Source organism: Triturus cristatus, chromosome 6 (assembly GCF_964204655.1).
Source record: "Triturus cristatus chromosome 6, aTriCri1.1, whole genome shotgun sequence".
Lineage (NCBI taxonomy): Eukaryota > Metazoa > Chordata > Amphibia > Caudata > Salamandridae > Triturus > Triturus cristatus.
This window is the reverse complement of record NC_140589.1, coordinates 1,615,210,811-1,615,354,989: the sequence shown is the minus strand read 5'-3', so window position 1 is coordinate 1,615,354,989 and position 144,179 is coordinate 1,615,210,811. Positions and strand designations below refer to the sequence as shown.

The following is a 144,179-nucleotide window of genomic DNA, read 5'->3' as shown; positions in this document are numbered from 1 at the left end:
ATACATAGAATATAGCTTGGTCTTCCCAATGCATTTCGGGCGTAGTGTTCGCCCTTCTTCAGGGGATATCTAAGGGTGAAACATCAGTATATTACATTCAATGTTATTAAACAGATCACAAAGAAGAAAATTTGGAAGGCAATTCTGGCGTCACACGGACATTCAGACAGGATGAAAGATTAAAGATTGAGGCCACTGAGTTGCGTCACCAAGAAGTCGATAAAGAATCTGATGAACATATGAGGAGGGGAGGGGTGGTCCAAGGCAAGAGAGCACAAAAGTGAAAGCGGAGGAGGGAGAAAATCACCATGTGCAGATGAAATTGTCTCCGCTCCGACGGCTAGCGAGATGGAATATAAGGAGTTTAAACCTAAAAGCACTTTCGTATCCCCTGTCTCACATAAAGTGCTAGACACTTTTGAGTCATTGGTTAAACATGACTTACTACACCTTAGCACACCTTCGAAAAAACACCAGAATCTGACACCTCAGGACAAAACAGCATTGAAAAGCCTGAGGAATAACTCCTCCCTCACATTTCATGCGGCCGACAAAGGTGGCGCACTGGTCATTATGGACACAAGTTTTTATGAATCTGCAATCAGTGAAATGCTGTCTGATGAGTCCACTTATGTACCATTGCAATCGGACCCAACAGCCGAGTTTCAATACATTTTGATCAGCATCCTTAAACATGCTAAAGATATGGAGTGGATTAATACTAAAACATACGACTTTTTGTATAATAAACATCCGCGTAGACCAGTCATCTACGCACTCCCCAAGATACACAAACGCCTTACCAATCCACCATTTCGACCAATAGTATCAGGGTGTGATTCCATTCATGACCCTATTGGTCAATATCTAGATTACTTTTTGCAACCATTTGTTCAGGCAGGTTCAACATACGTACAAGACACCACACACTTTCTGAAAATGCTCAACAATCTTAATCTTCAGAGTTACGATGACATATGGTTACTGACAGTTGATGTTGTTGCCTTATACACCTCAATCCCACACTCTGAGGGTATTGAAGCAATTGAGTGGGCACTTCTCCAAATGGACACCATCCATGCCAACAAAATTTTTCTTTTAGAACTTTTACACTTTTGTTTATTCCACAGTTACTTTAAATGGAAAGACAGATTTTTCCTACAAACTCACGGAACATCTATGGGTTTTGCGGGAGCTCCCAGCTACGCAAATATCTATATGATGAAATTTGAACAGGAGAACATCCTTAATGACAGGGAATGGACAGACAACCTCATCATATATCGCCGATATATCGACGATATTTTTATTATGTGGCAAGGTAACAGACAGGTTTTGGAATCAAAACTTATAGCTCTCAATGATTTCAATCCTAGAATCCAGTTCACATATACATTGGACAAACATTCAATCTCGTACCTTGATGTACACATAGAACTATCATCCAACCACATGGTCACTTCTTTGTTTAAAAAACCTACAGACCGCAACAACACGCTTCTTTACGACAGTTTCCATCCGCAATCTCTGAAAAGACATCTTCCTTATTCTCAATTTTTGAGAATTAAGCGCATCACCTCTGATAGCGCACAACTTCACACCACCCTTGAAGATACTAAAACTCAGTTCTTGGCACGTGGTTACCCTAAAAAACTCATTGAATCTTCAGTTGAACGTCTGAATCAGGTATCTAGATCAACACTCCTTGAGAAACGCATAAAACCAACTCAAACTAGGGAAGTTTATGTATCCAAGTTCTCGACCCTCTCTCCTGCCATCAAAAAGACCATCCTTACCAGATGGGATATATTGCAGACTGAACCAGATTTTGGGAATCTGTTCACAAATCCACCGCTTTTTGCATACAAACGCTCCAACAACTTGAAGGAACTTCTCAAAAAACGAGAACCTATCATTGATCTGGCACCCAAAGGTATGACTAAATGTTACAATTGCTCTCACTGCAATAACGTAATTACAGGTGTTTCTCTGGCTCACCCCTGGTCGGGTAAGCCGGTCAAATTTCACTTTACTGCTAATTGTAACACTTCAAACGTCATATACATCATTCGATGCCCTTGTGGCCTATATTATGTAGGCAAAACTGAGAGATCTTTACGTACTCGTATTACGGAACATAAAAGTCACATTCGCACTAGATCTACATCCTCACCACTTGCTAGTCATTGGTGCGATTCACACCACACGATTGCTCAACTCAAATTTAGTGTGATTGAAGTTATCAAATCCTGTAATGATCGCGACATGAGCAAATTTATTGTTCAAAGGGAGTCCTTTTGGATTCGGTATCTCAATACCTTGAGTCCCAAGGGTCTCAATGATAAAATTGAATTCGCATGCTTTCTGTAAGCACCACCATCTTTACACCAAAAAAAAGGGGGGGACATGGTCGTCCCTATTTGCATCAGAGCATTATCGCACGAACTAACTCTGCTTTATGCTTGAGTTTGGTATTTTTCACTACTGTCTCCACTATTATTTTATTTCACTTCTAACAGCTTTGGGTTTCATGCCACACATAGCACATCACACTCCTTCACCCTAATCACTTACATTCACATTTTGTTATAGTAAGGACATTATCTCTCATTATTGGTAATATATTATGTCACAGTAGGAGACTCGCCGACATCACCTCTGTTACCTGTTAACAATGACATTTTCATTCACTCATGTATCTACTACAGTAGTATATTGTATATGCGTGATGTTCTCACTGTTAGACATATTGTCAGAACTGTTCTTCAACCAACATTGTAAATAGGCAGGATGCCATTTGTGATGCTCTTACCGTTAGACATATTGTTAGTACTTTCCTCCGATTAACACTGTAAATAGGCAGGATGTCACTTAGGGATCATTATTATTTATTAGATTGTAAATAGGCAGGACGTTGTTCATTTTACTTAAAGTTTGCGTGTGCACTTTTCCACGTTGACAATTTCGATCACAGGTGCGTTCTCACTTTCTGTGCATTTCTCTGGTGTCCACATCTTGTCTCTTCACGCTTTTTCAACATTGTCCTTTTTCACTTTCTGACCCGCTCTCTATCAGATAGAGCACACTTCCCAATACAAGATGGCCACCCCTGGTCTCACTCGTTATAAGTCCCTCTTCATTTTCATACATTGTGATTTCCTCTCGTGAACACAACCCGGACTTCTCCGGTATCCACGGGCGGGACTTTTGCTGCTCCGATAACCTACGGACCAACTGTGCGGAAACTGACAGAATCCCCCAGGTACCCTGTTCCACATCTTTTTATTTACTGATCTTTTCGTTCGCACTACACCGTGTTGTGTTTAACTCCCCGCATTCATTTCCCGCAGGCTCCTTTCTCCCTCACCACATCGCCTCGCCTTCGCGTCTGCACACACAGTCTACGACTGTTTTCCAGTGTCCGCTAGGGTTCATAGAACGCTCGGTAAGCCCTTTCACTATGCTCGACCAGTGTCGGATGACTCAATTTGTTTCATTTATCCATTTTGCAATATTTAAGGGACAGGTTCCGTTTTTATATCTCTTGCAGATTATTTCATCTCATTGTTCACATTTCCGAATAGAATCCAGCCATATTAGCTTTCTCAGGTAGTTTAGTTTTTTTTGCTTCTGGACTGGTTCTGGTTCTATTTCTTCACGCTTGATAACTTTCATCTGCACATGGTGACTTTCTCCCTCCTCCGCTTTCACTTTTGTGCTCTCTTGCCTTGGACCACCCCTCCCCTCCTCATATGTTCATCAGATTCTTTATCGACTTCTTGGTGACGCAACTCAGTGGCCTCAATCTTTAATCTTTCATCCTGTCTGAATGTCCGTGTGACGCCAGAATTGCCTTCCAAATTTTCTTCTTTGTGATCTGTTTAATAACATTGAATGTAATATACTGATGTTTCACCCTTAGATATCCCCTGAAGAAGGGCGAACACTACGCCCGAAATGCATTGGGAAGACCAAGCTATATTCTATGTATTATAGGACTTTGTAAACATGAACTCTCTTTTTTTCATCATGGTAGAAGTGTGAATAAACAACACTTCAACAAGAAGAAGCTATGACTTGTCTCTCACATTTATAAACGGCTTTTGATGGTCTGATGATGAATACAGTTAACTGTCTTGTTATACAGATAAATGTTGTTTAACTTGTTCCTTACTCATTTTTGAGTGTCAAGGGTAGTGCAGTCCCTGTCTAGTGCACTTCGCTCTAGTCTCTTACGCACTTTCAAGAAGTGGCATTTCTAAGCTAGTAATGACAAAACAACCCTGACCACAAAAAAGGGTTTGTCATTTCGAATCCAATGCTAGGAAACCTTATGAGGCTGCCCCTCTACAATCCACTATTGCAGCCTGAAGTAATTTTAACCATTTCCCCATGTTAGCCTATGGGAAGAGTAAACCTCATAGGTAGTGAAAACACACATGGGTATTCCTTACTACCAGGGCAGGGAACACACGTTGACCTGCACGGCCTTTCTCCTACCACTTGCTTCACCCCTAAAGACGTACTATTGGGGTGCTCTAGTGGTAGTGAAAGGTCCTCCCTGGATTGGCTAGTGATTTAGAAAGGCCAGCCTGAGCATAAGCGCAATTGCGCACACACAGACCTGCAATGACAGGCTGGACACATGTTTAAAAACATCATAGGAGAAAGTGCGCATACCGGCCTACAATGGCAGGCTGGACAGTTTAGGCACATCATTGGTGCAAGCATGCACACCGGCCTGCAATAGCTGACTTGTGACATGTTTAAAAACATCAGGCAAACACCACTTCCTAACATGTATAGGAAGGGCGTGCGCACTTTCACACCGCATTTACAGTGGGCTAGTGCCCAAAGCCCTAAGGCCGCAACAAAAGAATCAGCAAATCCCAGGAGGAAAAAGCAAAACGTTTAGGGAAACACTACCTGAGGAGGAGGTCTAACAGTTGTCCTGTCTTAGGATGAGATACAGTGCTGTACACAATTACATTAGTGCTGTGAATACAGTTTTGACATGTTTTCATTCATTTGGGAGACGTGGAGCTGACTTGTTTAGTAGAGGACAAAACCTCTTTCAGGTGTTTTTGTGTGTGAGTGTGCAAAAATAGGTTTGTTATGAAAAAGACCTTTGAAGTCTGGTTCAGACTGTAGTAATGCCCAGCGCTGACTGATGATACGTTTTATAGATGAAGGTTTTGTGGAAAATTTTAATACAAAGACTTCACACGATGGTTTCTCTGTGGTTTGCTTTTACATACTCTATATCAGGCTTCTCCAGCAAGTGGCTTGAGAGCTACAAGTACCTCTCAAGCTACTCATCAGTAGCTCTCCTGTATGCATCTCAGCCTTCTAAACTGGAACTTTTTGCTTGGTTAAATTAACATATCTATGACAACATTGTGTATTCCAAGATGACTGTGCGTGCAACAGGAAAACTGATTAAATTGAGACAAATGTTGGATTGCAAAATACAAAATGTAATTTACGCCATCAAATGCCTGTGTGGCTTAATATATGTGGGGAAAACAGAAAGGAAAATAAAAATATGAATCATAGAACACAAAAGCATGATTAGGAACAAAAATAAGAACTCTTGTTTGGCTGCACATTGGTTGGATCACAATCATAATATCGCACAGTTTTTTTTTAAGGTTTTATTTAAATGTTCCACAGTAAAACATTACATGTTTGCAGAAATCAATACCTTTTACAGGAGTAGAGCACACATGAAGTACAGAAGAATATCGCACAGTTAGGCTTTATAATTCTGCAAGTCTTAACATCTAATCCTGAAACCAACACACAAAAAGTTTTGTCCCAAAGGGAAACATTTTGGATAAAACACTTTGATAATGTTGTACCCAAGGGCCTTAATGACAAACTTGAGATGGCTTGTTTCCTGTAGCATGTATTGTTTCTCATAGCTTGTATTGAGTCATGAAATATGAATCATGTACATCAAGATACATCAGTTACTTTTTTGATACCCCTTTTAAAATTCCCTATTTTATGATAGTGTTATATGTTGTTTGTGATTTATTTATGTTAATCAGTGAACACTTACACTTTTTAACAGTCAAGGTGGTTAGATTTTCTCACTTTTGTTAAGATACAGGAACATTGCAGTCAGCACCTCTTTCAAAATGGTGTTAATTAACTCATGTGTCACTGTTTAAGTTCCACACAGCCTGGTATTGGAATTATTGGCAACATTTCAATTGCATCATAAACACAGCTGTAGTATTATTTGTCAATATGTATTTTCAATATTTAAAAAATTACATTAATGTACATTGTTCTACAATATGAAATATTATCAACTTATGTTTACCAGCAGAGTTTATATTATCGCTTTTTCACGAATTTCAATCTTTTCTTCACCTCCATCTCTTCGTTAGTTTGGGCTGGATCTTTTTTCTGTTTCTTTTACTGTGGAAGCAACATTACGTAACTCGCTGTTTTAAAATCACCATTGCATCACATACAGAGATCCTCGCACTCTATGGCATCGCATTGATGCACTTGCAGTTTCCTTATCAGGTAACATGTCGCATGGATCGTCAGAACTGACTTTACAAGGGGTTTTGTTTATAATGGGCAAAGTATTTACTTTGTTTTTGTTTACTTGTTTGTTCAGGTGAATGGTTTGTTGCAGCTCATGGAACTGTACTAATAGTTGTATGATAGAAGCCCATATGCATTTACGGCATCACGTAAGTTACAGCAACTTTTCTAAGGGGGGGGTGCTGGACTTTGGATTAGTATAATTTACTATTCCAACTCAAGTCTACGAAACAGTGGGGAAGGTGTTGGACTTATAATACAACACCAGTCCAACAACACGCCCCCTAAAGCAAGTCACTGTAATGACTTGTGGGGTAAAGGAACACATGGTAACGTCCCAGTCAGGGTAAGGACTCCATTGTAAAGGCAGATTGTGGTAGTAACTGTGTCGTAAAGGATGTTTCCTGTACTGTTACCAGTGATTCTTACACATATGTGTATATGCAAGTGTTCAGACACACACAGACGGTTTTTCAGGTATTTATTTCCATTTGCTACTTACGGGCTGATCATTCACACCAAATCACGAATTATGAATATTTTCTCTTAAAGCCATTACTCACTAATTTCAGGTCAAGCAATTCAATACTAGTCATTGCGCTTCATTCACCGTTGAAAGGATTTCTTTAATCCAATTAATTAATTGCCATTTTGACAGTGAGTGTAACCAATAGCAAATCACTGGCTTACTCGTGATGCATGTTGGGTAATGTAGTCCCATTGACCACCAGGGGCTCACTCGCTCAATCTTATATGCATGTCACCTGGTTTACAGTTTACACTATGTTGGGAATTGTGACACATTCACAAATGGTGTCAGAGGCACGATCTATTTGTGTTTTCAGTTGTGTGTGATCATTCAGTTCACCATTTGCCATTTCTCTTGTTTACATGGGCCCATTAGTTTTCTGTTTGGTCTTCTGGTTCACCATGATGCGGATTGTTGTCACGGAGCTCGGTTCCTTATCTCTTTCTTTCGAACTATATCTTCTACATTTGAGCTGTTCTTTGCTGTATATTGCTTTTACCTGACTTCCACAATGCTTTTCTCAACGCTTTTCTCTTCATTTATAGTTACCCCTGACAACGGGTGATTCTCCCGAAATGCATTGGGTTACATCAACAAAAATGTCAACCATCAGTTTTTCACAATTAAATGTCTGCAACAATCATCTACAGGTTTGGAATAACAGGTAACATGTATTTGCATTAAAAGCTGGAAATCGACATGATCTGAATAAACTGTGTATAACAGAATGAGAAGATTTTGTATATTGTTGAAAAGCAAATAGGGACTGTTTGTTATTGAAGCTATCAGGCATACAGTAGTGCATTCTGGTTCTAGTTCACCTCTGGTGAACTAGCACTTTGAAATTTATTACACGAGGGTTGTCAGGGCTCGATACGGAACTGCACAATACTTTTTGAGAAGCATGGACAACTGAGCGCATTATAACAACTTTTCTAATACAACTAAATGCTTACCAGGATGATGAACTATTGTTCCTGTGTAAAGATATTACCAGGCATGCAGGACAGCTACATGAGAGATTGACTGAACTGGCTCATAGATATGGAATTAATTTGCAGAAGTCTAAAGCCTTACAAAGGAGTTACCGGTTGAGCTTTAGTGACATAGATTTCACAAACATGAAACCGTCAGGAATAAAATTACAGATCAAGGAATTAATTGCCCATGTTCGAAAGTTGAGTGAGTTAGATAAATGAGAAGGTAGATGGTCAAAGAAAAGGAACCGGAGATAGTCAGGTTAGAACTGTTTCTGTCTGGAACAGAGGAGGAAGACAGAGATATACACATTCTTCCCATCAGAGAAGTGCCTTGATAGTGTGTCCATATACTTTGGAGTAGGACTGATCTTGCGTCGTTCACAAATGATTATCTGAAATTGAGAGAAACCCCAGTGGAATTGTACACACAGGTTGATCAATTTGTGAACATATCAAATGTTCTATGGGATGATTTGAATACCTTATTTGAGACTGTGGTTCCAGGTGATTTCTGGGTAGAATGCAAAGTTGCTGTGGATTGGCCCAAAGTGATGCCTACATGACATCCTTTATTGCATGCTCCATCACCACTGGTAATGAAAAAATATAATCAGGTGATTACATTTGTGAAATTGAAAACTCTCCTAAAGAGATTGATTGGGTCTAGATTGACAGAACAATCCAAGAGTCCAAACAGTGAGCACATGCTTACTATGAAAGATTGTTAAAGGCGTTTAAACAGTTCAGTGGGACAGAGACTTTTGAGGCAAAGGATATGGGACATTTTGTTTACAGATTTGTGTATGGATTGAAATCTGAGGTTAGTTTCAGAATTCAGCAGCATTTGATTTATTGGCAGACTAAGCCCATTGACAAGATATTGAAATATGCCACATACTGCAGTGATGAATTGGAAATTAAACAAAAGAAATTGAAGGATAAATTAATGGTAGCACAAATTAAAGCACCACAGCAAGGTCAGAATCAACAGTTTGTTGGGAATGGTGGTCCCAAGCAGGCAGTGTATCAGCAGGGAGTTCCGATGAAGCAAGGTGGTAATCGGTTTCAACAGCATGGTACTCGATTTATCTGAGTACAGGTGTTAATGTGCCGACATTGAAGAAGACAAATCCCTGCCATATCTGCGGTAGCATAGGGCATTGGAAGAGCAAATGTTGATTTAATACTGGTAACATGATTAATGGGAATGAGATTGAGAATGGTGGATTCGTGCAATCACAAGGAAAAATTATGGTTCAGACACAGCCAGTACAGAGATAGAGAATTCACAATCCCAAAGTATCCCAAGCTCAGGTGATGCAGGTTACACAAGCCCCAATGCCACAATAAAACACAAATGTCCAAAGATACAATCAGAATCAAATTCCCACTGTAAAAACACAAATGCATTTGTGGATAAGGGTACTTCTCAACAGTACTCTATGATACAAGCAGATGATGATACTTTGGTTTCAGGAGATGGAAGACCTGTGTTGCCCAACAGCTGGTTACCTCCCATGGAAAAACATTATCATGGACCTGCACATGTAGGAAGAGATGCCATGGTGCACTTGTTTAGGCAAACATGGTTTACCCAAGATTTGGACTGATGTCTGAAGGACTGCGTCACAGATGTGTTATGGGCGAACAGCAGAATGTAGGCAGAAGAACAGCAGGAACACTGAGTCACATAGTGTGATCAGGAGGTCCCTTCACCAGGCTGCAACTGGACTTTATCGTGATGCCTATGTGCAATGGGTTGAGATATTTCTTGGTGATTGTGTTCATCTTCTCATGTTGGGTTGAAGCTTACCTGTCCAGGAGAAATTATAGTCTTACTGTGGCTAAGTTGTTGTTGAGGGAGTTAATACTGCATTTCGGGGGGAGGAGCCAAGATGGCGACCGGGACGGCAGCGTAGACTCCCGGCTCTGTGAACCTCCGCACCCCGCACGGATATCCTGCCTGAGATCCTCAACTTGTGCTACGTGGTCGTGTTTCTGAAGGAGAGGGGCTCCCGACTGTGTGACTCCGAGGTTTCTAGCCGTGCTATCGCCGGAGAAAACTGCATCTGAACTTTGCGGCCTGTGCGGCCCTGGAGCCGGGACATCGAGTGGGCGCCGTGGCCGGGTGGCAGTGCGACAACAGCGGCCGGTGGTGACTGGGTGGAGTCGGCCCACCGAAGCGGTGTTAAACTCGGCCTACATTTCGGCGTGGTCACTTCTACTGCCCAGTGTAGCTGACCGAGTGCATGACCGGGGGTGCAAATCTTAGATCCTCCGGTGACTGCCCCTCCCTTGCTGGTGAGCTGCCCGGCCGCCGTCCGTATCCTGCCCCGATCATTGCGGGCCGCCCCCGGATTTCTACGGGAGCTGGTCCGTGGTGGGGACGACTGTTGCCCGTGACCACGGATAGTTTTTTGCCTGCCCCCGGAACCCGGTCACCCGCGACGTGGACATCGCGACGCTTGTCCCGGGGTCCCGGCCCCGGTGAGGGTCGGACATACTTGGCGGCCATCTTGGGTCGATGAAGCCTACCATCCTGTCCGCTGGGCCGCAGCGGGCCTGTGAGCGTACGATTCTTGGGAGTGTGGCGGCGAGATCACAGAGAGCTGAGCTGGGGTACGGCGACCTCCTCGAGGCTCTTGGTACTCTTCACTCCTCCTTGGTACATGGTTTCGTGATCTTGGGGAGTAAGCTCGATGGTGTGGCGTCGGAGTTGGGGCAGTGGCGGCCCGCCTGTCCGCACGAACACAGAGTCTACCCACACTGCGCGCAGGAGGACGCTGTGGCGGCCCCCCCTGAGGTTAGTACACGACTGGACGCCCCGGCCAGTATGCTACAGTGTGTTCGACCTTCTGAGGGCCTGATCTGCCCCGGAGGCGTTGGACCTGAGTGGGATGTGGTGGCCTCATCCCGTGCATGCCCTCCTGCGACCCAGAGACAACTCCAGCAACTAATGTCTGTTTTGGCTGCTTCTGCCTTCCTGAGCCTTGCGTGCAGTGCAGACCCTAGGGCAGCACTGGGAAGCCTGTTTCCTCACGCGGCGGACTGTGTTGATGCTCAGAGACTTCCACCCCACCTGTGTGCGTCGCTTCTCTGTCATTGTTGGACATTCCTCTGCCTAGGAACATTGGGTATGGTGCTGGGTCGAGGGGTTGGCATGGGCAGAATTCCACAGAGTGGTCAGGGATGAGGCTGGCCCCTCGGGGGTGGTCGCCTAGTGGACGGGCGGGCTTGGGGTGGTGTGCTCTCCTGACATGGCTACTGGCACAATAGGTGCATAATGCTCCCCATCGTGGTTTGAGAAGATTGTTTTTGTGCTGTTCCTTGTTCACTTTAGGGGAACCTTACCGTGCGGGAGGGAGAAGCCGGGGGTCTGTTATGAAGGCCCTCCTCCAGTTTATAAATGCTTTCTCAACCCCCCCCGTCTGGTGGGGGTCCTTTCCTACTTCTTTTTCCCTATTCTCCTACATTTCGGGTCTGGTTCCAGGGCGACAGGCACACTGCTGGGGGGGGGGCCGTACTCATCTGCAGAGGTGCAGGGTGGGGGGTTGGGGGAGGGGACTCTGTATTCCTTCATCTTTTTTCCATGGCCTCCTTTTTCTTCTCTGATTCTTTTTGTCTTTCCTTTTCTGGGATCAGCGTGATACACCTCCTTTTGCTATGCCTTGTTGCCGTTCCATGTGTTCACAACTTCCGGGGTGTTCTTGGGGAGTTCTGGCGGGGGACTGCGGGCGCAGCTGTAGACTATGTTTTTCTCCATCCTGATGTTCTTGTATTTGCGCCATTGACCGAATAGATTGCTGTTAATCGCTAACGTTCATTACTCTGCATATCCGTGATCGTTGTTTTAAAATTGCTTGTCACCTGATCCTTCTGCCTTGTTTCATCATAAAATGAAAACCTCTTTCTCCTGGTGCCCTACTTACGCTGTCCACAGTATAAGCAGTACGATTTTGCTCCCCGAAGTGCTGCCTGTGTTTATACTTGTCGTTCTTGCTCTGATTGCTTAGCGGCCGGCCCTGGGGGGTTGTAGGCCCATACTTGTTCTTCTTGAACTGTCAATAAAGGTTTTCAAAAAAAAAAAAAAAATTAAAAAAAAAATACTGCATTTCGGTTTCCCGACTTCTCTGGAGTCAGACCGAGGAACTCATTTTAATAATGAGGTCCTGAAGATGTCATGTGCAGCATTGCAAATCGTACAGAGGCTCTGCTACAGTTACTGAGTGGAAGCTTCTGGCATTGTGGAGCAAGTCAATGGCACTTGTGTTGATGAGTCTATGCTGTACTCCAGATAGGACAGGGCAGTCACCCCATGAGATCATCATGGGAAGGGCCATGAGACTCTCAGCTGTGCCTGCGAATGTGCTTGTGAACATTACAGATGACATGCTTCTTGATTACTGCAAAGGACTGGCTGATGTGTGTGTTCTGTGTCTCACCAGGTTGGAGAGGCTACAGCCCCACCTCAACAACAGCAGTGCCATGAACTTAGTCCTGGTGACTGGGTTATGGTGAAGAAGTATGTGCACAAGTCATGATTGTAGACTCAGTGGCATCGCTCCTACCAAGTCATTCTGGTCACCATGACAGCTGTGAAGTGCGGAGGTCTCCCGAACTGGGTACACACTGCTCATACTCACAGAGCCCCTTGTGCCCTTGATGATATAACAGCACCTGTTCTTGATGTTCCGGTGGTTACAGTGAGACAGAGGGAGCAGGTTAGTCAACTTGTCGATAATCAGCAAGAAGCTGGGACAGCACCTGTTCAGCCTGATGGGGGTCTGAGTGAGTCAACAGTTGAAGTTAGTACAGAATGGTCCCATATAGTACTGCTGACTGTGCCAGATTCAGATCCTGGCGAAGGGCCTAGTGCAGTGGTAATGCGAGTTGCACCTAGAGACCAGTGGCCAAGAAGACAGGATAGAGGGAGATGTTGTTTGTCTGAAGTGCATGTGCCACACACTATCCCAGAAGATGCTGAAGGATCTGGCCTAAGTGACAGCGATAAAGCAGGGCCAACAATATGGAGATCAGAGAGAGCTAGAGCATCTTGTCTGAGGTATTCTTCTCCTGAATGGACATATCTAGCTGTCAATGACTGGGAGACAGCATTTTGCACTTTTTGCTATAACAATTTGAGCCCATTTATGCCTCCTTGAACTGAACTTTGTGACGGAACTGAGCTTTGAAATTGCATTGCCACTAAACAGACTGAGTCAATTATTCTGGAAGTGATCATTAATGAGTTCAAACTGAGCATTTACTAGTGAAAGAACTTAATAGATTTGCCCAAACTACAAAGAAGAGTACCAAGGCCAGAGTCTGCTGACGAAGTGTAAGGTTGTCCCTTAGAATAAAACATAGTAGAGCTAAGGAAGTCTCACGAAGATCAATGTACATATTTTCCTGGAAAACACATTTGAACTTTGCTTTACAGTTTGTGCAAGAGGAAACTAACTGAAAAGACTGGGTTGCAATCTTCTAGTTAAAAGGTCTGTCATCAGAGAACTCATGGAGCCAAACCCAAACACAAGTAGACGTAAATGCTTATGTGTAGGAGTATTTGCCATTGTGACATTCGTACTAATTGCTTTGCTTGTAATTTCGAGTTTACCCCATTCTTCACACGTAGAGGAGCTTAGATCTACAAGTTCCCCTCAATCATCTCTTCCTACTTACAACAGTTTACTTGCAATAGATGAGAAAGACTTACATGTAACGCTTCTAGAGGAGATTATTCATTAAATGTTTATTCAAAATTGCTTTATGAATATGTTTATTACACACAGGGGGTCTAGCGGGAGCCGGGAAACCAAACCTGAGGCATTCTGCTCCCTAATAAATTAAAAACACATGGATGTACGTCTGGTGTACGTTAAGAAAAAAAGAGGAATCTTTTTATTAAAAAAGTATGTTTGAGAATGCTTTTCATAGGATGAGAACCCTCACTCACCCTTGGGTGACATGCTTCAGCATAGGGTTCCCTCCTCACACCTGTACTGCAAGGTACCTGCTGTGGGCTGCAACTCTCAAAAGGAGAGAAGCGGAGTTGTTTTTTTAGGGGTGAATAGATGAGAAAGAGTTATTCAAGTGAGGTGCAGAGTGCCGAGTGCTATATCGTTATTAGCAAAGATAGGAAGGGAGTGATTGAGATAAAACGGTCTCCTGGTAGGCGAAACTCAATTTTATTCTGGAGCCTCCAGTGGACAGGATATAAAAACAGAATTAACTGGAGTTTGAAAAAATACTCCATATAGTATCATCATCAACATATTTCTCCGCTTCAAGAACTCCAAACAAGCTTCTGGGCATTCGTCAGGACTAAAGAAAACTGTAAGTCACTCTGTAAATTGTTCTGTGTAAGACATATATACTGGTCTCACCATAGTAGGCAAGATGATAAAGACAAATGGCCCATAGTATTCCGATCACAGGGTCCACTGCTGTATAAAGCAAGGAAATAAAAAACATATTTTTATAATAACAAGAATTCAAACAACAGGCTGTCAAAAAATGGGTCAATTGGGGATCAAAACAGTGAACCTCCACCACCACAATCCACACTGCTGTTAAAACAGAGGATAGGGGGCGTGGCCAACCAAGATGGCCGAGCGGACCTAGACCGCCGATGCTCCGTGGCGGCAGTAAGGGAATGAACACTTAACTAAGGGAGATGCGGGGTCCCATGCTGCAAACGACGAGCGTGGAGGCCGTTCATTCCGGAGGTGCCAGGACTTCACCGGAGAATTATCGAAGGGTGGCCGGACCCAGCAGGGCTGCAGACTGCCAGTGAAGCCCGAGACACAGCAACAAGGCCCCGCGGTGGGAGGCCCTTAGCGGACTAGAGTGAGGCTGATTCCCGGGCCTCCCCCGGTAGCAGCGGAGAAGAGGAGACACAGCGGACTAGCGCGCCCCCCAAGTGGGGGAGGAGTGGTCTCCGATTGTGCAGAATGCAGTGGAGTAGCGAGTAAGGGGTGTCAGCTCGTACGCACGAGCAACTCCTTCCACAAGCGTATTCCTATCTGGCACCCTACATGACCGGTAGGTTGGCGCATTGGAGGAGACAGGGGAGTGGATTCCCCCTCCCCTCCCCGCCTCGGGCTCCGTGAGAGAGTGTGGGAGACACAGGGAAGGGGGCCCCTGACTCCAAGGCGACCGCATGAGTGGGGCTAACGGTGACGGGGCTGCTGCACAAGAGGCCAGAGAGGACTGGGAGCAGGGTACAAGCAGGACACTGATGTTGGCAGAGGGCCCCATAGTAGAGATCTCCAGGACTATGGATGCCTGACCGCAACATGGCCGCCGATCATGCGGCATAGAGCAACTGTAGAACCTGCAAGAAGCACCTATAACTCCAGTGCATGAGATGGAGCCACCAGCAGTAACATACAGGGCCACATACAAGTAAGACCCCCAAGGGTGGCCCAAACACAGCGACAAATACGACATGGGAGACGCTCCTCAGGCAAAGGTAGATATCCTACAGGGAAGCAATCAATCAGACATTGGGCAAGTGCCCCACTGAGTCCGCCCTCGCAGGTAGCTGGGGAGTAAAACTCATCTGGGCGTGGCCCCACTAAGGAGGAGATGAAGCCGCAGGGTCAAGAGGGGCACACTGAGAGCGATCAAGTCGACCGAAGGAGCCACTGAGCCCACGGTCATTTATAAAGAGATGGGCCTCGGTGAATACCCTAGGCCACTTGGGCCCTAAAGAGACTGCCCTTACGAGTGGGAAACAACGCAGAACGAGCCACCACCTGGGCTCGGAGGGGACACTCAAGGGTTAATACAGTCTCTATGCCACCCAAGAAGACACAGACAAATAGAGTCTCCAGTTATTTTGTGCCTACTGAGATGAGAGGGACAATACCGGAAGGCGGTGCGGACAGGTGGAAGGGATAACGCTTACTAAAGAAGACCTGTTGACCTCCTTAAGAAAGAACTCAGAAGGGATATCAAGGCAGACCTTGAGGGGGTCAATGGAGGCCCTGCGTGCTGACATATAGGGCAAACTCACCTCACTGCAGCAGGATGTTGATTATATCGGTAGCTGCACACTGTATATTGAAACTAGAATACAGGAATTAGAACAGAAAATGACGGGGATGGAAAATACGTCAAAAGGGCTCCACGAGCAGCTACAAGTCAATATATTGAAATGCAAAGATCTGGAGAACAGGACTCAGAGAGACAATGTTCGCCTGAGGAATCTGGAGGAAGGAGCGGAGGGGCCACACCTGGAAGCCTTTGTCCTGAGGCTGTTTGGAGAGTTACTCGGTCTGGGGCGTGAAAATAAAAATTGACAGGGTACACAGGGTGGGCCTGCCGCCTTCTGGAGGAAACAAACGACCACGGCATGTCCTGGCTAAACTACAATCTTACAAGATGAGGGAGGCAATCCTTCAAGCAGCGAGATCGAAAAATGCAGTGTCTTTCCAGGGTTTCAAGTGTGACCTGTATCAGGATGTGGCACCAGCGACGTTGGCGCGTAGGCAACTACTTGGTACAGTCACGGACAAGCTACGTCTAGATCACATAAAGTACTGGTGGACATACCCCTTTGGATTAGCATTCTCCTTACACAACAAGTAACACCATTGTTCCTCCTATGTCGAGGTGGCAAAACTCTTGAGTCTGACAATTCAGGAGGAGACGGGAGGGGAAACCTGGACGGGGCTAACAGAAGAACATCTGGGGAGACAGGTGGAGACGACCGATGGCAGCAACAGAAAATATCGAAGCCGCAAAAGACTAAATTATTTCATTGGGGAAGGAAAGTCGTGCAGGGATAGCGGCTGGAATGATCTCTGAACACGCAGCTCTACTCTACTGCAGAAGGCACAGGCTGGCCGCATGGGACCACTTTTGAGGTTTGGTGGTGTTCGGGAGTAGGGAGGGAAAAGATACCTCTCTTGGGCAATGATCCATAGGGGTTAACCTCCTGAGAGGGGGGAGGTGATGTTCTACTCGAAGTTTCCCCTAAATCTTCCCACGGGCAAGTTACTTACATATAATACTCTACAGCTCGCTTTATACGGACATGGACCAATAGGTCCATGTTAAGCACACAAAAGATGTGTTACACCAAGGTATACTATGGGAAGTTGGGTCAGGTTCACCCCAAATGTTTTAGGTTAGGGTATTCCGGTTCTTATGGTTTTGGGTGCACAGGGGACTTGTTTACTTGCTCATGTGACACGTGTGGAGGTGAGAGAAGGTCAGGCGAGGTGTTCATTTGTGGGAGGGAGAGGGGGAAACTAAAAGAAGGGCGGAATCTATCGAATGTTAGATGGCAGACTTCCCCATACTTTAAGTAATAATGGCACTTACCTTGCTTACATGGAATGTGAAAGGGCTCAATTCTCCTGGCAACTGCCAGAAATTATGGAAATACCTCCAAGACCAGAGGCATGATATTGTAGCACTGCAGGAAACACACATGAAAAGGGCGGAAGAACACCGATTAAGACATAGGGCTTACCCTATAAATCTACTGTTCCTCAGCTATGACTAAACAAAATGGGGTTTCATTGCTTTTGCATAGATCCTTGAAGTTCCAGCCAGAAGGAAGCAAAATAGATAAAGAGAGCAGGATAGTCAGGGTTAAGGGGAAACTACAGAGCCGCCTTTGCACATTTGCCTCTATTTGTGCACCAAATGCTAATCAAGCCACCTTTTTATCTAAGGTCCTATCCTGGTTGGGTGAGTTCATGGAGGGAGAACATTTTTTATTAGGGGATTTCAACTTAACATGGGATACAGTCCTGGATAGCACGCAGTCCCAAAGGGCTTGTTCTAGCACGTTCACTAAAGCATTGAAAAGGGACTTCTACGCACTGGGCTTAATAGACACATGGCGCACGATGCACCTAACAGCTAGAGATTATACTTTCTTTTCCCATACACACAGGTCCTATTCTAGGATCCATTATATCTTTGTAAGCCGGAATTTGGTCCCAGCATTGCAGGCCGCCTCCATACACCCTATCACTATGTCGTATCATGCCGCATGTACACTGACTTTGGCCTGGGCCCCCCACCAAAATACAAGAGATGTTTTTTTCTGGCTGCCCTTACAAGGGATCGCTTATTGCATGACGAACTACACAAGAATGGCATGGTGAGCAAAAAAACGATGGATTTAGGCCAAGATCTCTGTACTGGGGTGAATGTATGGCATTGTTCTGCATTCTGTCCATCAATTGTTGTTTTTGCATTTGTCACCCCGAGTGGGACGGGTATGCTCAGACGTGAGTCCCGTGTTCTCCATGCCACTGGAATCAAGCTATCCTGGCTGAAGAGGGGTGAAACCTCGAAACCGGTCCTAGGATGCTTGGTTCCAGTCCAGGGAGGACCTGGCTTGGCAGTTCGGGCTGGACTGTTCCCATGAGGCACAGGGTCAAGACTGATTTGCCTATGGCTGGGTTCAAACTGGAATGGCATGGTGAGCAAAAAAACGATGGATTTAGACCCAGATCGCTGTACTGGGGTGAATGTATGGCATTGTTCTGCATTCTGTCCATCAACTGTTGTTTTTGAACTACACAAGATAGGCAGCCTCTGAGGCTTTAGAGTGAGCAAATGTGCGATATTGATTATGGGTATGAAATACTCCTATAGCCTGTTTTAACACTAGTGTGGATTGTGGTAGTGGAAGATCACCGCTTTGATCACCAAATCATCCTTTTTTTTGACAGCCTGATGTTTGAATGCTTATTATTATAAAAATGTACTTTTTGTTTCCTCACTCTAAACAGCCGTTGAACCCGTGATCGAAATACTGTGGGGCATTTGTATCTTCTGGCCTACTATGATGAGGCCAGTATATATGTCTTACACTGAATGATTTGCAGAGAGGCTTATAGTTTTCTTTGGTCCTGACAAATGCACCTGAACCTCTTTTGGAGTCCCTGATAGGCAGAAACAAGTTGACCTGACTATTTTTTTTAAGTCCTGGTAATTCTGTTTTTTAATCCTGTCCACTGGAAGCACCAGAATAAAATTTAGTTTTGCGTACCAGGATACAGTTTTGTTTCAATCACTCCCTTTCTAGCTTTGCTAATAACGAGATTGCACTCAGGACTCTGCCCCTCACTTGATCATCTCTTGCTCATCTATTACCCTGTATAAAAAGTAGATTATTGAGCTTATTCTATGGAAAAGGTAATTTTTAATATTATTACAGGAATCATGACTTGTTTTTTTGAGACGTTCCTGTACTGAAGCACTTGAAATGACAGCCTAATGCTAAAAACTCTGAGATAGTGGGAAATGTCTTTAGACCCACCATGTTATTAGACACAGCTTATGCACATGGACATTACTTAACTTGTTCCTTAACAGGTGTAGAAAAGAAATTCATAGATTCAGTAGAAGACTGGCGAAGAGATATCTTAGCTAAAGCAACGAATCATTCAAAAGTGCATAATGGGCTAAAGTCGAAAGTGTAGGTTAGTGGGAAACATGACAGCATTAGCTCTAGATTGGAAACATAAAAAGAAATTTAGATTTTTCACAGCCTGATGGGCAGAAAATCTGGATTTTATTAAAGACACAGAGGCTAATATTATGCAAATTCTCCTCTATTGCCACAGCTCAGCAGTAACAATGAAGAGAACATAGAACTTGTGAACATTCTGTAAAACAGTATAAAGTCCATGAGCACACAGCTATCACCCTTCTTTGTTCAAAGCTGCGAATCCAAGAAAAAGATCAGCAAATCCAAATTTTCTAAATAACGTTGAAGGAGTCATTGCATTAATCCAAAAAGAAAGGATTCTATTCTGAAAGAAAGAAGTAAAAGGGTTAAAGTTACAAAAAACCCCTATGGAGGGGAAAAATAGAGGAGGGATAATAATAGCCTCCGTGTCTTTAATAAAATCCAGATTTTCTGCCCATCAGGCTGTGAAAAATCTAAATTTTATGGCATGACCCAGAGGCCAACATTATGCAAGTTTAAAGTGAATTGAGAACATTGTCAATCACATTATTGATAGGTCTAAAATAACATTTTTTAAACATATTCTCATTAGACCAGTCAGCGGCTCTTAGAATATCTTGTAGCCCTCCACCAAGCATAAAAGCTTTTGAAGCAGAAGCACCTCTAAGAGAATGTGCGCCGAAAATAGAAGTATCGACACCACAGTCACGCATCACTTCTTTCACCCATCTCGCGAGAGTGGGAAAGGAAACAGGCTTATGAGGAGATCTATAGGAGATCAGAAGTTTTGTGTCAGTTCCTCTTATGCAAAAAGTTCTTTTTTCATATTCTTTAAGACATTTGACAACACACAAACATTCATTCTCAGGGAAGAAAGGGTAGAAAATAGAGGAAGACATATTGTAAGAAATAAGTTTGAGAGAGAGTGAAGAGTTATCTCCCCAGGAGGAGATAAGATGTAGAATACTTCTCACGTTCCATAATGCTGTGTATTTTGGAGTTGGGGGATTGAGAACCCGCATGCTTCTCAAAATCTTTTTAGTTAAAAGAGATTGGCCAACAGAAACACCATCAATTAGAGAGTGGCCTGCAGCTATTGCTGACCTATAGACATTAACGGTTCTATAACTAAGTCCAGAGGCAAATCTCTCCAATAGGAAATTAAGAACGTGAACTAAATCAGCTGAAACTGGATCGTAATGTCGTTGAAGACACCAGCAAACCCATTTGTTTCATGCCAATCGATATGCCTTCCTTGTTCCAGGTGCCCAAGATTCAGATATGAGTCTAAAAGCATTGAGCGAAAGGCCAGGGATCTCCCATTGTCGCCTGAAATATTCCATGCCGTGAGGACTAGGATTCCTTGTTCTAGGAGGGGGTGGGGTTCGCCTTGAGGACCTAGGAGAAGATGACTGAAAGACGGAATTAGGATTGGGAAGTCTATGGCCATCTCCAAGATGACCGGGAACCATGCTTGAGACCTCCAAAGGGGTGTTATTACCACCATGCTTTGAAGGTATCTGCGAGCATGTGAGAGAAGACGTGGAAGCATTACAAAGGGCGGGAAGGCATATGGTTTTAAGCCTTGCCAGTTCTGGAGGAAGGCATCCACTCCTGATGCCTGAGGGTCCGGCCTCCAACTGAAAAATTCCGTCATCTGAGTATTTAATCTGTCTGCGAAGAGGTCCATCTGGAAATGGCCCCATTGCTGTTGAATGATTAAGAATATCCGTCTGCCCAACTTCCAGTTGCTCGGGTCCCTGAAGTTTCTCGAGAACTAGTCTGCTACGCCGTTGTTCAAGTCTGGGATGTGTTATGCCGTGACCGACCGTGCCGTTAGTGGGAAACATGACAGCATTAGCTCTAGATTGGAAACATAAAAAGAAATTGTGCATATTCACTAGAAAATACACAACTGACACAAATTTCGTAGGTAATAGTGAATGTGATCATACTTTTGAAGTTTGAGGAAATGGGGGATTATACTAAGATGGAGCAGATCCTGTTTTCCCTGGGGTTTATTACATTTGTGGGAAAAAACATTTTACAGGTAATCCAAGAGATGGTATGGAACATGGGGATAGGTTTTCCAAAGATTTATCGTATCGGATAACTTGATGATTCAACATGAGAACAACATGTGAGAACAAAAAGAGGTGCTAGTGCTAGCGAAATTGTAGGAGACATTTTTGGTGTTCTGATACGATCTGTAGGAGTGATATTCAACTCACATAAGATTAGAAAGCTTTCTATTGTAGTTGATACATTATCCACTAGTACATCTGGAGGATTTCTAGTTATAGATACGGAAATGGTTGCCAAAAGATCCATGGTTTTGCAGAATCGTCTAGCATTAGATGCCCTTCTCGCAAACGAATGCAGAGTCTGCCCGATCCTCAAATGTTGCTCTTACACAGGAACATCTTAAGGATTTGGGGACCTTGGGCCAAACGTATTTTGGGGGGCCCTATTTGGAACAGCTTTGAATTTATGATTCCATTTCAGCTCTTTCATGCCCTCTTTGGCTAGGTCCCCGACAGTGCACAGGAAACACTTGTTCAGCTTCTAAATGTGTTTACATCTGATATTCGGAGATAGTTATGTGTGTTTTCCATTTTGTACCACAGCAGCAGCTTACCAATATTACTGCAAATAATATCTGTGACAGCCTCCCATTTCTCATATGTAAGGCCCTGTTTTGATCTATAAGAAACTTTTTTATGGATGTTGCAGGAAACATAAACGCATTTCTCTGCAAAATGTCCATACTGGATTCTCACACATCAAGTACATTAAAAAGAAATTAAGTAAAACAGTATTTAAAACAATCTGTTGAAGAAATATTCAAGGGCATTAGGGCAAGACTCTGCAGAACTGAGCTGACTCTGTCAGGGAGGCCCCTGAAAGGGTGCATTTACATTCCAGACGAGAATAAGGACTTGAAGAAATACATACAGAACATTACTGACTTAAAGAAAGATTTGAAAGGGTTAACCGCAACAGGTGCTTGGGAAGAAACAGGGAATGCATTTTCTGCTATGGGCAGCTGGTTTGGAAACCTAGGTAGTGGAATTGTTGGAAGCATTTTAAAAACCCGTAGTGATAATTGCTCCCTGTGAATTATTTTTGTTTGTAATCTATAAGGGATACAAACGCGTACAAGTGAAAGACGGAGTGAAGAGAAAAAGAGCAGATGCAGACTTAGAAGATAGACAGGGCAAATATTATGATGACATGATATTTCTGGAGGATTCCAGGAGAAAGGTGATGAAGACAGCCAGATTGTGATTTGTCCCTCTAATAAGACATTGATGTGATGGCTGATTCGCTATCAAAAAGGGGACTGGTGCAGCACAAATTGTGACAACCCTTTACATGTCACAAATACGTCACAATTTCAAAACAGATATATGATATAAATGTGCAGTTAGCACATGATTTTTCTATTATCTAACGATATTAAAATAAGTGTTGCACTTGACATTATTTTTAATGTGCAGTCACTGTAGTACTAGAGAACTTACTCAAACTGTGTGTTGAACCGTATTAAATGAGGAATTTATAAACCATCCTTACTTTGTAGGCATGCACTTGCTATAAAGATACATTTGATTTACCTAATGAGTGCCTTAATCCATTAAATTACATTTACTGTTTAGATGACTGAATAGAAACCATCCTGATATATATGTAGCATGTGATTACTCTAGAAACAGGTTTATGTAATGTGTGCACTAATGTTTCATATATAGTATTAAAATGTAGTTTTTAGATATACTGACACATATACATTTAAGATTTTACTGTATACTTTATGTACTACGGGTCTAATGTACTGACTGTTCATATTCAGTTGTGTTTATGTGTACACAGGCATTATAAATGTGCACCATTGAGTTAATAGGTTAAGTTGTCTTTGGTAAGCCTGAATAACGTGCTGCATAAAATAATGTTTTCCATTTCCTGCTAATATAACATTTCTTGCAGGTCTTCGCATGCATTGTTAGTTGCAGAATAGATACATTACTGTACTAGTGATAGAAGGAGAGAGCCAGAGAAGAGGACCTTGATGAAAGAACATGGAGCGCCAGAGTATTAACTGAAAGACCTCTTCAGCAATTTTACAACATGGCTTGTGTGAGAGAAGACGATGTTGTTCCCATGTCCAATGTGGGATACTTTGCGAATGTTGCAATCTACAATGTGAGAAGTGGAGAAAGACAATAGACCCCTAATGATGCGTGCAGAAGGGTATTACCCAAGAAGACTCTTGTGTGTTATAACTTAGGGTTCACAATGTTGGAGAACAGAATCCTTCACATTTCCTTCAGAACCTTTCTATAGACCCTTACCGAACTTTTCCCTGGATTTTGAGAGGTTTAAACCTCTATGCCTTACTTGATTCTTTCGCTGAGTGTGGCTTAAGCTGACATTTACTTTCCTGACCCAAGATGACTTTTGACCGACCTTCAGAAAAGCTGACACTTTCCTACTAATGTTCCTGCTAAGTTCTATTATCCTTTATGGAGTTTCCTAATTTTTTTTAGATCTTTTAGACTTTAGAACCATCCTTTAGGTTGGACTTTACTTTAGGTGATTTAGATTTAACCATGTATAGACATCAAAACCTGAGACTCTTCTCAGAGCATCAAATACGTTTGTTAGCCTTTTGTATTGCTGTGACTCAATCTATTGTTTGTCTAATATAGGTCCACCCCAATTTATTTTGGAGGTTGCGCTTTCATGTTGTTATTCTGTATCATTATACCATGGTGTTAAAATTTGTGTATTATAACTTGATTCTTAATTTATAATAAACTCTCTTGACCATAGTTGCTGATTCCAGGTCCTTATTGTATAGGAAAATGGGTTGCACTGTTAATTTAAATCAATTGATGTAATGTTAACCCCCATTAACTCTCAGGCGGAAAATAAAGGTCCGTCGGAGGACCAATGATAAGAGAGGGTAGGCCCAAAACGCTGGATCAGCATACATGCCAAGAGACAGATTCAGGCAGGATACTCCCAATTTGTTTAGACCAAAATGGCTTTATTTTAGCTGTCCCCCCCCCCCCCCATATGAAACTGCCTCTCCTTCAAGAGTAATCAATGGAGAAATCTAAATTAATTTGAAATTGACTCTTCTGTCTGTGAAAAGGAGGCCACAACTCATTTTACCTGCCTGATTTCCTGGGGGCTGTCCCGTGTCCACCGTCTGTCTCCCTCCCGCCGCCGCCTTCCCAACGCGGCCGCTGTCTAGGAGGGGGACTACCTTACCCAGAATTCCCAGCAGCAGACGGGAAGCGGTTCTGGGACCCGCCTCCTGTACTCTCGCGCCTGGAGGCGCTTAAGACCAAAGGGAGCCACTGGCAGAGCGGGCGACTGTCTGTCTGTGAAGAGGAGGCCACAACTCATTTTACCTGCCTGATTTCCTGGGGGCTGTCCCGTGTCCACCGTCTGTCTCCCTCCCGCCGCCGCCTTCCCAACGCGGCCGCTGTGTAGGAGGGGGACTACCTTACCCAGAATTCCCAGCAGCAGACGGGAAGCGGATCTGGGACCCGCCTCCTGTACTCTCGCACCTGGAGGCGCTTAAGACCAAAGGGAGCCACCGCCTCGCGGGACCGCGCGCGGGCGGCGCCGGGCGAAGCCCGGGCAAAGGGCGGGCCGTCATCGGCCGTCCAAGGCCGGTAAAGGCCGGACTGGGCCCCCTCTCTTACATCCCCGATACGGTCACCTCAAGTAAGTGACCCTGAAAGTACCGTGCTTGTTCCCACATAATGTTTTGTCTCAGTCTTATTGTTTTATCCTGTTATATCTCCTCTAAGGCATTTTGAGTCACTTTTTACATTTCCCATCCCGGTCTGTTAGTCATTTTCCTAAATACCACGATTCATGCCTGCAACGGGTAAAACCGCCTTGGTAAAAAAGACCATCAATGGAACTTTGGATCATTTTGTTATCAGGACAATTCCGGACCCAGACTGGGAGGACTCTCTTGCCGTGCGGCGAGCTGACAGACGCCGCTCGATTGAGCATATTAAGAACATGCGTATGTCTCCACAACCAAGCACGTCGGTCCATAATGGGTCACATATAATTCCAACTGCTTGTGAATTGTCTAGCAGCGAAAGCACTCCATTGCTTCTCCGGGACGGCTCCAATCTGATAGATTCTATTACTGACCATATTGCTGACTCTATTAACGAATTAAGTGACATTATCTCTACCTCTCCCCGTGACCTCGTTTCGCCCGTTAAGTCCCGGGCGTCCACCTCGTCACCTGTGGTGGAGATTCCCCAAAAAACGAAACATACCCGGAAGCACAACCCTGATCCTCCCCAAGGTCCCCCGCCAACAAAAAGAAGGAGAAAGTTGGGAGGTAGAATGCCAAGGGGTAAATCAAGTAGGCTTATGCAAATCCCAAACCAAAATCCCGACCCTGTTAACATTCCCCTACTATCTACCCCGCAATTGCACATGACATCTCCCTCGCTTATCCCTCAAACCATTTCATCTAAGGACATCCCCATTACTAATATCACTGGGTCCATCGAGCAAATAGTACGATCTTTTATTCTCCCAGTAATAGAGAGATTGAATACTATCACTCTACAATTAGGGTCCCTAGAAGAGCTAGTTAGGGAGAACATAGTAGCAAATAAGGCCCAACTTAACAGTGTTCCATCATCTGTACCCCTGGTAACGGCAATACCGACCCCTCCACCTGTCATCTTGAAGAAAGGGTCATTACCATCTCTGACATCTGTTCCATCAAAGCTTCCCGTTCCCTCCGTGGAAAAAAGCTGTGTCACAAATAATAATCGATTCCTCCCTCCTCAAAAGGGAGAGGTAAAAAACACCAAACCTTCTAACCCAAAATCTTCCCAGTTAAATGTGTCTTGTTTATCACGTCCACCTTTTGAATCTAGGGTAAACAACACACAGGTGGGTGGGAATTCTATAAACTTAAGACCGGCCCTTGTTCAAGGTAACCATTCAAAACTTGATGTAAGGAGAGAGTCTAGGACTAGGTTAGTTGACCTCCCCCCGGAAGTGGCTCCGTATGTAGTCATTCTGACAGGTGTTCCTCCCTTAGAGGAAGGCAAGATGGAACATTTTTACCAACTAAAAAACAAAGTCCTTTTTTGGCTCTGTCAAAATCGGCCGCTCCCTCTGTATTTGAATGGTGAAATCATACATGTCAGGCGACTCCCTTGGCTGGGCTGTCGAACGAAAAACCTATCCGGAGACATTATTATTATTAATTTCTCAGACCGTAGAACTGTAAGACACATCCTAGATGAATTTCAGGAAATTGGGTCAGGGGGTATCATGACACGTGATTTGCTATTTTTCTACCCGAGATCTGCAGTAGAATTTACACCTAATCTGGGACCTTCAACTAGTTACCCTAATGAGCGTTCTATGTCTCGTCGTAATAACTGTTTGTTTAACAGCAATCTCTTTAACGGCTATAATCCATTCTATGGCCCTAAACCTTTCCAAGTTCCCTATAGATCCGACTATTCATCAGGTCTGGACACAAACGACTGACTGGTCCAATGTTCGCAGTCCTCACTTTGTCCGACCTGTTCACTTCCCGAAAAAGAAAATCAAGTACCCCAACTTTTTCCTTTCAGTAGGCCTATGGAGGGCCATCAACCCACACCACAGGGTATATTGAACATTCAATTAGATCTAGGCTCTCCAAGGGATATGACTAAACCCTCAGGCGGCGATACTTTATTCGGGGGGGGTTCGGTTAATCCTGCCCTTTCCCCCAAAACCAAACTTCTAGGCGACGATACCCTATCTGGGGGGGGTTCGGTTAATCCTGACCTTTCTCTCAAATTTATATTCTGGAACGTCGCAGGTTTGCGCTCTAAGGCAGGACATCTATCATGGCTCTCTATTATTAGGGAGCATAACATAATTTGTTTGCAAGAAACGTGGTTAACAGCTCCCATTCATCTGCAAGGATATAAAACCTTTAACTCATTTGCCCAACCTTCATCATGTGGGAGAGCGAAAGGTGGCCTGGCAATTTATCTCTCAAATGAACTCTTGAACATAGATTCCAAAATCATTAATAGCAACCCCTACTCCAAGATCCTTAAGATAACATCTAGTAAAACACAGCTGTTCTACATAGTTAACTTTTATAACAATTTGACTCCAAAGGATATACTCCCAGTCCTGGAAAATATTTACCGACTCTTATCAGAGGAACGACTCAAACATTCTAATACTAGTATTACCATAGTCTGGGGTGGAGACTTCAATCTCAATCTCTGTAAGGGAGGTGTTTTAAACATCTGTGGTATTGTGGACAACCTGGGTTATAACGTAACGCATTTCCCTCATACCAAACTTGGGAATTTTCTGACCGAGATAATATTTAATTTAGATCTCGGTTTTGCTAACGATCTTGTTTCTCCCCCAGTTTCTTTCACTCCCACGTTCAATGGCAGGGGATTATCTAGTCTGATTGACTATGTTTTGGTTTCACAAATTTCCAAAGACCAGCTACGTAGCTTTCGAACAGTTACCGATCCTAGCAGTGATCACTTTCCTAATACTCTCGTGATCACTATTCCGGATATGCCAGAATCGTCCAGCAAGCAAACTCTTTTAACACAAGAAACCTTAGGGGTAAATAAACTGAACAAGTATGCAGTTAAATGGAATAAAGTTGATGCTGAAAAGATTACCTCAGCAGTGCTGAGTCGTATACTCCCACATATCGAAACGTGCTTAAACTCACAATCTCTCCCTGATCAGGTACTGGCTAGCTTTTCTGTTATTACATCTGAAATAAAGAGCGAGCTGTTCCGTAAAACCACGGGCGTTAACCAAACAAAAAAGGGATGGTTTAATCCCGCAACAAGGCGTGCCTACCTCACATTAAAGAAAGCTTTGACTAATACCGTAAGGGATAAAGTGGAAGTGATAAGATTAAGAAAATGCTATAAGCAAGCACTTAAATCTTGTAAGGTGGATATTAAGAAGGAACTATGGGCCAAGTTACATCAGAGTTGTTCTTTTAAGGATTCGGCCACCTTCTGGAAAATAGTAAGAACACCTTTTCTAACCGACCAACAAGAGATCCCAAGGATGGGGTAGCAGTGGGTGAGGCAGCTTGGGTTGGTCATTTCTCAAGGATTTTTGGTATTTCGGAGGATTCTTTGTCAGAGCCCCCCTCAGATAGTTTAGGGATGTTGACTACCCAAAACCATAGTAGACCATCCCTCTCCCCTAATTTTAACCTTTATTTTGACCATGACGAGGTACTTATGGCATTGCAGGCTTCTAAATGTGGTAAAGCCCCAGGCCCTGATGGGGTTCCCGTGGACCTATTCAAAAACAACTTAGAATTATGGTCACCTATTCTTACTAAGGTCTTCGAAGCAGCCACCAAAATCGGCCCACCAGAGTCCTGGACAACTTCCATTCTTCTGCCTATTTTTAAGAAGGGCGACCGTAATAGCCCTGCCTGTTACCATCCCATCTCCCTCTTGGACTCTACTGGCAAGGTGATGGGTCGGCTACTTCTTAAAAGACTCCAGGAGTGGGCTGAAAGCAATCAGGTGATTTCTGACCTCCAGTATGGCTTTCGAGAGGGACTTGGGACAGTGGAGCAGGCATTAAACCTTTCTTTATTGATAGGTAAATACGTATGGGCGAAAAAGGGGAGGTTGCATTTAGCCTACGTCGATCTTTCGGCGGCCTTTGATTGTGTTTCCCATAGTAAACTATGGAAACTCCTTCTGGCTATGGGGGTCAATCCCCCCTTGGTGAGCTTTATTCGTAATCTCTATACAGGGGCCTCAGCGAAAGTACGGTATGGTTTGGGGGGGGAAGTTACAACATCATTCCCAGTACTTAAGGGTGTCAGACAGGGATGTGTACTGGCACCCTTTCTTTTTAATCTATACACAAATGGTTTAGAGGCTGCGATGTTGATAGGAAGCCAGGACCTGCCCATGATTGATCGTCGTCCAATACCCGCGTTGCTCTACGCGGACGACGCGGTGATCATGGCCAAGACCCCACGCCAACTCCAACTTCTCCTTGATAGATACTGTGAGTTCATGGCAGGCCTAGATTTAAAAGTAAACATAAAGAAAACGTTTGCCATGCACCTGGGGAAACGCCTTAAACATTCCGGCGGTATCCAGATAAATAATACCATTCTGGAGACCGCAACTTCATACCCCTACTTAGGTATTCTGATAGACAATACCTCTAGTTGGGGTCCTACCCTCTTGGCCAGAAAGATGGGGCTCCTTAGAACTACATCAGCTTTGGTCACATTTGCGCAAAAACTAGGCCAGCGCCCCTCCCGGGAGTTGATTTAGATCTATAGGGCTAAGTGCCGTCCAGTGGCAATGTATGGGGCTGGGGTCTGGGGCTATGTCAACACGGAAAGTATCCAAAAAGCAGAAAATGCTTTCTTTCGGTACCTTTTGGCCGCTCCCAATAGTTCGCCAACTTACGGTTGCCATATGGAGTTGGGGGAGGATTATATCTCTGATCTTATTGCAATCCAACCAATTCTTTTATGGCATCGACTCTGGGTTACTATAGAATGTAAAATGACTCGTCTGCTTATTTCTGACTGTCTTACTCTGGAAGGTTGGAAAAATATCCCGTGGCTGTTATATGTCCATAAATTCCTGAGAGATGTAAACCTGGAATCTCTTTTCACGCTCCCTGAGACCACAGTTGATATTCCACGCAAAAAGTTGAAAACCGCGTGCTTATCTCACTTACGTGAGCTCCGTCTAACAACTGAGATTTCAAAGCCTACAAATCTCCATCTTGCCGCGGTACAAGTCTCTTTTGGGATCCAGCCGTATTTACTATCCAGTGCTAATCATTATGAAAAATATCTTTTAACACGATTCCGGTTTAATACTTTCCATCGGTTGATAACTTTCCCGAAGACAAAAGATTGGTCTAGTATACTAACTCCTTGTCCTTGTGATGGGCAATCAGAACAATCGCTATTGCACGTAGTCTTTTTTTGTAGTCACTATGAATTCCCACGCCAAAAGTGGATTTTACCTTTATTAAAATTCATAGGCTTACGCCAGTGTCGCCCGGCCCTTCTTGCCTTACAATGTTTGGACACTGAGTACAGCATTTTTCCAACAGCCTGTTTTTTAAAAGCTTGTGTTAAATATCGTGCAAACTATGACCTATCATAAATCGCCAGATTGTGACTGTGATTTAAACTGAAAGAAATAATGTGTTATATACTTGTTGTATTTACATTCTATACATAAGAACCTTTTTATGATTTATATTAATTCTTAAGATTTTAAAGACTTGTTTTTAACCTTTGTATACTTTTATGGACACAAAATTTGTATCCGAATAAAGTTTTAATTGATTGATTGATTGACTCTTCTTCAATAGTAATCAATGGAGAAATCCAAGTGAATTTTTCATAATCTACCACTTACCTGTTCTGAAATGATGGCAAGTATGGGATGAGAGTAAATAATTCGTTCTTATCTATTGTTGTGCCATATGTGAACGATAATACACAACTGTCAACATTGAGCGTCCCTAAAGCTTTTACTGAAAGGAATAAATAACACTAGAGTCTCTTAAAGCATTGGGAAAGAGCGGTGACGTTGAAGTGACTGAGGAACTCTTGCTAGATGATCATTGGCTTCGAGGCCTCGGAGACTGTACCGTGGCTTTCGATTGGCTGTTACAACGCTGGCAATAATTCACTGACGATATTGTCCCGGGCAGCTGTAGCGAGCCCTGGAACAGTATTCATGTTCTACCAGCCCATAATGTGCCGGGCGGCAGGTGTACTATATAGAGAAGAGCACTGAGATGCTGAGCCTTTACTGGGTGAAAGGGTTCGTCCTCCACCCCTGGAAGATTCAGTCACCCGCCGCCACTGGATTTGCGCGCTGAGACTTTTCCCCAACGCAGAATCACTGTGGCCGGAATGTGCACTTCACCGGTTTTATGGCGAAATTCGCCGTCGGGAGCCACCCGGTCTGTACTTGCGTCGTGAGCGCGTCACCTCCGCCCCACCCTCCCTCCCTCCTGCTGCTCTGGAATACCGTCGGTCCCGCTTGGGATTAGGCCTCATCCTGTACCGCCGTGTAGGGTCCACGGTGTGTACTAGGGCTCCCGCGGGTTTATGAAGCGGGGACCTGGATATTCCTCTCCAGGCGCACCCACTATCTCGAACCTGCATCGGCTTTCAGCCCTGCTACGATAAAGGTGAGTGGTTAATCTACAGAGGAGGAGTTCCACCGTTCTGTGGTGATGGGCTTGTTCTCCCTCCCCTGACCTGCTTTCAATCCTCTCTCAGTGGAGACCTGCCGCCCCGATTTACTACTGGGTTTGGGCATAAGCTGTCCGTTGGTCTGTACTCACCACTCCACGGGGGTCTGTAGCAGCCCATCGCATTGGCAGTAAGGGGCTTTTTAGCCATCATTTTGAAAATTGAGTTTTCATTTAAAGGTTTGTTCTCCTTCCAAGTCTCGCTCAAACTTCAGCCTTGGAAACCCAAATTAACTGAGCTGCTGTGCACATTTTGATTTTTGCGCTATTTGTGCCCCAACATTATTATTAGGCATTGTCGCTAACTTGAAACTAAAATGCCCGCCCTGGAAAAGTCTAGGTGGGAAAGTAATTGTCCACGTAAATTATAGCCGCGGCTGTTTCCTTACTAAGAATTTATAGCTTTGTGTTTACAATTTGGTTAACTGGTATCAAGCCAGCCTCAAATGGCATTCGGTCAGTGAATGCTAGTATCGAACCCGATTAGTGGCCTGTGTCGCATTGGTGTGCATGTCTTCCAAGGGAGCTATTTTATCTCAAAGCACATTTATGCGCTCTGAAAGGACTCTTCCACTGTGCAATAGTGGTATTTCTTTTCTTGCTGCTTAGATGTATGTAGATTGGCAGACATTGTCCAATACCTTATTTTGCTCTAACTGGAGTCTCTTGTTGCTGAAAAAGATATATATTTAAAAAAATAAGGTGTCCTCATTAACACAGTCCGTTTAAAATGGCCAGTGTTGGAGTGTGAAACGCTCGAGATTATAAAGGCTTGTGTCTCTTGGTCCTCCCCATAAATTATGTTAAGATCAAGGGGGTTAGTCCAGGACCTTTCACATTGCTTAATGCCCGGACCATCTCGAGTATTGCCATGTGTCAGCTTTCAAAACGAAAGTGTGTCAAACTAAAGACATGATGGGCTAAGCTAAGGCCATTTCTCACGTCAGATCCTTCGCATCCAAGCATTATAACACTCAGTTTAGAGCTTTTGTTTTTTTGTTGTTGGAAAAACTGCACTTTTAAAATGCACCAAAGAAGTTTACTTTCCCTTTGTTTTAAAATTGTATCAATTCATGGTATTGGTTAGAAGTCTTAATACAGGCAACATCAAGGTACATTAAAATCATCATAGGAATTAAACAATGTCTCAACCTTAAAACGTTAAATGTGATTTTATCCCCCACAGTCTCAATAGCTTTGGGTTCAGTCCAGTAATTCATGAGAGTTCCTTGTAGGCTGTCGAACACAAACTCCTTCAAAGTCTTATTCACAGCAAAATTTCAGTTTGAAGATTAAATCCAATGTCGCCAATAACTTCTAGTGAATTTACTTGTATGTAATCCATGATAATTTCAACCACTCCCCCCCCCCCCCCCCCCAATAGGAGAGCTCGATACAAACCTTAATAGTTCCGACCCATAGTTTGAAAAATAACTTGCATGTTTTTTTCCTTAAGGTTTAAGCAGATGCACAGTATGCGAGCTGTGGCCACAGTGCAATACTTATTTAAAACGGCAACACTTACAAGAAAATACCGAGCTTTTCCAATTGCATTTTCGGTTATTAGTGGTATAGCCCAAAGGAAGTGCTGCCGCTGATGCTTCATCAAAGGTGTGAGACAAGATACAGTTGGGTTGTTTAGCTCCCATCTGGCATTAAAGTATACCTCAATTTTCATATGGTAAAGGACAAAATCTTGCTGTAGAGACTAACTGAATAGAATTATGTAGTTGAGCTTTAAATTCAATGTAGTATTCCGAAACCTACTTTAAAGTTTTTTTAATGTAATATTAGTTGCATCTGTAAGTTTGTTGTAAGCATGCCTTACAGTAGACAAACTGAAAACTAGTCCCAATCAATGCACTACCTGCACCTTCAGGCTAAACGTATGGTTTTGAAATGGTTTGCGTCCTATATTTCTAAAACTAGATTCTAGAATGCCCACTAGTTCATAAAAATAAGAAATCCATAGGTTTCAGTCAGAATAATGTTGATTAACTCCAGAATACGCTTAACTGTAGGACTTGTAGGGCCTAGTGTAACACGAGTCATGACATTTTGTCCTCAGTGGAACCTCTCATATTAAATGTTTCCCTCCACTTATTTGGTGAACCTGGTTTCCACATTTACTGGACCCTTTTTCTACAACATATACCAGTGAAGAACTATGGTACTGTCATTTGCACCTCTTTAACTTGGCAAGTGATAGTACATTGATTATGATTTATCTTAGCGTTGTACAAAGATAAAATACTAAAAGCTAGTTCTGACAAGATTATCTACATCAGATGATGTGTAAATTACTCTGAAGGTAATGACCTTGATAAATTAGCTCATATTTATTAGATCAAATCAATAATATGGCTGCCCTGCCAGCAACACCATCCAAGAGACCACTATCACCAACTTTTAGCAGCAACAAATTGCTGTACTTTCATCAATTGCCGGTGACGTTAGTCTGAGGTTCCACACCATCTTATTCTAGTAGGTCTTCCAGAACTGCAGCAGCTGCTTTTGGTAGGTACAGCACGTTGTAGACCGGTGCTGGACAATCTGGGTGAAATCGGGATCATGGAAGCCTGGGTCTTGGTTGCTGCCGAATTGGCCATCTCCAGTTCAGAGATTTTTTTTTAAAACGGGCCTTCTCTTCTGTTTTCATTTTCTTATAACATAGACACACCTCTTACCACAGTGAAACTTAGAAATATAGGCAGATGCAGAGGCGATATTGGAGACCTTCTTTATGTATACTAGTTGCATTGGGGTTGCCTTAATTACCAGTTTACCTTTCCTCCCCCTACCCACATACAGTTAGGCTTAGGATAATACCTGGTTCTTATCATGCAATTAGTTTGACAGTTTAACGTTTTTGCAGCCGAAATTTGTCTACAGTTAAAGTTACATGCTCCAATCTGAGCATCAACATCTCAGTCGTTACTCTTCTAATGCTGTAAAATTAGTAAAGTTTTTGCATAACTATAATGACCATTATTTAAACCACCAACATTCTATTAAATTTGTATGCTCTCGTGGTCAAATGAAGTTATTGGTTGATTTACCTTCCCGACCTGCTGTTGTCAGCTGATACTAAACCTAGATGTCTCTTTGCTTGCTTCTTTAAGTATTGTGGTACTCTTTTATTGAAACTGAGCTGATCACTGACTAAAGTGAAAAGGGCCTAAATTATGTATAATGGAAGGACTGCCTTGTTGGAATTGTAAGGATGGGAAGGGCTGGCGTGTTGATCACCTGCTGTTGTTTTAAGGGGAGATCATGTCTAATCTTATTTATTTTAACTTCGTATTTCACAACCTCCCAAATCTCATTCTTCAAAAGGGCTATCAAATGAGAAGGACATTTTTTGTCTTCTTACTCCGTTTGACAAGATCATTAGATTTATGGCCTCCTTGGGCTTACATGTTAATTAATGAGTCTAAATCCAATATTTTAATTACTGGTCCTTCGTCGAAGAAACATCCGGTTTTCCAAGTATCCCAGCGCAGGATTGATGTGGCCGATTTGTTCTTATATTTGGGATTTTTTTTTTATGGTAAATACCTCCTTGAAACACACTGTTTCATATAGAGTTCTCAACTTGGAGAGAAGCATCGCAGCCTTATTTAACTAAGAAAGTGGGGATGAAACCCATACTGAAAATATTAATCATTTATCTGTCAAAAGCCATTGCCACAAATGGGGCACGGCAGATATAGAGCCACTGCAACATGTGGTAGCTGCCTTTGTAAAGAGGCTGCTTTCACTGACTAAAAGCTGCTGTAACTATATATGCCATAGTGAGGTAGGTCTCCCATATATTTGCGATGTAAATAGTCTGGCTCCATTACTACTGTGGCATTCCATCTAGGAGAGGGCAGTCGGTGTCACAGAATCAAGCACATGTGCACATATGTACGTACTTATATATGTACATGTCTCTCACTCTCCCATCGCTTTGAGGTTCGGTCCTTATGCAAAAGGTAGTGTTAGGCCCCAAACACTGCAAATTATGGAACGATGCCTAGATTTAGGGAAATATATTGATGTAGTGTATTGAGCACCAGCTCACAAGTTTTGCTTAGTAGAGTTAGAATGCTAATTTCTGCATATCAAAATGTGTGATGTGCAGTAGCGTTACATTGTTGTAATTTACGCGTGATATACGCACAAATGAAGTAAAATATCTGGCCGTGCCAGTTTATTAGTTTCAGGCAGTATCAAGAAGTACTTTCATCCACCCTATTGACTTTTCTGGCTATAGTCTCATAGCTACTCTAGTATAAAATAGCATAATGATTTAGCTTGATGCGTCCTGCAGTGAGTTTAGTTCATATAATAAGTAGAGGGAAAACGGCGTGGGGTGGCCATTTTGCTTTATCTGGGCAGAACGGTGCAGCATGTTAAAACTTTAATTTGCTGGAATACTTAATGTTGTGTATTACAAATTCTCCAGGTTGCCATCTCTTCAGATATCTAATACTCTCATATTAGCATTTGCTGCTTTTGTTGGGTAGTTACCATTCTTTTTGTATTCTTTGACCTATTTTCATATTCTACTTATCCAAGGCTGATGCTTGTCCCACTTGCTGTTCTGTGCTTTGCCTCTTAGGCAGGTTTATGTGCTTAAGTAATGCTATTCCTCTGTTTACCACGGTAGATTGCTACTAAATTGCATTCCTTGATGCCGTTTATCACATATTCTGATGAAAAATACTATTGATTCAACAGTTGTCCTTTTTTTATTTTCTCCAGGCCAGACTGATGGGCCCTTGCATTAAGTTATTGTTTATTTTATTATTTTTGTGCCTCCACCTTGGATTAATTATTTGTTTGACAAAGATATTTGGTGCTTACTAAGTGGTATCTTTTTGTGACGTGGACACATCAACAAAGCTGACATGATCACCCTGCTTTTCATTATCACTGCTACCCGAATATTTCCAAGCAAGCCAAGTTAATTTCTCCTGTCTCTTTAGTTTCAGGGAAGATTTGCATTGCCAGAATACACAAGCATATGTTGACCTGCAGCAAAAAGGTTGGCATTTTGCAGTGATCGATTTAACCAATAAAAATGCTACATTTTACTAGATTTTGTTGAGGTGCCATTCGATTACAGTTCTGGTGGGCAGACGTGTCTTAAGGGAAACGCTATTAATGTATTTCCCGCTGTGTAGAGGTTACTCCATATATATTCTCCATGCAAACTGCCCAGCCCATATCCTTCATAAATGAAAAATGTGAAATTAGTGGACTTTCATTTGATTATGCTAGATATCCTAAACAAATAGTTGCATAAAAATGTTGCTAGCTGTTGCGTCAGGAATTTTCTTAAGGACACTGACGCATGGATTATGCTTCTCATTCTTTACTTCCAATTTTCAGTACCCAATCATTCAATCAATCAAAAGACCTTTATTCGAATTTCATAAAATTCATAAAAGTACATATAAAAAATAGTTCATTATTACAATCTTTCAATACAGTTTCATAAAATTAAAAAAAAAAAAAAAACGTTACAGCAACGAATCAGGGATTTTCCATCATTTTACGTACACGTGTGATAAGTCTTAAGAAAGTGCTGGTGCGGAAAATTAATTCATCTGTCTCCAGAGAAAATAACATTGAACGGGACTCCTCCAGAGAGAGTGGTCTCTGCTTTCTAAAATATGGTGTTAAAAACCAATTTATATATTTTAGATAAAATTTACAGAAGAATAGGAAATGCAACTCATTCTGTGTGCTAATACCGTCGCACGGGCAAAGACTATACTCTGTCGAACGATGGTAACCCAGAGGGAAACCCAGTAAAAATTTTACAGAGCCAGCCCTTAAACGGAATAGCAAAGACCTCTCCCAGTTAGACATGGGTAGGGTAAGATAAAGTGGGAATGGTTGCAGGCACATGTCGTTCTCCATGTATCTTACTACAGTGGGTTTTGATATTTCCCTTTCCATTCTTTCAGTATCGAAAAGTGCATAAAGTGCTTGTTTGACCTCTGCCTTATCTTTAGGTTCAATTCCTAGTGGGTCAGAAAAGAGGTCGCCTCTATTTACGGTGCTTAATATTTTTTGAACTCCGGCTAGCCAAGGAATCAATAGGCCATGATCACATTTAAGGCAATCTTTGATTATATCTTGAGTTAGAGTGGCTGCATTGTTCCGCCAGATTCTCACCCAAAATAGAGCTGGTCTGGATCTAATGAAATCACAGATATAGGGAAGATTTAGCTCTTTGTGGCAGATGAATTCGGAGGATGAGATTGGGGCACCCAGTAATTTCCTACAGAAACGGCTCTCTTCACGTTGAATACCAGGATTTTTTCTCAAACCCCAAACTTCGGCCCCGTAAGTTGCGGCAGGAATGCACTGTAATCTAAAATTTTTTAAAATAGCACTAGTAGCTCCTAGTTTCTTTGGGCGTGGGAGACTCCATATTGAGTTGGTGGCTTTCGAGAACTTGCTCATGGCGTGGGCAGAATGCCCACTCCATGAGCCGTTCGCAGCGAAAACCACCCCTAGGTATGTAAAGGAATTTACAGAGTCTAATTTATTAGGACCAATACGTATGGTGTTAAGTTTCCGTTTCCCAGGCCACATGACATTATAAAAGACTTTTTAAAATTTACACGCAGATCTAAACCCTCCATATGGTGGACAAAATTTTCCACAAGCAGACGGAGGGCATTTGGGGTGCGGCCCATAAGGACCGCATCATCTGCGTATCCAATCAAAACTGTAAGAAATTCGAATTACATTACCTAAAAAAACCAACCACTAATATGGGCACACCACTATTTTTATAAGTCAGAAGCGCAGTAATTCATCCTCTTTCTTTGCTCCAATCAACAAGATAGACAACAACTCTGAAAATAAATAGTCTAACCAGTAAACAACATGGAGAACCTAAAAAAGAAACGACTCCAGGAACAAAGTCCACTGTAACCAAAAGTGCCATATCTTCAGCCCACCTAGTCTCGCAGTCGACGAGAACACAGGAGTGAACCTGGGACATAACACCATAATCTGGGACCACCCTTATTATCCAGAGTGACACTCAATCCTGCTTCTATTCAGAACCTGTAACAAAAAGAATCGCAGGTAACCTACGTCCCATGGCATAGTGAAGTACAATAACAGACAGGTGACCAAGAAATATATACACACAATCATGATGATCAAACAAAATTTCTTCTCATCCATGACACAACACAGTTGAAGTAACCCTCTTTTTGATGTCCTTAATAGAATTGAAAAGTCTCGATGCAACAGCTAGATTTTATTTGTTTTATTCTGTGTCCGGACCAGAGGTTCACACTTCTTAAAACTAGAGTCAGAGGACAAATAGGCAGCCCTCATAAAATCCTAGAAATTAGGATAAATATCTTGGATGCCATTGCTCCCCTCAGTGACTAGGCCCCAAATGCACTCACAGCAATACCGGCTTCTGCCATAAATCATTTGACCGTTCGAACCAGGGTATCTGACGAGAATGGGCCAAAAGGCTTCTGCGAGGCAATAAACTATTGACCCCTACAGCTCTGTCTAATTTGGCTAGTAGCATCCTCCTAGCCTTTAAGCATTGCACAATACACAACGTTGGGTTATCAGGAAAACTTGGGTAAAAAATACATTTAGACAATCAAAGTCTATAATAATACTGTACCTATAAGTTCCAAGGCTTTCACATCCAAAACCTTTCTACATGAAACCAGACACAAGAGCATGGTTAACTTGGGTGACAGCTGCTTCCTTCGAGGGGGGGAAAAAAAAATTATCAAGCCAATTTTGACAATCTCAGCACAACAGTTACAGCCCACAAGTTGGATTAGTGAGGCTGAGGAGGATTGGCCAATCTAATGCCCCTCATAATTTTATTTACTATGGGATGCTTCCCATCAATAGGCACATGGCCTGCCAAAATAGCAGATCCAGAATTATTCACCAACCGATAGGCCAGCCCATCCGCTGCCAAGAAGGACAAAGTAAATCACCAGGTGTAAGTCAGCCCCACTGGATTCACATGTTTGTCACACCAATATGCCCATGTGCGCCAGGCCAAAGCATATCACTTATGGTTAAAAGAGGACAATGACTGGTACATAAAGAATTCAGCTTGTCGTTAAAGGCCAGATAATGGCCAACAACCCCTGAAACATGCCATGCCATAAGATGCAGAGATCCCTCCTGAATTTAAGGATGACCCCTTCGGTCCAAGAGAACCTCAGGGAAATGAAAGAAGACTAATATTAGGGGCACAAGACAATTATTCCAGACTCTGGAAAAAAAAGGCTGCACTGTCAGACAGGAATCCCCCCCCCCCCCCCCCCCCCCCCCAACCAGCCTTTTTTTCTGCCTCCTCAACTGAGCAGATACTGTGGGGATCATCATAAAAGGCTGGAAGGCTTACTGAAGGTCCCTGCTCCATTCCTGAAGGAATCCATTTGTAGCCAGGGCCAGAGTCCGGCCTCCATCTATTGAAGCATGGCACCAACTTGTTGAGACAGGATGGGAAGAGGTGCATTTGGCAAGGACCTCAAAGGTCCTGAAGATATTTAAAAAGCAGAGGAAGTAACTTCCAATTGCTGACATCCCTAAACCTGGAATTCAGTGAGCTAACACATTGGCCTGTCCAGGCAGATACTCTGCCACAGCTGAAATGTTGCGCTGAAGGCAGTAATGCCAAAAATCTTGGGCGCTCTCCGCCAACAATTTAGGTTTTGTGCCCCCTCCCCATTCGTTGATGTAACAAACCCCTGAAACATTGTCTATCCGAAGAAAAATACAATAGCTGGACTTAATGTCAAATGAGGCCGCTAACAGCTCCAGGCAGTTGATATGAAAGCCTAACTCTGCCCCTGACCAGTATCCTCTGGTGGAGACCGGGCAGAACAAGACTCCCCAGCCCCATCTGCTGGCTTCTGATTTGATTATCATTTCTGATTGGGAGCTAAATATGACATCCCGTCTTTAGTCTCCTGAGGCAAGAGAACCCTGGTCGAGTAACTGAGTCGCTTTTGCAGGTGCCTGCTCTTTGTTATTAGAGACTGCGGTCCCTATCAAGGAGAATATGCAATCGTAACCACAAAACTACAATCATAGTTGGGTATATTACTGTCTAAATGGAAGGTATTGTATTTATTTACACTTTCAATAAACCAAACGCAACATATAGTATCAAAAATAAGCAGAAAGTGACGGGGTTCTGGAATCAACAGATTTCCTTACCTCCGGCATATAACCGCAAAGTGACTTTTTGTGATGCAAAAATTACAGTAGTCACAGTAACAGAACCATCTTATGCTCCACATTAATACGCAAGAGGTTTGGAGTCAAGAAGTGGTTGTCGACGACGTTTCGATCCCCAACGGCGGTCATGGGATCATCATCAGGACAATATAATTGGAATGCCTGAGAAATTGCCTTAGTAAGGCTGGGGAGTGGGAAGGGAAGACGGATCAGGGTGGCTGGGAAAGGGGGGGTAAAATGCTTGTGGTCCTTATCCTGGACCTACAGTAAGTTCAATTTCTCCTTAGTATTCTGCATTATACATAGGCACAGTGTACAGCATCTTACGTATTACTTCTACCTGCACTGTATTCCACCTTTTACATGTAGCATGAATCCACATACTCTGGCACATGAGTTCGGCTCACAAGATGGTTGCCTGAATTGATTTTTAAGCATGCTATGAACTACCACCTATTAGTCTCACATCACCAACAATATGGTTAACAACTCTGAGACATTGGGAGATCTACCCTTTTACATCTAACCTCTTTTTCTTCTCCACCCCCCACGCCCCTTCCATGGTTTTTTTTGCTCTTTTTAACCCCCGCCACCCTATCCCAGATAGGGGCTTGTTCTGATGATGAACCCATGACCACCGTTGGAGATCGAAACATCGTCGCCAACCACATCTTGATTCCAAACTTCTTACTTATGATTAATGTGGAGCATGAAATGGTTCTGTCACTGACACTACTGTAATTAATGTATAAAAAAAGTCACTTTGCGGTTATATGCCTGAGGTCAGGAAATCTGTTGGTTTTCAGAACCCTGTCACTTCCTGCTCACTTTTGATACTATATGTCTCGTTTTGTTTATTGAATGTGTAAATACATACCTTCCATTTGGACAGTAATATACCCAACTCTGATTGTAGTTTTGTGGTTACGATTGCATATTCTCCTTGATAGGGACTGCTGTCTCTAATAATATATTGCTACCCTTGGTCCCGTCTGACCTACAGGGTTCCCTTGTCTTTTGTTCACAGTGCCTGCTCTTTAAGCATTGCAACGCCCTGCAATGAAGAGGGCCTGAGAAAATGGATTGAATGGACTAGGCCGAAAGGTCAACCAATGTGGCTACCTCTCTCAAGGACACTCTGTCTCTGCTCAGGATTTCCTCAACTCTTGCTTCACATCCTGGATCTTCTGGGCCAGCAACCACTGAAACGATCTGGAAACCCAGGAATTCAACAGGTATGGGGTCAACGTGGACTTTTTCTTGTTTAGGAGAAAACCCAACTTCTGAAGGAGATTGACGGTTCAAGATAAAGGTTGCAGAATGGATCTGTCCTATGCCATGAGGTTGAGATCGTCTAGATAGATTATGAGGCGTTCACCCCAATCCCTTAGGGTCTCCTAAGCTAGTTTAATCAGCTTGGTGAAACACTAAAGGGCAGAAGACAGGCCAAAAGGCAGAACTGAGTACTCCTGCCAATGGTACTTTAACTGTGGGGAGCAGATATCTTAAATTGACCATCTCCCTGCTTGGGAATCAAGCATTCTGTGCTGCAAAACGTGTTGGATAGCTGCTTTGCCATTACGTCCTGAATCTCCTCGTATATGAAAGCCCTTTTCAGAAGGGGAAAAAGTCCGTTATCTGGGGCGGGCTTGTTGGATGGGAGACCCATAATAGCTTGGTACACCTGCACTGTCTGAAGTACCCAGGGACTTGTGGGATTTGTAACCAATTGTGAAGGGACAACCCACACCCAAGCCCCCCCCCCGTAACCTCAGAAGAAGGGATTAACCTTGCCTGTAATCGCAAGCTTGTGATCCGTAGTAGAGACTAGCTTGGCAACCGCATCTTAGTTTGCTTCTATGGTAGCTTGGCCTTGTGGAATAGAAGGTACCGCTGCCTGTGTCCTGCCAGCTGTCTCAACAGCGGTTGCTGTAGGCCCATTGGGGACTTTTGAAGAAAGAGTAACCTGGCAGTCGTCCCTGATAACGTCCTGCCCTTGCAAAAAGTCTAGTCTGGAACTCCATTCCACAGTTGGGCCTTGTCCAAGAGGGAAAAAGTGCTGGCTAATTTCCCCAGATCCTTAACGAGAAGGTCACCAAATAACAGACCATTAGCTGCAAGACCCGCCATGTGGATGTGGGCATCCCGCACTTAACCTGATTTGCACATACTCATTGAATCAAGCTTTGTATGTACTCTACAACCTCAGACCAAGGAAGCAGTTTAGAGGATCGGGATGCACTATTTAGTCAAAGGACATCAGATTGCGGACTGTGGTTTCCTGTGACTGGGATCGAGTGGACCCCGACTTCTGTTTCTTTGGCTTAAGTTGAGCTGCGCGGCAGCGAGGGGTAGACTGGTCTGACAGTTGAGATGAGTCATCAGGGACATTAGTGAAGCCTGCAGAAGGAAACTGCAATGATTCAAACTCTGGAAGAGCGCTGTACTCCTTGTCTACCCTGAAGGATTTAGACAATTTGGTGAAGGCATCTGAATGGGGCAACTTGCGTGACTTCCGTTGTGGCTGTTCCTTTTGGGGAGTCGCTGTAAGTTCAAGCAGACGCGGAGGAATGGGAGGTGGTGCGATAGGAACGTGGTCTGCAATTGCCTAGTAAACAGCTGTAGGGGAAGACCCAATGCTGTATTATCAGATTGCAATACGAAGTTTAGTTAGTTCCTCCGCCATGTAGTATTTCTCCTCGCCATAAGGCTCATACTGGTTGGTAGGTAGCGAGCTTGATTGATCCTTAACTAAGGGTAAGGGATGCAGGCTAGACAAAATAATGCACCCTGTAAATACCAGGAGTAGGAGGGAGGATGTGTGCCAAGTACAATCAGGAGGGAGCAGCCAAGATACTACAAATCGTGCCAAACTGCAGGGGTTAAAGAGGTTCTGCTTCCCAGCTCGAGAGGGCAGCCCTGTATCTAACAATTATAGAAACCCCAACAGTATCTGACAGTCAAGGATCATGATAAAATAGTGGCGTGCACTCGCAGGTTCCAAGTTGGCTTGTTCTTCCAGATGAGCATCTTTGAATCGTGGCAGGAAGCAGTACGTGCCGCGAAGCAGTACGTGCCGCTTTTAAGTGGTCCCGTCCATTGGCCTAAAAAAAGGACTGTGGGGAACACACTCATCGTTAAGAGAGCGGGACATGTCTAACGCATTGCAGTAGGAAAAGGAAAACTCCTACTAAGGGGACGGAGCAAATGGAAATTAAGCAATGTCACAGTGCAATTCATACCAGACCGTGATCAAATGAACTGTATTGAGCAGAAAAAAAATCACAAAGAAATGTACCACAATAGGTGTATGCATAAAAATCAACATGTCTGGCTATAGCAGCAAGAAAAGAGGAGGAGTTACTGTGTCTTGGACTGAAAAAAGGGGGTTGTGGGCCCTGATTGGTGGTTGGTTTTTATAGGTTATGTAGTTTGTGCTTTTTACTGTTTTGGTTGGCTGCTGAAAATTAGCAGTAAAAATTGAGAAACCTAATCTGAGCCTCCTGCCTTGACATAGAATGTGAATTCCCAAAGTTAACAAAAAAAATATTTGTACCTTAGATTTGGACAAGATCATGAGGAAAAGAAGAGAATTAAGTTTTCTTTCACGGTGTTAAACGAGTGTTTCATTCTGCTTGGAAAGAGGGGGTTAACTGTCTGCTGTTCTAGCCATCTTGAGGTCAGGTACACGCTCCGTAATTTCCCATGTCGAAGTTTCCCTTGTTTACTTGAAGGTACTGCAGTTGGCAATATGCACGCATATTTTCTTGATTTCAGGCCCCCCCCCCCCCCCCCCCTTCCCCGATTTGTCAGTTATTTTATCACATATTTATAAATGCGTCTTTTTGCAGCACGGTTGGCTGTAGTCTCTCCTTTCGCCACAGCTGGATGGTTTTATGAACTATTCCTGCACTTGTGCCCAATAAGAAGGGACTGTAGCAACTCGCAGAGGTTTGAATCCTTGTGATAACATTTGTCAGACATTGGAGCATAGCCCCTTCTTTCCGCCCTGTCTTTAAACAATCTCTAATAAAAAAAAGTAGTTCCATGTAGTAATTATGTATACTCTTTGCCAGAACATGAAGACCGAGCCATCCAGAGGTCTGTCTGTTTCAAATGACCAAGCACTCCTTCAGTCCTCAACAAGTGTATTTTCCTGACCTTTCCATCCAGATTTTCGTAGGTCTCCGGTCTCATGCCACAAGTTTCAGGACGGAACAATTCAGGTCTGTAAAGGTGGTGTTGCTGACTTCGGGGCTGGCTGAGCTCTGAATCTCTTCCAGTTTTCTCGGGGACCAGTTTTAGCAAGAAAAGGGGAATTGGAGATATCCACTTGATGAGGGGGGACCTACCAAGATAGACGGAATGGCTGGCATCCTATCCTGTGGCTGCCCAATTGGACAGAATTCAGGGAGGGGTACTTGAAAAGGAGCAAGTGCAGATTTGCAAGCCTTCATGGACAAAACCATCTTTCCCAGAGGAGAGATGCCATCAAGTGCACCAGGCACCCTTTATATAAACATGCTGTTTGGACACAGCAATACTTAAGCACTCATTCCGCTGTCGTTAGGCCCATCACCAACAGGCAGTCGGTGGCGGGCCCACCGACTTCCATTGAAGAGGAGCATAATCCGACGGTCGGAGGCATCTGGGGGAGGGACCGGCTGCTGCTGTTCTGACGGGCTCATGGAGCTCGTCGGGGCATAGGTGGGACTGTAATCTCTACAACAGTGGCAGTGCCAGCTCTGGCACCCCGTAGGTGTTACGATGACCCTCTCCATCTGCCTTTCCAATGCGGTCCGACCGCCATAGAATGGCATACGGAAGGGGACTTTAGGGGCCCCCAGGCATGATGCCTGGTACAAGGTGCCTGGATGTTTGATAAAAAAAACCTATTTTTCTATTGCAGCTTGTCCTGTGGCCCTTTTCTGGCAGCCGCACACGGTGCAATGGAAAAATGGATGTTTCCGACCGCCCATGGGGCCGTCTCATCCTAATTTGGGTGGTGGACAAGTCAGGCGGATTCCATCCCGCTATGGTGTGCGACCAACATCGGAATAGGCCCCTTTATGATTTACACCTACGTCGACACCAAATTGTACTGTTGCTATTCAACAAACATCGGCAGTATTACAACGCTAAGTGCAAAAAAGAACCTTATTGATTGGTTATGTAAATATTCTGCCTAATTTTTTCACCTGCTGTGCTTGTTGTTGCCAGAATGTCTAAAACCTCTAGCAGGAAAGTGCTTAATGGCCCCTTCAGCACATAGACTAATTCAGTTGTTGGAATTAGCATTGCCTAAAACGGAGTAGTGAAATATCTGCACATTTCTTAACAATGCAAGCACAGACATGACACGCTTCATAATGGCGAATGGGACGGTGCAGGGGATATCCATGGAATTACAGTAAACCTTGGATGAGGATACAATTTACAGAATGTACTGAAAATCTACAATTTAACATTGTGAGTTGATTGTTTTCTGAAATGGGCATTCGATTTGAAGCCAAACCCCAAGGTTGCGGAGCAAATGAATGCCCTTCCCTTGATGGAAAAAATCTGTTCTGTCACATTCTTAGTTGCTCAGGAATATGACCATGATCTATAGTTTATTTTTATTTTTTTAAGCTAACCCGGATATTTGCATACCACCCTGTTTTGTGCTGCATGCACCGATTTGGAGGTAACCCTAATGAACATGCATCTACATTAATGTGTGAATGAGGCCCATGTTTTATCTAGGCTTTGTGGTACAGTAGAAAAGTTTCTTTCTTTTTTAGGTCTTGCCTGCAACAGTGCATGTGATCGCTCGCCTTCAAGAGATATTAAATACAACAATGGGCTTGCAGCACAGCCCATTGCTTACTACTTGTTGCCTTCATTGTCACTCTTGTTTGCTGCGTTCTAATTGGCCAGCGCATGCTGGCTTCAGTTACTCTTCTTTCGACTGGCGCATGTACTAAGTACCAATAGCTTCAGATTGATTGCAGTCCTTCCGCTAAGGGCGATGTGAGAGAGGTACTTTTTTTTTTCTTTCCTCCATCTTCCCTGGTCGTCCATGTTGCGTAGTAGTCTGTGTTGCTTCTTTTCTCCCACTTCATGTCTGCATCCCACTCCTCCCCCGCACACTGGTCCAGTGTAATTGCTATAAAAGTAAATGAATGGCGTTAGTGATGATCTTGCATCAAGATCGTTATACTTGGGTTATTGTCCAGCCTGCCTTTGACGTCAAGTCCAACGCATCTTAAGGCAGCAGTTGCTATTAACATATTTTATGCTACAGTCCGAATTTAAAAATGAATGTGACACTTTGCCTACTGATAAAACACATTTATAAATGAGGTTTAATACGTGCGTATGGCATTACCGTTTAGATGGCTGCAAAATCTTAGCAAATTATACCTTTGTAGAACATGGATAGGTACCAGTTGGGGTAGGATGCTGCACCTGCCTTTTGGGTATGATGAATAGACTTGTACGCCTAATGGAAAAACCTTATTTTGAAGAGTGTATGTTCCTGCAATTTGAGAATTTACTAAGGCCATATGGAGCCTATGGCATCTTTACTTTCTGCGGTACCGATGATTTGCTTTCAAGTGACTATTGTAAATATGGACAGCAGTTATACATTAATACTTTACATAATTTGCTTTTTGTTGGTTGCAATGCCTTTTTCATGAATAATAATTTTACAATAACTGCATCATCAATGTAGGATTCATTGCGTTTAATTTTGAGTATTCGGTTTGGAAATGGCCATCATAAAAGCGCCCTTAGTTGGCAAGCGCTAGCAGTGACTTGAAACAATGGACTGCTCGTAGTCTCCACCCTGCCATTGTCCTTGTTACCACCCGCCATAAGGCAAAAACAAGCATTGGCATAGCCAATAGGTCTCGCCTTTGGGACCTTATAAGTGTTTAGCCATGCAACAGTTGCATAACTAAACACTTATAAGGTCCCAAAAGCGAGACCTATTGGCTATGCCAATGCTTGTTTTAACTGCTGCAATCTATCGAAGCCTCACGGAGAACATCAAAGCAGCCGTGCGGCCGCGAAAGTGATCGCGATCAAACATCAAAGCGGCCGCAAAAGTGAAAGTAAGCGCGGTAAAGCGCGACCCGCGCACATGCACTGTAGCTCTAGGCTGGCCTGGTAGCACTTTTTGGAGCCCTCTCAATAAGTCTAGCCAGACCAACGCATGCGCTGGGTCAGGCGAGACCTAAAAAGGGCTATGACTCTGCCACCACTGGCCGCGTCCTAGCACTTTTCTCCTGTTGCCTTTTCCCTCTGTCTCTTCCCTGTTGTCTGTTCCCAAGCGACTCTGTGAATTGTGTTTCACTGTTGCTTGCACGTCCTTTGGCAGTTTATGATAGAAGCATTTAATAGTGCACGTAAACCATTTTTATGGCATCCATAGAGCTTTGAGGCTGGATGCCCTTTCATTGAGGTTACTGGATTTTCATCGCATGGACATAAATTGCCTATGTCGTGCTGCCTTGTTTAGTTTCAAATGAAGAGCCGTGTTGTGCTTAAACCAGGTTAGTATTGGTTAATGTGAAAAAGAAAATGTTTGATCCTGCCCGTGACCTTTACAGTGAACAATGTGTGTGGCTGTGTTTGTGTGCTAAATGACGTTTACTTCGTTCCACTGGGGTGAAAAGTTGTTAATTGCCTGGCTGAGCAGACCATGAAGTGGCATTGCAAGATAATTACATAACTTCAGTGCAATGTTTGCGTGATAGAGTGGCATTTTCAAGCTAATTTGTTCTAAGTTGTTTTAAGATGTGTATTGGTTTGATGTTTAATGTACTGCTGTGGTGTCAGCGCTTTGCCAGCTTGTAGGAGAGTAGGATCTGCTTTCATGGTCACCCCCACTTTTTTGCTGGTGTCATTAAGTTTTACTGACTAGTCTGACTGGGATCTGTCTTCTTCCCTAAATTGGACATGGTGAGTACTTGGGTACCCCCGGATTGGCTATTGGTGTACCCTTGTAAGCCCCCAGGATATGGTACTTAGTACCCAGGGCATAGGTACACCTGGGGTAGCCCATGAGCTGAAGCATGCGTTATGCCACCCATGGGGGACCACAGAAATTGTGACTACAGGTCAGCCATTGCAGCCTGTGTAAGCTGGTGCTAGTACCAATTAATACAGATATAAGATTCCTTATATCTGAGGTCACTGCACTTAAAACCTATAAGTCACCCCTAAAACAGGGTTTCAATCCTGAATGATGGGTGCTTGTTTAGAAGTGTGGAGGTGCCCTTGGATGTGCGGGACACCCTTACAATCTACAAAGTCCATTCTCCCGGGTTGTAAGTGCATCAGCCATTATGATACATAGTGGCCATGCGTCATTACGCGATGGCTAACTCTAAACTGGCTGTAACAAACCCTGTCGTGTTTGGTATCAAACATGTTGGAATCATACCCCAACACAGTAAATGGTGTTGGAGGTATGATTTCATGCACTGTAAAGATCCTCCGGGAGGCCCTCAGTGCTCCTGGTACCAGTCTGCTAGACCCGGACAGCAAACTATGGCTCATACAGACCAGAGACACAATTCTGCCCTCCTGCTGCTGAGCCAAGTTTGAGCAGGGGAAGGCAGGACAATAGGTTTCCTGTCACAGGGAGTTCTGACCACCTCCCAGACAGGACTTTGTGTATTGGGCCAGGGTGGGGGCGCTTGTCAGCACCACTGGACTGCTTTGAAGGGCACATTTGGTTCCCTCCTTGCATACTCCAGTTGGAACCAGTTCACGGAGCCGTTTGCTCCCACTCTGGCGCAAAACTGGACAAAAGACATGGGAGTATCCTCCCCACTATCCACACTTCCCTTAGGGTACTTAAGGGCTAACCTGTGGGTAGTTCTGTACATTCATTATGGGACAAGATTCAGATACGAAACCTCTTTATTTTCAACTGTCTGGGCACTTTAGACTTCGCTTTGGGAACCGAGACTGCAACTGGGAAGACTCCTGCTCTTGACGTCCTGCTAGTGTTCTACATCGTCTGTGCCTGTGCTCCATACAGGTTCTTTTACAGGCCTGTGGACATCTAAGACACTCGAAGGAATCTCCCTTCAAGTGAAGGAGTCACTTCACTGCATCTGCAGTCACCGGAACTCTATTGCTTCACCCTCCCAAATAATATAAAATACTGCACTCCCACTCGGAGGAACAAACCCGGCGAAGCAATAAAAACGCCTGGAAAGGGATTTACCTCTCCTGGAATGAGACGCATCAAAAGACAGTTTTCAGAATAAAGCGTGGGGTTTTATTTGTGCAACACTCTCTAACAAACTCTTTCCCAGATGTCAAATGGTGTGTATGTGTAAGCAATAATAGCACACTTATAAGTAAGCAAATGCATCTCTTAAATGCATGGAATAAAATACAAGCAGATTATATTGGACGTCCACTGCAAGAAATAAGCACTGTTGAATGCAAGGAATCAGAAAGATATATACACTAAATACATCAGATGATTATAACCACTGGCGACCTCAATGTGCTCACAGACACACTCGCACATTACAATGCCAATAATCAAAAGAAATACATCAACCAATCGCTCTCTCTCTGCAGTCTTGCCAACTTGGCTGGAAGAGCCCTTGACAGCTAGGCAGAAGCCTCGATCGGGTCCCTAAAAACAAATTCCCTGTGGCAACACGTCTCCTCCACAGCGAGCTTCTGTCTGAGTGGCAAGATTTCCTGCCTTTAATACCTTTTACTCAACCTGAGGAGAAGTTTCTAGAAACCTCGCCCCCTTTCTTCTGTTACGAAAGCCGAGCTGACCATACTGGTCTGTGTCAGGGTCAAGACAGAAGCTGGCCAGGCCACTGTAATTGGATCTGAGACAGAGCTGTACATTCCACAAATTTCTCTGGCAACAATAATCTCTGCTCTGAATGGTACCAACCATTCTTAACGCTGACGAACAAGCAGTACTTTCCAAGGGCCTGTCGTTCGTTCCGACTGCTCATCCGAATTCATTTAACCTTAAGACTGAACTCCATGGTTTCTTCCGTAAGATCCGTCTGAGGTATTTTTTCAGGAACACTGAAGATAGTCCTTTAAAGTCGATCACCGGATTAAGGCCTCCCTCTAAGTTTGTTCCGCCTGCCAATGCGATGAGTAGTAGGATTTTGGCTTATGAGAGCATGGTTCTGAACGATGTTAACAAGTTACTTGCGACATACAAACACACCATACCCAACACCAGCAAGTCTGAAAAAGCGGCTCTCCTAACCCTTAAAAATAACAAGGACATTGTGATCAAGTCTGCCGACAAGGGGGAGCCATAGTGGTACAAGACACGACTGCATACAAGTTGGAGATTTTAAGGCAGTTACAAGACGGCGTCAGCTATTCTCTACTGAAGTCTGATCCCACAAAAGATCTAATGGGGGAAATCCATCAAATAACTCTGGACGCTTTGAACTGTGGCTTTCTAAGCAAATTAGAATATGACTATTTGAATCAACAACATCCACGACTACCTACCATCTATACCCTACCGAAGATTCATAAGGACATCCTTCACCCACCTGGTCGCCCTATAGTTTCTGGTTGCGGTTCACTATTAGAACCTCTATGTAAGTACATAGACGTTTTTTTAAAACCAATAGCAGAAGAAACAGAAACGTACCTTCGAGACACCATGCAAGTTATTGCAATGATTGATCAACAACCATTCAACTCTAGTGAGCAGATACTTGTCACCTGTGATATTGTCTCACTATACACCAGCATTCCGCAAGAACCAGCATTGGCGGTTATGCGAGAAGTTCTGAATTTGAGACCAGCACCAACAAGGGTACCCACCGATTTCATCATAGCTCTTCTGACCATCGCTATGAAAAAGAATTTCTTTTACTTTCAAGGAAAGTATTATGTACAGACGAAAGGAGTTGCGATGGGGGCTGCCTTTGCTCCAGATTTAGCGATCCTGTATCTGGATAATTTTGAAAAGCGTTTTGTCCTCAACAACAATCCATTCTCGGCACATATTAATATATGGAAGAGATACATTGACGACATTTTAATAATTTGGAATGGTGAAACTACTCAACTCAATCTGTTTCACCAATGGCTAAACCAGTGCGATCAAGATATCCAGTTTACTATTCAGTTCAGTACACAGGAGATACCTTTCCTTGATCTGAAAATCTTTCATGAAGATGAGAAACTTCTTACTACCCTATACAGGAAGCCAACTGAAAGAAATTCTCTACTGAGGTACAGCAGCCACCACCCGCGCGGACTGCGCGATAATCTTCCAGTCGGTCAGTTCTTACGGATCCGCAGGAACTGCACGAAGCGAACAGACTACACAACAGAGTCTGAGAACTTAACCGCCAGGCTGATCTTAAGAGGTTACCCAAAACGCTTGGTGAAGAGGGCTCAGAAGAGGGCCTGGTACAACCCACGGGACACTCTGCTTTCATCTAAAAATCCAGTTACATCACGACAAAATAATAAGATGATATGTGTCACAACATTCTCTACTCGAAGCAATGCAGTGAAAAAGATCATCAATAAACCTTGGAGCATTGTATCTACCGAGATTGACCAACCCAACTTACCGATGCATTCTTTCAAGAAAGCAATGAGCATCAAGGACCATGTGGTGCATTCCTTCCTTGAGGACCCAGTAGAACCGACCATCCGGTCGCTCTGGAATTTACCACCGATCATAGGTCATTTCAAGTGCGGATCATGTAAAGCATGCCCCACAACTATGCAATCAAAGAACTTTGAATATAAACATCAGACTATTACATTGCAATCACATACAAACTGTAATTCCAGTAACGTCATCTACGGGATCTTGTGTCCATGTGGCAAACTATATATTGGCCAGACACAGCAAAAAGTCAAGGCAAGAATCCTTCAACACCAAAGCAGGATAAGATGTAATGTGACAGGTGCACCTCTAGTTGAACACTATCACCAACTGGGACACCGCCCTGACGAAATGCAATGGATTGTCTTGGAAAAAACCGAACTGGGACCCCGGGGAGGTAATATATCCTCTATCTTGCTCATTAGAGAGTCCAAAATGATGATTCGATTTGATACTATTCTAACGGGCTTGAACGAACTAGACCCCAGCAATGCCCAATTGGCTATTCTCAGAAACTAGTAAACGATGTTCATTTTTTTCTCTGTTGTCTGCAGCTCGTAGCCTAACCTGTTATTAATGTTATTCTTGAATACCTTGTTTTCTTGACCATCAGACGCATATGATCAATGCATTTAATGTATATTGACAATTTGACTGTTTCTTTCTCAAAGAATACCACCATCTGGTTTTCTCTTCATTCTCATTAGTCATTAAGAAAATGCCAATTTACATGAAACTTGTATGTTCTGTTTTTCACAGTTGTACTTTATTTTTGAACATCCCAATTTTTTTGACCATTAGACACATATGATTAATATACCCAATGTATATACGATAATTTGATTGTTTTTTTCACAAAGAATCAACCACCTGCTTTTTCCCCATCCTCATTAGTTTCTAAGACAATGTCGATCTAAATGTGCTCATATGTCTGTCTACCAACTATGTATCCGCCAACAACAAATGTTTTTGATGTTTTATTTTCCACAGTTGTACGTGGTTTCATTTAAATTCTCTAAACCCTTACCCGGTCGATTTTTCCACTTGTCGGCCCTCGATCGCTCCCTTCGAGCGATTAACTTTATAATTTGTTCTTGACCCAAATTACTCATCAATCATACCCATGTCGTCTTCGTTACACTAGTTAGCTGTGTTTATTTAATTTTAGATCACTTTCCGAATTCTAGCTGTTCCAGCATTAGTTTGTTTTCACCCACGAACTACTCGGGTTGTCTTTCTACTACCCCGTTGCGGGCAGCATCTAGCGGCTGCACCCGGTTCCACGTCACGCGGCGTTAGCGTTCTCCATATGAGAGAGCCGCTCCGAGGTCACAGTGCTTTGTTTGACTCGAGCACCGCAGTGATGGACGCTGTCCAAAGGTAGGGGAACCGCTCTATTTTTCTTCCTTTAATTTGGCCAACTCGACCTACGATTACAATCCTGGTTTTCCATTCTTAAACACGAATAGTTCGCTCCTGTTCACTCAGATGACTGCCTCGCTTTATTTATTTGGGGTAAGCGAACCGCTCTATTTTCCTTCTTTTAATTTGGCCAACTCTACCTACGATTACAATCCTTTTCCATTCTTAACACGAATAGTTCGCTCCTGTGCACTCAGATGACTTTGCCTCGCTTTATTTATTTGGGGAAAGCGTTACTTTTCTTTATTGACTCCTCACATTTTCTTCGCCAATATTCCATCCCAAGTATTTCAAAGTGTGTATTTTACTGTCCGTCCCTCCGATTCTCTTGCCCTTTATTAATATATCTCTGTATACGGATGATAGGCTGGGGGACCAGGTCCCTTTGGCAATGTATTTCTCTAGGTTTGGTTCACCTACCAGGTTTCTCATTAATAGAGTTCCCGTCTCCATTTGGTTTTTAGAAGCTGATTGTCCAGTGATTTATTTCACTTAACACACCGGTCTACGCTGCGGCGTGTTTTAGATGGAGTAATCAATCCCTCCTGTGTGTTTTGAAGAATTTGTAAGTTCCCATTTATATGGATTCATACACTACAAGTCCATTTATTTGTCTTTTGGATGATTCCAATGTCACCTTTAATTTGTTATAGGTGCCTGTCACTCCCACCTGTTTTTGGAGCCTTCTTGCCCTTGTGTCTTCGGACGCCAAGCCGATACTGATTAGCTGTCTGTTCTCTTAATTGGTAATTATGGCAATGTCTTTCCATATCCAGCCTCGCTGTTCGATTCCGCTTGGCGTTGTTACACTTTTTAATACCCACCCAATGTTTTTATAGGTCCCTACCCTTCCTGTTTCACCATCCTCTTTGTCCTGAGGAAGACCCCACCTGTAAGGATCTAATCAACCTACTTTGGAAAAGGGGTCGAAACGTCGACATCCCACTATACCAGTACCTTCAATAGTGCATTGAGCACTGTGTACCTTTACTTGTATATGGTGTATTTGGCAAAACATTCAATTCTGCTAAGGAATAACTTCCATCTTGAATTTTTGGCACGATAGTAACGTGCCCAACAATTGATTTGTACTATTGTGATGAATGTTTATATGTCACTTATCCTACTACCCTACCTAATTCTTCACTCCCTTCCCCTCCCCGTGGCACCCTGCACTTTCGTGAATAATGTGATTCTTCATACGCATTCATATGCCAGCTCTAAGTGTGATTAAATAACACTCTGGTACGCTTTATTTGTTGTAACAGTTATTTCGTTGACTTTGTTCATGTTTTCAATTTACGTTTGTTCTGGGACCATTTCCTTTCTACTGAATGGTACCAAGCACGCATCCCAACATTATCTCAGTGAAGCTTACGAAAGTCTTCAAAAGTGCAGAAAACAACATGGGACGTGAATAACCTAAACAACTTGAGTGATCTGGGGGCGCAAAGCTCAAACTAGACTTAGTCAAAATTCAAGATGGCATGAGGGCATGTCAGGGCCAATAGTAAGAACTTCATATACTTCCCAATGTACAACTAAATGCACATTGGTTCACCACTGTAAATAGCACTACACTCCAAGACAGAGAAGTACATTTCACACCTTTCTCTCTTTCATGCTTTCAAATGCACATCCCACACCTTCTGTTCCTGGCAAGGCTGTTCTACTCTGTGAAAACTCTCCCACTCTGCAGCTCCAGGGAGACATGAAATGAAATCTTCAAGGCACAGTGTGCATGCAGAACAAATGATGTTGTACATTCAAGCTAGAATAAATAAAAACACCTAAAATCAATTAAAACAATGGTAGTCAAAGGTCATCACGTCGTGCCAATACATGGGAGTGCCTCTGGCACTATAGCATTGAAGCTGACCAATGTGCTGTTCCTGAGCTCCTACAAACTCCGAAAGGGTCAGCAACACAGGTGGTGGTTCTGTAACTCCCTCGAGGCCTGCCCTGACTTTACAGCAAGTTTGAAGCCAGTATCCCTCGTCTGAACCAATGGAGCAGTACCCCTGTGCACCGTGTTGACTTGCCATTGCCAAGGCTTGTTGACTCCTCACCAGAGATCTTCTGGCTCCAAGAAGCTCCAGCCTCAAGCATCTCTTGCAAACATCTGCACATCATCCTCTGCACCGTGGGCCTTCATCTGTCCTCTTGCAACTCCTGTGTCTTTGGCCCGTGGGTCTTCCTGGGGGTCTAATTTGGTTACAGTGGGCTTGCCTGCTTGTTGTGGCCTGCTCTGATTTACCTGCTCATCTTGAGTCACTTGGACGCTGCTGGTCCAGACACCACACCTTTTTCTCATACTAAATTTGTTGTCATTGCCAATACTTGTTGGTTTTCCTGACGGACACCAACCCCCTGGGTCTTGACATCTGACGTGGGACCTAAACGGCTCCTGGTCTTCCCCAAAGTCAACTGCTCCGCATAGCTGCAGCTTTAATGGCACAGTCAACTCTCCTGCATCTCCGACATCGGTGGGCATTAGTCTTTCATGCCTCCTGGTCACTCCTGAGTGGCATAGACTCTGTCCCCTCTGCTTGCAGGTACCTCTCATCTTGGATCCACCTTTGAGTTCCACCAGACTCTTACATCTTCTTCGCAAACGTCATTGTGGTCTACTGCGGTTTCTGATGACAATTCGCACCTATGCACCCGGCTTCCCTGGTGTAGGTATCCTGGCTCCCAGAGTATTCATGAGCAGGGTGACTCTCCAACCTTCCATCTTCCACAGGGTTTCTTCAGGGTCCTCTGGGAAGGGTCCTTCTTAAAAACTGCAACCGCAGCGTACCCATTCACTTTAATTGAGCATGCAGTTTTGTTCCCACTCTGCACCCGGCCTCCTTGGGGTTCCTGGGTACTTTCTTTGGGTGGTTCCTTGGGTCCCCGGCTCTTCTACATCTTCTGGTTCCAGTCTCGACTTAGGCCATGGTTCGCATTCCACTTTATTGGTATATGGTTTGGTCTCCCCTTGGAGACCACTGTTTATTTGTGCTACTGAACGTGTTATATTACTAAAGTTTTGTGTGCATTGTGAGTATATCTCTGGGTAGGAGCTATCGCAATGTTAGTGAGTGTTTTATAATAAATACATATTTTTATAACTACACTATATGATTAGTACTGATAAAAGAAGCTGCTTCACACTCCTGGACTAAGCCTGAAGTCTGCTTTCCACAGCTACCACTTAGAGAGTTGTTTAAGACCACTAAAAACACCATAAGAGTTGTCTGGATTAGTGCAGGGTGCTACACTTAGATAAGTGAGCACCATATACTAAGCCAGCCTCCTTCAGGGCTTATTTGTCTTTGGTGCAGTTTTGTGAATGCAGGTGTCATGAAGTTTGTCTAACCTGTTCTGGTGGTGATGAATACAGGCCCCAGCTAGGCCCGCAGGACACAAGGGTTCGCTCTCCTGCAATGGAATCTATAAGGAAGTTGGCACGGAAACTGCAAAGTACAAAGACAAGGTTTATTAACCCTTAAGGGTGGTCCTACAATCCATACAATACCCTTCAGTATTGCATAGAGTAGCACAAAGAACTTGCGTACACGGTCCCCTTTTATACACAACAGAGGGGCTCATAAGTGGGAGGATACAACATGAGGCAAGGAATGTTACCTTTTATGGACATTTTCGATACAAGATCAATATGTGGGTGGAGCTGACATACTCCTTGAGCCCGCGAAAACATGGTCAAGCAAGGACTAACTGATAACAGATGTGGTCAAGCCTGGGCATGCGCCAGGCGGACAAAGGAACTATTTATAGACTGTTACTAGGCAGATTACAAGAGCAACTAACACGAAGATAGGACTCTTCTCGTGTTGAGCACGTGGAGACATGACAATACAAAATGGAGTCCAAACTTCAGTCAACATAACGAAAGAGACATGTCTACTGAAGGAGAATTCATGTCTTTAGTAAATGCTTAATCACATCGTGGTTTCAATTTACAACAGACGACCCTTTCAGCATTTACTGAAGACATCCGGTTTGTTAGGATAATCATCGTATATGTCAATTGTCATCATTTCTTCTACTTCTTTAGCTAAACGTTTCTGATAAGTGACATTGGCAATAGCTTTCTTATCGGGAATACAGAATGATACACATAAGGAACAGAGCAAAGGACCACATTGGACACAGATGCAGCAAGAAAACAGAACTGCTATAATTATACAGAGACCAGTTAAAACCTTCCAACCCCAAGCAGTGATCAATGCCCAAAACCATCCAGAAAAGGACCAAGTGCCGTTTTCTGTATGGATTTCAGCTGCAATTTTATGCAACCTGTTGATTGCATTATAGACTGACGGTGTGTGGTCAGGGATAAACACACAGCAACTACTCCCGATAATTTTACAAGCTCCACCTCGATCAGCTAACATAACATCTAACACCATACGATTCTGCAATGCAACAATTCTGGTAATCTGCAATTCTTCCGTAAGATTCCCAAGAGCAGCAGCGGTTTGGTTTGTCACAGCCTCTACCACTCTTGTTAATCTTCGAACTTTCCTACTATTTGGGGCAGCTCCAACGAAGAAAAACAATCGTAAATTAAAATCAACGTACTGCTGCAGACTGGTGTCAGTCTGATCCACGTCATCAATTGATAGAGTACGTTTATACCTATTTACAGTCACATTATTTAACAACTTCAAATCCTTCTGATAGGATGCAGGTGCCAAAAATACAGGAGGCAATAGAAATGCTACATAACATACTCCGGACCAACCGGCTGGCAAACGGTGATAACCTTTATTTCCGCATACGAAGTATGTATTATGGGATGCTAAGAAGGTACTGTTATTCAACCCGTCGATGTTTAATATGGTAATACAATCACTAACACCAACAGGAATATAACCCACACTCTGGACACACAGGTCCGCTTGAGCTTGTGCCACTTGAATCACAAATTTGTCTTTTCCCACAGTGTCTCTGGTGTTCGTGAAAATATAAGGAATCGATTCATTGTCTGGTCGATACTCTTCCCATTCCCAAATTGTCCCATTCGCTTGCGGATATCCATCTTTATCCTGATGACATTCTTTATTGAGTCTGAAGAGTAATCGTCCCACTGTGGGTTTCCGGGTGGCAAAAAGCAAAGTGTACCATGCTCTACAAGAGCCATTATGAGAGAAAGGAAGAGGTATGAATGGCGTTCCTCCTTTCTTCTGATGAGCTGGCATCATACCGCATATCCAACAGTTCGTGGCATTCGTGGCAACGTGGGTATGATGCAGCATCTGGATGAAAGTGTTATTCAAATAAGACTGACGATGCTTCAATTCTTGATACGGAAGGGTATAGAAGTAGTGCTCCTCAGGCACTGGAGTGGTCAACACAAGTAACTCTCGAGCAGGAGTCACATCCTCCACAAACCATGTGGTTATCCCAACAATAGCTACTGTGAGCATAAAACCTGTTGCACAAAGGATCTTCTTTTTCTCCATGTCAAGATAAAGAATCAATATCTTCCTGAAACTAAAAGGTTTGTCAGAACTCTTCCCCTTAGGCAGCGGTCGATTTCTTCACCAACGGGCCAAGACGGGTGTCACTACACTAATGCAGGGCTGATCCCCCCCCCCCCCCTTGCCTCATTGGCTCTCCGTTTCACTAACCCAAGGGCCGTTCTGACAACATGTCCCGATACTGAAGGATTCACTTTCTTGGCCTCAGATGATATCGCTTTCCTCCAGGAGTCGCGTGATCCGGAAAGAGCTCCTCAGCGTCGTTCGATTCCACAGCACGGCCTTTCTCTGTGGTCAGAATCTCTCGTTGATCGGTCAATACAGCAGGCTCCACCAATCCGGGCGGTACTTTGCGGCAGTGCAGGGAATGGATCCAATTCTTTCTGTTGGAAACTCGCACAGCCGTCCTCGTTGCAAGTAGGACTTGCTCAGGACCAACCCATCTCGGCTCCAGGCTGTTCGTCCTGTCAAAGATTTTTATCATGACATAATCGCCAGGCCGGAGACTATGTCCTTCACCGGTGGACCGATCAGGGAGCGCCTCCCGGACCTGTTGATGAATAGAAACCAAGTTATCCGTTAACTGTGCCAGATAATCATTCATCATTACACAAGGTACATCATACACAGTCTTAGGTTTTGGTGGACCCCAAATATTCATTGGACGTCCAAAGACAATCTCGTACGGTGTAAGACCGGTTCGAGAGTGCGGTACCGACCTAATTGACAATAACGCCAGCGGTAAAGCATCTGGCCAAGTCAAAGACGTCGAAGCTTGGATTTTAGCGATCTTGAGCTTCAGTGTACCATTATACTTCTCGACTAGTCCTGCAGATTGAGGGTGAAATACTGCGTGGAACTTCTGGGTGATGCCCAGACCCTTCAAAACATACTTTATAACATCCGCTATAAAGTGGGGTCCGTTATCACTCCACAGAAGTCTACAAACGCCATATCGAGGGAAGAACTCCTTCAACAGCATCTTGGCGGTAGTCATTGCAGTATTGTCTTTCGTAGGGTATGCCTCAACCCATTTGCTAAAGGCACAAACCACTACTAGAACATACTTCAAATTGTTACAGCGCTCAAGCTGGATGTAATCCATCTGCAGAACCTCAAAGGGTGCAGTAGGTGTTACAAATCCTCCTGCTGGGGTTCGAGTACCCTTTCCTGGGTTGTACCTCAGGCAGATCATACAGGTCTGCACCACCCTCTTTGCCGTGCTAGCAATCTCTGGATGCTCCCAGACTTGGGTAAGCAATTTTACAATTGCGGAAGCTCCAACATGTGCTAGCCCATGTGCCATCTGAACCATAGGTTGTACAAAAGCCGTGGGTAATTTCCATCTATCCATCTGCTTATTTCTCCAGCAACCCTCATCATCCAATTCTCCCTCACTGGACCATTGCTCCCGTTCTTTATCAGAAGCGGTCCTCTGTATTTCTCGCACTTCTTCCTTCGCATCATGCCATCTTTCTACTTGCGACTTCACTACATACATGGCAGTAGCACCGGGCTGCATCGCAGTCTCCCGTGCCACCCGGTCTGCTAACGCATTCCCTTCTCCAACTTTATCGACTACTTTCCTATGGGCGCTACATTTAATGATGGCAATTTTCTTCGGATATGTCAATGCAGTTAAAAGATTATGAACTAACTCCCCATGCATTATTTGTACTCCATGTGACGTTAAAAACCCTCTCTCCTTCCAGAGCAGGCCGAAATCGTGCGCTACTCCGAAGGCATACCGGCTATCTGTATAAACATTCACACACAATCCTGTACTGAGCTCACATGCTCGTGTTAATGCTATCAGTTCCGCTGCTTGAGCTGATTTCTGTGGTATGCGTGCTGCCTCCACTATTGTTTGCAATGTGGTAATTGCATACGCTGCTGAAGTCGTACCATCTGGTAGCTTCAGGCATGATCCGTCCACCCACAGTTCTCCATCTACATCTGGAAAGGGCGTATCCTGGAGATCAATACGACCCTTTGTTTGTTCCTCAGTCACAAGAATACAATCATGTGCTTTCCGTGCTTCAGACTGAGTCTCGAGGTATGGCAACAATGTGGCCGGATTTAACGTCACGCACATCTTTAACGTAATATGAGGAGCCAAAAGCGTCAGCTCATATCCCGTTAAACGGGCACTGGTCAAATGCTGCGTCTTTGTCTGATTAAGCAGGGCATCAACAGCATGGGGGACTAATACCAACAGCTTATGAGAACACAATTCCCTCGCTTTGGCGTATTGACACAGCTGTCGCCGCAACCGAGCGAAAACAACCAGGCAATGCTCGGGCAACAGGATCAAGTACAGCCGAAAAATATGCACAAGGGCGCTGCTTGTCGCCGTGCATCTGCACTAAAACTGATAATGCACATCCATCTTTCTCATGCACATACAGCAAAAAAGGTTTGGTATAATCAGGAGTCCCTAACACTGGTGCTGAACAGAGAGCCTGTCGCAATTTCTGAAAGGCAGTGTCACACTCATTCGTCCAAGGAAGCGGAATAGGTGTGTCTTTTGTCAAAAGGGCTAACAATGGCTTAGCTATGTGTGAAAACCCTAGTATCCATTGCCTACAAAACGAAACAAGACCCAAAAATGCACGCACGTCCTTCTGCGTGGACGGCGTCGGCGTGTCCAGAATTACTTGGACACGATCTGGTGTGAGTGCACGCCCCTCCTTAGACAAAAGGTGACCCAGATAAGTCACCTTTGGTCTACAGAATTGCAACTTTTTCCGAGATACTTTGTGATTGTGGGATGCCAAAAAGGAAAGCAAAGACAACGTACTCGTTTCACACAACTCCGGAGTGTCGGCCGCCAGCAAGATGTCATCGACATATTGAATGAGGGCGACACCCTCAGGCAGAACAAAGGAGTCCAATTGTCTTTTCAAAGCTTGACTGTAAATGCTAGGGCTTTCCGTGTAACCCTGAGGGATTCTACAAAATCGGTAAGACCTATTATTTAGAGTGAAACCAAAGAGGTATCGACTATCGGGATGAATAGGAATTGAAAAGAAGGCATTTTTCAAATCAATAACTGAAAACGTGGTCGCCGTAGGCGGGACCAAAGTAAGCAACGTCGTGATATCAGAAACCACTGGGTACTGAGGTATCACGATCTTGTTCACTTCTCTCAAGTCAATTATAAACCGATAGACTTTGGCATCCGTATCCTTTTTCAAAATGGGTAAAATCGGGCTATTACAGACGTTATAGGGAACTTCTTCCACTACTCCCACCTTAATCAAATCCTGCACTATCTGTATAAGAGCCTCTTCCCCCTCCTGCGAAATACGATACTGTGGAAGGCGTGGTAACACCGCCCCCTCCTGGACACTAATGTGAACAGGCGGAATCACCATCTGTCCCACATCAGTATCCGAGGTGGCCCACAGAGCACAAGGGAGGGTAGCTAACACAGCATCTTCTGCAATCACACACATCCGTTCAGACAGGGGGTAATTGTCATTTAATATCACCCGCACTCCAGCAGGGGAGCAGCGGATCGTAGCTCTGAAGTGCTTCAACATATCAAGGCCCATAATATTGTCCGGCGTGTTCGGGGCAAGCAGAAACGGACAGGGTGCAGAAAAAGAATCAACCTGAAATGTGAGGGGCCGCGAAAGAGGGCTTCGGGAGAGTGTACCATCAAACCCTACCGATGTAACCATTAAGCCAGATGGGGGAGTCCTCGGAACCAATTGTTTAGACAGCGCACTACGAGTCGCTCCTGTATCCACTAGGAACTGATCAGTAGAACCCAAAACCTCAGCTGATACGTAAGGACCCTTCTGATCAACCGGCACCTCAACTGATTCTAACCCCCATCCAACGCATTCCTACGCATGCTGAGAATCATGATACCCAGAACGGTCAATCCCCGACACTTGATACTGGTTTTGTCGATCGAAAACATTAGGCCTATCTCGTTGCTGCCCGGCAGGGTCAAAACGAGCGTGATCATTAGAATTCCCTCTAAAATTCGAGAAACCCCCTCTACCTCTCGGGCCACCCTGATTGTGTCCCTGACGCGAAGCATGCAACGCCGGGCAATCTCTGGCCCAGTGTCCCGATTGCTTACAATACGCACATTGATTCCTGTTCAAATCAGATCGGCCCGAGGGAGGACCATAAAATCCTCCCCTACCTCTATTTATACCCCGTCGGGGCGGACCATATACTTGTGCTAACAGCACCTTCGTTTTTAAATCCTTCGATTTCTTCTCCTCCTGCCCCTTCGCTTCTTGCTCCTGGTGCTCATAGTACTGAGCTATAGTCAGGAGGGCTGTCGGGGTCGCAGTGGACCAAGAACTTTCACTCGCTTTTAGGCGGGCTGCGATCGCCGGTAATAAATTCGCCACATATTTATCAGCAAAGAGGTGTCGACCCGTGTCATCCGTAAGTGACTGACCACTAAAATCATGAAACGTCTCCTCAAAACGCGTAAAGAAATCTGCAACTGATTCATCGACTTTCTGCTTGCACGAGGCTAGCATATTCCAGTCAATCTTTTTAGGGGGAATGATTGTCTTCAACTTAGCCAGAATAGCAGCAGGGAGATCTAAGATAATCTGAGGTGGTTTCTGCGCGGGCTTTCTCTCCCTATCCTCATCCTCAAGCTCAGACCACCGAGCCTTAAAAGCGGCAACATCGTCCACCTTCCGCACAGATCGCCACATATCTGGTGGTAAAATAAGCCCAAAGAACAAATCTATATCTGCTAAGGTCATAGTACAAGAATTCAAGGCCCCCTCGACTTCTTCGTAAAAGGCCGCTGGATTCTTGCGGGGATCAGGCAACGCATTCTTTAACGCCATGACGTCAGCCCTGTGCCAGGGAGTATAAACCCAATTATACACAAAATATCCCTTAGCATCGGCGGAGGTAGTATCCGAGCTAGTCCCCGCTCCTTTAGGAGGAACATACAAAGGCGCCGCCTCTCGCATTGGTTTAGCATGCACTAGGTCGCTCTTATCTGACTGAGAGGTGGATGAATGGCCATCTCCGGTACGCGAATCCGACCGCTTCTCCTCCTCAACTTGTTGGCGTGCTTTCTCTTTAAGGTCCCTCGCCGCATCCCGCAACGCAAACAGTCGCCGAACCGCATCAGGCGCCTTAGAGGGAGAGAAAACACCATTACGCAATGCTTTAGCATCTAATACCACATCGTCAGGTTCAAAGACACTGGAATATTTCCGGAAAGCAGCAATCACTTCCTCAGAAAAGTGGCCCAAAAAATACAACCTTTCTCTATCTTGCCACAACTCCCAAGAATCCAACAACTCAGCAAGGGATAACTTGCCCTTAAGTGCACGATAGGAAACTTGCCGAAGCTCACCCATTCGCTCAGCCGATAACATGGACCGCGTGTCTACCTTACCCGAACCCGATCCAGAATCTTGTGGCCTCGGGGCAGACGCGCCGACATAAGGAGGCGGAGAACGATCTAATAAATAAAAATCATCATCATGATTATTAAGGACAGGATAGAGTGACTGACGAACAGCATATTGACCCGAGACTTGTAACCTACGCTCTTTCTCTTGCCTCTCCGTTTGTTCTCTTTCCTCCCGACGCTTTGCTTCCTGTGCTCTCACATGATCATTCTTCCGTTGCTCTTTATCAAACAGCGCTTTCTCACGCTTCTCTCGCTCACGCACTTCCTTCACCCATAATCGCACACATTCAAACATGTCTTGACGAGCACGCCGCTTACACATACACTGTTCCACATACTCAATCTTACGCATATCAAACGACCCATACAACGGCCACCGTAACTCAGGATCCTTTCTGGTATATTTCCTCCATACTGTGCTGTACATTATGGAAGAAAGACCATGCTTCACATACATATCCCTATTAGGAGTCCCCTCTGGGGGAGCCGGAGCAGATTCCTCGAGGTTTAACCGATTTCCAAAGCAGCAGCACCACTTACGGAGTGCGCTAAAAGCAGGCATGCTCAGAAATAATGCAGAATATGCAGTATTATCAAAAAAATGGCACTTAAACGTTGTGCCGTTCAAAGTTGCACAGTTCCGGAGAAATATCTCCACATTACCTGCCTATATGTGTTGCAACGCATATATTCTCACAATAATCAATACAAGATATGACCGGTCATCACAAATCAAACTCAAATAGCCAAACCAGGCTTCAAAAACTCGGAGCAAGTACCGTACAACGGTTCTTACCAATCAAGAGTCCAGATTCCAACTGCCAAGCTCCCAAAATTCGCCCAAACGGCTGTCACGGCAGGACCGACAGAAGAGGTCTCAGTCGAGGACCGGCGCCACCCAGATGGTCAGGTCGGAAGGGAAGGAAGAAAAACCTCGGGATGCCAGGACTAAAGTGCCTCTGGCAGTGATCACATCCCCGGCCAAATTCCTCACCTTCGTCGCGACCAATCCTTCGAGCATCCGAGTCGCCGATGAGCCCCACGTGACAGGCGCCAATTGATGAATACAGGCCCCAGCTAGGCCCGCAGGACACAAGGGTTCGCTCTCCTGCAATGGAATCTATAAGGAAGTTGGCACGGAAACTGCAAAGTACAAAGACAAGGTTTATTAACCCTTAAGGGTGGTCCTACAATCCATACAATACCCTTCAGTATTGCATAGAGTAGCACAAAGAACTTGCGTACACGGTCCCCTTTTATACACAACAGAGGGGCTCATAAGTGGGAGGATACAACATGAGGCAAGGAATGTTACCTTTTATGGACATTTTCGATACAAGATCAATATGTGGGTGGAGCTGACATACTCCTTGAGCCCGCGAAAACATGGTCAAGCAAGGACTAACTGATAACAGATGTGGTCAAGCCTGGGCATGCGCCAGGCGGACAAAGGAACTATTTATAGACTGTTACTAGGCAGATTACAAGAGCAACTAACACGAAGATAGGACTCTTCTCGTGTTGAGCACGTGGAGACATGACAATACAAAATGGAGTCCAAACTTCAGTCAACATAACGAAAGAGACATGTCTACTGAAGGAGAATTCATGTCTTTAGTAAATGCTTAATCACATCGTGGTTTCAATTTACAACAGTGGGGGGGATAGTGAATTTTAATTAGTCTCTACAGGACTGTGTAGCGTGCATTGGCAAGTGCTATTTTCAGTTCAGTGCAAGATGATCATGTCATTTTGGAAGAGTAATAAAGTCTGTACCTTTAAAATAATTGTCTGCAATTCCTTTTTAGGTCTCACCTAGTGCAGCGCGCATACGTTGCTCTACGAGAGGGCTCTTGGAATCACTTCAGTCTTCCAAGTGCCTTCTCCGTGTGGGTGTGCCTCCTCCCACACATCCCTAAGGGCCTTTGCGTGTGGCTTTCAATAATTGAAAGCACGCAAATGGCCAAGGACGGGTGCATGTCCCGCCTTCCCTGAAAACTTTCACTCCCATGGCCTAGGGGTTTCGGGAGCGAGCAGCGGTGTGCATTGTGCCAGCTGCATTCCTCACTGGATCAGGCTACTAATTAACAGATTGCGGTCGCTTTTACTTTCGTGGACGTGCTTGTCTACACTTGTTTCAATAGCCGAGGAGCGGTAACCTACCCTTGCTGATCTCTCTTAATCACAGCCTGACGGTGCTGGGCTGCGTGAGCTTTTAATTCTCTGTTAAAGGCCGCATAACGGAGTGCAAAGTAAACCAAGTTGCATTTGCAACCTTCAACCTGCTAATTTCCTCTGAAGTCAGAATTTTCCAACAAACAGTCGAGGACCGGGCGATAATTTGATCAAGACCGCCTTTAATTGAAGGCTTGTGGGAGAGACCAGGGCGTGAGGAAGGTTCCACCACGCGACCGGCATCTCGGGGGACACATGCTGTCGGTTTCTCTTTTCAACACCAATGCTTCATTACTCCAACGCGTCCATTTGTAATGACAATGCCTCTTGTGAACGGCAGCGCTGCCCCAATTCTAGCCGCGCTCCTGATGAGCTCACAGACTGGACGTTTTTCTTCTTTTGTTGATATGTTGACTGTGCGTGCAGCTTTATAAATACATAAATAAACACGTGCATCATTTACCCACACATGCTGTGCTCCCACTTCCTTTGACAGGCAAACCTCAGACTTGTATAAAACCATCAGAAGGACATTTGGCTCGATGCTGAAAGGTGGGCGTGCATCATTAATGCGGGGTCGGGGAGGTCACCGCCATTACAGGAAATTATACTGTACCAAGGCTGGAAAGAGGGGGGAGGAGTGAGCCTGCTAACTGCCTCCGAAACAATAGGAAAGGAGAAATCCCAGGGGGTGAAACCATAAGGGAACCTTTAGAAAACAAACACTATTTTATATCCCCAAACCTTCACATCCATTCATCCTTCAAGGAACCATTGCCCTTGTCCCTGTGGAAGTCCGACTGGCGCATACAACGCTTAACAGAGGGATTTCTGAGGACTTCGGTACAGTACAAGGAGGCCGTGGTATCTGTCAGACAGGAAGACGACGCCTTCTGAGGACCAGCAAGCGTGCTCTTTACGTCACCATGGATACAAACAAGTTACCACCCATCTACCTCAAAAATGCTATTTTCATTTCCGAATCGTGGATTCTGTTAGCTCAACCAGTGACCCTTTCAGGCCTGGCAGCTGCGTGTATTGCTTTTGTGCCCTAATCACCTTCCTTCAACTCTGCGGTGATCTCGTGCTAGCACCCCTATGCAGGCCTCACCCAGCTTGATTTCAACAGCAGCACATCCATTAGCCCACTTCAGAACTGACAACGGTCTCGGAAGACTCCATCAGAATAGGGGTAGTTCCTGCCGACATTTGCAATGCATATTGCATTCATCTGTGCCCTCCTGGTCTCACAGCCCTCAGCCAGGGCGCCACCTTTGTTTAAAAAATATACCAGCAATATTCGATGTCCCAGTCCTCGACCATAGTGGAGGTAGTGTATGTTTCATCTGCTGTTTGAGTGTTCAGTCAGCAGGCATAAACACTGTAAAACAGAGGTGAAACAGTATAGGACGCACGCCAGCCCCTGCACAGGCAGTCTTTACATCGATAAGCACACCTGGCTTGCTCTGACCCTTCATAGTAAAACACGCTCTTCCTTTCTCATTCCTTTAGCATCATCCTCCTTCTCCCATTTCTAGTCGCACTCCGGGACACCCAGACGGGTCAAACATCTGGTATTTAAGTTTCAAAGCAGCCACTGGAGCCTTTCTAAGCTGCGACTTCTATAGAAGCTTTGGCATCATGATGGGCCATTATCCCTCTGCTGCCAAAGGAACCTAATGCGGGCATAAAATATTGGTTGGTCTCCTGACTCTCAGAACTGGCAAAGTTCATAGAAAACATTGGGCCTGAGTTACACTTGGGTTTAATATTTCTGACAAAAAGCACCAGCTGTCCCATCCACCTGGTTTGGAGTGCACAGACATAAGTACGCTCTAAGACCTTCATTATGAGATGCAGTGTACTGGTGGGGAAACTCTGGAGGGTTGAGAGTGTAGGGGAGGAGAAAGGTTGCCTGTCGGGGAGGAGCAGGTAGCTATCCCTATTCCAATAAAAACCAAGCATTTCCAATGCAATACGTCTCGCATTAGTGAAACTTTGAGCTTTTGCCGTTGCAAATGCTAGTTTTTTTTTTTGTTTATTTTTTACACCACTGCCTAATTCTATTTTCATGTTGGGTATCATGGAAAGGGTGCTGTACCACAGACTGTTACAAAGGTGTCCCTGTGGAGTTGTAAAGTACTGCTACTTTAATGCAAATACAAATAGATGAATTAAAGCTGAGCATACGTTTCCATTTGTTTTTTTTAGAAGTTAATTTTTTGTTAACTTGCGTTTTAAAAACGCACAATTGTTTATTTAGCTTTATTTCACACAAAAAAAAAAAAACTTCGATTTAGCATTTTCAAAACGCAAACTAAAATATTTCACTTCCAATAAAAACAAATTAAAACATATGCTCACCAGCGATCTTGCTCTTTATAATTCCATTAGGATGCAGCAGCTTATGGGGCTAATAGAGGTCCCTTTACAACTCCACAGGGACACTTAGGAAAATCCTCTGGTACTGCCCCTTTCCTTAATTCCTGGAATTTCATTTACTGTTACTTACGCTCCTGCTGAGTTCACAAAAACGAAACAAAAAGAAACCCGCATTTGCAAAGCCAATAGCTCAAAGTTTCCCTAATGCGAGACCTATTGCATTGCAAATGCTTGTTATTGGGTGCTGCTGTTAGCACTATGGTAACATACTGTGAGATATATCTGTGCCGTTGATTTTATGCATGCACGTTCTGTAATATTGAACACACCATTCACATACCAGTAATTAAGTTGCAATAAAACATCAAATAAGATTACATATTGACAAACCGTTTATGTGTGATGTTTTGGACATGATGCTGTCTGATTTTGTGTTGCACGTGTGTATGCCTAAGGTCGTATGTCCATTCTACAGTAACCACTGACTCCAAAATATGGATGATTGGCACATTGCAGGAAACTCCATCAGTGCCTTTTTATTTGTCCCCTTATATAAACATGCTAAAGTTTTTAAAGCAAGCTTCTTGGCATTGCAGGCTTTCCTATCTGTGGCTGAGCACATCAGAGCTGATTGCTTAAGTAGGTGTCTGTACTTGTCAGCGACTAACGTTCTCTTGCCATTTTTTTTTTGTAAAGCCCATCTTTGAGGCCTGGAATGATCCTCAATTGATGATTTTGCAAGTCACTTCTTCTGCAATTGTGATCGCTATGCTTCTTCAAAGAGACAGGGGCCAGTTCTCACCGTCAATGCTTAACTGTAGACTGGAGTGTTTCTGTATGTTTTCCCTCAACCGCTGCTGATTTGACAAGTCCATCAAAAATTAAGCAAGAGCCTACAGTGCTTTGTGATCCTGGTGGCTTCTTCCATCCCTGTTGATCTTAACCTGTTCCTAGTAGACAGGCGATCAAGCATTTTCAGCAGATGGTCGTCATAAGACATGAAACTTTTAAAGATACTTCTTAGTTGTCATAATATTTGCACTCCTTGGTGATCTTCATATCCTGATGTTTTTCAGAGACTTTGTGGTTCTGTGGACTGTTATTTCATTTACCCCAAACCAGCTATTCTAGTTCCGTCTAAATATGGAGACAGTCCTTTTGACTTTCTTCCCAAGACCAAGTTTCTCTTGAGCTGAGGAGACTCTCCTCAAATGAGACATGAAGCATGCCTTGGCCTTTTTTTCTGAAACCAAACCAACATCTGCATTTATCAGACCATTTGTACCGTTGTGCAGGGCTCTGAAATAAAACCGTTGTAGGAGCAGTTTCTAGTCATGACACCATGAAGCGCAAATATCTGCAAAGTGATAATCGAAAAGGTCTGTATAAAGAGTAACCAAGATTATTTTCTCACTGAACTGGTTCTAGGGTGAAATACAGCTTTACATTCAAAGTGTTATATTGCCCACAAACTGGTATGTGTTTATGGATAACCTAAATGGTAACTTAGGAAGCGGATTACTAAACTGTTGCTGGTGAAGCTGTACACACAAATGCCTTGAAGGTTATTACCTCCATTACTGGCATGGCTGTCTCATCCTTTTGTTATTCTGAGTTAGTCGGTCTGCTTAAAAGTATGGGCATATGGTGTTTTCTGCGAAATGAGACAGAACTGCTGCATGCAAGGCTGTTTTTAACATATTGGGAAAACGCATACTTTCACTAGGCAAAATAGTGGCACACAAACTTTTAGACTGTTGGTGTTTGTTTTTTTACTATGCCGTTCCTACCAGCATTATATACGACTTTCTGGAAATTGCTTCTTGTGTCTCTTAAACTATTTTTGGACACTTGAGAAAGACTTAAGATGGAGCAGTGCAAGAAATACTTGCCTAACTACAACAGACATTTTTTCTGTTAAACAGTATCCGCACCATTTTTGATCAAGTAACTCCTATGATATGGTGACATTTGGTAAGAATTGTTAAAAACAGTCACGGACTATGTCGGTCGTTTTAGTACTTTTGTAAACCAATATTGTTAATTGACAGAAGGTTTCAGCCAAAGAGGGTTCAGCAGGTAAGATTTATTGATAAGCACCTCTGCTACTGTTCTCTCATTACAACTGGTACCTTTTGAGACCCTTAGACTTACCTGCCGCAAAATATATTTGACTGAAATACTCTGAGCTCAGACCTGATATCACACCCCTTTCTCTCGTAGACCAAACCAATGACCTTTAGGAGAAAAAAATTACATACCTAAAACCTAATTCGGAAATTTGACTCTTGTAAATCGTGTTGACTATTCAAAAACATAATTGCAAAAGCCAGTGGCCATTGCAAAGGTCTAAACAGATGTTTTTCTACCTTGCTGTTCACTGGCAACCCCCTTTGACTCTTAGCTCTTCTCCTACTCATTGTAGAGCCTGATTCAGTTCCGGTAGAGGGCGGAGGAGATATAGTTATGGGTTTGGGCCTAGAAAAGTAGTAGAGCTGGCCCTGGTGCTCAGTACGATGTTTGGGTCAAGTGAGAGCTCCATGTCATGTTGACAAGATAGGGAAAATTGCAGAGTGGTAATGAAATCTACTGGATCTGGTCCAGACTTTCGACCACTGTGAGTAACATGTTCCTGACAGATTGTGCCTCTTTGGAGGAGTAGTCTTCTATGCTGAAATATGTGCACCAGGAACAGATGCAATCTTGGTATCAAACAGAAAGGGGCTCCCGAACGCTGACAATTAGACCAAATTGGTCTTTGGGTGACAGTGTTTCAACTCCCTGGCTCAGTTAACCTGTGCAATTATGGTTCATTAAAGTGCCAGGAAGAAATAAACCAGGCTTGTGGAATTGTTGCCAAGAGTAAGATCATCTCAATGTGAGGGTGACTCTATTTGGGCATAGTATTCATGGAACAGCAGTATCCGAGCCTGTGTGAAATATGATCCTTGTTCTGTGCTGTTGAGATATTGTAGGAGAGGAGGATCTGCTTCACATGGTTACCCCCACTTTTTGCTGGTGTTTCACTGTTTTTAGACTTTAGTCTGACTCGGACCCTGCTATTCAGGGCCCCAGCCTAGCTGCTTCCTCTTTAAATTGATTGCATGTACTTTAGGTACACTCCAGATTGTATTCTGGGGTACCATTGTGAGTCCCTAGTATATGGTATACTATGTACCCAGGGCATAGGTACCCCAGAGGCCTACCAGGGGCTGAAGCATGTATTGTGCCACCCCTGGAAAGCCCTTCATAATGACACCACAGGTCTGCTACTGCAGCCTGGGTAAGGTGGTGCATGCACCCCTTACTAAGGTATAGGTTCACTATACCTCACCTATCACTCCACATAGTAACCTATCAGTCACCTCTATGGCAGGCCTTATCAATCCTGAAGGCAGGGTGCTTGGCTATATGTGAGAGGGTGCCCAGGCATGAGCTGAGCCCCTCTGCAGCCTTCGGAATCTCTTCTCCGGGGTTGTCAGTGGTGCAGCCTGACCATATACTCTTAAGTGCATTTTATCTAAAACGGTTAATGCTAACTTTGGACTGACTGCACGGAAACATGTCGTGTTTGGTGTCAAACTCCTTGGAATCATACCCCCACATCAATTCCTGATGTGAGAATATGATCCCACCCTTCTAGAGGGAGAGACATGACCATACTGGTATACCCGGTAGAAACTTAAGAGAGCCCTGGCATTACAAAATGGATGCTACAGACACGGGTCTGGCCTCCTGCTGCTGACCGAAACTCCGGCAGGGGAGGCCTGGGAAATAGGTGTCCTGTCACAGGGAGGTGTAACCACCTCCCAGACAGGCTTATGTGTATTGGGGCTGGTTGGGAGCACTCTCTGAGTGCTTTGAAGTCCTGCACTGGGGGCACATTTGGTGTCCCTGTGCATAGTCCAGCTCAAACCGGTTCAGGGGCATCCAGCTCTTTCTCTGGCATGAAACTGGACAAACGAAATGGGTGTAGCCACCCCTCTTTCCAAACCCTCCCATAGGTGGGTCCCTAGAGCTAGTCCAACCCCTTCCTTGGGTATAAGTAAGGAACCTCTGTAACCAGAACTTTAGATATCCCTGGACGAAACTCTGAGGCTGAATCCTGGAACTTTGACGCTCTACTAAAGACTAGTGCACTGAACAAATCTCCCTTGGGGTCAAGGAGTGACTCCCCTGCTTGGCAGGCACCAACGAAGCATTTTGCCGGTCTGAAGCTCCCACCGGACTCTGAAGTATTTGCAGCCCAGGAAGAGGATTTCCAGACATCTCGGAGGCTGACCGAGTTCCCAGCAAAGCTGAGACCCGCAGCCCTCGTGAGTAGCGTGGAACCGGAACTCCTGGTCACCGTGCACTTTTGCAAGTGCATTGACTTCTTGACGTCTCTTGAAGGTGTGCTTGGGGTTACTTGTAGCCCCCACATCGAGCAGAGAATCCACTGAAGATTGTCGGCCTAGTCACCCTGAGTGACCCGTGGGCCGCCATTTTGTGTTTCCTCTCGAGGTCCCTTCGCGATCCCTGGTCCATCGACTGGTGGGTCCCTGTGAAGGTAACTTTGAATTTCCTTGGGCTTCCCTGGTTGCTCCAGACGTGCCCCGACACCCTACCAAGTGGTGAGTCCCTCAGACCTTGCTGGTCTGCACCGAAGCATCTTTCTTCTTGCTGCGTGGGTTGCTGTTGCCAAGGCTTGTTGTGTCCAATCTGGGCACTGATGCTGCAGCACTCGACATCCTTCGTGGGACAGCTCGAATCCAGCTCCTGGTCGTCCTTGACGCCTCCTGGTCCTCGTGGCTGAAGAGTCCAGCTTCACCTTCTTCACCTGAAATTACCCGACATCGGTGGGCATCCACCTATTGTCCTCCTGGTCACTGGCAAGTGACCCAGACTCTGTCCCCTCTGCTTTCAGGTTCTTCTCGACTTCGATCCAGGCTTGGATCTCTTGGGACCCTTTGCATCTTCCCAGCAGCAGCACTTCTTTGCCAGCTCCCATTGAAATCGACGCGACCCAACACCATTTAACTCCTATGCACCCGGCTTCCCTGGGTGAGGTAACTAGAGTATTCTGGTGCTCCCGTGGTTGTTGACCCTAGAACTTCCTAAGTCCCAAGGGTTTGGTCCTGACTCGTTTCTAAGTGTCCCTAATCTTTAAAAATGTAACCGCGACTTTCCCCATAGAAGCTAACGGGAGCTCGCGACTGTGTTCTCGCACTGCCCCCGTGGGTCCCCTGTGTCACTACCTTGGGTGGTTCCTGGGGGTCCCAGCGATTTTACAGGCTCTAGGCCTTGTGTCTAGTTAAGTTGTGGTTCTTGTACCACTATTTTAGTATATGGTTTGGCTCGCCCCTAGGGCCGAACGTGTATTTGTGCTATTTTACTGTAATATTTGAAGTGTAACTTGTGTTTTGACCCCTAGCCTCATAAAGAGACTAGCAGTGTGTTTTTAGTAATAAATACATATATTTTTTATATATACCTGGTGTGGTTGCCTTTTATTTAGCCATTCAAGAGATTATAGACTGGTAAAACAAGCTGCTTTACATTCCTTCAAGACTTAGCCTGAAGGCTGCTCTCCATAGCTACCACTAGGATCGCTTTCATTAAAGGTTGTCTTTAACCTATCATCAATAAGGGGTTGTTTGGACTGGTACAGGGTGCCCACTATAACTAGTGGACAGCATATACCAGGCCAACTTCTCACAGATATGACCTGCTTATTGAAGCGGAAATAATGCAGAAAATACAAAACTTACTATAGAACCAGATGAGGTTATGTAACGTGTAACCACCTATTAAATATTTAGACAACCTCTTTTATAGATTTAATTACGACTAACAGGGTGATCAAAGGGAATTTTTGTTTCTGTGGTTCATTACAGATTATGTGAGGTTAAGGTTTGGGGAAGCAGAGAAGCAATTCAGAAGAGTTCTATGTTGGAATTGGATGAGCCTATGTTCATTGCAAGATGGCTGTACATGAATGCCTGACTTACTGAAGGTTCACTCTGACTGACCCCTACCTAATTACAAAAAGGTACATGAGACGGTTAGTATTCTTTAATAACAACGAAAACTTCAAGGGGGTCATGGCTCGGATGAAAAAAAACAAGAAATTTGGTTGTTGGTAGGAACTTCCAAGTCTGATATTGTTTTTAAACGCTGGGAACTCACTTTGCAGACGGCACCAAAGGAGGATAAAACACAGGTTTCCCGACAGCCTACTACTTACCTACCTCCTTAAAACATAATTGAATCTGTATTGTGAGAGGGGATCTCCTACTGTTCATAATAGACACTTAATCTGATAAGGAAGGCTTATTTGTGGTTCTGCAGCAATCCTTGGAAGGCCATCCTGTACACCTCACATTCCCTGAATTTGTCACAGGACGTGTTAGTTACAATTTTGTAACGACCCTTGTTGAGTTTGCAGTAGGTGACATACTCTGGAGATTTGAATTTTATGGGGAATGGGCAGCGAGAGAGGTCTAATGCAGGGGAAAGGGACATGTGGTTTTCTTCTTCTAGGAAATCAAGAGCATGTCACACTACATATGGTGAGACTAAACCTAGTTCTTGCATGTCCATCGATCTTATTCATGAATAGACTATATTCTGATGAGCAGTGAATGCCCTTGCCCATGTTGTATTTATTGATGAGTTCCAATTCTAGCTTCCGAGGATTCTAATATTCATCAAATGCAATATATATTGAATGCAATCTCAGCTAAACTACTGGCTGAGGACCAGGAGAGCAGAGTCTCCCATTACGGAAATGGTAAGACCGATTAAACACATTTTGAAGGCGGACTGATGGAGTTTCAGGGAATATTTGTATATGTCCTACATTGTGTGACTTATTTATTATTATAGGTATTTATATAGCACAGATGCAGCCATTAGGGCAGTGTAGCACTTTACAGGAAACATGTTGGAGACACAAATAACATGAAGTTAACCAGGGAAGTAATGAAGAAAACCTGGTTTTAAAATTGGAGCTCGGGGTGGGGTCAGAAAATGTCTTTCAAAGAAGAAGGCTTGGTTTTACTTTTCCTTAATGTAGGGATTTTAAGAAGGGGTTTGTTTTTTCCCTCTTCTGGATCCTACATCACCAGTTGTGTGGAGTCTAACCTTGCAGCAACCCTGCAGGACCTGTTGATCAATGCAGACACCTTTGAAGACAAGGCAGGCACTTTTGAAGGCAATGCAGGCTTCTAGAGACTGAGTGTAGTCTCCTAAGAATAGGAGTGACCGTCTTTATTTGTATTCAAGACCAGTCTGGCTGCCACATGTATAGAGCGCTTTGAGAAGCACATTTAATTATTTCAGTAGTCTGGCAAGAAGAACGTTGCCTACTTCGGTTTGTGAAAGGACGAGCGATTGAACAAAAGAGTCTAAGTTGGCTTGGGGAATACAGGATGTGATTTTTCTCACGAAGTGCTGTTGGTCTGTTGCCGAATTGGTATATTTGAGTTTGTTAAGGTTGAGGCAGGAATTCATAATTAAACTAGGTGATTTGGCTGATTCTAGAGACCGCGCAATGCCTAGTGAGCGTAGGGAGTCGCACCACTTTTGCACTGCTGAAGGGGGTTGCTAGAACGGGGCAGAAGGAACTGTGTTTAGCTTGACTTCAGTTTTAGAGAAAGCAGACATCCATTTAATTCGCTTTTCGCGAAGCATCTCAAAGGTGTAACTTCTGAAGGCCTGGAAACTGAGGTCCAGCTGAGTTTCATCAGCATATTCGTCTAAGGATATTTGCTTATCATGAGTGATTAAGCTAAATTACTCCATTTAGAGATTAAGGAAATGTAGCTAAAGGATTGAGCCCATATACTTAATGTTTATCTGGGTATAGAGAAAATTGGAAATTGACAAATTGTGTGTTTTAGTCGATAAATTAACTAATGTGTTCAATTATTTAAAAGAGCAAAGAATGGTTGCCTCCTCTGTGGGTGGATCTGTAATAGTGGTTATACTTGGAGGACTTCGGTTTGTTCTTTCTACAGACTGAAATATTCTGGCTATGATGATCTTGTTGCAGACATGTCTACAATTTAATGGGATATGAAAACCTTATTACAATTTGTCTAAGGGTGCTCTGAATTTGTTGCATACACTTTGTGTGTTGGGACAGTGGTTGATGGTAGTGCCGTAACAAAACTTGCGTGGGATCCCCATCAAAGTGCATGGAGGGGCCTATCTCTCTCCGGACCCTGTCAAGAGCTCTCAGGCCTGCCTGTGCACAGTGCAGAGGAGGCCTCCTGGAGCTCAGGGCACCCCCTCCCCACATCGCAGGGGCTATCGTGACGCCACTGGTTGATGGGTCCTTGCAAGTGGTTAAATGTAAACTCTGTAGGGTGTATTATGTCTTTGTAATGCATGTTGCACCAGTTTTTATGTATAATGTAATTAAGGACACCAGAACTGTAGAACTAGTGTTGTACCACTAGTGTTGTACCCTCAGAAACCAAAATATGAACTGATGTCAGAGATGGCGAGTAATTCGTATGAATACATTGAAAACAAGTTTGATATTGTAAATAATTGCATTTCTCTTCTTTACCAGATTTTCGATCCAGGTGTTGATACGTTTTCAAATTCAGCTTGTCTACTGCTGGACGAGAGCACATGACATTCTGAACATTAATTCATCGAAGGGCCACTAAAGATCCTCAAAATGGGATCAGGTACAGAAATAAGGTAGGTGAAGGATGACTACTTCTTGCAGACTTAAGTTTTTGAGGAGGAGAGTGATTTCTCCATGTATAAAATTGTTGCTGTTGGACAGCACTTTATGTGAGTTGCATTAGGTCTCTTTAAACTGTATTACACTGTTACAATTTGTGTTCATTATTTTAACTTGCTTCCCTGTGGCAGGCACTGGTGGCCCTCCCTGTGCTGATACAACAAACCAAGGCACTTCTTACCCTACAGGAACGTAATTTGTGGTCTTGTATCATGTTGGAATGAATTTCCGCTCTTGTTTTTGTCCTAGGTGTAATTTTGCTCAATTTTTTTTTTTACCCCAACTCTAGCTGGCAGTTTGTCAGTAGCCACTATAGTGGGTCAGCACTTTTTGAAAAGTTTGAAGATCCCATCTATGAATCCTCCTCCGCTTAAGAGACCCCAGATATGTGTAAAGAAGCAAAAATCACACCAGACAACAATCGCGCATCTTAACAACTCACATAACTATAGTGGAGCTGATCCTGGCCATGTTGAAATCTATTCCCTTTAGAGATAATACTGACTCAAAGCTTTCAGCAAACCTAGCTAGACTGGAACCTCAGAGCTGTGATCCCTCTTTGGAGCCACAATTATTCCAGTGCTCTGGCTTTTGCATGGGCTTTCATTACCTACAGAGACACTCTGTGGCTGGCTGTAAGTTCTGTTTGTATCCACAAAACGATTAACAACCAAAAAGAGATTCTGTCCTAGTTCAGAAATTATCTAACCGTTGGCGGGGATATTGTACCATTCCTTCTTCCCAGGAACTGTGCAATTCCCTGGCTTATTTTTTCTCCTGAACTTGTTGCATATCATTTTTTTCAGAAGACTAGGGTTGGTGCGACTAGTGTCTTCTTTACATCCAGTCAGTCTTTTGATTGGACTATTGTTCTATCCACCTTGCCAAACTTCCTGGCCATAAACTCTCCCTCCCCATCCCCATATACAGCATCTCATGTCTTTCAGTGAAACAAAGCCTGGTACATTCTAGTTTCAAGGCACTTTAGTTGTGCCATTATTTAAGACGCTTGCACTCGACTGATACTAACTTCCAATCTCGGTTCTTCCTATGGCTGTCAGTATATTTCAAAGCCCCTGTGGCTGCCCACTTTAGTTGTTTTGTGGATGATGATGACCTTTTGAATGATGTTTTGTCTGGCTTCTGGCCTCATAAGAGAAACCGCTTATTTGTGGTGGCAGCCCTTTAGCTGATGGCGACAGATTCAGTGGACTTATTCTTGATTTATCTGTGCAGTTTCACACCATTGACTGTGCTTTCTCCCCGAACAGTCTATGGGTGACTGGCATTGCAAATCTATGGCGAAGTCTGTAGTATATTGTCATTTTTGGGTCCAACTCTTTCTTTTTGACATACATTCGATTGCATGGCCTTTCTGTAGTATACACTAACGATGTTGAAATGCTTCTTTGCCTGGATGGTGTGGCTGTTCTTTTCGTTGTGCATGAGGGAGGCCAAAGGTTGTATGTGTTAGCACTGGCTGCTACTTAACTATGAGAAAACTGAGAGGATGATTGTGTGATTTCATAGTTTTGAAATAAGTTCATGATGTTGAGAGATGCACTTCTGTCTTGAAGTGCTGTCTCGAAGTGCTGAAATAAAAGCAAATATGAGAAACAACTCTAAAATGAAAGACTGCATATTGACAAAAATGAAAGCAAAGGCCTTCTTGAACACAAGGAGGGTTATTTGCACTAACGTTCAAGACCCTAAAGAGCTATAAATGGGTATTTTCCACAAGGGCGCAACGTGTTTCCTTCTTAGGTTGACAAGGATCCATTTTTGATTAGCAGTGGTTTGGTGAATCCCACACACCACAGCTATGGCACCAGGGTTGAGGACAGCCCTGTGGTGACAATGTCATCTCAAAGCCCTACTGTATCTCAAACTCAATGACCTGTTGATAAAGAAAACATCATAAAATCACCAGAGGGTCCCTTGCTGGTCCCTTTCTCCTAACGTAGTGATCTTAAAGAGCACATCTCCTCCATTACCCATGCTGGGCACTTCAATTTTGAAAGGAATGTGCTTTTACGTCCTCACCCATGTGCGGGCACCAGCTAGCCCACAACTTGACTTGGCCATCACCTCATCGGTGCTCCCAGCAATCCTGACCTCCAGTTTAAGCAGCCCAAAAAGTCCTCGTAATCCTCAATCAGTTTAGTATTGTTCATTTCCATTATCTAAGGTGACTCCCGCCAATTTTCCAGTCCTACTCTGGAAGTTCATAGACTTAATAGCCAATCACAGGAGCGGAACTATGGGACTTTAGCACACCCTGCCTTGCATCCTTTGGATGTGGCTGGAGGCGAGGAATCGAACATCATTGTATCAGATTCAGCAGACTCTAACAAGCTTTGGGCAGCCATCTTAAGCTCTATGCAAGCAACAGTAAGGGCTTTTAACCACATGCCAACAAAATGGATATAGAAGTAGATTTACTTAATACCATGGCAGTTTTGTGTCTTGCATTGATGAAAAACGAAACACTTTTATAATCAGAGTACAAGCAAATAATTACACCAATTTTACCATATGTTGATGTAAAGAAGTTGTCAACAGACTGGCACAGCTGCCAGCAGTCCTTCAAGAAGTTCTGGTGGTAGTAAGGAACTTTCCCATCTTTAAACACTTGGCAGCCAGCCATGCTAGCACAAAGCAGTGCTTCAAACAACCTCACCACCCCCGTGAGTCTCGGAGAGCCAACTCCATCTTGCACAGAGGAGACCAGGGCGGGCAGGTGGGCTTCTGCATTGAGATCTTTTGAGTAGTGAGGTGAGTCAAACTCAGGAACCTAACACAGAGTCAAGGAAGGATGGACTGGAATCGGCTGCTACACAGCCAATCACTCCATACCCCTCCTCACCGCAGAAGCTGGTGAAGCAGGAGTGCAGGTGGGACAGAAGGGGCACCTAAGTACGCACTTAACTGCCCCCCCCCCCTCTCGCCCCTCCCTTGAAGGAAGAGGGCAATGGTGTAGTTGCTGGATAACCTTGAGTTGGGGAGCACTGTCCAAATGAGTGGTATAGTTTCAACCTGGCACAAAGAGGGATGCAGCCTGTCAACAAAACCCAACGTGGCGTACTTTAGTAAATGAGAAAATAAAGACCAGGCAAGACCCACTGCCTCTCAGAACATAGTGATGACTACATCGGAAGGCATGGTATGCTGCCAGGAGGGTAAGAAGGTAAGTCTGGCCTGGTCAGCAAACCCACCAGCCTGGGGTTGAAAAGTCAACATTCCCCCTGGGAAGTATTCATATGAAAGCAAAGTTTGCTGAAGAAATCCATGCTCCAGTTCCACAGCCTATGTTCGATCAAGAAAAAGGAAGTACTGAACCACAGGTAGAAACTGAAGTCTCGAGTCAGGATCGCCTTGAACAAAACGGACAGGAAATAAGACTTTAGTGGATCCCAGAATTTAACTCTAAGGGGCCTCCGAATGTTATAAACTGTGTAAATGTCCTCAAGTTGTAGTGTCTGATGACATCTTCTATATCAAGTTCTTACCAGTCAGAGGAAAGCAGGTATCATAGCTGACTGCCATCTGCCCTATCTGTGGCCAACCACACGGACTGAATAGCGATATATCCGACCGTTGCCACTAAGAAAAGAGTAGTCTGCCTATATGCTCCTGGAATCTGGGAGGATTGCTGTCAAAAACTGAGGATACCCTGAGGTGGGTTTTTTTAAAGCATTTGATATTCTAGCAATTCAAGAGACATGAGCTTATATAACATTTATGGAATACAGCAGGTTTGCATGCAAAAGCAGCCCCTTTAGAATAGCAAAAGGTTGACTAGCCATGTAGGTGAGCTCCAAGCTATCTGCAAAGATCAGTGGTAGACATACAAGAACCCTGGCGCTTGGATGGCTGGTCACAGCAGCTGGAAGCCCCTTTGGTTCTTGTGAATGTTTATAGTCAATCCTAAGGAAAACCTGCGATAGTGGATAAACTAATCTGCCATGGTAAGACCCTCCTGGAGAGCCATGCTGCTTTGCACCTTGCACTTTGCAGGTCCAAAGCAGTGCTGGGTCTTCTCCCTGCTTTTATGAGGAGGATGCCCAGGCAAGGCTCCCCAGGGATAGGCGTGATGCATCCTTGTTTTTAAATCTAGATCGAATGGTATGTCAAATGCATGATTTGTTTTCCTTGGTTTTATGTTCATAGTTTTTATTAACTAATAAACTATGTTTTGCTACTATACTAGGTCCTCCTTGTCTGTGTGCTGTTTGTCACATAGGTGGTACTAAATAATATAGTTATTTGCAATATGTTGTAAGTGGACCCAATATTATTTTAGTTTGAAATCTGTGCTCTGATTTTTATTTCAAATTAACATCTGTTTAAATGTGGCTTTATTCCGTTTTCAACGCAAAATCAAACCTGCATCTATGAATTCTTAAAGTCCTTAAAGTGGAACAACATGTAAAGACTACACCAAAATAAAGATGTATTAAATATGTACTTTTCTTTTGTTCCCTATGGCCCTTCCTCTTTCTTCATGTATACATCCACACTTTACAGTTTCCATCACATTTTCCCTGTGTGGTTAACTAGCCAACCTCAGAATTCAATGAGTACAACCATGACTGACCATTACTATAAAATAAATCGGTAAAACGAAGAACTCCTAACTGGCAGCTCTGTTTTAGGAAATTCCCCAAGCTGGTTCCCTACGTTCTGCTAACATTTCTTCTTCTACCAAGTCTCTGGTACCATATCAAGTTTTGGATCGTTTAAACTAGTTAGTCCTCTCCTGAAGTATTCTGCCCTACCACCTTTGAGTTTAAATGTGATGTCAAATGTCACTATATTGTTATGTAAACACCTCCTCTGCAGACAATCTTAACTAACTCTTGCATTGATGTACAGCACGTTAAGAAATGCGGTAAAGAATTCAGTATTCCCCCAAAAAACTGAACATACAATAGTTTAATATCTAATACATATCTAAATAATGGTGGCTAAATTAATACTTAGCAAAAAAGGAAGAAAACCAGGTGGGGGTTTAAAGGTTATAAGAAATGCAAAAAATATTACTAATAAGCACTAAATGGAAAAGATGTTCTCAAAAATAATTTGAAAATCGAAAATAGTTACAAATGCTAAAAAAAAAAAAAAGAAATTCGGTGTTGAAGAATTGCCTTGCTATACAGGGTCCAAACTTGAATTAAAATGTCACAATTTAAATAATGTTGGAACCACAATCATGTCACCAATAGAATAATGTTAAAAACCTTAAAAGGCAGTGGAAAACCTAAAAACGTGGGAAAGTATTAACTTTTTTTAATTTAAAAAAAAAAAATCATTTTTTAACAAAAAGTAAAATTGTCTGATGGTACCGGAGAGACTTTCCTAGGAGGGCTCCAAGACAGTTGGATTTGTCTAGAGGCAGGTCTTCATCACACATGGGTATTTGGCTGAAATATTCCCTGTATTACAAACTCCTAAATCTGAGGTGATCCTCATGTGAATGCTACCAGCTAAAAGTTGTATTTCTCTCAGGGTTCCAATTGCATTTTGGAAGTTTGAGTATTTTTATTCTTTTAATGAAGCTAGCAGCACACTAGGTATCTGGTGAGGCTGCCTCATAACCAGATACGATTTCAAAAAACAAATGGTCCTTCGAAATCAATTTAGTATAGGAAAAATAAATATAGCCCAGAATCAGTACTATATTGATTAGAAATGTTCAGCCGGACATGTAAATTTAATATTCAACGTAATGAATTGGCTATAGAACAAACAGAATAGAGTGGGACACAGTCCAGTGTCCTTCAACAGACAAAACATATAGAACCTACAAAGAACAATCACATTTGTAAAGGATATTTCAGGCTAAACAACCAAGCTTCACGCCGATAGAGAAATGGGGGGCAAGCTATTTAGAAGGTAAACAGTCATGCACAACTTTTAAGTCATGTGTTTAACATGCATGCTGTTCAACAAGTCAACGACGTTTTGATCTATTACATGATATCTAGATCATCATCAGGACTAATTAATACTAAGCCTGAGAACGTAATGCAGTGAAAGAGTGCGATGCTCGGTCTGTCCATGCGTAGACGAAAAGGGATGAACTCCTGGAAGGTATCCGCGGGAGAACGATGAAGGAACCTCCGGGGTGTGGGACTTCAGTTAGAGCAATTTAGAATGGACTCGACCAAAATTCTGTCTCGTAGCTGGTAAGTGGCATTGGACGCCGGTGCATGTGAATCTGGTCTTCCGCATGGGATGAGGCAACTTGCCGATCACAAGAGAGGACTTCCTAGTAGTTGAAGAGCATGGTCACTGGTGGTATCATAACCAGATACGGTCAGCTCCACAAGCAATCAAAACATCAGTTGGTGACGCTAAAACCTTTGAGAGAGTTAATTTCAGTGTACACGGTTCAAAGCTAACTTGATTGGTTAATATTGAGCCATCTCCCAATACAAAGATGAGATTTTTGTTTATGCATATAGGTAGTTCTAGTTTCCTCAGATCTTTTTGAAATCTGTATGACAACTTTCCATTGACTCTTCAACTTGTGGGGGATACAACAGTAGTTGCAGCATAGGAATCCAGTTCACGCAAGACCAGTTTGCCTTTCACAATTGGTCCCATTATGGTTCACTGTTCCAGCTCTCCAGAGTACAACACAGGTCAGCAGCTTCCTCTTCACCAAATGAATTTTTCCAAGGCACATCCTCCATTGGAAAATACCCAGCATGCCAATTACACACAGCCGTTGCAGGCCTGCAACACACACTAATGAATTGCGTTGGACGTTTTATAGACCGATCTATTCATGTCTTTAGTTAGAGAAGGTCCAACCTCTTCCAGCAAAATATTGTAAATCATTTTTGATATTTGGTTTCAAACGTATCCAATCACACAGCGGACATGTGAGTAAAATCAAAATGGTGTTTTACCACTGGAAAAGAGGTGGTGTTAAATGAAATGCTCCTACGGTCACAAAGGTTACCATAATGTAACATGCATATTCCACTTGTGCATGTGAAAGAAAATGACCAGTCCCGGTAGATCATGAGTAGGAGCTTTAGTAAAGAAGCTATACAAATGTTCCTGGCAGAGGAGAAAATATATTCATCCTTCACTTGTGCTGATAGACGTTGATATGCACACTACTTGTAGATTTCAGCAGGCTAAATTATTGTAAGCTAAATTAGATTTCCTTGCTCTGTTGAGGAACAGCTCCATGAGTTTCTTCTGACTAGGAAATTTTAAACTATTGTTGCTTTTATTTGTTTTTTTAAATAAATTTAAATTAGATTTTTGGCTCGTCATTACAAACAAAACTATCTTTTCACTGTATATATCATAACATTAGGATCCTCCTGGTCTTAAATTGCAACAGTATTTCCAGATTGTGGGCCACACCTGTGTTAATTCAAAGCCTGATAACTGAGACTTTGAACTGAGGAATGGTGCCTTGTGCCCTTATTCAGTTGAACTAAAATAGGATGGCTTCCAAATTAAACATCAGTGCAATCCCATTTTGGCAGTGATGCTCAGACTTTGCATCGACATTGTCATTTTACATAGGCTGTGTTCCACAGATCCCATCATAGGTAAAACGTAAGGATCCACAAAGCAGAAATACTAGGTATTTTTACCAGAGTGGATTGAATTTCCTTCACCCAGTACAGCAATTTGATATTTATTCTAAAATGTTTGGATTCTAGTGATTTCGAACCAATACCTCATCTCCCTCATCTACATGCAATATTTAATTATTGTTCTTTGTTATAATAGTGCTTATGTTTAAGATTATGTTGGCAATGTTTTTCTTTACCGATCCAGATTGCAATGTTGTTTGACTTAACATTTAAATATGAAATTAAAATAGACATGCCTGCTGACACAGTTTTCTTCTTTTGAATGTAGGTGAACAAGTCCATGGATAAGTTGAGCAATATGTGGAATAACTTTAAGTACCGATGCCAGAGCCTCTTTAACCATGAGGGTGAAAATCGAAATGAATCTGTAGAGGTGAATGCCAACGAGTGTTTATCGAAAGATCCAATTGACGGTGCACCAAATGTTGATGTGCAGCCACCCAGCAGCCCTTTACAGGAGAACATTGGTTTACATCTTGCATTGGGCCCTTTAAATAACTCTCTCCGGCGGGGTCAAAACTGTGCCACAGAGATTCCACAGATTGTTGAAATAAGTGTTGAAAAAGAAAATGATCTGACGGTTTGCAGTGGGACCCGAATTGCCCGGAGAGACTCATACACCCGTCATGCTCCTTGGGGGGGAAAGAAAAAACATTCATGTTCCACCAAAACACAGAGCTCAGTTGACACAGACAAAAGGTTTGGAAGAACAAGGAGTGGACTGCAAAGAAGGGAGCGAAGGTATGGGGTTAGCTCTGTTCATGATATGGAGAGTGTTTCAAACAGAGCTGTTGGAGCTCGATCATTGCGTCAGCGACTGCATGATACTGTAGGATTGTGTTTCCCCATGAGAACTGGGAGCAAACCGACTCGATCTATGTTTGCTACTAAAAGAAAAATCCATCTCTCTGAACTAATGTTGGAGAATTGTCCGTTTGCCCCTGGATCAGATCTTGCTCAAAAGTGGCATCTAATTAAACAACACACTGCTCCTGTGAGCCCTCATTCAACCATTTTTGATACATTTGATTCTACTTTGATTTCTGCTGAGGACGAAGAAGATAGGCTTCGAGAGAGACGGAGGCTCAGTATTGAAGAAGGAGTTGATCCCCCTCCAAATGCTCAAATACATACATTTGAGGCCACAGCACAGGTTAATCCCATATATAAACTTGGACCAAAGTTAGCTGCTGGAATGGCTGATTCTCCAGGTGAAAGTAGTGCAGCCTCACAGGGGAACAGTGAACCAGAAGGGGACACGACTACTCTCTGCCTACAATCGCGTAGGCAGAAGCAACGCCAGGTTTCTGGTGACAGTAATGCCCAGACCATCCGACAAGGTGCTTGGAAAGTTCACACTCAGATTGATTATATACACTGCCTTGTACCAGATTTGATTCAAATTACGAGCAATCCTTGTTATTGGGGTGTGATGGACCGTTATGAAGCAGAAGCACTTCTAGAGGGCAAACCCGAAGGCACTTTTTTGCTCAGGGATTCTGCACAGGAGGACTACCTCTTCTCCGTGAGCTTCCGTCGGTACAACCGATCATTGCATGCTCGTATTGAGCAGTGGAATCACAATTTCAGTTTTGATGCCCATGACCCTTGTGTGTTTCACTCCTCCACCGTTACAGGCCTCCTTGAACATTATAAAGATCCGAGCTCATGCATGTTTTTCGAACCATTGCTTACTGTTCCTCTCAACAGAACTTTTCCTTTTAATCTTCAGTATGTCTGCCGGGCAGTCATCTGCAGATCTACCACGTACGATGGAATTGATGCACTTCCATTGCCGTCAATATTGCAAGACTTTCTAAAGGAGTATCACTATAAACAGAAGGTCCGAGTCCGCTGGCTGGAACGGGAGCCTGTTAAAGCAAAATAAATAGGAACCGCTTTAAGAGCCCACTAGACGTTTGTTACAGATCTGCTACTTTGTGCTCATAACAGAGGCTTCATAAGCACATGTGTGACAGAGTTTAGTGTTCTTGCTTAGTGTACAGTTGAGCTCTCTATATTTTAGTTTCTTCTTTCTCCTGCTGTCTGGTTCAGTCATCCGAGCTCAAAAGAGCATTGCAGGAAACTAATCTGCATGTGTTCATCGGGGCTGAAACTAAAATATCCTTACTAATCTCTGTTGTTGTGTTCCTTTAACCACAGTAGTAGCAAATGAAGCATGGGCTTTTATCAGTGTTACATTTGAACTTCCTTAAAGAACGCACTCACTTTTGAAGTTTTCAAAATCAGTTTCTTTGTGAAACGCTCCTCTCTAATTAAGATTCATCTGTAACTACGTAATGTAGTTGTATGAATAATGAAGGAATTAAAAAGGGCATTGTAATAGCAAAACTATTTAATTGGTGCCTTACTTCTGGCAGATGATTGAATAACTGCAGTTGCTTAATGCCACGTTTTTCACATTTTTATACTTAGGCATTTACTGAAACCAGACCGGCTACACATAATTTGGATTCCTACATGTCACAGAAGCCGCCATATACGTGTTTGCAGAAGGCTGGAGTGGGATTTAAAAAAAACAAAAAAACATCCAGATAGCGTAGGAATTGATGTTCTAAATTTCGATAAATATTTTAGGGCAGTAATTCTAGATGTTTGTGCTGAGTTTTCCTCAGCTAAGTGGGTGGGTCATAACATGAAATGTTACATTTAAAAAAAATCTGTACGCTGGAAAATCTGAACACCCATTCCTTATGAGTGACGGAAAAGTTTCAGAATTGTAAATATTTTGTATTTGCATTAGCACTTTAATGACACTTCAGTACTTTAGAAAGTCATGCTTCATGATGACCTCTAGGGGTAAATGTAATTTTAAATCACAAGAGCAATCGGAAAGCGTTTGATGGAACATAATTACTTTCAGCAATTATTAAAAATAAGCGTAGTTCCTTTTTCAAATTAATGTGGTTTTGACCACGTATTAATGGTTACTGTTCCCTAGCTTCTTTACCAACTTCTACAGAAAATGTCATCTTTTGATGGAAAGACTGTGAGCTTGTGACTGACAAGCTGGAAAAATAGACTATTTGTATGCAACATTATTTCCTGTTCTGTCTATGTGCATTTCTTCTTGTGGTGCCCGTATATGGCTATTTTTGTGGCTGCTTCTCGAATACGTTTAGTTGCCTGTGGTGTTAAGCTAGTTATAACGCTTGCATTTTCTGTAGCAGCTAATTGAGTTACGTTTATCATTATATGAGCTCATTTCTCAGTTAGCAAATTAAGTGCAGATATATGGCGTGAATTATTATAGTGAAAATAAGCTTGGCTCGGATACAATTGTTACACATTTTTAGAAACCTTCACCTTTTATGTTGTCTCAGTGTATATTGTGGACTGTACAGTTTTCCTTGTAATTGCATTGGTGACGTTTCCACATCTTGCTGGGGTTAATTGACATTGGTTGCACATCTTCCTTTACTACGAAGGGATGTTGACTTTCTAAACCGCCTCCTATCGTCCCAACCCTCACATTGTATTGAGAGTACTTTTGGGCTGCCCTAGCATAACAGATGACTTCTTTACGCCATTTGTTTAAGCTTTGGGACCATTTAAATATCATCTCAAAATACTCCATCTTTATTTTGATTTAATTGCCAAAGATTATTTTTAAATACTTGTGTGCAAAGGGAGTCTAAAAAAAAGTTTTGTGATCATTCTTTCCCAAACATTAGTAAACCAAAGTTTTTTACGCGTTTAGTTTGTTCCTTGTTAACTTTATGTGCAATAGAGTTGAAACAGTAAAATGGGGTTGAATTCCAAACATTTATTTTTTCAAACCAGGAAGGTTTCTGGCAATTCACATTGTAATTAACAAATACCTGGGATGAGTATGAAAAGTACCTCTATGGAAAGTGTCCTGAGGAGCATGTATTTGACCAATAGCATTCACTTCTCAAAAGACAGCCCTAGCCTGTTGCCTCTTTTGTAGCTAACGCACTTTGTTGCATTTCAGATGTTGAAAACAAATATGTGAACATGCATACATGTTCTATGATTTTTATGTGAAAGTGTAAAACTAATATTAACTATTAAGTGAATATGTGCGTGCGTTGTATGTAGTGATTATGAACATGACCTTTTCAGTTACAAAAATATCTGACTTGCTCCTTCAACTAAATCACCAGCATGAAATTGCACCAAGTGTCAGTAAGCTGCGTCTCTCTGTATTTCCTGTTCATGTTCTTTGAATGAGCTTGCTACAGTTCTGTAGAATATCCGTGTGAAGTCCGCCCCCATTTTGTAAAATAATTGAAATGTTTTTGTTTGCACATCTCTTGGAATGCAATCTCTTAAATACAAACACACCTTCCACGATTGCTATTTACAAAATGCACTGAGGTTAGGCGTTTAAATATTCTTGTGCTGCTAACTGCTGCTGATATTATTGCCTATGGTTTGGCTTGATATTTAGATGTCTAAGCATAGAGGCTTGTTTTATGCCGTACAAATATCTGAAGACCTGTGAAAGTGATATATTTTTATAACATTTTTCCAGAAACTATAGAAGCTAAAAATATAAAAGTAATCTACAAGCTAAAACTGAATGCATTTTTCCAGTGAGTGTGCTATCTACAGGCGGTCAACAAAGAAGTCATGATGCAGGTCCCTTTTTGTGGATCAGTTAGATTTACACAGTGAGATTTGCAAACCGTGAAGCTAAACAGATTTTATTCCTTTCACTATGCAGAGTATTTAACCTTGCAACCTTTTGAAAAAGTTGCTTTTGCTTATTTTGAATATTAGTGAATACTTCACTCTTGGTCCGCAGTTTTGTATTCTTGAATTATTTTAATGGTTTTCTCCAGGTACGTTCGAGTATTTGTAAAGAAAACGTATCTTGGACATGTCTTTTTGAAAACTCAGTTGTATTTTGAACTCGTGTGCAAATAGCTTTGACCGTTTTTTCATCAGCCTTTAGCATGTTTATCATGGAGTGCTAAAGACCTTTGAATATTTACATTAATACATTTATAGATGGACAATCCGTCAAACGTGCATTTCATACTGTATAGTCCTTTCAGTGCTGAGCTTCCAAGCATTTAATACTTGACACATCCGCCAATAGTGCACAATTTGGAAATGAACGTTCTCTATGTGCCATGCATTTTGTTCATAGTATTGCCATGTGATATCATTTAAGCACCTACGCAGCTTCCCATTACTGAACCATTGTACCAGGGTTGGTGGTTTTGTAGCATGTAGCCTTCCATGGCAATGTCATTTGTTTTGAACCCCCCACTTTAGTAGAAATCAAACTTCATATTTTTAAAGTTCTTTTAAGCTGTCCAAAGATTCACATTGGGATTAAATATACTGCTAGCTTTGGTGGTACATAAAGACAAAATTGTAACTGCTAAATATACCACCAAAGTGACTATTTGCTTAATTAACAACATTGAATTGGTTGATATGGTGTACACTGCCTGTATAACTTAAATATTTTTATTTGGTGCATGGTTATGCAAGAGTGAAATGGTGAACCATAACTGAGCCATAAAGGGCAATGTATTGTAAGCTTTACACATGGAGCACCTTTAAGTCTTGTTATGTAAAACAATACGGAGTTTGAGCTTAGATTAACTTTTAAGCACTCTTTGTATGTTACCTTTACTATCAATAACAAAGGTTTTCTCTTGCTAGTGAAAGCTGCTAAAACTGTGCTAGATGCACATTGTGAGAAGTTTGGATCTCAAAACACATCAAGAAATGCGAAATCTTAACTATTATCTAATTCCGTCATCTAATAGATTTCTGATGTTTTCAGTTCCAAGTTTGTGTTTTGTGAATATATTGGCTACTGTGATCTCTTCTTATTGGATGGCCTACTGCAAATATTTTCCCCAGTTCATGGTAAATAAATCTCACAATATAGTTAAAAAAAAGACTGATGGAGCCATTTGAAAGTCCTTATACTGGCATAGGTATTGTTCCTATTACTATTCCTAATTGCCATTCTTCAAATAGGCATTATATTTTCGACCAAGTTGTCCAGCTTGCTTTAGTAAAACACAAAACATCTATCCACTTGGGATTTGCTGTTTTAAGTCTCCTGGCCAATGTACTATGACATTTGCTGTCAGTTTTGCTCGGGACATATTCTTTATGTTCACTTTTTGTATTGCATCTGGTAATCAAGCCTTTGAGGGGAAAGCATGCAACTTTGTGGAGGCTGTTGCATCCTTCAGCTTTACATTGCTTTAGGACCGTGCAATGTCTATAATCCTAAAAAGGAGTGCTCTTTGTCATTACTTGTATGTTCCCTTTAGAGAGCAAGGGTAACAATGGCTTATTCACCTTAAGTCCTGTATCTGATTTTCATAAAAGCAGCCTACTACGTTGAACAGTCTCAAAATTCATTTGTTTGTTAATGCATACATTTCAAATACTGAAAACCTTCTAGGTGATCATTGTGGATCACTCATATGAAAATATGTAATACCACGGAATTCACTTAGGTTTACACAACAAATACATAAGTCTATGATAGACAACAAGGCTTCGTCCTGTAATTTAATAAATGGATGGTCAGAAAAGAGCTTTTTTTTTTTTAATATAAAAAGGCCAGAAGGAAGTGGTGAATTTAATAAGGGGTTTAATTTCCAAGAGAAGGAATTTAGGAGAAGGAGTCTGCCACAAGCACCTAATTTGAAAACGTTGCTTCTGTGGGCAAGTCATGGTATTAACAAACGAGTACCTATAAGTTGTTCCCCATATTGTTTAACTGAAAAATGTAAACCAAGTTTGGCCAGAGCCTGAGATCTTTTTGATTAAGCGTCAATACCCCATCAGACTTGGGTGGTAGTGTGTAAAAACAAACTATCGCATTTCACAATATTTGGAATCAAGAAAGAATAGTTAAAATAAGAAATTGTGACGTATGAAATATAGAAAATCACTATTTGCCTGATAGATGCACATGGTCTCGGACAGATGGAGATGGCAGAAAAACTGTTAAGAACCAGGCAAAAGTACAGGTGGGATAAGGGGCTCAAAGCTAACTGGGAGGATGAGAGCCCAGCACAGTTCAGTGAATGAATTGTTCTAAAACAAAATATGCTACCAAAATGAGCAGTGGGGCTTTTGAGAATTTACACCTCTTTGTTTTTCACATCAAACATTTCAATAGTGTTTTTTAACAAAAATATTTTGCTTGCTGCATTTTACTTCAACATAATAACATAGATTGCCGTTCGCAGAATGTATTCTTTTGTAACACTTCCATGGCCTAATCCCATCAGTATTCTGCTAAAGTCAGGAAGAGACTTTGAATGTAGGCATGCATTTAAAGAAGGACAATCAGTGTTTGGAAGTAAACTTCTTGAAATAGAGTGCTAACGTTTGTTGGCTAGAATTTCATACCTTAAGATCATTTGTTTCCAAGTGTGGATGGGATTCATAAATATTTGTACACCAAGTATTGATCCAGCATAAGGTCTTCATACATATCTATGACGACACTTGTACCCTATTACGTTGGTCACCTTTTCTGCAGTACAGTCTCGTTTAGATGTTTGCCTTCTATGCAAAAGTTTTTTTCTGAGATGTCAGTATGCTACCATTAAAAACCTCCACAGAGTTCAGTAAACTGTGATTGAATCACTGTGCCATTGAATGTATTGTATTAGTTCCAACCATCATAAAAATTCTTGTACAACAGTTTAGTTGATGAATCTGATGGTAGTTTGGGAATGAGTGATCAAGGTCTTTTTTTCCTATTGTATTGGATAAAGGCGGCTGTTCACTTTTGCTGACAAACCAGCAAAAGCCCTTCTCTACATCCCCCACCAGTCAAAGCCCTTTTATCCCCTTTCAACTTCAGCATTGCTAGATTGGACAGGCACCATCCTTTGAGCAATAGTAGAAAAGAGATCACAGTTATGGTTCTTCATTCACTGAGAAAAAGCACCATCTAATGGGTCTCTAGAACCACCAAAATATTGATCTCCCAGAAGGCGCTGCAATGAAAGGCGGGGTGGGGGGGATATCATTCCATCTGCTTCTGCCACCATAAATCATCTGCAGGTTTAATATAGAGCCATGCTGTCGGTCTTTGAGAAATCTGCCTTTCTGGGTCCTAGTCTGCTCCTTCTCTAACATGTCTTGGCTTCCATTTCCCTCTGTAGTCCCACTGTTTTTCTTCAGGTCTGCCACATGTCAGCTGTCAATTAGATTGTCAGAGCTGTGCTCAGATCAAAGCCTTTCTGACCATGATAAACTGCTCTGGTACCAAACTGAATGCTGCATCTGGTGTGTTGCCACAAGATTTCCCCTCCTCATTTGGGGCTGTTCTGCAAGGTAAGATTACACGCAAAGAGGACATACATGGGCTTTCTGCCATATTTTTAATGATTGATTCATGAGGACCTTTGATCTTTTATTTTATTTTTATTTACCTTTGATCTCTGGATTATTGCTGGCAGGCTGTGGGTTTTTGGAAACAGAAAGCAGGTTTATGGTTGGTGACAGACACCTTTTAGCTGGTTGGAAGATCTCGTCTTACCAGTTCAAAAAAGTTCTATACAAATAAAACAGAGAGAAAATGGGCTTTGAATCAGCCTCCTTCCGTTATTGGCTTTTATGTTTTTCATGGTTTGGCACTGCTTGGATAGATTTTCCAGGGCCATGGCATTTCAAGCATGGTTACATAGTCAGATTGCCTTCCCAATAGGTTTTTGTGATGGAGTGTCATAAGTATGTGCTGTACAATATTTTGCTTCCTGTGCCTTTTTATGTTCCCAAATTTTAGATGTCAGTCCCAGACGCCTTTTCCTAACACTCTTCTTTACGGGTGCAGCTCAGCTCTGCTAATGGGGTATGTTTTGTAAACTAGCCTTACTCCCAGTTTACATAGGCTTGTCCAATATTGTGCTTCTTTATGGGTTTTTATTTGTACGACAGCTGAACACAACACTCGTCACTCGAATATTTTAAAACACATCTCTTAACCAAATCCCAGGCCTGTTCGTTTTGCCAGTGCTTTGTTATAGTTTGCCCGATCAATAGTCCTACTTTTCGGTTTCCACAGTAATTAAGTTTAGAAAGGTCTTAGTTTGGTTCCAACTAAGAAAATATTGTCTCTCACTTGAATCTTGATTGCAGATTCATTTGAGCACAAGCAGTCTAGTTTCTTGAAGATTTTGATGGTTGCCATCTTTCTTGTGCTAGCCGCTTCTGCTTTAAAGGTTAGTAAGCTGCGATCACCATCCGCATAAGCTTCTTTTTAGAATCTAGTCCTGGCACACATTCACAATGATTATAACAAGTCAATAACTTGAATTTCAAGGCAAATACATAGAAAATATGAATAATTTAATAGTATTCTTGTTGTAACTTCAGCCAACACGTGTTTCGTCGCTCGGGACAAGACACCCGCGACTTCCTCAGGGCTTCAAGTCAATGAAACAGTCTTATGTGCCTTCTGACTGGTTATAATTCCGTCCCAGCCTAACTATGGCTGAGCAAATTGCAAGTATTCCACGAAAAAGTGTTATTCTAGCATATGTCAACGATGCACGAAGTGAGGTAAATCTAGTAAATCCCGATCCCTGGCACCTCAGTATGGCCGGAGTATAACACTACGGCCATACTGAGGTGCCTGGGATCTGATACAGGCTCGAACGCTGCCAAATACTGCGCGTCGCGGGTTGATCTAATACGCAGTTCCTACTTCAGCACGAGAACAGTAAGTCTTATTTAGTCTCTAAGCACTGTATTCTTTAATAAGTTTCTCCTACTGCAGGCACAACATGCTTTCCTGCAACAATCGGCAAGCCATGCACGCTTTCACTTTGCAAACAGGACAATGGCGGCTGCTTCTTTGAAACAAAATAGGTCTCGCATTTACGAGAGTTTGAGCTATTGGCCTTGTAAATGAGTCTTTTATTTATGTGTAAAACAGATAAAAGGCATTGTCATTTACAATAACAATAGCTTGAACTCTCGCAGATGTGAGACCTGTTGCATTGCATTGCAAATGTTTGTTTGGACTGCCTCAAGGATAGTCATCTTGAGAATTCAAATGCCTTTTATCCAGTGATCACCAGAGTTCAGGAAGGTTGATTAGCTACATATGTAGGCGTTGTTGGATCCAAGTAGGTAACCAGACTATATAGCAGTCGATGTTATAGTATTACAAACGTCAATTTGGTCCAAAGGATATTCGGCCCTATTCATCTGTGGTAGATCTACAGCTATGGACTTCCACTCCTGTGTTCCTATCTTGAACATCTGCCTACCCAGTCCTCTAGTCCATAAAGTTACCCGGTATTGCTGTACACATTCTGCTGCAGTAAATGATGATCCTTTTGGGCAAGTGATCAGAATCTTGCTGCAACAGGCACCTTTTCTAATTGGGCATTTGTCACTTTGAGACTTTCATAAGGTACAGAATCTGCAGATGTAAGGTATCCAATAGCGAGTTACCTGCCTTCAAGTACAATGTTTCTGATAAGTAATTTTATTTGTTCAAGATATGACAGCTCCAACTTGATACTGGCGATTCATTTTGCGCTCAGTTGTTTGATCTCTATATTTGTTTGGCTTAGTTACAGCACTGTCTTTATTAGCTAAATCCTTCTTGCGTTGGCTAACTGAGTGGAGTCATTAATTCTTGTTTTATGAACAGGACCATCAAAACTATCTTCACCTTCTGGTATTCGGAATTCGAAATGGGCAGACTGCTGATAATTATGTTTTTTTTTTTTTTTTATTGGCAGACTTTTGTTAATTGCTCATGTCTTTTCAGGTATTGTATGAAAGAATTCTATACGTTGGTCTCTGTGCTTCACAATGCTTTAAATCAGATCAGTCTTGGCATACTCAGTACAAGGTATACATTTTTCATGGGAACTCTGGTCCATCAACTATTTTGCATGTCTTTGGGATGCTGTACACAGCGTTGTACTAGCCTGTTTGATTGGTGCCATGATGGAAGTTTACACAATTAAAAATACAACAAAATGTCTGAAAGTTATGTTTTTTCACCACTGTAAAATCCCTTTTCCCTGTGGGGAAAACGTTCCATTGTACCCCCTTAAGTATTGTGGATAGATGGTCGTTTTTCCCCACCCATGAAGTGTACTTACTCCAAAATTTAAAATGAATATGTTCACAAGCTCTTAACTTGTGAATAGTTTGTGAAAACCCTTTAGGTTTTTGGGTGTTCGCAACGGGTTGGGTAATCATGATGCTGCAATGCCCACTTTCTTACCTCATTTATCAGGACTGTTTGAATCTGCCATACTGATGGCTTGGCTGTGCATGGACATCTGATTTAAGGACAGAAATTCTGGGGATTCCTCATTCTGTGAAGTATTAAAGAGTTTCATCCCAAAAATAATTTGTCTGCAATGACTCCCTCTTTTTCTTACTCTTGTTCTTTTCTTCATTCCCTTAGCCTTCCTTCCTCATTCCATACTACACTCACAGGGTAGAAGTAAATGTCACACCACAGGTCAATCTTTGCGCTATAAAAACATTTTCTTGCCGAAACATGTTCTCAAAGTGCCTGGCTCGTGGGGGCCTGCTTTTTCATAGAAGCACTGCATTTAGTGGAAAATCATTGATCATCGCTTCAAGATTTTCATTTAAGGCACTTTTGTTTTTAATTGGTATTGGGTTTGGTGACTCCCCTAGGATATACATGCAGTATAACAGTGTTCAGCCCTCTGTTGTATAACATGTAAATGGCCCTATTGGCGTAAGCATACACTTGATAATTTTTTAGTTATCGTCCTGAATCTGGTATGCCAAAATACCAAAGTTGCCACTCAATGTAGTGCTGTGAGCTTGCATAGGAGTGAGGCGTTGAAGTGGTGTGTGTCCCAAAATGGGTAATAGGAAGCTCATGTTTTCCTGCTTTTATTTGGAGGTTCCATACATTGCTGCCCGTTTGACTCCAAAGTTACCATGCATCTTGACGATTGATGTATTGTGCTTGGTTGCATCAAGAGTTTCTACTTCTAGTTTGTATCTTAGACAGTCAATACTACCCACTCTGTTGTAGTATCCACAGCTGTTTTGTTTGTGCTAATAGGTAGCAATGTTCTAAGTTCCTTAGACAATTCGGTGGCAAATCTTAAAGCATAAAAGATGTATTTTCAGAATCACTAACTTTGCATTGTTTCGTATCACCTGAAGCTAAATTTTGCATTTCTTCTATAAAAAGCCTTGCTATAATTTTAGGTAACTTGCTTTTCCCATTTAAAGGCTCGGTGAAAATCCAAACAGTTTGTCTGTTGCCGTTATGAAACCTTTTCAAGAGTCATCATTTTCCTGGGCTAGCTATTTGCACTTAGCTATGATTTGGATCCTAGCAAGCATCCTTGTGAGGTCACATGGCGGAAGAGATTGCTCTACCACTTAGAAGCTGCTGCTCATGAAGGGCAGGTCTGAAATAATTTGTGCATGGAATGGTTTCCTATTAAGTTAACTGTGATGGACTGACCTATCACATGGCAAGGCCTCCCTAATTAACAGAGGTTATATTGGCCTTCCAGTTCTATTGAATACACACTCAATAGTCTTATCACTACCATGACTTTTAATGCATGAGCTTTCTTCGAAGCTGAGACTGCACTCATAATAAGGGCCATGGTTTTGAATGATTTCTGGTGCTTGACCTGCACAGATCAATTAGCTATCCTTTCATATGCACTTTCCACCTATTATTGTAAGAAAGGAGTTTATGGAGAAACTTAGGACGTAGTAATAAAAGTTCACATTTCTGGACCCCTCATTTCTCAGTCAATCTCTGTTCTGTTGAATCTCTGATGCACCTTCCCCCACCTGCTTCTGGATTTCTGATGCTTTAGATGGCTCTTTCTTAATACAATGGCATAGGAGGCCTTCTTTCCTTTCCGTTGTACTCTTCCTGCTCTTCACTATCGTTTTCTCACTTTTCTTCCTAACTCCTTGCTCTCATTTTCTTTTCCTTTAGTAACCTTTTTGTGGGTGCAGGGTACATAACGATTCTGTATTTTTACACTCATCCTCAACAAGTCTTTTAACATGTCTAGTGCATGACACTCTAAAGGGGATGCAGAAGTTTGCTTTTCATAAAAATAGTGATTTTGTTTTCTAGGATGAAGCCACTGGACATTTTAAGAAATAGATGCTACATTTCATGGTTACCTTTTGTCAAGTGCTGTACCAAAAGGACCTACTTATTGCTGCCTAACACCTTGCAGCACTGCATACCGATTTTCAGTCTATTCTTCATCTGTACCTGGACGTGTTGTTCTGCATGCTTGTTTGACATGCCATGGCTTGCAGTTGCATTCATTCTGGCCTCCAACCCCATCAAGGGCAAGTTAAGCATTTAGTTTATGGAAAGAAACCAGTTTCCAGATGGTTGGGGCCCTACTTGAGTGATGAATTGGGTAGTGCTGGAGATTAAGTAACATGGATTACTACAAGTTAATTTATGTATTCTTTCCAAGTCATTGAGGAGGTGGTCAGGAGACTATTAAGAATAGAACCTACAGTGAATGTTTCTCATTTTCCTTGGCTATGTTGTTGGAAGTTATATTTTTTGCCCATGGTGGAGCCGTTGTATTATATGTGCAAATAGTTTTAATGTATTTAAATATAGGTTCAATTTGCCTGGTAATCAGATGCTTGGCTGTGTGTTTTGTTCTAAATTAGCCAGTGCAGGACAGTGCAGTAATGTTCAAAGTAGCTCCCGAACAGGCTCAGTTTGTTAGCAGACATCTAGAGTAACCTATTGTAGGTGACCTTTGTTAGAATTAATATATACTCCTTTCTGCTGTATGACTGAACCAATTGACTTGACTTTAATTAATAAACTCCTGAAAAATAGTGTCCTGGCCAGATGCAGCTTAAGCACTGTTATTTAATTGGATACAATCTTTTGAAGTCTTGTCTGAAGCCAGTGTGTGGACAGTATTCATTTATGATAAAAGAATTTACAAAATGCTATTGGCGGATATATCAATATATTAATGATCTACTAGGTTCCGGAAAACTGTCTGTAATTGAGATTGTAGTTCTAATGACAACTTGATTACTGCAAGGAACGGTTTAATGAATTACTGAATGCACTATACGAATGCTGCAGGTAACTCACTTGACACTTGGAAATATTAAGTATTAGACATAGACTGCATCAGCTTTTTAAAGGGCTGCTTAAGTAAAGGGTGTCTCTGTAATTCAAATGTGCATGGCACACACTTAATTGTAACTTCAGCCTCTAGTTTTAGGATTTAATAGTAAACGCGACTGCTCATGCTGCCTTTTACTTCTGATGATTTTATGGTTGGGAAATCCGGGTAGGTTTGCCATTAAACCATGCAGAACATCTGAAACCACACTTGCTGCAAGATCCAAGCAAGGGGGGGGGGGGGGGGAGAATATGCAGTGCCATTACTTGGTAAAAAAAGTAAAATAAATATGTTTGATCATCTTAGTTACATTGACAAGGCCCTTGCATTCCCCATGGGTAGAAATGATTGCTGCTCCTTCTTAGTAGGGTGTGCTAGCACAAAGTAGCTGATACTTCATTTCAGTTAGCTCAAGCCTGGTTTTCTACACACTTATGGTTTTGCCATGTAAATATGCTTTGCAGCAGTTTATTACTTCTATTCTACAGCCCGCATTAAAGGCACTTTTATATTCTGTTTGAAGTGTGGAGCAGTACTTTCAATTAGTAGTGTTCATACAGTAACTGGTACTGTTGGAAGCGTTTTTCAATTTGCAGAGGATATACAGAGAGATTTTTACTAAACCGTCTGTGATACAAAGTTAACCTCCATGCCTTAGTCAATTGATTTGGTGCAGTTCCTGTAAATTTCATGTCTGTGGTATTTAACTTGTTAAAATGCTACTAGGCTTCAAATGTAGTAACCTGTTACATCTTTATGGAAATATTCTAAATGTTATACAAATGTCTATGTTAAAATTGCTTTATGTATTTTTGCTCATGCTCTTATCAACTTTTGGTCTCTTGTTTATAGTGAATCATGTTAGATACCAATTTAGGAACTAGGGTAATCACAATTTCTAATGGTTAAGGCTGACACTCTTGGTGCTTTATATTCATTATTCTGTCTTAAAGAAATAAAGAAATATCTAACAATATGCCTCTATTAAGTTTTGTTTGAAAAAGTGTTAAAGCAAGGTTTGACATTCATGTTTAAAATTATGTGTAAGTAGAAGATATCAAGAATTGAGGACGTCTTCTATTTTGTTTCTATCCAACCTGTGTTATCTACAAAACCTCAAAGAAGAAATCCTCATTGCCAATAATCATTAGTTTGCCTCACACTCCCTCCATAATGAATCTCTAATACTTTTTTTCACTTTCCATTGTTGTTGACACCCACACAACTATGTGCATACGGAAGTTGGAACTGTTGATAGCAAAGCCTACAAGACACCAAAGTGCTCATGGATCCAAGTTAGAAAGAACAGCAAGCAGCTACTATGCAGTTGAATGGTGGTTCTTTTTTCTGAGAGTCTTGTGTTTTGCAACCCACTTCTCCCTATCACTTCCATGTCAGTGCAGCTTGCTTAACTCCTATTCCATCTGCAGTGTGTATACACGAAGAAGAGCAAACGCTCCCTTGTTGGGTATAATATTTTCTCTGTTAAGGGGATTTCTGATATGTTGACATGACTGACCAATGTTAATTGCTAAATGGTGTGGTGCCACGGTCTAGCACAAGGTTTACTTACTGCAATGCTGCAGACTGGTTCTAGAATTACCCTTTTCAGAGGTGAGAAGTATAAAAAAAACTTTGGACGTCTGCACAGGCTTGTTGCCCACCATTATTTAAACCTCTGACCTGCAGAATAAGAGATTGCTGTCATAGGTGCATTAAACTGCTGGACTGTACATGTCTTTGTCAATGGTTGTTTGGCAATCGCACATGTGCCAAGACTTGCATGTAGGCTATCCATTTTGCTAAAGGGTTTCCTTTACAGAAAACGTGTTCTAAGATAGCCGTAGCAGCAAATGCATGCATTTTGATGCATTCCAGCCATTTATAATTTTCTAACATGGTGCATGGCTGTGTTAGAACAGTAAATTAAAATGTAAAGGAAATATTATACATGAAGCCCCAAACTGGACGCAAGCTGCATGGCAGCACTTTTTATCTGCTGGGCAGCAAATAAAACATTAAATAAAATGTAAGAAAAAAATAAACGTTTTAAATTTTGTAGGGTCGGGACAGCGAGCCAAGTAGGCACAATGAAAAGAGTACTTGTAGAGGTCAGGCATAGAAAGAAATAGGGGGAAGATCAATGATACATAGGCACTCCGAGTACTGAATGCAAAATAGAGTCCCCTAAAGTATGCTGAGGAAGAATACAACTCCTCCAGTCGGCACCCTGAGACAAAAATGCTCTGTGGGGGTGAGGATGACAAATAAGAATAGGTCAAAGTCACTGAATCAAGATTAGACAACAAAAGTAATCCCCAGTCTTCAGCAAAGGGCTTACCGTAAGCCTGTTTAAGTATATGTTATGTATTCGAAACAGTAGGCCAACCAACAGATAGCTGTAGTTTCTAATGTAAACTGCGCAGGTCTGGTTAATTACCTTTTATGGTTAATGCTGCTTTATGATATTTATATAGGGTTCTGCTTGTACGTCATTCTACTAGTGGGAAATGTAAAACTGTAATAATTGGCTTTGCAACCCAGCTCGAAGAACCTGTATGACTAACCAGGCACAAAATAAGATGCTCCTCATATAGGTGAAGGTGCCAGGATAGATAAAGGGATCACTGAGCACAAATGTCCTACTTTTTTGTCATATTTGTGATGACTGGCTCATGTATAAATAGGTAATGTTGGTAAATGAAAGCAGGTGTTAAATTGCGTTTTTGACTAACAACTATTATTTGGTAGTCTAAACACAACTTTGCTGCTACCTGTGTATGTGCCTTGTGTATGAATTTTTTAGAGATCTTGTGGATTTACATTCACATTAGTGAAATGGTGTTCTTTAAATAGAAAAAAGAAAAGAGTAGTCCTTGCCATTTGAAAATTTATTGCAGAGAGTATCCCTTAACCATTTTAATGGAAGCTAAGGGGAGGAAGGCAGTAAGGCTATTGGACAATCGCACCCATATTGTAATCATCCTATTAGTAACACAGAAAAATGCTCAACTGTTTGTGATCCTACGGCCCATGAATCACCACATAGAAAATCGTTTTTTACAAAGATAAAGCAGGAACGTTTATTATCTAGACATATACTATTGTTGTGAAAAGAGCTGTATCGTGATCATATTCACAATTTCTATTGCAATATTTCCAACCTCAACGATATCTGCTATAAGTACATCAAATCCAACCCAAATGTACAGGAATCTCAATTAGTAATGCAATGGAGTCACGTGGTCTTGATGCAAAATTTCTTGATTTATTTCTATTTTTTAGGAGATACAGACAAATAGTCAGCCCAGCCACCGCGTTTCGTCCTTGCAGACTTAATCGGAGCTGAAAAATGTAAAACACATACAACTATTGATATAGTATTTTATCAAATATGTATACATATTTACACACAATTTAACATACATCTTATTTATACAAAAAGGAAAATAGATACAGAATAAAGCATGACTCCACCACAAAAAAAACTTCTATACACTAGTACAAGATCCAGTATCCTTAATTGCATATACCTAAAATACATATATGTATCCACAATAAGTTTTTATAAAACATAGTTTTAACAGGTAAAGAAAGTACAATGAAGATTAGTCACCTATACTATCCTAAAAAAGGAAAACTAGTAAAATATATTCTCTAGCAACACTCACTTGCAATTTATCTCCAGTGTTCATATAAGTCTTCTATAGAAGTGCCTTGAACTGTGTAAAAACATATGTCCAACGAAAATCTTTGGAAAACATGATTTATAAAAAACAATAATAACTAATGGTAATATAAATATCCTAAAGAGATATGTACACCATAACCTAATTAATTGCCTCAAAAGCGTTTCTCTATCCCCATCAGTGTGTATACAAGTCAAATATTTCGAGTTCTACTTGTCCTTAGTTTAAAGCGATAGGGTCTCCTTACTGGAATCTAAAATTCAGTGGGGAATAGGATATCACCGATAAAAACTGCTGATAGATTTACTCATTTTCTTATTAAATAGTAGTTTCCAATAATTAAAGATCATTAAATGTGCTAACATATATCCCTTTACTTATCTAAAAACACAATACCGCCTGACAACCCTCTAACCCAACAACTCTACTGGCTTTACTGGACCAGATATCATAGGTATTTTCTTGTATTCCATAACTCGAATCAAGGGACAACCTCACTCTTCAAGATTCAGGATTTTAAACGCCAAAAAAATCCCGATTAGTTATTTACACATATTTCCCAACAAATAGAAATCCCTGTTAGATTCTCTCCAATCGAAAACTATCCTACATCCAAAAGTAGTTTTCTCTCTCTGGTCCACCTAGTGGGTCAGCCAATCATATTTCCTCTATCAACCCGAAATGGTGAAATCCAACCTTCACCTAAATCATTTTAATTCACCACAAAAAAAAATGAGATAATCGTCTGATATGTTTTTACACAGTGTAGGGCACTTCTATAGAAGCCATATCTGAACATTGGCGATAAATTGCAAATGAGTGATGATAGACAATATAAGTTACTAGTTTTCCTTTTTTAGGTCGAGCCTAAGGGCACCACGCATGTGCTGCTCACTCTGCGAGGCATGCTGTATTAGGGTATGCATTGGAAGCCCCGCCAACTCACAGCCCATATTTGTCATTGGCTTGTCATTGTCCTTCATAAATGCTTGCTTCTGATTTGTAAGTAGGCTTGTTCGTCCCTCCTTGGTACCGCCTTTTCTGCATTTGTTACCGCTAATAACTACTGTGCCTTTTACTTGGCTTGTTACACGGTTGCCGTTATATGTGGGTGAAGCGCGCCCACTTCTTTTTGTATAAAGTGCTATGCCTCTCTAACTTTAAAAGCAGCTGCCCCCTACCCCTACTGCACAGTGGCAAAGCTTTTTTTTATTACTACTTTTTAGAAGATGGTGGCCTCCGCTTCATGGACACGGTGCGTTCTTTCACTTTTTTTTTTTTTTTTTTTTTTTTAAATTGCATGCTGTGTGACGCCCACTTTAGGGGCATCGCGCTCATTTACATTTTTTTAACTATAATGTGCGCGACGCATGGGAGATAGGATACCTCGCTTCCCACACTCATCCAGGCCATTTATATTGGCAGCTGAATAGGCAGCGATTGAAACAGCTTAGATTGCTTGAATCCAGATATTCTTCTCTCTACAGAGCCCCTGGACTGCCCACACCCCCCGAGTTGCAACTAGTCAGTTTTTTCTATAAAACAGATAGAGGGGATGTACATAAAGCAGTTCTGCTACCAACTACGGAGAACAAGACACTCCTCTGTTCCCGGACACTCTTCTGATACTAACGTCTAGGCCCAGAATCCTGGACTCCACATGATCCCTAGGCAGAAGCGGGGCCCAGGAGTCTGGGCAGGGTACATCTCAGATGTCTTAATGCAGAGACACATACATTGTTGAAGGGCACGCCGATATTTCATCGATACGGGGTGCATTGATATCATTCAGAACGGACCTCTTTATCTATACAATATGCATAGATCAATGTTCTCATTTTTAAGGACGGTGGGCACCGAAGACTCCCAGGTGCAATAATTCGATCAAACGCACTCCGTTAAATGTTTTTAAAAAACTAATGTTGAGCGCCGTACCTGCTTCAGGGACACTGCGACGTTTCTTTTTTCTTTTTTTTTTTTTTACTTTATTGATGAAGAGCGGTGCCCACGTCACGGACACTGCGCTCTACAATACAATAGGTCTTGCTTTCGCTAAAGAGTGACCTATTGGTATTGTAAATGACCATGCCTTTTAAGATTGTAAAAGGCATTGCCATTTTATAGGTGACTAATCTTCATTGTAACTTCTTTACCTGTTAAAACTGTATGTTTTATAAAAACTTTGACTGTCGAATTTTTTTGTACATATGCATTGTAGCTTTATGAAAATAATGATATTGGATCTTGTACTAGTGTATATAAGGTTTTTGGGTGGTGGAGTCATGGTCTAGTCTGTATAATTTTTCCTATTCGTATAAATAAGATGCATGTCAAGTTGCTTGTAAATATGTATATATATTGGATTAGCACTAGATCGTTTGTTGTAGAAGTTTAACTTTTTTCAGCCTTGATGAAGTCCGCAAGGACAAAACGCATTGGCTGGGCTATTTGTATCTCCAAAAGAATAGAAATCAAGAAATTTTGCATTAAAACCACATGACTCCATTGCATTACTAATTGAGATTCCCGTACATTTGGATTGAATTTAATGTGCTTATTGCAGATATCATTGATGTTGGAAAAATTGCAAAAGAAATTGATAAAAGGATCATGATACAGCTCTCTTTGTCACCATAAGAATAATATGTCTAGATAATAAACGCTCCTACTTTATCTTTGTAAAAAAACTTCTAATGCAAGCGTTTGAAGGCTGATGCCCACACTGACTCCCCTTCGCACCAGAGGGAAGGTCTCTGGGCTTCAGCCCGCCCACAGGCTTTCCATTTGCTCTCCTCATTGTCTGTCTCCTATGCTTTGTCACCATTTGCCCCTGGCATGCATGGACATGCCTCCTGTGTTTAGCCCTCCCCCCTGAGCATAGACCAAGTACTTGTAAACACTCCGCTGCTCCAGTTTTTACATTCATTTTAGGGCTTACTTTTTTCTTTCTTTTTCAGCACTCTATACAGTGCTCATGCTTTTATCAGCTCTGTCTCCTCCCACCCTCTGTCACCCCCTAGCCATAGATCACCCTCTCCCCCATCGCTGATTTCCGTTTCGCCAACCTCATCCCTCTCGTCTGTTTGCTTCCTCGCACCTCTCAGTGCTTGATCTGTCCACAAATCAGCCCCTCCACTGACCCAATTACTGATTTAAGCCCCCATTGTAGTCTTTCGTTTTAGTGAGTGGTGGTGATCTGCCTTCTCATGTCCTGTTAGTTTATAGCTGACATGCTGATTGGAGCATGTGTGCATGCCTGCGATTACTAGACACATGTGTAGTAATTTCTGCATGTGTGGGTACCAGGAGGTGCGCATGTTTAGATCTTATGTGGTCTATTAGCAATGGTGTTTACCTTGAAAATCAGACCTCAATTGAATCCGGTATGCATTATCACAGGCAAGTCAGACCTTCTAAAGTACCTGTGTCTTCTGCTGTAATTGCATTGCCACGTTTCTCCTGTGCGAAATGATTGAACTGTTCGTGTCTTGCCTTGTTGCTTCTTATGTCATTGGGTGGGACTCTTATTTCTGCCATCTGGACACTTTCTTACTTGTTCTGCATTCATGGTGAAGTGTTTCCTTGCACCATTTTTTTTTTTTACTTTTATTCTCTTCAAAGGAGCCAGGCTGAGTCTTGATGTCATCAAGATCTTCCTGCCCCTCGGTGTCCAGGGCAAAAGTAGTTCTTTTAATGTGCTTGCCGATGTAACGTATTTCTTCATGTTTACTACTGTAAACCAGCCTAACATTGCGATTCTTTCTGGGTTTTTGTGTACAGTTTTATATAGCACCAACACCACTCGAAGGTATTGGGGCACTTAAGATTAGCCCCAGTTCCTTTACACAAGGACACATACATTTTTTGAAGGCACAGGGCATTAAGTGATGTGCCCAGAATCAAGGATGTTAAGCCAACGCCGAAACTCAACCCTAGTTTCCAAGCTCCATAAATGGCATCTCTGGCCCTAACACCGCGTCCTCTCGCCATCTCGTCTTCATAGCTTCGGCCTCAGTTCTACGTCTGGTGATTGAGCAAATCACATACTCTCTTCGTGACTGCCCTCATTTGCTGTTGGTTGTCCGTCCACCTCCCGTCGCTGCTTGTCCCCCTGAACTCAGTATTACAGATCCCCCTCCCTTGTGCAGTTTTATGTAGCGCCAACACCACCCGAAGGTATTGGAGTGCTTTACATTAGCACCAGTTACTTTACACATGGACACATTCATTTGTGTAGGCACGGCCAGATTAAATGATTTGCCCAAAATCAAGGATGTTGAGCAGATGCTGAAACTTGAACCCTGTTGACCAGCTTCATAGTCAGCAGCTCTGGGCCTCATGCCACATCCTCTCCAGAAGGGACGCCATATCATCTTGCATGCCTCTGCCTCAATTCCCAATTCTTTTATTATGGCTAAATCACTTAAACTCTATTTCTAAACACAGCAAACACAACAAGCATTGGCAAAGCCAGGAGGTGTTGTCTGTGCCAAATCTATTATATTTATGTCTCGGGTAGACAGCGCATGCTGTGTTCCATCTGTGGGCTTGTAGGCCGCCCATCTCCTACTAATGGTAAACTGCAGCATCGCCCTCATTATCTTTGATGCAGTTCGTTGTGGCATGCGGGCATGATGCCCTCTTGTGTTTGACTCTCCCATAGCACATGGACCAAGTACATGTCTCCTTACACTGCTCCCAGTCTTCTTTGTTTTCAAGCACTCCTTAGGACTACTTGTGTTTTCAGGCGGTCTCCCTTGTACTCCTTCACACCTTCCACTTAAACTCATGCACGTGTACATAAATGCTTTTCTTAATGAGTTGTTAAAACACAAACCGCTCTTATTTATGCTTTTGCACTATCCAGTGGTATTTGAGTGCTCACTTCATCCTCCGTCTTGCCATAGCACGAAGCTCCACCAGTTACATTACAAACTGACACATTCATTTTTGTCGCTGATCCGGCTTCAATGCAGGCATTTTTTTCCCCCTTTATTGTTGCTTCCTCCCGCCCTCTCCCATCGTTGCTTGCCCATCTCCCTATCCCCTCCTGCTTCACGTCACTGCTGCTTTTATATTTTTTTTTGCCATGATCCAATGGTATTGATTCACTTGTTCCGTTCCATCTTGCCATAATACTAACACCAGCCAATGATATTGTAGGGCTTTAGGTGCTCACCAGTTACATTATACAATGACACATTCATTGTCGTGCACAGCGGGAATTGTAAGTGATTTGCCTAGAATGACAAGCTGTTCAGCCGACCCAGAGATTCAAACTAGGTTCCCCAGTTCCCTGTCTGCATCTCTGGCCGTTATGCCATATTCTCACGTCACTTCAAAATTCCTCAACTATCACTTACACATTTGTTCAGCAAGACCCCGTCCATACCGAACAAGCAGTGGAGAAGCCACTAGATCTCTGCAACGCCCGAGCTTTTGGAGGTTTGACCCAATCTGCCTCCTCCAGGAGAGGGGCTTAAAAAAGAAGGCTCACTAGACACCAGGGAATTCAAAATGGAGCCACAAAAAACAGAAGGAGAGGGTGGCCTACCCACTTAAATTAGGTTCCATTTTTTTCGAGAGACCTAGGGGAATGCTGGGTGGTAGGAAATGTGTGGCTCCACACAGATTCCAGAAGATTTCCCTACAGAAATGTGAGGAAAATGTGTGTATTTTGTCAAAACGTGAGGTATGCTAGGAGTTCTGGGGTAGGAAAACCTGGTGAGATCTACTCCAGTTAACCCACTTTTTATTTCCCCTGGGTGTCTAGTTTTCAAAAACTTTGCAAGTGTTCTAGGTTTCCCTAGGTGTCTACTGAGCTGGAGCACAAAATCCACAGCTACCCACTTTGCAAAGAAAGGTTCAGTTTTCAGTGGAAAGATTTGATGTGTCCATGTTGCATTTTGAGCTTTATCCTCACGCGATCACTAGGCCTACCCACAACGTGCGGTTCCAATTTTATCGGGGGACATGTGGGAACACAGAATAATAGAACATTTGTCATTAACAATTAGATTCCTCTGCATTTGTGCCTTCTAAATTTAAGCCAGTGTGTAAGAAAGAAGACATTTTGAAAAAGGCCCTCTGAATCATATGCTAGTATCTGTACCCACAAATGTAGAGATGTATGAATAACCACTGCTCATAAACTCAGTATTTGGTGTACATTTCGGAAATACATGAGTTTCCTTAATACCCATTTTCACTCTTTACATTTTACAATATCAATTGCTCTACTCTGTACACAATGAAAAACCATTGTAAACTGCAGCTCAGTTGTTGGCTCTGGATTCTTGGATAACCTACAAACCCTAAAGATCAAGCAACTATTAGAGTTTAGCAGATTTAAATGGTATATTGCTTATGTACATATGCCATCGTGACCAGAAGAAAACATTGTCACAAGTAGCAGTTTTTTCCTACTCATTTTAATTTGTTTTTTTTTTTTAACAGTTTTTTAGAGAAACCCTTGAGGGATATCAATAAATGACCCCTTGCTGAATTCAGAAGTTGGTCTACTTTTCAGAAATCTATAGCTTTCTGGGATCACCCATGGGTGTTGCATCGGTTTCCACCACAACTCTGAAAATAGGTTGAAAGTATGAGAATTCAGAAAAATGAGCTCCATCCTAGAAAAATGCCAAAACTGTGGTTAAAAAATGTTTTTCCCATACAGCTCTGCGTGTTCCTGAAAGCTGGGATGATGGTAACTTTAGCACAACAAACTTTCTGTTGATGCCATTTTTAGGGAAGAAAAAGCACACTTTTTGGTGGAGCACATTTTTCCCCAAAAACTCAATATATGGCTGTTTTCTTCTTTTCCTCAGAAATTACTATCCCTAGGTATCTGCCTGGGCATACTTTCATTAGGCAGGATAGACCTAAAAGATTTGGTGGAGGTGTAGCCATAATTCACAAAATAGGAATCAAACTCTCCACGTTGAGTAAGGTAATATACTCGACCTTTGAATACCTTGGAGTGGAACTTATAACTAAAGGCTATCATCCTATCAAATTCCACACCATCTACCATCCCCCTTGTGACCGAGCCCTCTTCGCAGAAGAGTTTTCAGACCTTTTTACTCGGCTCCCCTTAACTAACACAAAGAATGTGTACCTGGGCCATTTCAATATTCATTTGAACAACAAAGAAGACACCTCAGTGTGACTACTTACGAACGTTCTGGATTTTAATGACCTAAATCAACTCTGCAATGAACCAACACACATCAAAGGCTCCACCCCAGATGCGATTATCACTGAAAATGACCTGATCTCCATCGACTCCATATCACTTATTGATTGGTCAGATCACCATCTAATTCTTTTCAATATCAATGCCACAGTCAGACCCCTCCCAGATGTTACTAAGAATCCTATGCAATTAACCAGAAATATCAAACCAGTCCCAATTCTTGAACTTGAATCCAAAATTCATGAAGAACTACAGAACCTCCCCTTCTCGTACACAGCTGAAGCGCTCACTTAAATACAACTCATCAATCTCGGTCAAGTGGCCCCACCCAAACTAAAACAGAGCTTTAAAATCATGGCTTAATTCAAATCTCAACAGTGAAAAATGAAAACTCAGATAAGCAGAAAGGACTTGGAGACAAAACCCCTTGACTACCCACCTAGCTCTACTTCGAACTACAAGGCTATCATACAAAAAAACATCTTTAGAGAAAAAGCTTCCTCATTCCGCAACCAACTGGACTGTGCAAAAAACAGACCTGGGAAGCTCTTCAACATTGTAAAAAGACAAACTGCGTCTGACCCCTTCCCCCCCCCCCCCCCCCCCTCCCCCCTTTGCTTTAATCACCACTTATGAACAATGTGAAGAAATTGCTAGCTTTTTCTCTGACAAAGTCGCCAAAATTGAGCAATCCTTCGTACAAGTGTCCTCTCTTTCCTCCGCCCTTACCTCCCTCTCCGATCCACCCCAGTTCCCATTGCTGACCAAACGACCCCTAAAGGTACAAGCAGCTTCCTTAGTCACTTCAAACTGAAAAACAACGCAAACTGGTCGACCACAAAAATCTCGACCACATCATCGCCCCTTTTTAGACTCTAATCATCAACACATCACTCAACACGGGCTGTGTACCGATCTCTCTCCAAAGAGGACAAATCACTCCCAATCCCAAAAATCCCACTGCTGACCCTAACGATCTCGATAACCTCAGACCTATCTCAAACCTCCAGTTCCTAGCCAAGACTTTGGAAAAATGTGTCTTACAGCAACTTAACCATCATATACAAAGAAATCACCCTTCTGGACACCTTCCAGTCCAGGTTCAGGAAAGGCTGTAGTACTGAAACGGCCATGCTCAATATGTCTGACATGCACAGATCCTTAGACGAGGGAGACGCTTGCCTACTTATCCTACTTGACCTATTGGCGGAGTTCGATACTGGTAATCATCCAGCCCGAATTGAATTTCTGAAGTTTCGCTTCAGCATCAATAGCACCGTATCAAATTGTTTGCATCCTACGTTCAACACCGTTTGCAGCAAATCAAAATCAACACATGTCTATCTAAGCCCACAGGGGTCAATCCTTCAGTGCCTCGAGGCTCAAATCTATCCCCCTCACTTTTCAATCTCTTCATGGAATCCCTTACAGTTATCTTGAAGCAGGCAGGGATCAAATATCACCTTTATGCTGATGACACTCAACTTTACTAAAAAATCAAATCACCCAGTGACGTTCGGCATCTTAACGCCACACTGATGGATGTACAATTCTGATTTTGCTCTAATCACCTTAAGCTAAACCCCATCAAAACAGAAGTAATTCTATTCTCCCCCCAAAAGCAACCACCTACCAATCCACGAATGGCTCAACGACCTGAACGCCTTAAATTGCTGTCTCACTCTATCCTACTCCGCAAAGTCCCTTGGCTTCTTCCTGGACAACATGTCCATAAAAGATCACATCAAGAATTCAGCAAAAGCAGTGCTATACAAACAAAAAAAAAATAAGAAAATTAAACCTTTCATTCCCGCCACTGATTTCAAGATTGTGGTGCAATCTTTGGTCATTTCAAAACTAGACTATGGAAATGCCATTCTCACTGGGATGCTGAAAACTCACCTCGCTCCCCTTAGATCAGTTCTCAACTAGGCAGACCGGCTCATTTCATACGTGAAATGATTTGAACACATCACTCCTGCCCTCAAGTCTCAACTAGCTTCCCATTGAAGGAAGATTTACTTTCTTTTTTTTTTTAATAATTATTTTTATTTGCATTTCCAACACAAAACATAATAAGCATGTCACATTGAATCGTCCACCACCTTCTACCCCACCACCCCCGCCGCCCACCTCCCCCAGCATAGCGCAAAACATATCAATGCATTGATATAGAAGAACCCACCATCCATGTAGAAAATTAGCTGCCTCCAAGTCCCTTCCATATACAATAAGGCTGCCAGAATAACCCTCTCTACCCCCTCGGAGCCCCCCATCCAGGCCATAATAACGTCGCCATTTCCCCCACACTCTGGAAAATTTCTTCGGGCAGCCCCTTGCTTTGTAAGTAACTCTTTCAGCCGCCATATATATGTCCATCCCCCTCCTCCATTCGTCAAGCTTCGGGGGGTTCGGGGCTCCCCATTCCCATGCCACATCCCTCGGCCACCACTAACGCTAATGTCAGAAAGATGAGATGGGGTCGAGTCAGATCTATATCGTTCGTTATCCCCAGTAAAACTAATTTGGGCTCCAGGGGTAGGGACACTTCAAGTATTTCCCAGAGTTCTCTCATTATCCTGGCCCAGTAACTTTGGAGGACCCCACCCTCCCAGATGGTGTGGTAAAAGTTGCCCTCGGCATGTCCACACTGCAAACAGCTAGGGTCGATGGCCCGCCCCATCCGGTGTAGGCGGAGTCAATCATAGTAGACTCTGTGGAGGATCTTGAATTGGATGAGTCGGAGTCGAGATTTTATTGCTTCTTCCCTAGGGTGCATCAGGGCAGTTTCCAAATCAAGCGTGTCCATCTCCCCTAGATTTGATTCCCACACACTCTTCAGTTTTACCAGTCCGTCCGGCATGTTGTTAAGTAGGGTTTTATAAGTCAAGGAAACTAACCTGGCCTGAACCTGGTCCTGTAGTAGGCGGCCCTCCAGCGGAGCATATTCCGGCAAGGGGTCCGACAGCGCCTCTTCTACCTGCCAAGCGTGGCATATTTGCGCATACTTTAGGAACTGAAAGAAGTGCAAGCCGTACTCTGCCCTTAATTCCTGGAAGGACTTCAAGGCTCCCCGGCGCTGGAGGTCACCCAACATGGAAATGCCAATATCATCCCACCGTCGGAAACCTTTCAGCTTATGCAATTCTCGTAACCATGCACATTTCCAGATTGGGGTTTGTCTCGACGGTTTGTGATGCCATCCAATTCGTCTTGTCGCCCTGTCCCAGAGCTCTACAGTCACCCTTGTTGCCGATAATAGTGTTGCCTTCCCCTTCCCTCCATATATATAGTGCAGGCATGTACGACGGTCTAATTTCCCCCTTTCCAATCTATACATGGGGTTATCCACTGGGGCATGTAACCAGTCATTTATTGGTGCGAGATGTTCCGCCCAGTAGTATGCCTCCACGTTGTGGAGCGAAATCCCTCAATTATACTGGTTTCTCTGTAGGGTCTCCAGCGCTATCCTAGGCTGTTTCCCCAACCAAAGCAACTCTCTTAGGCCCTCATTTATTTCTTGAAACACCTGACGCGGGAGGGGGAAATACTCGTCTTGTAGTGCATGGAGGAACCGCGGTAAAGTGATCATGTTATACATCGCCGCCCGCCCTAGCATTGTGAGTGGGAGGGTCTTCCATCTGCACGCATCCTCCTTAAAGTTCAGTAAAACCCGTCGGATGTTTTTCGTATATGAGACAGAACTACTACTTGTTATGTAAATTCCTAAGTATACAAACCCTTCAGTTGTCACCCGTAATGCCTCGGGTATAGCCCTCCCCAGGTCTCCCTCCCAGGGATTGTACAGGACCGATTTATGCCAATTTATAGTATAGCCTGAGCGCGACCCATAGTGGTCCAGCAGAGAAAACAGGCGCAGTATCGAGACCTCTGGAGATGTAACATACAGCACTATGTCATCCGCGTACAGCGAGATCTTCTCTTCATATCCCTCACCTTGGTGAATTTTAAAACCAGCTATCTGACTATCCTGCCGTATTTCACATGCCAGCACTTCTATGGTGAGGGCGAATAGTAGCGGAGAGAGGGGACATCCCTGACGGGTCCCTCTTCGTATGGGGAAGTCCTTCGAAAGGAAACCATTAACTTTAACCCTCGCTCGTGGGTCCATGTAAAGAAGCGTAATCCACTTCCTAAACCTCGGACCAAATCCAAACTTTATCGGCACGCTATCTAGGAAGGGCCAATGCACCGCGTCAAACGCTTTTTCAGCGTCTAGGGAGAGAAACACATGGGGCTCCTCACGCGCACACACCTCCAACCAGTTGTGTGTCCTCCGCAGGTTGTGTCGAGTCGCCCTATCTGGCAAGAAACCCATTTGATCTAAATGAATCAGGCCTGAAACCACCTTTCGAAGTCGGAGGGCCAGGATCGTCGTCAGGAGTTTCACCTCTACATTCAATAGCGATATAGGACGGTATGATGAGCACACCTCCGACGGTTTGCCCTGCTTATAGATAGGTACTATCGTAGCCATGCAGAGATCTGGCGGGAACATCCCTTCCTCCAACGCCCCGTTGAATAGCGCCAATATATGCGTGGTGAGGAGGTCCGCCGTTCTTTTAAAGAATTCCGCTGGGAACCCGTTAGGGCCAGGAGATTTCCCCGGGCGCTGCTTAGCAATCGCTTCCCGCACCTCTGCTGCAGTAATCTCTACCTCCAGGCTCTCTAGCTCCTCCACGGCTAGACTGGGGGTCTCAACCTCCTCTAAATATTGACTGATCTCGGCCGTCGTGCCCCGGTCTCTAGCCCCATAAAATTCCTCGTAATAATCTGCAAATGTCTGCGCTATCTGAGCGTCGGTTCTACTAGGCCGGCCATCTGCACCCATCACCTGATCAACCCACCTCGCCTCCTGTTCTCTGCGGCTCAGCCATGCCAGCAGTTTCCCAGATTTATCCCCCACGTCGTATAATCTATGCTGAGTTGCTAGTGCCTGCGTCCTGGCCTTGTTACTCGTCATGTCCTTGTACTGCTGCTGGGCGTCCAGCACTCGTTGGAGCGCGGGTGCCCCCCGCCCATGACATGTTGCTGTTCCAGTTCCAGAATACGCTTTTCAAGGTCCCTAATACCCCACTGTTGACTTCTCCTGTCCTCAGCTATCCTATTTTGTATTTTATCGTGGAGGACCGCCTTCATGGCCTCCCAGATCGTCACTCCCGACTCCACGGAGCCCAAATTGTCTGCCAGATAGACTTTCACGTCCGCCCTGAATCCCCGTAAGAGGTCCTTATTCTGTAGATCCCATGCAGCCAATCTCCACCTCCCGGCCTTCGCCCCGAGTCTCAGTCCCAACGTCACCAACAGCGGCGAGTGGTCTGAGATGCCACGTGCTAGGAATTCCGCTCGGCTCATCACGTCCAGCGCGTGGTGGGGTAGGAAGACGTAATCCAATCTGGAGTACACCTTGTGTGCCCCTGATAAATAAGAGTACACCCTAGTCTCTGGGTGAAGCCATCTCCAGGCGTCCGTCAGCCCTAACGTATCAATAAATCGTGCTAGATGGGAGTGCACCAAGGGGGCCAGTCGTTTCCCGGACCTGTCCAATGTGGGGTGCATCATGTCGTTAAAATCTCCACCCACCACGTGCTGTGAGTCCGGCGTGCTCAGAATGATGTCAGTCACCCGTGCAAGGGTTCTTGCCTGTAGCCTAGGGGGCGCATACACTGACACCACCGTCATTTTCTAGCGTCGCCATGTCCCCGTCACTCCGACATATGTACCTTGTGGGTCCGACCAGGTGTCTGTAACTATGAAAGGGGGGGGATTTCCTTACCAGAATGGCCACCCCTCTAGATCCTGACATGTACCCTGCATGTGCCAGTACCTTGTACGCCCCTCTATCCAAGAATCCGCATCGTGTCCCCTGTAGATGTGTTTCCTGCAGCAGTACTATATCTGGGGCCCTCCGTTTAACTAAGGCCATGACCAGTCCCCTCTTTATCTCTGTACCCAGTCCATTTACATTCCAGGTGAGGATTTTGACCGATCTATCATCTCGTTCCCCTGCCCCGGGGTCGCCCATCCTTTCAGAAGACATCAAACTGGGTCAGTACATGTCCCGGCAGGTCCCCTGTGTAGGGTCTATAGGTGTCGTGGACCTTTCCATCTGCGGCATGCTTAGAAAAAAGAACGAAAACCTCAAACCCCCACCCTCCCACCCTCTGAACCATCCCGCCCTTCCCCAACCCCACAACTAGCGCACCCCAAGAATACCCCCCACCCCACCCCCCTCCCCCATCCAGACCCATCGCCATCCTAACGACAGAGATACAGCTGTTCAGGAGAAGGAGGTCTGTCGCCCACCCTCTATTAACCTCGCTACAAACTTGCCCGCTTCACCTCTCTGCAATTTTTTTTTGCCCAAAGCATAAACCACAACATAAAACTGAAGAAACAATAGCACAATATAAAGCAGTCCAGCTACTGTTAAAATAAACCGTTGTAAAAAAGGGGGGGGGGGTGGGAACGAGGGAGGGGGGCAGACAACAACTTGCGTGCTCTCAGCTACAGTATCCACGACTGGCTGACCCGTCGTGTCCCTTCATCACGAGTTGGAATCCTGCGGTTCTCCCCTCGAGATCTCTGTCTTGCGTTTGTCCCTGCTCAATGTCTTTTATGGCGGCCACCAGGGGATGCATCGATCGTCCTTCCAGGTCCTCCCCTTCCGAGGTGCTATCACCAGGTTCATCTTCCCCCTCCGAACGCGCCTTCTCTGCCAGGCAGCGTAAGCGCGAGCCCGTCAGCCGGACCGAGTCGAGGGAGGTTGTACTGTTCCGTCTCCTTCTCCGAGTTTCAGAGGCCCCGTACGGGGCAGCCGTCAAGTCCCGGCCTCCTCGCCGTCGCCCCACTCGCTGCTGCCTCGGTGATCTTCGGGAGTCTCCCCCAGGGTGAGCCCGCTCTGGTGTCCCCTGGTCCGCCGTCGGCCGACAGGTGGGCGTTCCTGCAGCCACTGCCAGGCCTCTTCTGGGAATTAAAAAAATAGGACTTTTCCTTGTAGATCACTTTCAGCTTTGCAGGGAATACCAGCATATATTGTATTTGAAGTGCTCTCAGCTTGGCTTTAACTGAGTCAAAGGAGCGCCGTTGCTTTTGTACCTCCTGGCTGTAATCCGGGAAAATCATAATATGCGCGTTCTCGTGTCGGATGACCCCAAGTTTCCGAGCTTCTCGTAGTATCAGGTCGCGGTCCAAAAAGTTCAGGAAGCGAGCAATGACTGGCCTCGGCCGTGCCCCAACTGGCGGTTTCGCCATCAGTGCTCTATGCGCCCTCTCAATTACAAAGCAAGTGGAGAATTTATCTTTCGGGAATGTGCGTAACAGCCATGAGTGGAGAAGCTCCACCATATTTGGTCCCTCAATTCCTTCCCTAAAGCCTACAAAACGGAGGTTGTTACGTCTTGCCCTATTTTCGGCATCGTCCACCTTCCATAGGAGTTGCTTATGAGAGGCTTTGAGATCCACTAGGTCTTTGTTCAGGGTCTGCACAGTGTCCTCCGCCTCCCCTATCCTGGTCTCTGTGTTCGTGATGCGTGCAGCTAAATTGCAGAAATCCGTTGCAGGAGCGTCACCTCCGTCCCCACCTCCCCGATTTTGTTTTCAAGGGCCTCACGGGACGCTTGTATGGCATTCATTAAGAGGGCCGTGTCCGATGTTGTCCCACTCGGTTCTCTCATGTAGGGATCAACATTTTAGCCACCAGCTTCTACTGGGCCAAGACAGTAGCAGATTTCTCTACCGCATCCAAGATCCGAACTATAACAAACAAGACTGTTTTAAGAAAATTGGAGACACAGTTACTGTTTGGCGGGAAATTCTTTCTGGCTATTCCAATATTCCATGACAGGTTCCCTTTATGGGACAACCCACTTCTACCCGCGATTTTCAATGACAGTGTGGCAAAGGGGTAGGCCATGCTTGGGGTGGAAAGACTTGGTCACCTGTATGATACCAACGGCTTTAAAACATTCCAAAGTGTTCAGAATACGTTCTCCCTCTGCAACATTATTAGAAGTACTTACAAATTAGAGATTTCTTCCTGAGAGCACAAGGGGTTACATCCATAGCTGCTCATGAGATTCTGACTTTTAAGCAAGAAATAACCTGGAAACACTCAATTTGAATTGCTTACCAACACTTTTCCCTGTATAGAACCGATCCCTGCGACCAACTCCCACTCGGTTCAGACTCCACCGCCGGAGGGGCCATTGCATACCTGTCTAGTGTGCCCTGTTTGGGGGGCCTGGGGTCCAGGGTTTTCCTGCCCATTGTGGGCTGCGTTGCCGTTGTACCTTCCCTGGTCTTTCTTTATACCGGACCGCTGTCGCACAGGGGTCTTGGTGCCCTCGCCGTCAGTCTCCTCTCGCCTCGTCACCAGGCTGCGCCGTCCGAGTCCGCAGCACACCCCACTTTCACATCCCCCAGGTCTCGGACACCAGTCCGGGGCCGATGTGGTTCGCCCCAGCCCCCGTCCAACGCAGACAACCAGGTCTCCTGTTGCAGCACTCCCACCGACGCAGGGTGGAGGGGGGGGGGGGGAAGTCTCACCGTCGCTCGTCCGTCCGCCTCCACTCCCGTCAAGCGCCCCGGCCCTCTATGCTTCTTCAGGGCCCTCCACTGAGCACTCCAGTCGCCTTCCCAGGATTCAGGATGCCACTGTTGCCTGGGGAAGGGGGGACCCCCACCGATCTTCTGTCCCAGGAGATTGCCCTCTGCGGTGCCACCGTACTTCCTCCATCCTGGGATGCCCCCTGCGTAGACTCCTGCCTCCCAGGCCCGCTGACTTCTTTCCTCACGCTACCGCTGTGGCGGTGCCGGGCCTCAACCCGCAGCAGTCTTTACTGCGGCGCCGCCAGTGGGGGGGGGAAGGTGGGGGCCAGATGCCCCGTCCAGTCTGGCGCCAGCAGGCAGGCAGCTCACCCTCAGCCAGATGGGTGAAGTATCGCTGAGGGCTCCATCACCCAGCCTCAGTCGTCGTTGCCCCCGATGGGGGGGGGGCGCTCTCCTCCCCCAAGCCGAAGTCCAGGCGGACCCCTCCGTGCAGCACCAGGTCCTGGCCGTGCCCGCACTTCTCATAACCCACGCCACTCAACGGGGGCAGCCCGGCGTTCTCAGTGCGCCAGCGTGGGTCAGGGGCCCGCTCTATCTCACCGAGCCCCGGCGCTCATGCCTTCCTCTCCAGCTCTCACTCCGTCCAGTCCTCGGGGTCCCGCTGCCTCCGTCGGGTCTCGCCGGGGCCGCAGTCCGCCTCCGTAGCCCGCACTGGTCCGGATTCCCAGAGCGGGCAGCCGCGTTCCAGGCTCCCCCGCAGCAGGACTCGCCAGGCTCGCTTCGGCCGCGCCGATCTCAGGGACGCGGAGCCGGCGCCATCTTGGGTCACGCGCCTGGGCTCCGTGTCTGCCGCGGTCCTCTACGAAAGCGGGTCTTTCGTAACCTCGCTGGGCACCTAATCTCAGCTAGGGGATGCAGGACCCTCAAGAGAGCAGCCAGGTGCCGTCGCCGGGACTCCGGGTCGCCGTTATGTATGTTGGATCACTACCGGTAGCCGGAGCAGAGGAGCTCACGTCCTACTCGTCCATGTTGCTAGCCACGCCCCTCGGAAGATGTACTTTCAAGACTGCCTGCATCATCCACAAAGCACTTCACTCCAACACACCCAACTACCTAGAAAACAAGCTGACGAAAGCTGGTCTTTTGGATCTTTGAGAAGCTCCAACGCACTTTTGCTCATACCTCCCAATCTAAAATAATCAGCAACCAAGTCTCGCTCTTTTTCCTGAAATGCTCCATGCATATGGAACTCTCTACCTTGTGACCTTCGATGCACCCCCTCCTTCCTTTGCTTCAAAAGAAACCTGAAACTCCTCCTCAACAAACACTTTAACTCCTTGATTATGGATCTTGGTTAATTATCACTGTTACAGGTCTAGTCCCTACGATCATAGACTGCTGCTTATTTGTGTATGCGGTCTATTAGATCCTATGGAATTACTTCTCTTGGTTTAGGTACTGCTTTTATTTTCTTTGATGTTTACTACAATGTATTTGAATTCTTGCCTCATTTGTGTTTGCATGCCTGATTTACGTTATTTCTGTTCTCGATCATGTAAAGCGATCGATCTGATACCTTCGTGTCTAGCTAGCGCTATATAAAACATACAAAATAAAATAAATCATTTAGAACCCCCCCCCCCCCCCCCCCGCACCACCCCAAGATGTGGGGAAAAGAAGGACCTAAGTTTGATGTGGATACATTATGTAGAAAAAAGATTTTGGAGGGTTAGGCGAGAAGTTCCTCAAATAGTCAAAAAGGGCTCAGCACTGGGGTGAAAAAGCCTCAACAGTTAAAGGGTTTATTTAGCTACAAAGTTTACTCAGTTAAATTCTGTCTGTAATCCTTGAAAGTAACAAACCAATGGGACACACTGTAATCCCTAGAACAAGGCCAATAAAGCTACAAATAAACAAAAGGTGTATAAGGATTTCATATTTTTACAAACGGGAAACCAATATGGAGAAAGCTTTCAAAACCTTGTATCAGAATATTACAAGATTTTGGTACAAATCAAGAGAGAATGTAAATCATTTAAATTTTTGTACTTGGCCACACAGTATACATTTGTAACAATGCAATTAAAGAGACTGATCTAGTATCCAAAAAGTGTGCCACGTGATGGCGCAGCGAAAATCGGTGTCCCATAATCAAATCAATTTTTTGTTTTTTGTATTTCAAGTGCTTGTTTTACTGTAGAGTACAGGCTACAGAACTAGACAGGTATACACTGAAATCATTTAAAAAATAATTTTTATTGATGCAAAGGAGATCATCAAAGTACATACAAAAATTGGTAAGACAGGGTAACTTCACAATCGTACTTTACATGGACCAATCAAAAAAACAAAAATGGAACAGGAAAATCAGATTATATTGTTCATCCATAAATAAATTGTGCCAAACAGCTTGGAATTTCTGCATTGAGCATATACCTCTGGTTTTAGCCAAAGCTTTTTCTCTCTCAATCTCGACCAATATTACCCACCACTCTACCGTGCTGCAGGTTTTGGGGGGAATCCAGGCCCTTGCAATGGTAAGCCTAGCAGTGACTAATATGATAGCAAACAATGCTAGTCATGCAGGGCTAGGGTCAGCCTTGTATCTCATCATAATTTCCTGTACAGTAAAAGTTAATTCTAAAACAAATCTAGCTTTGCAGATGTATCTAACGCCATCCCAGAATGCCAAAATTAAGGCACAAGTAGCAAACAAATGTACAATATTGGCCGCAAAAGCGCCACATTCGGGACACTTAGTTTTATCATCAGTGGATTGACCACCACCCTTCTCCCATCACCCTGCTATCTTTTCAGGGGTGTAATATAACATGCACAATGTCCTGAACTGTTGGTGCTTTAATTTAACTGGAGCTACCGCTTCTTTTAGTGTTCTAAGTGCATAATTTATTGCTAGATGTCTGTCTCCAGCATACGACTCCACTTCAGTGCGAGTTGGTCGCAGGGATCGGTTCTATACAGGGATAAGTGTTGGTAAGCAATTCAAATTGAGTGTTTCCAGGTTATTTCTTGCTTAAGTCAGAATCTCATGAGCAGCTATGGATGTAACCCCTTGTTCTCTCAGGAAGAAATCTCTAATTTGTAAGTACTTCTAATAATGTTGCAGAGTGAGAACGTATTCTGAACACTTTGGAATGTTTTAAAGCCGTTGGTATCATACAGGTGACCAAGTCTTTCCACCCCAAGCATGGCCTACCCCTTTGCCACACTGTCATTGAAAATCGCGGGTAGAAGTGGGTTGTCCCATAAAGGGAACCTGTCATGGAATATTGGAATAGCCAGAAAGAATTTCCCGCCAAACAGTAACTGTGTCTCTAATTTTCTTAAAACAGTCTCGTTTGTTATAGTTCGGATCTTGGATGCGGTAGAGAAATCTGCTACTGTCTTGGCCCAGTAGAAGCTGGTGGCTAAAATGTATAGTATAAAGTATAGTTTAAAGTCTGGTAATTGAAGACCCCCTTGTTTATATGGGTATATTATAAACTTAATAGCTCATTGTGCTTGCGTATACCCCAAAATAAAGCTGCTTAATATACCATCTAGTATTTTAAAGAAGAAGTTGAGGACCCTTTAGGGAATAGCGCAAAATAAGAATACAAATTTAGGTAATATCGACATCTTTATAATGTTGCATCTGCCAGTAATGCTTTTAGGCAGCTTATGTTATCGTTTTACGTTTTTGGTGACACCTTGTTAACAAAGAATCGTAGTAAAGATTTAATATAATTTCTAATTGCGAAGTGATGCGAACTCCAAGATAAGTCGCTACTGGACATACCCCGGCTATAGACCTAGCAGGTATGAAGTTTGTAATCACCTGTATCTTACTGGAGTTTAGTTTGTACCTGGAAAATGAACCAAAGGTACTTGCTTCATTCATAATTATTTCTAGAGAAGCAGCTGAGTCCGCTGTGAAGACGGCGATATTGTCTGCATAGGCAGTAATCTTAAGCGCACCTGTTCCAGACCATAATGGTCTGATATTTTCGTTGGTCATCAGTGTCCGTATGAGGGGCTCAATATATAGTGCAAACAGAAGTGGGGACAGAGGGCACCGCTGCATTTTCCCTTTGTGTACAAAAAAAGGGTGCGGACTGAGTGCCCAAATAGCTCAATTTGGCCTGCTGTATAAGGTTCGTATCCACATGAGAAATTGGCCAGTGATTCTTAATGCTGCCAGAGTAGGCCAAAGACCCCCCAATCTACACGGTCAAAGGCCTTTTCTGCATCTAAATCATACCCAAGTTACTCCCTATTTGTTTGGTGTAATTGAAGGCCATAATAGCAGTAATGGTGTGTGCCGTCGTACCTCAACCCACTATGAAGCTGGGTTTTCCTGAAACCAGGTCTAGCATCAGGGGGGCCAGACAATTTGCCATCACCTGATCATAGAGCTTAGCATCTGCATTAATAAGGGATATTGGCCGATACAAGCCGCATTCGTCAGTTGGCTTACCCTTTAAAAAAAATAAATATATATATATATAATGTTTGAGGTGTCCCAGGTTGAAGGAGTTGTCCCAGAGGTGCCAATCTCTTGCATAACCTTGGCAAGCAAAGGTATTGTGATATTCGGCATATAAGGTTTCATAAAATGTTATGAACTGTTGGAGAATCATGTGGGTCTCTGTGGAGTATATTATCAACCCCGTTAATTGCCTTAATTCAGTTTTTAGCCTTTTTGTCTGTCAATTGATATGCAAGTATCTTCCCCACCTGTTCGCCATATTCATACTGAGAAGACCAATGTTTGTTATAGCTCACAGCTACTTTCTCCTTTAAAGTCTGCCCCGCTAAAGCCTGTGCTAAAACTAGGTTGGAATACACCTGGGAATGCCTAGGGTCGTTTTGGTTAACAGCAGTTGCATGAGATCTTTACAAGTTCCGCACAAGTGGCTTTAGTAATACCTCTCTAGATTTATTCTCTTGCCTTACAAATTGCTGTGTGATGCCCCTAATATATGCTTTCATCAAGTCCCAAGGGATACAAAAGATTGTAGAGGGAGCAGCTGGTTGTATTTGTCTGCTGCGTTTTGAAGCTAAAAAGTTTATGGTTATGATCCAATGTAATTTTTGGGCACACCACAATCGTGCCTGTCTGAAGTATCTGATTTTGAGCCCAAACCATATCAATCCTGGAATACTGCCTCTGTGGACATGAGTACTATGTGTAACCTGGAAAGTATGGGTTTAGCATTCTCCATACATCTTTAAGATTATGCAAACGCGCTAGTTCCAGAATTGATGCCCTTACTTTCGGCATCCTGGCAGTCATGCGACGGCTGGTAGAGTCGATGGAATAATTCGTCATGCAGTTAAAATCACCCATGTTAATAAACACACCCTGCAATTCCATTAATCTTAGCATTAGTGCGCTAAAAACCTCGGGATCATCAGGACCGTCAAGATTAACTGGAACATATTCCACATCAAACATAACCAGTGGAGCAATTACCCATCTCTCTCTTGAATCTACTAAGACCCTATGTATTGTGTATATAAGCATTTTACTAGCTAGGATTGCAGTTCCTCTAATCGAGGCGCTTAATGGAGTGCGTACTATAGTGTGGTATTTTAATTGATTAAGCAGCCCCCTGTCTTTATAAGCTAAATGAGATTCTGATAAAAAATACCGGATGGGGTTTATATAAATTTAGCTCTTCACGAACAAGCTGGCGTTTCCTAGCAGCATTTAAACCAGAGACATTCCAATAGAGGCATTTAAGTAACGCCATATATTTTTAAGAGTTGATCACAATGTATTGATTTTCCTGGTGAACAGATACAGTTTTTAGTATAATTCTAATTGCAAACCTTTTTCCCGCCAAAAACCCACAAAAGATGAAAAATGTTAGCTACTCCCTGCCTTTCCTTTTTCATATCCCCATTGCTTTTAGCTATCCCCTCCCATAACCCCCAATCTATCCCACCCTGTATCCAAGGAAAAGAATCGACCCCCCCTGCTGTCGGTGACAGGACAGCCAGTGAGAGCACCAACACACTCTGAAAGCCGCCCCACCAGCCCTAGACACCGTGACTCTAATTTCTCAAAAGTGTCTTAGTGTAGAAACTAAGATAAATCAGAAGAAGAAAAGAAACCATTAAGATCAAAATCAAGATCAGGGGGAGTCACTATAAGAGTACCGAGATAAAGAGGGCATGCCCAAATCCTGCCCTTACTAATATATTAGAGCATTGCATAAAGTTAGTATGAGACCCAAATACGCCTGTCTGTTCTCCCCTTAATCCAGCTTTTTTTAAATAGCTTTAGAGCGAAAAGAGAGAGAAAGAAAAGGGTTATTTGGTTCCTTGTTGCCACTTTGCCAGAACCTGTTGAGCATCTTGTTCTGTGTGCACCAATTGAACTTTTTTGATGATTTTAATGCGGGCTGGCTCCTGTAGAAAGACCTGTGCCCCTGCAGACTTTAAAGGATCTATAAACTGGCAAAGTTTCCAATGTCTATCCATAATGCTCTTGCAAAAATCCGACCTAAAGAAGATGAAGTATGAGACCACTCTGATAGGGGCAACAGGGCGAGCCTTGATGGAAACTGCTTGTCGCAAGAGAAAGTTTCCAAAATGGATGAGAAAAGGCAGAGGAAAGCAATCTGCAGGGCTGTTGAGGGCAGCAGGTAATCTATGTGCCTTTGCACGTGGCTGTCCCAGTCATCCAGGTCGGGGTATGCCCTCTGGTTTAGTTGTACTATAAATGCACGGGGATCAGCACCTTCCTCGCTTTCAGGTACTCTAAACAGGTGGAGGTTATTGCGTTGTTGCCTGTTTTCTAAGTCCTCTACTTTGCTTTGCAAGAACGTAAGCTGATTTTCATGTGCATCGGAGCTCTTCGAGGCCCTCATCGTATGATCTTCTGTGTCTTCTACTAGTTTTTGCAGCTCTACAATGTCTGTTGTTAATGCCACTACTTTGTTTACCTCAGCCAGAGCCTGCTTAATCGCTAAGCTATCTGCTTTAGCCTGGGAGTAATATTCCTGGGCTTCTCTATGGGCCTGCAATGCTTGAAGTATTGCTCCAGCAGAGGGTTCCAACGAGCCAGCGGTTGAAACATTTAGTTGAGCTTCAGCCCGGGCAGGAGTTGAAAAAGATGAGAGTAGGAGAAATCACTGATTGCCTGTGGCCACTGTCTGATGTTGACGCGGTTTCCGGCGACAAGCTTGATTCTCGACCCATACTTTGATTTAAAGATGTAGAGCCATAGCCTGCCCCTGGCCTCACGGCTAGGCCAGAACCAGACAGTCTTGATATCAGATTTTTCACTTCCCCTTTCGCTGGGACCCATTTACGCAATGGCCTACTGGGGTAAACATCCTTTTGTACGCGGTCATTACATCGCGTACCATTACTACGCATGCGTTACAACGCATGCGATGTAATAACGCGTAGCTTTTACTACGCATGTTATTACTTCGCATGCGCTGTTACAACGCATGCGTAGTAATGCGTGTATGGATGAAGGGAGTCGAGGAGGCAGCAATGACTAATTTCAGTGAGGAGGAGGCCAGAAAGACGGCGTGGTGGAAGAACAGATGACAACAGCATCGAAGGAGGGGCTACGGGCACCCACCGAGGAGAGAGAGCGAGATAAGAGGGACTGTTTAATATTGTAGGGTTTGTGTTTGAGGAGTAGTGTTTTTAGTTTAAGGGTAGTGTTGTGGGTCGTGTAGGGTAGTGTTTGTGTGTAGGTACAGGAGTGGTGGATGGGGGAGGGTCGTGCAGGGGTTAGTATTTTAGGGATTAGTGTTGTGGTGTTTGTGTAGGGTAGTGTGGGGGGCATGCAGGGTACTGTTTTAAGTGTAGGGAGCGGACGGAGTAGGAGCATGGTTGTGCTTAGGTTAGTGTTTTAGCGTTTAGAGTAGTGTTTTAGCGTTTAGAGTAGTGTTGTAGTGTTTGTGTAGTGTAGGGTAGTGTTTTAGGGTTTGGGTTTGTGTCGGGGGAGGGGGGGGTTGTGCAGTGTAGTTTTTCAGTGTAGGGGATGGACTGCGTTTAGGGGCATGGTCGTGCTGGGGGTAGTGTTTTAGGATTGAGGGTAGTGTAGTAGTGTTTGTGTAGTGTAGGGTAGTGGTTTAGGGTAGTGTCAGGGGGTCGTGCAGGATAGTGTTTAAGTGAAGGGGATGGACTGGGGGTAGGGGTAGGGTCGTGCTGGGGGTCGTGTTTTAGGGCAGTGTTTGTGTAGTGTAGGGTACTGTTGTAGGGTTTAGAGTAGTTTCGGGGGGTCCTGCAGGGTAATGTTTGGGAGTAGGGACAGGACTGGGGCAAAGGGCAGGGTCGTGCTGGGGGTAGTGTTTTAGGGTTTAGGGTAGTGTTGTGGTGTTAGTGTAGTGTAGGTTACTGTTTTAGTAGTTAGTGTAGTGTCGGGGGGATGTGATGGGTAGTGAATGAGTGCAGGGACCACAGTGGGGTAATGTGTATGTTTCTGCAGGGCGTAGGGGTTTAAGGTAGTGTAGTGGTGTTTCAGTAGTGTAGGGTAAAAAAGGGGTTAAATGTCTTTTTTTTTTAATATGACGCGTTATTCCGCATACCATTTTTATCACTAGGCAAGTTTTTGCTTCGTATACATTAATACTTTCAATGTAATGGTATGCGATCTAAAAACTTGCGTAGTAACGGTTATTGCTAAGTAATAACCGCAAAGTAATGACATGCGAAGTAATGGCATGGGAAAGAACGTGTCATATTCCCTACTGGTAATACCCAGTCTGATGGATGTGGTCTTAAAATCCCATAGTTCACTTTTCCTGTTGCTTGCCTTTTTGTGGCATCTGGTATTTTTCATGTAAGAGTTGCCTTTTTGCTTTCCACTGGATAAACTAATTGGCTGATCCGGTAGCTAAGGACCACTGATAATAGAGTCCGTTGAATCACTTACAGCTATGTCAATGGTGTCAAAAATGTCATCTTTGCGACAGCATATCTTGTTGCTAGTAGTATTTGGGGAAGCTGTAGCTTGATCACACCTGGTCAACAAGGCATCATGGTAATCATCAGACTCTACTGCTACTCCCTTGTACTAAGATCTCTATCTTGTTGTAGCTTCCTATAATCGCTTTGTTCATCAGGCAGGATAACATTATCTGTATTGGGATGCTGCCCCGAGCCTGCTTGGTGCATAGGCAATGGTGGTGAAGCGTCAGCTTGCGTGGCCCCTGCAGTGGCAATGTTGTGTTGGTTAGGTGCGCCATCAATAAACTGTGCCCCTTTTAACACTGCTCCCGAAGATGACCAGGGGGCATATGTATGAAAGGACAAATTAGTCGCAAACGCTGCGAATCGCAAAAAACAGCGTTTGCGACTGATTTTTCGCTATTTCATATGTATGACACACTTCCAAACAGAAAAATAAGAAATCGCTAAATTAGCGATTTCTTAGGCTGCGAAACAAGAAAACAGCGAATTTCCTAGCGAATACTTAATTTGCGATTCCTTAGCGTTGCGAATATCGCTAACAAGAAATCGCTAGCTAAGAAATCGCAAACACATGTATGAAATTGTCGCAAATTGCGATTTCACAAAATTCGCAATTTAAGAAATCGCAATTAACACCAATTGCTTGCAGGTGGTAAACTGGTGCAAGGTACAAAAACCAGCCCACAATGCAACAAACACACCCCCAATGGCTGCAATGTACGTGATAGCCAGGAGGCTGTGTATTCGGGCCCTTGCACACAGGAAAATGAGACAGGAACGTATCTTCAGGCTGCGCATCACCCTGTTCCAGAACACTGAAGAGGAGATCTATGACAAGTACAGACTGCACCCACAGACCATAATGGACCTGTTTGAGGAGCTGAAACCCCACTTGGAGCACCCTACTCGCAGGACACAAACAATTCCCACACATGTGCAGGTCTTGTGCTCCCTGCACCTCCTGGCGTCAGGGAGTTTTCAACGGGTCATAGCGGAGGTTGGTGGGATGTCACAGAGTGCACTTTCGCGCTTCTTCCATGCCTTCCTAGATGCAATGCTACTGAGGCTCTCACATCACATTTACTTCCCCACCACCCAACAGGCATTACAGCAAACGATACTGGACTTCTACCAGATTGCACGTTTCCCCCACGTCATTGGCTGCATTCACGGGACCCATGTGGCCATCACACCCCCAGCAGAAACTGAATATGTCTACAGGAATCGGAAATGCTACCATTCCCTCAACATACAGATTGTGTGCAACGCTAAGTATCACATCACAGACATCGTAGCCAAATACCCCGGCAGCACACATGACTCCTTCATCTTCCGACACAGTGGAATACACAGACGTCTGAGTGCTGGAGAGTTTGGGGAGGGGTACCTGCTCGGTAAATACATTGCACACATCAATACATCCACTACATCACTTGAGGGGGGGGGGACATTGACTCACCTATTGTGTTTTTTTCCATGCAGGTGACAGTGCCTATGCAGTGCGCGACTTCATCCTGACCCCATACCTGGATCCTGCAAATGCAAGTGAGAGGAGCTACAACAGGGCACACAGATCTACACGCTGTGTCATTGAGCGAACCTTCGGAATCCTGAAGAGCCGCTTCAGGTGCCTGCATAAAAGTGGAGGCGCACTGCAATACAGCCCTGAGACCTGCTGTAAAATCGTGGCAAGCTGTGCAATGCTACATAACATGGCAATGAGGAAAGGCACCACAATTGATGTGACCGATACAGACACATCGGATGACGAGCGCCCTGCTCCCCCTGCCAGACCAGCACCAGGAGTTGGGGCAGCTGCTGGACGCCAGAGACGGACTGAGATCACACGAAACTACTTTTAGGTGAGTATTGAGGAAATGAGACTACAAAGCCTGATGATGTCAAGTGTTTAATCACACTTCACATGAAAGAAATTGTAATTGTCCCCAGCACATGTTGTACACACAGTGCAGAGAAGGCACAAGTAATAGGGCAAACAGCGTTTTCGGGTAAATGCACCCGTGTTGCAGTCAGTGTCCCCGCAGATGATCACCTCCGTCGGTGCCGTCCAGGGTGAGTGCCCCCCATGGTGCGCCCTTGGCCTGCTACCTGTCTGCCACTGCGGTGTCTTTCACCTGGCAAGGTTGGAGTGATGCTGCTGCGACTCGATGTGTCCTCACTCTCAGCAGAGGCCATTAGTGCGCTGCCACCAGCATTGGCTGTCTGCAGCTGTTCCACAGCAGTGGTTACCTGCTCTAGCCCTCGTGCAATGTCCTGGCAGCAATGTGCCATGTCCACCTGCATGGTTACGCTTCTGCGTGTGAGTGCGCTGGTGGTGGTGCAGAGGCGGTTGACTGCCTTTGTATAATTGTGTAGCCGTGCATTGGCACGTCGTCCAGCCCTGTCATTGGCAGCTTGGGTGTCCCTCAAAGTGGCACAGAGCTCATGTATTGCCGCTACCATGTTGCGATTGTCCTGATGTATGCGGCCTAGCTGGCGATTTATTGACCGCATTGCCTTGCTTTGCAGGCGCTGTTCCTGCAGCATGCACTGTTCCAAGCCGGAGAACACGGTGCCTTCTCCTTCTGTTGCAGTGCTGCTCCTGGGCCTTGACCTGGATATGGCTTGTTCCCTTTGCCTTGGTGTTGGTGCGTCATGACGGGGCATGTCTGTCACACCCTGACTCCCCTCTCTCCTGTCGGTATCATCGCCTGTTGCTGGGACTTCGTCCTGAAATGGAGGCAGTGGGGGCACATGTGCGCGCTTCCTGCGCTGAATTGGCTGCTGCTCTGTCTCATCGCTGGAGTCCGCAGGGTCTGCAGGCTCCTCTCCCCCTGCGCTGTCTTCTTGTGGCATGCCGTGTGCTGTGGATGTAAAGGGGACTACATGAGTTTGTGTTACTGTCTGCATGTGGCACTCAATAAAGTTACAATTCTTTGACGGCTAACCTCTGACACATTTCCATTCATTGATCCCCAAAAGACATATGTTGCATTTAATTGTGATGGTGTCATGGACACACAGTCAGACACAGTACTACGAGTCCCATGATGCATTGCTGGGTGTGCTGTAAGACCTGGGCTGGATTGGCATGTTGGGAGTTTACTATGCGCATGTGGGGGAGTGTGCAAGGGATGGGGAGGAGTGCAGGGTGATTTGGCATGCATCTTACCTTGTCTGCTGGATGAGGGGTCGGAGCTGTCTATTGCCGCCAAACCACCAACGCTCTCAGGCAGGAGGGTAGACTCCACGAGCTCCTCATGGGGGGTTGGCTGCTCTGCAGTGGATGGTCCTCCTCCAGTCTGATTGGCATCCTTGAGTCTGGCTGCCACCCTCTCCTTGGACCTCTGGCGCATATCATACCACCGCTTGCGCAGCTCCTCGATGGTGCGTGTGGTGACTCCAACAGCATTCACCTTGCTCTGTATTTCCAGCCAGATTTTCCTCTTCCTGGCCTCTGGGACTTTGAGTGCCTTCTTCCCAAAGAGGAGCTCATGGCTGCAGACCATCTCCTCAATGAGGACCTCCTGCTCCTTTTCTGAAAACTTGTGTTTTCTCTTTCTTTTTTCTGCATCTTTGCCCTGCTGGTTTTGTTTGGTATCCATTGCTGGTTGCTGTCTCCAGGAAAGCCTCCTCACACTCCACAAGCAGCCTCTGGGTGTGGCTCAGGTGAGCAGGTGCAGGCAATCACTACAGTTTCCTGTTTGTGATGTCATCAGCCTGCACCAGGCTTGCAGATTCCCGTTTTTGCGATTTCTTAATTAGCGAATTTCGCTATTAAGAAAACGCTATACGGGATTCTGCGGATTATATGCGATTTTTAAGGAATCGCAAATGATTAGCGATTTATTTTATACATCCCGTTTAGCGAATCTGAATTTGCGAATCGCAAAATCTCGCAAATTAGGATTCGCTAAAGGGGAGTTTGATACATATGCCCCCAAGTTATTGCGCATTCGATCAGCCCTACTCCAGATGAGCCGGACATCTCATAAAGTTCAGCAGAGCTTAAGGGCTTATACAGTGAAAGATCCGAGCCCGGGGAACTTTCCGCATTGATTGTCGAAGTGGGGCACAAAGGTGCGGTCAGTGTCTCCTTTGAAACATTGAGGACTGCCTCCATTAATGCCTCCACCATCTCCCTTTCTGGCGTTAAATTTGCGTACCCCCCCAAAAGTTAAATACCATTTCTTGCTTCACCTGAGTGTAAGATTTTGAGGATAGGGCGTCCTACTCTAAAGGAGGTAGCCTTTTGTAGGCTGTGACTGTAACTCATCCCTTGTGGTGAGTGCTGATTGATCAATAGTGGCTGCGCCAGCACCAGCTCGGCCCCCCTCCTGGGCTGGTGCCTTCGGCAGTGCCATTCTGTGCTGAGAGCTGCGGCAGGACATGCTGGGAAGGGGAAACCAAGCGAGAGAAGAGTGCCAGATGAAACTCCGGAGCCGCAGCCCTTTTCCAGCGACCCGAAGCAGCATCAGGTGAGTTCAAGCTCTGTGAGTGGCAGCGATAAAACTTTTCCCTTTTCTTATCGGGTATTAGCGGTTTTAGTAGCTTTATTCTTTTGGTCTGCTTAAGACCAAAGATATATAACCATGACCTATCCTTGATCAAGATAACATAGCGGTGCGGTGGTACGGCGGCTGCTCAGGATGTGCCTCTCGGCGGCGGCGTCAGTCCGCCATCTTCTTTTCCTTCAGGCATACAGTGAAATCTTGAGATCTCACAAAAGGCTGGTGGTATTCGTACGATAATCAAATCAATGAAAAAATACAGAAATAAACAAATATTTACAGTATCTACACAAGAGTCAATGTCAATGGATGAAACAATGTAAAGCGCAATTGAGTTTGAATATCCAGCATTGAGTGATCTGGTTAGACCCAAAGAAAGTCAATGTTTTGACCCTTAAATAGATAAATTATCCAAGGTCTTCATCAGGACAAATATATGGTAGTTGCCAATCCTTATAAATCAGGGGCCAGTTCTAAGTAATGTAATTTCTGTAAGTTTTCCTTTCTGGTCCAAAGTGCTGCAGATAAGCCACTGAGTATCTATAAACCTGCCACTGTACAAATGAGAAACAGCTGTGGCCAAGACCCCGTCTCGTCTACGTTAAGGAATAACCGTTTCTGACTACTTTTTCAAAATGTTGTAATATTCAGATACAACTTTTCGAAACCCATGTTTCTGTTTGTAAAAATATGAAATCCTTGTGCAAGTTTTGCTCATTTGTAGGCTACAATCCTTGGGCTTTGTGTATAAAAGTTTTGTATCTATCTTTACAAATAAGTTCTTTCCATACAAAGCCATAACTGTAGAGTTGTAATTAAATACCAAACATCCGCCTTACAGTAATTCATTGTATTATAGCATTAAGAGTGTGGTTAATATGTCTTCTTTCAGGAGCGGGTGGTCACAAAGCCCTCTGATTTGCAATTGATGGTCACCATTTTTGAAGTGCATGATGGGGGTTGTAGACTCTGCTATGTGTGAGCAATTGGGTGACTGTGAGGTTTAAAAGCATGCTCTAAACATAGCATGGCAATGTGTCGGGTACATCACATCTTTGAGGTTTGTAGTGTTTCTAAACATGGGAAAGGCTAGAAATGATTGTGCTCTCTGAAATTTCTGTTTGCAAAAAAAATATTATTTTGCCTTAGTCAGTGCCATATCCTAGCCCTTTGAAGTGGGAGACGGATTCCCCAATATGTGATTTGAGATTGAAGAAGTCTGGATTTGTGATTGGTACAGAGTTCTGTGAACAGAAGTGGCAACCTGAGCTACTCACACTTGATTGGACATATTTCTAGCCACTGGCAGCCAGTGTCAGTGTAAAGAGCAGGTGAAATGCATAACCTGATTTTAAGGTAGTGAGTTGTCTAACCGCTTTATTCTGGATTCACTATCCAGAATATAGCTTCTGAATTCCAAGGCTCAATGGTAATATTAGTGAGTAAGTAATTTATTGTTATGCATGATTGCTTAAAACCATTGCATATACATGAAACGAATCAATAACAAGTTAAACGAGAATAAAAGTTGTTAAAAGGCCTTGATCAGGCCTTAATGAAAGATCGATGTGGTTTATGGAAAATCCACAGGAAAGTGTGTGGATTCTGGTTTTCCTACCTTTGCCAGATAGTGTTGTTTGGTTGCCAGGGGTCCTTCAATGGTTCCAAAAAAAGCCCTGAGTACGAGATTGTGCCCTATCAGTATTAAGATCAGTCCTCATGTTTTGTTGGGCAACTCAGCTGTCTTGGTCCTGCCATGCGTTTCTGTATGCAGTCTCTTCTTTACTAAATTTTGTGAACCGCCAGATCAATTGCGTAGAATTAGATTTGAAGCAGGCCAGCTACGCCTTTCTGCAGATGTGAATGCCTGCTTGGTTGTAAAAGGGGTCGAAGAAGTAGACCACGTTCTTGTTCTAGGCATGTGCAGATGCTGACTATGCACTCATGGACTGAAAGATCTTTTCCACATATTCTGCAAGAGTTGTCTCCAGGGTCCTCTTCCAGTCAGGGAGATGGGGTAGAATTGACATTATACCCAGACGATATTTTAGGTATTTCTCTTTCAGCGTGATCTTGAATCCTGCACTTGGTTATGATTGTGGTTTAGCTGCGACGTAATTTTTAAGTACAAACCAGCCACGAGCCCTTTTTGCAAGGGCTGTCTTGTCTTCTGCCATTGATAACACTCTGATGGATTTGGAGACCACTTTCTTAAAGCTAGTGTGAGTCGCTGATGATTCCCATGCATTTTCTAGCGCAAGTCTCCAAGGTATGCTCTAGCTGGTGAGGTCCCTCTTAGCGACCGTTCAATCCAGAGATGCCAATTTAATGTGGTTTGTTCTGCTCCTCTGATCTTGTGCCAGAATTTTAAATAAGCACCCCTTCTGGCCAGGATCTGTTTCTGAAACCCGAACTCCAACCTTATTTGCACTGGCGAGGCGTAGTTTGGAATCTGAAAGAATGTTCTGTTTGCCCTGATTATTATCTTTTATTATCTTATTATTGTTTCTTCCTCGCATTGCCTCATTCCCGTACGTTCTCATCGGAGTGAGTTTCGTGTTTATGACCTTGAGTAGGGGCAACAATGAAGGCCCGGCGAGTGTTTTTTTTTTTTAGAGACTTCATGGCATAGCTTATAGTGTTGCCTTTCTGTCTTAGCGCTTCTTTTTGAGGGTTGAAAGAATCTTTGTTGTCCAGCAGGACTCCTAGGTATTTGTATTCCTTTGTTTGTTGTAGTCGTTTTGTGTCTAGAAACCAATTAGGTGTTTTCTTCTTGAAATGATTTATTGCCATTGTTTTAGTCTTCCCTAGATTGATCCTCAGTGCGTTCTCCTGTGAGTATTCTTGTGTTGTGTTGAGTAAGTGTTGTAGGCCAATTAGCATTCGGTTTACTAAGTCATCTGCATAAAGAAGGTTGGAGATGGTTGTCTTACCGAGCTTAAGGGCATGCAAATTTCATTTGCCAACCTTGCGGGGAGGTCTGCCATTAAGAGGTTGAATAGCAGGAGGGCGAGGACACACCCCTGTTTTAATGGTAGTATTAGGTTGATGGTGGCCTGTACCGTTTGGTGGAATCTTAAGTTAGAAGATTCAGTGTCGGCATCCGATCATGTAAAGTGATTCCTTATTAACTTGATTAATTTTTTTTAATTAGATTGAGTAATCCGGGAGATGTTTGTGTCCCTACTCGTGCTTAGATTTTTTACTTGGAATGATGGTTTTGAAAGTGGGCCAAATTCTTTTGGCTATGTTCTGGGTGGGTGGTAAGCAGTTAATTTACCACCAGTTAATATCTTAGTATTTGATGTTTAGGGTAAAATAATTTGTGTACATCCACTAAACTCATGGTAGGAGTCAGAGACCTATAGCAAAATGCTAACTTTAATGCCTGTAATGCATCTGTTGTGGCTAATAGAAGACATCAGTTTCATTGTTTAAAAAAAGCGGAATCGGGCAATGGTGGATACTTGTAGCAAACGTATTGCATAAGGGATGCAAAGGTAATATTAGGAGTCTGTTAGTAAGGAGGCAGTCCAGCAAAAGACCGCGTTTGGTGCCCTTCACGATTTGAGCCTGTTGACCGGAGTAGGGTGATGTATTATATCAAAGGCACTAGAAGTGTGCAAATGCTGCTCTGTTCAATTAGACTATATCTTAATTGTCGTCCACCTTTGCCGTAAGTGCAGATTCTTACCTATGCATGTACAGACTGCTTTGTAGATGTCTGAGAGAACAGTACTTTTTTACTTATGTGAAGGCTGCAATTTCAGACCGTTTTTTTATGTGAAGATCTTAATTTTTAATGTATTTTTGATAAGAGCTAAATTTGATGTAAGAAGTTGTTTTTGTTCTGGGCATAGACTAGACTCAGAGTAGCGGTTGCTAACTTAATCAGGTGAGATGGCATCAAAATTGCTGATGAGGGCTTCCTTGAGTTGAAGTGCTGGACAGAGTTTTATTTGGGGTCCAAAATCATCCCAGGCTTTTATGAGACTGGTGAGGTAGAGTTTGAAGGAGATTATTTTAGATTGAGCCGTTGATTAAAGGGTTGAGGCGATATCCATGTTGAGCCGAAGTCTGACTTAATCTTGGTGTCAATATTTCCAGGTTCTTGACTTCGGATATAAGGTAGTCTGCAAAGGGGTAGCATATGTCTTATCCGTGCGTAGTTTTGGAGGTTGAACCTTTTGGGTTCAGGAATTATGCATTTGCTTGCCTGGGCATCCTACATCAATCAGACCACGGTAGTGAAAAGTTTTCGCCTTTCTGACTGAGGCGTCTAAAGGATTATTTTCTTTTTAAATCGGTATCTATTGGTTTTCACAGTATTGACTCAAATTGCATAGCAATGCCTTCTGTTCTTCAGTTGTGGTTAAAAAGGCAAAATTTACCATTTTGTATCCAGTATGCATTGTGTACATAAATATGAAATAAATACAAGAAATGCAGGTCACTACATTGTTGTATAAAGTTTTACTGACACTTTCATATGTCTGTGGATGGTCACTGCATTGATGGAGAAAGGTCTTTGCTCAGAATAGTTGAATTCATCACAATAAATCTCATACTGGGGCTACAGCAATGATGAGGATCTCCTGCTGTAGTAAAGTGAGCACTGTTTCAATCCTGCTCATTCTCGGTTGTGTCAACCATCCAGTCATGGATTGTTTCATGCTGCGCTCCAGAAGCCCCGTGACCTTGTGCTTCCAAATTTTAATTGTGACATCACTATTTGTGGCTATATTTTTTGTGAGGGGTGTCATCCGTTTTCTCTACTAAATTTAATATACTGTGTGCCAAACTGTAGCGCTAGCACACTTACTACATATTGTCTGCTGAATCAACATGGCTGCTTCATCCCACTTAAATAGCTCCAGGCTCCCAATTGAGACATGGCAGCATTTGGATACCTCTGTGCCATGGTTAACTGCATTTTAGGAAGCGGGAGAACATCCATTAATCTTCATTCTAGTTTGATCTTGAGGTGTCTGTATTGAAACCGTGGGAAAAAATCCCAGGTTTGTAAATTTCTTGCCATGAGGTATGAGACATTATCGGTGGTCTCAGTCCAAAAATGTGTCAGGATGTTCTATTAGTGAAGTTATAACAGAACCTTGATGCCAAGGTTCTGTTCTGAATGGTGTGTTTGAATGGGGAAAGGCAGTTGGTGTGGAGGCTGGCAAGGGAAAAGTTGCGTCTCCAGGTGGGCTGAATAAAGGAGAATCAACTCATTCCTGGATTTGTTGCCTGGATGATTTATAACATATTTGGCGATATAAGTACAGCTTCTTATGTTTGGCCCACCTGTCTCGTGGTGGTGAGAACCCAGCGTGCAAAAAAAGTCAAGTGCGCGCTCTAATTTTGGCTTGAAGACCTAGTTTGTGGGGATTTAAAAGGGTTTTGCAGAATAAACCCTTTATCAGGTACTGTGTAGCTGCTTTTGTTATTTCCTCACTCCATCCTCTGGGGACACTGGTAATGCGTTATTTGGCAAATGACGTCACTGTCCTTACCGTGTCCCAGCACGTGAGCTGCTATTCCATAGCTCAATGATTTACCAGCGCGTCGAACCTTGAAGCTGTTGTCATCTTGTGCGGCTCTCCTCTCTCCTTTGGGAGGGAGGGGTGGAGGGGGGGAAGCAGGCCACTGACCAAAATATTGTGTGTAAAAGGCCGCTTTATTGGAAACAGGTGCACATTACAATATAAAACCTTGGCTGAAACGCCTTCCAAAACTAGACCTCACTAAATATAACATGCCTAGCCCCGCCCCCAGCCCCCTCCCCTAAATACCTTCGAGCCCGCCCCCGCCCGTACATTACAACATTACAACAATATAAAACATTATAAAACATTACACTCCTGTATAACCCCCCCCCAACAATCTCTAAATCCAAACCTTCTGTTAACCAAAACTCCCCTGCCTGCCCCTTTACAGCTATCGGCCCCCAAACTGTGTAACCGAACTAAACTTACCAACCTAACCTTTCCCTGTCGATAACCCAACTCAACAACATAACTCCACCAACCTCCGGTAAAACTGTCCAGAATGCACCATAACCCCCGCCACCCAGAAAGAGAGGGGCGGTGAAACCACCACCCACCTCTCTTTCTGCCCCCCAAACCACAGAGGGCTTTAAACACCAAGAGCCGGCTTCTGTACATTCAAACACCGCGACAAAACCTCCCTAAGCTCCAACAAATAAAGATCCATGCCCAACCTTGACAAGTGAACCCCGTCACCATGAAAAAATTCTACCGCCTCAAAGCGGATATCTTTGTGTGTCACTCTCCCAAAGCCCAAATCTCGACAAAACCTGGAGATCTCCATATTCACCTTCTTCCGGGACCTGTCAATAGCCCTGGGATTCAAAGCCCCTCTCCACACCCTCCGCGGGACCAATTCTGTCCAGAGAACATGACAACCGGACCAATGCTCCTTCAACAACGCCAAGTCCCTTTTCATGGCGCGCAATAATACTACCCCTTTCACACTGCAAAGATCATTCTCCCCCAAATGTATTAAAAGAATATCCGGGCATTGTTCCCTCACCATGGCTTTATTCAAACATGGAATCAACTCCCTCCAAAGCATACCCCCCTTCCCCTTCCATATCAATCGAAAAAGGCTGCTATTAAAACCCAAACTCCCCCCAAAATAACTTTTGCACGCTTGCACGTGCGCCCACTTGACGAAGGAATGCCCCACAATCCACACCGTCAATTCCCTTGTGTGTGGCCCAGCCACCGAACCTGAAAAGAAAAACAAGCATGAGACTCAAACCAAAGATGTGGACGCAGGCGCCTGTGGAGCATTTTCTCTTACATATTTGTGAAAGCAGGCAGATGACCAACGCCCTAAGCGCATTATATCGCCCTGGGACCAACCCCGGTTATGCGCCTCAGTCGCCGCCCCAATCCTAAAAGAGTGCGTCCCAAACTGGGCCCCATCCAAACCAATATGCTGTAACCCCTTACGCAGGACCATACGCAGCTGATAGTCAGAGACGCGCGCCCCATCCATGTGTCGAAAAACTAAATCGCCCCCATCACCCCCTGAGAGAGTCTTCCATTGCCTCGCCAAACGCAGCGGACATGTGCAACTAGGGGAATCCTGCTTCTAACCACACCCCTTTACCAACCCCCCTCTGATCTGTTTTGGAACTAGGCAACCAAACGTTCACACCTGTGTCCGTGAAGAACACGTCCTGCCAACAAATACCCCGCTTCACCTTAGTCCCAAGGAGCTCAGAAACCCGAAACGCCCCAAAAAACATGAAAACCATAAGGGTAGCAAACAACGAAGCCTCAAAATCATCTCTGCAAACTGCAGGCAACACAGCCAACAAACGTGCCAGCGTCTGCCAGGAAATAGGTAAACGAGACAACCCGGTTCCACCCCTTTCTCTAGCCCAACCCTCAAGCATCCTGCGTCCTATTTCCCCAGCAGACGGGGAATAACCCCAAAAAAGCTTACCCATGAAGGCAATCCCTGCCAGTTTCCCAGCAATAGTGACTCTGGACAGACCCTTCTCAATGAGGTCAAGGATAAATTGAACTACATCATCCGAACTGCGCCACAGCTCCTCCCTCCTACAAGCTCCTGAAGACAAAAATTCCTTCCATGCCAATGCATATGCTGTACGCGTGGAAACAGACAAAGAACCTACCACCAGTTGAAATACCCTACGTTGCCGACCGACCAGAGGTGCTCCGGCATCGGGGTCGGTGTCCTGTCCGCCTCCTTGGCCAGCCCATGGAATCTCCCCCACTGTGAACGAGACAAAGCATCCGCAATGTCATTGTCCACACCTGGCACGTGCAAAGCCCTGAATGAAATATCATAGCGCAAACAGCCCAGCATGAACACCCTCATCAATTTCAAAATCTGCTCGTCCCTGGCTGACTGCCTATTGACTATTTGCACCACCGCCATGTTGTCCACACGGAAGTGGACCCTCTTATGTTCCAGCTCCTTGCCCCAAACGGTCAAAGCCACCAAAAGTGGAAAAAGCTCCAAAAATGCAATGCTCCGCCCACCATTCTTCCACTCTTGTGGCCACTTCTCTGCACACCAATGCCCCTGCCAGTAAATGCCAAAACCATCACTGCCCGCTGCATCTGAGAACATTTGCACATCCCACTGCACATCCTCGTCCCTGGCCAAGGGTACCCCATTAAAGGAGTGCAAGAAAAAGGACCACATGATGGTGAGGTAAATGCTGGCCCGCTAAAGCCCGGCCCAGGCGCCTACATAAAGTCCGCCCCGCCCTTACCACCCTACAAGCAAAATTCAAATGGCCTAGCAACACCTGTATTTCCTTCACCGTCACCTTCGGCCGGGCCAACATCTCGTCCAGCAAAGCCAACATTTTGGATTTCTTATCCTCGGGCAACCGAGCCTGCATCGCAGCTGAGTCAAGCTCAATACCCAGAAAGGAAATGACAGTATCAGGCCCCATTGTTTTCTCCGGAGCCAACGGCACCCCCAACTCCTCCATAAGCTCCTGAAACGAATCCAGAGCATGCCGGCACTCCGAAGAGCCAGGAGAGCCCACAAAAAAGAAATCATCCAAATAATGTGTGACCCAGCTGTGACCAGTGCGATGCGTGAAAAACCACTGCAAAAAAGTGCTGAACAGCTCAAAAAGAGCACATGACACCGAGCAACCCATAGGTAGCGCCTTGTCCACATACCATTTGCCCTCAAATTGTATACCCAACAAAGGCATGTCGTCCGGATGAACCGGGAGCAGCCGAAAAGCCGACTTGATATCGCACTTTGCCATGCCTGCAGCTGCGCCCGCGGTCACGACAAGTGACATGGCGACGTCAACTGAGGAGTATGACACCGAAGCAGCGTCTTCGTCGATAAAATCATTGACTGACGACCCTTCAGGCCATGACAAATGTTTAATCAGCCGAAACTGCCCCTCCTCTTTCTTGGGCACCACACCAATAGGGGAAATGATCAAATTATGAACTGGCCACTCTCCAAACGGGCCTGCCATCCTCCCCTCCTGCACTTCTTTATGCAATTTCTCACGCACCACCAGTTTGTGCTCTGAGGCGGATTTCAGATTATCCGCCCACCTTCTCTGCCGGGGCCCGTGGTACCCCAAATGAAAACCCCACCTGAAACCATCCAAAAGAGTCTGTTTTGCCACCAAATCCCCGTAGCCCTCCAATGCATCCTTGAGCTGAGCCAATTTAATTGGCGTAGGAGCCCTTTGGCCCAGAACCCTGTGCGCCCCTACCCCCTCGTCCACCCTGCGACTGCTGCGCATTGCCAGACATCCCCGCACCTGCTTGCTGCCCTTGCTGTCCGCCTGATGGCCCAACGCCCCAGCAGTTGACGAGAGGGTGCCGCTTGCCGCACTTGGAACACTTGTGCCGGTATTTACAATACTCCCGAGTACACAGGCCTTTGTTGAAGTCCCAACATGCCCCGACCCCAGTCTGTGATGCGGCTGAGCCTCCCACCCCACCCCGGGTGGGCTTTCCCTGAAAGGGCCGATAAACTAGAGGCAGACCACTAGCCGTAAAAATCGTCTTACCCCCTGACGCGGCCCCCATGGTATGTTGCCACAGGTCATTATCTAGCTCACCCCATTTCGCTTCTGAATCCCAAGCCATACGGGCCCTAAATTCCTCGTCATACTGTGCCCAAGCATGACCATTACCTGTAATCTGGGCCTTCCGTATAACATCCATATACTTGAATATGGCCACGCAGCGCTCTGGAAACGTTTCACAGTATACACTAGCATAAATTAAAAACGCTGCCGTCCAATTCTCGATCGTCAGCGGCATCTTAGGGCGCTTAGCCAATTCATACTCCTCTTCTTTAGAGCCCTTCTTAGACCTCACCTCCCTGTGTAAAAGCTTCAGAATCTCCACCTATTCGCCCTTCCAAATACGCTCCTTTGTTGCCAGCATTAAATGAGCACCTAGAGGCTTAGTCACCCCCATATAAGGGAGCTTCTTGATCTTTAACTCTTTGCTCTGCGGCTTCTCCTTACCATCACCTGCCTCTGCATTTGACCCACTCTCCACCTTGGCCCCCGGCAACGTTCCCTCCGTCCCCGTGCCAACCCCTGTATCTTTCACATACTTCCCTCTATATAATCTCCCCTCCGACACACCCCCTTCCCCATCTTCCCCAGACCCCACAGACACCATAATAGGTTTGGCCTGTGTTTTCGCGCTTTCACCTGGCTCTAAAGAGGGTGTGCGGACCGACTCCGACCGCTTCACCGACCGTGCAGAAGAATCCCTTGGAGGATGCGCCCTCGCTGACGGGCCGTGCTCTCCTTTAGATTTCACCACCACGGACTGTGCAATGGGTGCCACACCCGGAACCTGTAACAGACTACGAGAAACATGAGAGTGTCCCCCCTCCTCGTAACCCCGTATTTCCCCTTCCTCGGGGCTGTCTTCATCATAATCGAGCACTATTGGCTCTTCCACCAGCAAATTCTCTTCAGCAAAATCCACCGCACGGGTCTTACCGGACCCTGAATGAGCACCACCGGCCTCCACGGCCTTAAAACCACCTTGCGGGGGAGCCGACTGTACTCGCAGGTCCTCCCCTCTACTTCGCTTAACATAACAATCCATCCTATCAGAAAACTCCATCCACCTTGACCACCGTGACGTTGGGGCCAGCGAGGTCGCGCCGGACCTTCGTGAGCGGGCCGCGACGGGATCCCCCGCCGGTACGGAATGTGCCGCGCAAGGCCTCATCCTCCCTTCTCCTCGGCGATAATGGGCCGCACCTCGCCCTACCGAGTCTGCTGCTCTGCAAAGAAAAAGTTTGGACTGGTGTGCCGGGAGCAAGAAAACTACCAGCTGCCGGCGACCCGATACCACTCAAAAAACCCGCGCCTGATAGACCACCTCCAGAAACACCCGCTCGCCCCGCCCCCACGAGCTGCGACGACACCCTCTCTTCCTCATCCCCGCTCCACTCCAGCATAGCGTGCCCCAAAGCGGACGCCGAAACTTCGCCATACCCTTCCCCCATAGATAGCGACCTACCCGACCTCATACTGTCGCGACCGCTCGCCCCATAAACCACCCTCGCCCTGTCACCCTCCACCCTGTCCTGCCCCCGAGCGCCTGACCACCCCACTGCACCCTCCCCACCAAGACCCCGGACACCTTCAGCCC

General features: G+C 43.9%; 1 protein-coding gene across 1 annotated transcript; it reads left to right on the top strand.

Moving 5' to 3' along the window:
* Positions 1 to 31,625: 31,625 nt before the first annotated feature.
* On the top strand, positions 31,626 to 90,068 carry SOCS5 (suppressor of cytokine signaling 5). The gene is made up of 3 exons (XM_085612754.1): positions 31,626 to 31,768; positions 78,148 to 78,281; positions 86,221 to 90,068. Exon 3 carries the CDS (start codon positions 86,233 to 86,235, stop codon positions 87,838 to 87,840), a length of 1,608 nt encoding a protein of 535 aa, XP_085468880.1. The 5' UTR covers positions 31,626 to 31,768; positions 78,148 to 78,281; positions 86,221 to 86,232; the 3' UTR covers positions 87,841 to 90,068.
* Positions 90,069 to 144,179: the final 54,111 nt, after the last annotated feature.

Coding starts and splice junctions, on each gene's coding strand:
- SOCS5 (XM_085612754.1), top strand. CDS start 86,233: ATGGATAAGTTGAGCAATATGTGGAATAACTTTAAGTACCGATGCCAG.